The sequence below is a fragment of the Lepisma saccharinum genome, chromosome 27 (genome assembly GCF_977018435.1).
Source record: "Lepisma saccharinum chromosome 27, izLepSacc3.1, whole genome shotgun sequence".
In the NCBI taxonomy this organism is placed as follows: domain Eukaryota; kingdom Metazoa; phylum Arthropoda; class Insecta; order Zygentoma; family Lepismatidae; genus Lepisma; species Lepisma saccharinum.
The window spans coordinates 4,302,976-4,411,088 of NC_139255.1; the positions used below are offsets into that span (position 1 = coordinate 4,302,976).

The window sequence follows — 108,113 nt, forward strand, 5'->3', positions numbered from 1 at the left end:
AGCTTGTTTCACCACTGACGGGAAATTTTATTTTTGTTGTTCAATGTCGCTTTTCTCCACTTTTGGCTAATAGCAACAATGAGAATGAGTGATGATGAATTTAATGAAGATTACACTCACAAAGAACAGCCATGCCAAGGTCGGGTTTCGAACCCGAGATCCCAGGCATGAGTGGCGCGTTTAGGGGGTCTAGGGGCCAGTTGCTCCCACTTTTTGCCACTTTTGCTCCCCGCACTATGGCCTCTTAACGCTAAAGCAAACTGTCCTCCCCCCTCAAAATTTTCTCACCAAACGCTGCTACTGGCATCGTAGGAGTGCTATACTAACCGCTCCGCCACGGAGATTGGCCTCACTTACAGAACAGTAATTTTCCGTGGCACACAGTGGTTCGGATTCCACTTTAAACTGTAGGTCCAGTCCCGATTACCCTTTCTGTTTATAAAGTGGACTTACAGTAATTTCTGGCTTCCCTGAAAATATTTTTCTCTCTCGCGCGCAGGCCCCTGTATTGTTAAATATTGCCCGATTTTTTATATTTTTTACATTGATTGTTTTGACGCGTTACTTACGCTGTAATTTTGTAATTGTTATTTTACACATACTCGGTCGATTAGATGACCCAATTTTCTATGTTCACTGATAGAAGTGCAAAATTTATGATACACACTAGGGCAATATTTATGGAATAATTTTAAGTTCCTTTAATAATTATATGTGTAATTTTTAGGATTTGACCCAGTTGAAATGTACTTTTTTATTTTCTGTTCTGTGTATTTACTCGCGGCCAGCATTTGCTATTTTACACTGCGAGGTATGAATCTTTGGTCACCCTGTGTGTGGTCTGTGTGTGTTATTATTCTTTACAAGTTTACGTCTTCTTTCACTTCGGTTTTGTAGTAACACATCCTAGTGTTACTTCGGCAGTTATTAACTGCAGTGATTTTTAAACCGAAGGTGTGTTTGAAAAGCGATTACAGTGCTATCTCTAGGGATTCTTGTGCACGTAGTGCCGTAGAAGCGGCAGCGTTTCCTGCATAATGTGATGCAGAGGATTTTCCGTTATTTTGTGGTTAAGAAGTACTCCGATCGACGTTGTTGCAACTTTAATAGGCTCAGGGAGCCGTAGTTGGGCGTTTGAGGGAAAATTGTCTAGTTCTCGTTGCCTAGAGATGGCAATAGTGTTAGTTCATGTACCGTGTGCATGTTGTGCTCAATCGGGAGCAATTTCTGTGTGTGCCGCCTGGACGGCCACGTTTAATCGTCACTACTTTAGTTGAGTAGAGTACCGCTGATAAGCAGAGTATTTAAGGCATTCACAGAGGAATGCGTAATTATTTTCCTTTCCAGGTACCTCAGTTAGCCTGTTGTGCACATTTGGGTAAATTATGTGGTTTTGATGTGTGAGTAGACACATCTGTTTTATGTACAAGACAGTACTTTTTTTTAGGTCGCTATTATGAGAGCGGCAGTTCGAATCCCGTGCCATTCTTTTATTGCCATTTTTTCGCTCAGTTGGATAAATCAGAGTTTCTTTTCTTGGTTCAGATGATCGTGCATGATTTGCTATTGTTGCATTGTACTTTGGTTCCTGTATTCAGTTTTGGTACAGTGTAGTATCTTGGGTTGTTATATTCACCCACGTGTGTTTTTAGGCTTCCTTAGCGGAATTTTGGCCTATAGAGCCGGTTTGTGCCTGTTGATTCATGATGTGTTATTCCGCAACTCATTTTGTGTTTACGATATTTGATCTGATTTCGTTGGTTATTCTTCGAACACTTTTCAATTACGTGTTGACCATTTTCCTCTCTTTTGGGCAAGTATATTATATTATGTAATTCTTGTACACTATTTTTAACACTAGTTTATTACGGCCGACACATTTACTCATATGGTTTTTATGGTTTTTCAACCCTTTTTATGACTGGTATCCCATACTAGAGTACTTGCTGCCCAAAGCTGACGGTGTCGTTTCCGTCTATCTTAGGTAAAAGGGATTTTTCTATATTTCTCTATCGTCCGACGTCCTCGATTGTCTCATTCAGTTACCTTTCAGGTTAGTACTTCGTGCTTGCGACGTCGTATTTTTGCATTGGTTATTTTGTTCTATGTGTGTTATCCAACTTATATTTCTAAGTCTTGCACGTCACTGAAGCTCGAATGAGGAAGTTTTGATTCCGAGCTTTTTATCAGTTAAATGGCATAACTGGATTAAATAGGTAATTCGATGTGTCAATACGCATCGTTTCTTTCAGCCTACGTAGTAGATGTCCTCCTTTTCGAATTTCAAGAATCTATCTTGAAATCCATAAGTGTTTAAACTTATTCATTTTTGTCTGAATGGCCCTGTATATAAGTCAGGAGGAGCGCGAAGTTAGCTGATTTTCCGACCCGGATCCGTCCGTTCCTCGACTCGCAGCAGCGGCCGAGCTAATCTTATCTGCTTCCGGCAAGAACCGTGAAGACTTTCCAGATTCAGCGTTCTAATACGCGACACGAAAATACCTACATTATGTCTCCTTTTTACACCTTATATTTCTTACCTACACTACACATATGATATTTCCATACTTGGGTTCCATTTACTATATACACAATTGTACGTATGTACTACTCCTTTTAGGTCCATAGTCACCTTCCATATATCTGTACAGAATTGACCTCTTATAACTTCCACTCCCTTGAGAGATATGTACACCCTCGGGAATTAATGTGTAGTTTTCATGTTCCTTTTTGTACACGAGCCCCTTTTCTTTTTTTCCTTACACTGTTTTTATCGAGTTATATGCTACTAGAGATATTTTCAATTGTTTATGAGAATTAAAAAATATTCATTTCACCCATACATAAACAATATGAGCGATCGTTCCCCACGCACTGTATTGACCCTTTTCGGTTAATTTACGAGACACTGTTTACTGTTTTATTTTCCTTTTATTTATTCCTTCTCTTGATTAAACTTACTGTGCAGTGTGGAAGTATCCATTTTAACTTTCAACAAGAACCTCCTTTTGGAACGCTGATCAATTAGGATTTTAGTGCCACCCTTGTACTTTCCTTCTGCGTGTACACTTTATGTACTTCCTTGTTTCATTTGCGTGCGAGCCGCACTGCAATACGGCACAGGTATAGCAGCGGGAATGGACACAAATCATTGACCGGTCAACAGAAGCGTGCGGTAAGGAAAGGCGGGGCAAGCGCCGCTTGCGTTGTTTTTTAAAACACTTTTGATATCTTAAGTTCGTGTTTTTCAATGCCTTTATACACATTAGAATGTAATTTATTTACTATAAGATATTTACATTGCAGAATTTTCATTTCCACTATTTTCTGTTCTTTTGGCTTGAAACATAAACCGGCTACACTCTTGACGACGCTGGGCGATGCGGCACGACTGACCGCGTTAGAAGAAGAGGACTGCTCGCCTTTCTCCCCGCTTTTCGAGTGACTTATGCAGTTCTTGCATGGACACTTTCCATCTCCGTTTACGAAGAAAAAAGGCCGAGGGCAAGCAACACCAAGACCGCATCTGTCTTTGGCAAGGGTGTTGGAAAGAATTAGTCCACACTGGCCACAATTGTTGCTAACTTCCGGAATTTTCTGTGCGTCCGTAGCACCACCTCACGCGGTACAATTTTCATGTTTGAAACTCTATAGTAATCAACAAATTACATTAAAGTAGCCAGTGATCACCAGTCGTATGCTATTTATAAGAAATGAAATCACAGCCGGTACTTGAACATATTCGTCATGTGGTCAGTTACTCGGAAATATAGAGGGTATGTAACACTGCAGGTAGGGTGAAAAGAAAGGTTATTTTAGAAGCGTGGGTGCTGCGGATGCGTGTTGTTTTTTACTGTGATATTGTGCTTTTTTTCTGTTCTTTGTGTCGTGTTCTTGTACCTGGTGTAAAAATATGATTCTACATTGAAAATTTCCGCCATGGTTGACATACCAGAAAAGCCATCGATTTGCAGTGCTGCAGGTAAGGCCTTGATTAGGGACCTTTTTTCAAAACCATTCAGTTCGCGAACGTATGGTGTAAAGTTGGAGCTTGTGTTGTGAATCATGAGCGACCGTGTCCTGAACTGTGCATATCCAAACCAACTAAGAAAGATGGAAAAGTTTCCATTAGGCAGTTTAAAACATCTCAGTACAACAATATTATGTGTGGTTATGTGGCAGCAATGATCTTAATAAATTATTTTGTTGGCCATGTGTTTTGTTAAATACAAATTTAGGAACATGGAACTATACAAGCTACAGTGACTTGAGCAATTTTTATAATGCAGTGCAAATACATGAACGTTTTCAGAATCACATCTGTGCTTGCATCCAACTGAAGACAAGTCATGATTCATAATTCTAGCCAAGTAAGAAACCGAAACCCTTCAGTTTATTTAAGATCGAAACGTTATGCTAATAGGATGTTTATTATTTTCAGGGTTGAAAAAGAACGTAATTTATTTTACAGTCGCCTCGTATACGAAACACCTGTCGTGTCAGCCGAGGATCTCGTTGCACGCATTAATGTTGCCGCAGCGACGATAGCAGACACCGCGGGGTTGTTTGCTCGCACTAAACAATCGTTGATTCGGCGTTGTCATCTCTGTGTGGAAGTTAATGGCAGACAGTTTGAACATCGTCTGTGATGTGGTTCCCTCGGTACCTCCACTCTGCACACAGTCTACATGTCGACACATATGCAACCTAGCGCAGCACCACCACCATCTTTGTTTCTCTACGTAATGGTGATGTCCACTACGGATATTGGCTTTCTGCTTGGTTGTCAGTCTCCACATATCACTTTCCGTGGATAACGCATCTCGATAAACCCTTCCCTACCCCCATGACTTCAACATACCCATTCGCTTCCTTTAGGGATTCCTTTGGGCATCAACTTCACACATCTGCCATGTGCTTTTTGTACTAGAGCATGCCGCATTTCTTTATGGAACACCCTTTGCCGCGGTCATATGGTTGACTGTTGTGCCACTATTTCCTTGTAAACATAATTTCCGCACATTTTCCCACTTCAGTAACTCCGAAAGGGTGCCGTTTTCGGCATCTCGTCACATGAACTGTTGTGTTTATTATCGCTTGTAGGATCACCTCCTAAGCGTTGGAAACGAACTTTAGTAACACCCTGTATATATATTTAGACATATTATTTAAATAAATTACATAATCAATTCATCCGCACTGAGTGGCTGTGCTTTGGGCTCCGACTGCGGGACGGCATGGGTTCAGTCTCTGGGTTCTCGGCTTGTGTATAGGGCCGGTGGAAACCCACCATCATGAGGAAATTGGGGAGCTAGGATATCTCCTATAAAGGCTGGGGGTTCGACGTACTGACCATACGAAGATCTCCATACCTCTAGGTAGGATTGTGGGAAGGAGACTGACAGTCGGGAGATAGGACAAGGCCCTTACGGGCTGTAGAGACAAGGGTTGTTATTATTATTATAACAGACCAACAGCAAAAATTATATAAATTGTATCTGAAATGTGAGCGCTCCTTTTCCTATTCCTCTCCATGGGTGCATTACAGATAACAATGAAATTGCGAGCGAAGGGAGCAAGAAAATTTCTAGATCCAAATTTTTGCAAACTGAAATCAATATTGATTTTTATTTCAATTTTTCCTTTATTAAAGGGCGAGGTTCAGCCTGTGGCTGTTCTACCACCTAACTCCATAATAGGGCGCAAAAAGAAATAATGGGGTGTCATTCTCTTTTACATTTTTTTTTTTCATTTAGATCGTTCAGCGCCGAGGGCCAACTCCCGATAAAATTTGAAATCGAGGAGGCGATTGCCCCTCTGTGCCACCTGCAGGTGCTCTTGACCATCAGGAAGAAATAATGCAAGAAAGACGTGAAAACTAATACCATTTCGAGTACTCTTTTGTCCAGCTAGTCTTGCTTTCTTTTACTTCAATGTTTGCCCCAATGCTCCCCCTAGAATTGATTTCCGGCCAAGGTTTGGGGGGCAATGTACCCCTCCCCCTTAGTTGCTTTGAACTTTCATCGGTTTGAAAATACTTCATTTTAAGAGTATAATATTGTTTATTAACGTAACGGTGATAAGACACTAAATTTCTAAGTGAAAGTATAATAATATAGGAGCATGGACGTCTGGAAGGGGGGGGGTGGGAAGGTTGGCGAAACCTCCCCCTTAGAAAACGAATGTCAGTCATAGTAATTTACATTAATTATTGTAATGGGGATGCAGGAATGCGATAATTTCAAATTCAAGTAGTGTTGCTTGAGGGGGCATTACTTTCTTCGAGGTAATATGCCCCATGAAAAAAATATCTTGCTTGTCCCTCCGTGGAGAAAAATTTGCGGACGTCCATGATTAGGGGAGGGCAATTGCACCCCCTTGCCCCCCCCCCCCCGTGAATACAATCAGTGCCGAATTTAGAAGCCGCAAAACCCCGCAGTGTAGGGAGGGCACAATTAAGCTTTCAGGGAGCCCTCAGCCATTGACATAGCAGAGGGTTCGTATATGCGTATGTAAAAAATAAACTTGGTTACTCAAGGGTAGAGAAACAAATACAATATATACAGGTAAAGGTAAAGTTCCCTGTGCATATAGCACCGTACCATGAAGGCACATTTAATGTATGTCGGCTCCACATATTTTCGATGTCGCCCATATTGGAGGTTATGTGATCAGCACCACGCTGCGGCCATGTTTACCCCTCTCTCGGGTACCATTTCATTTGAGGCTGGGTGGGCTCTAGAGCCGCTTTATGCGGGGACAAAGCGGGAAAAATTCCAACCTTAGATCTCCCATCCCGGGTTTCCCGACTAGAATCAAATGAGGCTAGAATTTCACGAGAAATGAAGTGGTGAAGGTTTCTCCAACCTATCTTTATTCAGGAAAACGTTAAGACTACATGATTGTAACAAATGTATCATTTTCCAGGTGTGAGAAAACAGTGTCATATATGCAATGCCGGATCTACAACCCCCAAAACCCGCAGTGCTGGGGGGGGGGGCGGAGACAAGTAACCTTTAAGGAGGCCCTCAGCCATTGTCATAGTAGAGGGTTCTTATATGCGCATATAAAAAATAAACATAGTTACTCAGAGGAACAGAAACGAATACAATATCACAGGTAAAGTTAAAGTTCCCTGTTCATGTAGCACCGTGCCATGAAGGCACATTTAGGATATGTGGGGGCAGGACCCCACATATTTTCGATGCCGGACATCTTGGAGGTGATGTGATTAGCACCACGCTCCAACCGCATTTACAACCCTCCCCCTTCCAACGGGTACCATTTGATTTGATGCTGGATGGACCCTGGATCAGCTTTTTGCGGGGCCAAAGCCGGAAAAATTCCGACCTTAGATCAAATCAGGCTACAGTTTCATGAGAAAATAGTGTCATATATGTATCACATCACTAGCGGTGTCGAAACCGGGAGAGAGGGGCAGAGGGGCCAGGGCCCATTCAGTTTGTGGGTTATTCTTGTGCGTGTGCGTGTGCGTTTACTATTTCAGTATTTCCTTTTCAAACTGACAATGAATTAAGGAAAACGCATGGCATATTATGAATGAATATGTGCGAGAATAGAGGAAGAAGCATGGGAATACTGCAGTCTTCATGTTCTTGAATGAGCCAGTCCATTGCAAAATAGGCTCCTTTGTTTCTCTTCGGAAATGTCAAAAATCGCTCGCCCAGATGAAAATTTTATCTAGGGACTTCCTTCTTTATGTAAATATGTGTGAAGATATTAAACTTCTATAAAGGATTGTAAGAATAAGTATTATAAACAGAATATGATAGAAAAAACTCTCAGTCAAAAGTTACATGTAAAGTATTATGTTGTATAATTACATAATCACAGTAGTGCAGTGAATTTTTTGTCCAGCTAAAAAAGTTCGATGTACCCTGATATATATGTTTTCTTGTCAAATACAGTTATTGCAATTACTATTTTTCAAAGGTTAATTCAAGTGTATTAGGTTCCACCTTAAGGAAAAAAATTGCCCCTCTTCCCGCAAACAGAAAGAAATCAGTATTTATGCTTTACTTAGCTTTACAGCCCCCTAATCTCTTAACAAATCGGCGCCTATGCACATCACCCCTTCCCAGTTTGAAAAAAAATGAGTTGAATTCAATATGGCGGCCACGAATATGGTGGACATCCGCTTCGAACACACCAACCGTCACTCTTGCACTTTAAACTGCACAATTTCAGACAACGTATGAGCAATAAAACAGACATATAAATAACAATCAACATTTCTTCGTGTTAAATAAAGTACGTAATATAATAATTACAAAGTCGGCATTCATGTAATTAATTTTACCATTCAGCTATGTTCACAAATTCCTAAATGTCGTACACATCGCACTGATTGAACACAGACTTTTTTTTACTAACATCTAATTAAATGTTGTACTGCATACAAACGCATAAATTTACTTCTAACTGATCAGGAGACAGCTATGTTTAGTTTGCGATAACAATTATTGTTCTTACTCTGAAATGAATAGATTTACAGGAACTCCTTATCGTACAAATCGGTCATTCAAATACCTGCATTTCGCCAAAACACGCGACTAATCTTTTGACGTCATCATATACGGAGTACACACAAAGTATAAGCATCTCGGAGGCCCCGGGCATACCCAGTATTGCCTGCCTGCTTGCTTGGCCTTCCCTATCCAATAAGCGGAATTGCAGGAAGCTTTCAGCTTTCCCACTTTGTTTTGGAATTTTTGTGTTGTGTTTGGTAGATATTAGGATAGATACAGAGGCCCAAGTTCCTTTTGTTTTATTGCGATTTCATCATGCTACGAATGCAATTTTTACATGGTTCGATTTCGATTTAAGTCTGTTAAACACAGTGGCGGCTCGTGAATCAATACTTAGTGGTTCTGCACAAGAAAAACAACTTTAAGTACGAATTTTGGTTGTAAAGTATATGCACATCAGAAGTACGTGATCATGCAGTCAGAGAAAGAAAGAAGCCATTTTGATTAAGAGAAAGTATTTTTTTTTTAAAAAAAAAGTGTCGTACAAACATACCTTATCTTTTGTAAATGAACTCCATTTATAAAATATTATTGAAATATTCGCACAGAAAATACACGAAATTCATAAACACGATTCACTACCCTCGGCTTTGGACTCGAATACTGTGATAAACGAAGGGATAGTTTCAACTTTTCACAATGACCTTCCAGTCAGCAGGAGGGAAGAGGCTCGGGCAGAGGGTTGTCATGGTTTTCGAATCAGCAGTGCCAACCCTAGAACGATATCGTTCTTTCTGGAATTAGTATTGCGTCGCCTGAACAACGACCGAATAAAATAAACAAATCGGCGTACGTCTAGTTTCTAGTTTCGTACTTTTACATCGCTTTTCTACCTATTGAGTTTATCACGACATTGAATGTGGATAGTAAAAGTAAGTGGTAGAAATTATTTTATTTCGCACCAAAAATAGAAATTTTCCTTTCCCAGTGGTTGGCTACCCTTCTTCGTTCTGCAAGCCATACAGCTCAACGCCACTCTATGCAAAGCAATGGGGACCGGCTAAAGCGCGGGAAAACCTCATATTCACGGAGAGTATAGCGACAGCCCCGGCCCTAGGAATTTTGCCGCCCCGTGTAATTTTACTTCTTGCCGCCCCCACTCCAAAATACGTACAAGTAAAACGTAATGTATGAACAACTAAGCTTGTCATCCGTGGCAATTCCACATGGTATAACCAATTTTTAACATAATAAAATGAAATAATACATAATGTGAGAAGATAAGTTATTCATAAATAAAAAAATATATATTCACTATATATATTTTACTATTTCTTCAGGACTATTTATATTGTACATAATTATGTACATTTTCCAGAACGTTGTACATGAAGTAACATATCTTCACTTCATCACTATTTACAATTAACTATGTATGTACAATTATGTATGTCTCGTAAACCACGATTTCTTCATGATTACACTATTTACTTTGTACCTTTCCCCCCTTAAGTTAGAAAGCTTACAAATGAACTTTTCTAGCTTTTCTATTTGCAAAGTCGCGAATAACGGAACCATATTCTAACTTTTGTCCAATTTCATGTTCAATTGAGTTCACGGCAAGTTCTTCTAACCGCGATTCGCCCATTGTGGAACGTAAAGAAGTTTTAATAAGTTTCAGTTTCGAAAAACTACGTTCACCACTTGCAACTGTTACCTGCAGAGTAAGCAGTATTCTCAAAGCTACGGCTACATTTGGAGCGAAACAATTGTCCACTTCAAGTGGAGGCGAATCATCTTCTATTAAGTGGGAAAGTACCTTCAGTTCATCGCATAACTCAGTGGCATCAATGTCTCGGTGTTCCTCTTGTGTTAAAATTTCCTCCAAATTTTCACATTTTCTTAAAATCGTACTTGTGTCCATAGTTTTTATAAAAAAATAGAAATGTGAACTGTAAGCTTTCAGGTATTCAAATCTTTCTTGAATAGAATTCACTGTCCCATCAATAATGAAAAAGAAAAAATCCACTTTAAACTTTGTCTCTGGATCCAAAATGGGTTCATCCCTTGCCTCATATTCATGCTGTGTTTGTTTCCGACCTATTCTTGAACTTACAAATGAAACTTTCAACTCAGCACCAGCTTCAACTACCTCACCTAATATTCTAGCATTACCGTCAAGATCGTAAATGAGGTGCAACCAGCAACGACAAAAAAAGCGAATATTCGTACATACTATTGCATCTTGCGCTATTCGGCAATACCTATCATCACCATCTTTCGCGATCAACACGTCAAAGAACAATGCAGCTCTATTTCCGACTACCGAATGCGACACGTCAGTTTAACTCAAACCTCGATAACATGGGGCGGGGGCGGAGGGCTGGCGGACTGTCGCACGATCAAACAATTGATAGTATTGTAACTTGGCACCGCATACGCACAGTAGACGTTGCTTACCATTTTCACAGACAAGACAATAGTAGCTGCTTTTGTAAGAGGACAACTATACCCTGTCCCAGCTAACTGTAGAGCAGGGCCGCGCATATCGGCAGAGGGGGAGGAGGAAAATCGAGTGTTGAAAGCGCAGTGTTGCCAACCGTACGGTCCAGACCTTGGTCCGTACGCTAAATGCACGGCTTGTCAAAATTTTCTCTTGCAGTTTTATCCCTAATATTTCCCTAAGAAACTCTTAAACCAATCGTACGGACCTGGAGACAACAATACGGTCCGTTTGCCATGTGCGTTCGGTATTATCCTTTTCAAAAGTTTGCAACGCTGCATAGCGAAGGAGGAAATCGGGAAAACTCCTGTCGCCCATTACACAATCCCGTTTCTCTCACTGTTCATTGGTGGAGCCGTCTCGCGTCACTACTTGCGCAGAGACTTGATCTCGTTCGCCGGGTACGGAGTTGTTTTTTTTTTAATATAAACTTTCCGCACCGCTTTCTTTCGCAGTTACTCTTTGCTTTTCTTATCCGTTTCTGCTTTATACTGCATATGCAAATGGATTTAATTTGAATTTTCTCCGCCCCAAGAAGACCAAACTGCCTCAAATAATGCAGCTTCCATTTTTTGTACATTTTGCCGCCCCCTTGAGCTTGCCGCCCCGTGCAAATGCACGTGTTGCACGTACGGTAGAGCCGGCCCTGGATAGCGACCTGGCGGTTCCAGCACTCAAAGACGAAAACAAAGAAAGGGAGGCAGCCTGGTAGCCTCATGCGTATAAGAAATGATCGACTATCTAAAGAGCAAAATCTCTTGCTTCGTAAAATACAAAATAACTAATTTCCTAAGTAAATTATTTTGATAAAAAAATATGGTGGTTCTGCAGCTCTGCAGTTCTATTTGCAGAGCCGCCCCTGGCTAAACACATACTGCGGAGACTGCGGAGTTTTAGCGATTAATTAAGATTTTGTTCAATATATGCTTTCGTGGTTAGGTTAGGCAAAAATAAATTCCCTAAATGCATTCAACTAAGGTTCCGATTTACTTCTCCATTCATCCCACTAGTCTACGATACTTACTGTGGCTTGTCTACTGAAAATATATTGTCCATGGGAAGCGTACATGCTTGCGTAAGGTAATTTTTAAGTTGTTGTTTTTTTTCAACATAAATAACTTTTTTTTCGAAATCCAAACAGTGCTCATTAGTCATTACTTTAAGAAAGGTTTAAATTTCGTGTGGCAATGATTTCCAAAATTCTACGATAATTAGTCTTTCTGCTATTAGAATTTGAAAACAATCACTAAATTTTGCTGTGAAGTATTTATGCTATTATAATTATGAATTTTTAGCGTCTTCGCCTTGTAATCACGGGGTACCGGGTTCGATACCCAGTGGAGGCACATAGTGGTTCGGACCCCACTTTAAACTGTAGGTACAGTCCAGATTAGCCTTAGTGTTATAAAGTTAACTTAAAGCACCAACTCAATCATGATTATTTATTTTTAAAAAAAATTGTTTACTATAGGTCAATACGTAAAAGCTCACCTCCCCCCTTTCCAACAGTCAATGTCCCTTCATGTTGTTACTTTTATGTGTGAAGTGTATATCCTATAAAAAACTTGGTTCAGTGGGAATAAATATGCCGACATTTTTATACCCATATTTAAATACTTGAAAAGCCCTAATGGCCTTGGGCTGGAAAAGTCAGGGAATTTTGTTTTTATGAAATTGTAGACACCCCGAATGTGAATTTAAATATATGAAATATATCAACTGTGTGTTAGTGTAAGTGGTTTTTATATACTCGTTTAGTGTGTCCTGTGTTGGCAAAAAATAGAAATTTCTTTATTTGTCTCTATTCCGTAGACCCCTGTTGAAGGGGCATGGAGAGCGTCAATTACAGAGATTTTACATTCTTTTAGTAAAATGTTACCTTAACCATTACACATATACATATTCACAAACAGCTAGGAACATTTTTAGGACTACAGATTTATAGCGTTACAATATTTTGTGAATCCTCAAATACTTAATGAAATAGGCAAGCAAATAATGAAAAAATATAATGATATGACAAAAATATAACTAATAATATGTATAGAAGAAGCCATAACTGGATGCATTTTGACGACAGGTTTACAGTTGAATTTTGTGAAATATTTACATACATAATGAACATATATATTGGTTAATAGTTTAATATACTCAGAAGGATTACCAACATATTTCTTAATCTCTATCATTCAATTTTTATTACATATTGGATTCCGCATATTCATATATTTCTTGAGTATTAAAATGAACAAAAAATTAGCTATTTACAATCTTATTTGCACAGTTTCACCTATTACTTGTGCATCTAAACTTCATGAGGGGTGTTCCATGTATTACACTCTACAGGGTTCGTATATTTTGGGGAGTAATAGATTTTATGGCATTTGGCAGGTTATTGTAAAAAAATATTCCAGCATTTATGGGGATAAATTTGACATCTTAAGTCTACTATGTTCCTGGAAGTAATTTTGATTTCGTCTTTTGTTGTAGTCATGCATTTGATTGTTTTTTCGTACATTTTTTGCATTTGCAACATATGAAATTGCTTTATATATATAAATGGAGTATATAGTCATAATTTGATTTTCCTGTGTCTTGCAACCCTACCATGCAGTGCCGGACTGGGACTGTCAAGAGGGCAGTGGCACTTTTTGCGCCCCAAGAAATCGTTGATTGTAATGGCCTATCATTACAGTAAAAGCTGAAAAAAAATAGTCATATTAAAATCAGTAGCGCAACGACAGGGAGGCAGAGGGTCATCCCCCCCCCCCCAACCTTCGACAGTAGTCAATTCTAGGGGGACAAGGGGGCAAACATTGACTGCCAAGGGTACCTGCAAGGGGGTCACAGATGAGAATTGCCCCCTTCGATTTTAAACTTTATGCAAATAAAAGTACATTTCGTAAAATATTCTTGCTCGCTTCGCTCACAATACTTCCTTTTCTCAAACCGTAGCTAGGTGGCGTCGCGAGTCGACCATGGGTGCCAAATAATCTAAATGAGAAATAAATCGTGAAAGTGAGAGTTCCTTGGCACCCCGTGATATTATTTGCGCCATATTAGGGGCAAATGGCGGGAGCAAGGGGGCAAACATTGAAGTCAAGGGCATCTGCAGGGGAGCACAAAAGAGCAATTGCCCTCTTCGATTTCAAATTTGATTCAAGTAAAAGTCAAGGTTTGCTTTTCTCGGTTTCGTGAAGTTCGGATCTCGAGCTGGAGCTAGAGAGCGGCCGGAGTCGGTCATGGATGCTGAGCGATCTAAATGAATAAAGTTGTAAAAGAGAGAATGCCCTGGCGTCCAGTAAAATTAATTTTGTCTTATTGAAACAATATTGTTTTCAATTGCAAAAATTGGATCTAAAAATTTTCTTCCTCGCTTCGTTCGCAATTTCATTATTTTCTGTAATGTAATGTATTTAAATAATGTGTGTTGTATATATGTATTGAATAAACTTTGAAGACGTTCATTTTCTGCCATTCAAAAATACAGTTTGTGTGTTTGTTTTTTCCAAACAAATGCTGTAGTTCCGATTTCTACTCTCTCTTTGCGTAATTTAGGAGGGTAATAACGTTTTTGATACTACTACTACTAGTAATAATAATAATAATAATAATAATAATAATGCCATTATTGTTATTATTATTGTTGTTGTTTTTGTTGCTGGTACGTTTATCCGGTGGTGTGCAAGTTGCCACGGTGCTATTATCGTTCATTTTGCCACGGTCTTGTTATCGGATTAATCTCTCTGCAGGTGCGGAGCAAGTTGCCACGGTAGAGTGAGTGACGTCACCTATCAGACTGAGGGCCGTGCCCTGAGCGGGGAGACCTGAGATCTCCGCCATTTTCTAGCTTTTCAAGGATACAATACAACCGTTCGTCAAGATGGATGTAGGTTGATTTTCTACGCTTCTGCGGAATACAATCCAGGTCCTGTCACCAAAAAGCGTGAAAACTAGATGAGGCATCTGCTTTTAGGACACTTACAAGCTGCAAGATGTGTGGTGTACTCCTGGATATGATGGGGTTCAACTTGTTATGCCAACTCTCCACTGGGTTGCTTGTTCGGTGCCTTTGGCCATTGCAATTACAAATTTCCGTTGGAATGCTTGGATTATTCAGTCATTGTTCTATGAAGTAATCGTTGAACTCTCAGATTTTCTGCCCAGATGTTCAGTCCTCCATGACGAGGAGCCAACCTTCATCAATACGGCTTGTGGGTACTACTAATGCTAATACACTACACATCCTAACATGACGGCGTACATCTTCATTGTGAAGGTGTTCTTCGGCGAGGCCTATACGCCGATTCCGCCAGATGCTCTGGTTGAAATGGTAATTACAGCCAGAAACCTGGGAATCGGGGAACGTTGCACGTAATGCATTGATTGCTGAAAGTTCAGAATCCACTTTCGGCACATTAGGTTTGTTCTGCCTAGACCACATGCTTGCATGTTCGCTCTGTTTTATCTGGTAGCAATGAGTACAAGACTGGTATAACGAGCGTTTTGTCATGTGAGCTTCCTATATCTGCATGTATGCTGTACAATTGGGAAAAGTGTTTGCAGCAACTCCTAAACGTTCCGTCAAGAAACCATTGCTCGCTGTCCCTCAGTACTGGTTTCAAACCTTCCTCCTATCCAAAACAAAGAATTCGTCTGTCTCCTTCCCCCACCCCCCCCTGCCTAGTACGTCACTCACTCGACCGTCGCAACTTGCTCAGCACCTGCAGAGAGATTTACCCGATAAAAACACCATGCCAAAGTGATCAATAATAAGCACCGTGGCAAGATGCACCCTGGCAACTCGCACGCAATCGTTTATCCTGGTACTTGCCTCCCCCTTCCTGGTTGCGCCTCTGATTACAATAGAGAACAGAGGCGCAACAGCGACTTTATTGCCTTGGGGTGGGGCAAGAATCAGGATAAACGTACCAATAATAATAATAGTGTTATTATTATTATTATTATTAGTAGTAATAACATCAAAGACGTTATTATCCTCGTGATTCACGCAAAAAAGGGGATAGAAGTCGGTGCTAAAGCAATAGTGTAGGAGCAAACGATTTGAAATATCTTTTCAACACGTTCAATTTCACATTAGCTAATAATGGAAAACAAGCACACAAACTGTATTTTCGAAAGACAGAAAATGCATGACAAATATATGAATATACTTGTCTATAAGACAAGTAAACGGTGCTAGCGAAACGAGCAAGAACACTTTTAGATCCATTTTTTCGCAAACTGAAAACAATATTAATTTAAAAGGGGCAAATAATTTCACGGGGGTGCCATGACATTCTCTTTTACATTTTGTTTTTCATTTAGATCGTTCGGCTCCCAGGTCCGACTCCCGCCGCACGCTAGCTACGGCTCTGAAGTTAAGACTGTAAGGAAAGCAGACATTGCAAGCAAAGCGAGCAAGACAATTTTACGAAACGTTTTTTTATTTGTATGAAATTTGCAATCACGGGGTGGGAGGCAAATGCATCTCTCTGCCCCTTCCCCTGTAGGTGCCCTTGGCCGTCTGGAACAAAAGTGCAAGAAATAGGGGAAAACTAATTCCACCTTGAGTATCCTCTTGACTCCCTGCCCCCCTGTGGTTGCGATACTGATAGAGAAGTCATTTTTAAATAAGAAATATGAAACACGTATTTTAATGATAACATTTAAATGAAGGCCACGATATAAATGTATATACTGTAGTAGAGAATGTTATTGTACTTTATTTACATGTTGGATTTATTTTTGTGAATTGTCAGTTTATATGATGTTAATATACTGTGTTATGCAGTAGACCAGTAGTAACTTCAATTAATCTAGCTCTTTAGCAACGCACCAGGTGAAGACACATAGTGGTCCAGATTCCACTTTAAACTATAGACCCAGTTCCGATTAGCTTTTCTGTGCATAAAGTGGACTTAAAAAATAAACTTAAACTAGCAAACAAATAGCCAAGGTAATGTAATCAGAAATAAGTTTTTGGTGCTATCATCAAAGGAGAACTTCCCGGTTTGGCGCCCTCTTCCCGAGAACGGTCATTTGCCCTGGTCGCTCGGCCCTTAATCCGCCCCTGTGGAAGTCCAAGAGGGCACAGGAAAGAAAATGTCTATTCACCACTGCTATACCTGTGAGCAATTGTAAGCAGTAGAAAAAAAGGCACCGAATGTGTGTTTTCGGAAGGGCGCCAAGGCGGGAGGGTGTACCGTGATTTTGCCCAGTGGGCCAGTCTGGCCCTGCCCATGGGGTACGTAAAAGTATTTTTTTTTCATCTAGAATGTTTCTCGTGCGGGAGAGAAAATCTGATATTGTGCATTATGAACACAATTTTTCGGAGTAATGTATCTATTTGTTTTTCTTTAAAATGTATTTTAGGAACTCATTGAACACAAAAGATTATTCTCATTGCTATTAACGAAATTGTAAGTAGTTATTAAAACGAAAACATATTTTTGTGCAAGATTAAATATTGGCGTATTTGTTCGAACGAAAAAGGCCTTCTTTGCGAAAAGGGAAAGTCAAAGCAGACGAACGGTGGTTTCCAGCACACTGTGCGTTACCATGGTAACGGTATGACGAGAACATGTGACGTCACGCTTCCGGCGATACTAGCTCTGCAGCGACAGGAGGAGCAAGCACGCTAGCAGACGAGGAACGATTTACCAGGGACACATATGTATACCTATTTCTAATCTGTGGCTTTCAGCATAGATAAAACAGAAACGATACCTGACAGGAGAGTGAGGCGCAATGGTGAGGCGACACGTGTTCATTTGTCCAGGGCAGTCGGCAGTCTTCTTTCACCCAGGAACTGTGCAAAGCATTCATCGCATCTGGTATTCCACTGTGGAAGTTGGAAGAACCAACACTTTGTAAGTTTCTTCAGAAGTACTGCGACAGGGAAATTCCTCACGAATCCACGCTAAGGAAGGCCTACGTGGAAAATATATACAGTGACACTATACATGTCATCCGGGACAAAGTGAAAAACAAAAACTTGTGGTGGGTGTTTTAGAAACGGAACAGGCAGGAGAAATATTCCTTGTGTATGTTGATCAGCTGGAAAAGGTAAACCATTCAACAATCTCTAGTTTAATTGAAAACTCAATGCATATACTATTTCCTGAAGGTATTCCGCGAGATAGGATTCTGTTACTTGTAACCGATGCAGCTAGGTATATGTTGAAGGCAGGAAAAGCCTTACGGGTTCTATATCCGAAAATGGTCCACATAACCTGCCTGGCACAAGGACTTCATAGACTATGCGAAGAAATTCGATCAAGGTATCCCAACGTAGATTGCGTTTTTTTCACGGTAGAGAACCTGAAGAGAATTTTCGTTTCTCACTGCAATGCTTGAGATTAGTAAAATTAAAAATTTGTGAACTTTCTTCGTTTATATGTCTATGTATGATAATTTTTTAAAATATTTCCTCTGTGTGTGAGGAATGTTTTAACAAAGATTTTGTATGCAGATTGAATACAGTAATTTTTTCTGAAAACTCTGCCTTTTCTTATATATAAATTCAAAAATTACACTTCCAACAAATACGTAAAATGTGGCAGAATAGTAAATGCAACTGAGGATAATAAGCACCACGATTATTCCAATGTTTCCCCACGCATTCTACATGAAAGAGATTCTAATTTCATTTAATACATCATCCGAACTTTGTTGATATTGCGTGGAAAACCCAGAATTGAATTGTAAATGAAAAAAGGAAGTTCTGCTATGCATATATTTGGGGTTCACTGTTTTTTTGTTTTTTTTTTCATTTTTCTGACATATTTTTCAATTTTTAAGACATATTTTTAATTTTTTCTGACATATTTACATACATATTTTACACTTTTATAGGACATAAAGTTCCGGGCCCTGGTGATTATACTATGTTATATACATTCTGTCTTATGTAAGAGTCGCTTCCATGGATTCAGCTATAGAATAAAAAAAACATGCTTCAGAAGCACGGATGTTATCTTGTGCTTGAATAGGATCAGTTTTGGTTCTTTCCTCACATGTTGTGGTATTTTGCTATAGAGATCTATGGAAAATTTTAAGGGACCTATCTTACATAAGTTAAGGCGGCAGTGTTCTATGTGAAGTTTTTCTTTATTTCTTGTGTCTAGGCTGACACGCACCTTCTGCCTTTAGGGCTTTATGTTAGTCTGTTACAACCCTTTTATCGGACTTCTCAAGGGCTTCTAAGGGTTAGTAGGACCAAGCCCTTGCGAGGTCTGTGGTGTAGGATTTATTTTTAATTATCACCTATGTAGGTTTGAAATGAAAGATCATTAAGATCTTTTACTCGAAGATTTATTTAAACTTCTGATGTTATACAAACACTTTTTCACACAGACAATTCACCCGATACAACTTGTAGGCCTAAACCTATTAGTTGTACCGAAGTTTATAACCCTGGTCTTTTTGATGATGCAGGAGAACGCCTTATTCAGAGTTGGGTTTGTGGAATATCTGCCAAATGGAGTACAAGTACACCAGCCAATCCGAAGATTGAAGCAAGATATTACCCAACGTCCCCTGAACCATCAGCCTTTCGGCAACCAGGAGAATGTCCCGTAGGCTTACAAAAGTCTAGCTCGTTTATATCATCATTTTGTTTACAATTTACCATGGTTACTACATAGTTGTTTAATATTTCCATAGTTTCATCATTTTTCCTGATTTAAGTTAAACAATTCATTACCTGTTGTAACATTAACAATAACACATTTTTAAAGAAAAGATTCCAACATAGATTAATATAATACAGATTGAATAGTTTTTTGCTTGAAAAAGCATGTGTTGACAGGGGCGACACAAGGCACGGCCAGCTTTATTAAGACCGGAGTCCTGAAATGTGCCAACGCTGTTTCGCCGGCCTAAACATCAAGCTACATAACATGGGCTCGAATAGCAAAATATGACTCTTAAAAGAAACAAGGGAATCTGTGTAAATAACTAGAAATAAGCATAAAATACAAGGCCAACTTTGCATTTCATACGCAGTATGGAACTTTTCAATATTGTGTAGTTTGCCATACTATTTCCTCTTCATGTGACTGTTTTTGCACTTCCGGAATAAACACTGTTAATTAAAAAAAAGGCAGATACTTATAGACTAGTGCAGAAAATATTTAAAAAATCACCTAGTATAAATAAGATCCTTTGGAATTTCTCGGCTCTTCGGGATTACAAAAAGTAGGGATATTACTTTTATATTTCACACCCCGTCACTTTGAATTATTCATTTTATTAGAGTACACTTCGGTATGTAAAAACATTGATCAGAGATACCATGAAGGACGTAGATTAAGTGTTATCTGTTTGATACCTGTATATTGTGAAGTACAAGAAGACAAAGAACTGTTCATCAACAAAGTGATATATGTTTATGGGAAGGAAACAAGGCGAAACAAGTTTTGGTATAAATTGTAGATTCGAGTCTGAACTTGTATACAAAGTGAAAGTATTCTCAATCCAATTTGAATTTTATGATTTTTAAATAATAATAACAATAGTAATAATAATAACAATAAAAGGCAACAATATTATTGTACGTAATAGCAATAATAGTAATACTAACAACAACAACAACAACAATACAAGTTTTGATGACTGAAGGACAAAATATAAAATCTCACTGTGACCCCCGAGAAAAAATCCTGCAGGCGGCCTTGGAGTGGGCATCCCCCACAAAGCAAAAAGTTTCATTCGCACAGTGGGACTGCTGCATACATTCAGAATAGAAAATCCTGTTTTTTCTATGGTTTGTAGAATAGAAACGAATACTGAACTTGCAAAACCATTAAATCCAAATTCTTCGGATTAAACAATGTCATCCATTTTCATAAAACCGCCCGTGGTTTTAGAAGTAGTAATGTGTAAATAATGTGCACAAAAACAATTAAAATCCCTGTAAGCATATTCGTTTGCACATTAAATATTTGCATCCTTAATTGGTTTAATTAATATACTTTAGAATAAAAGTGTAATGGCTTCACTTTAAGAAGACTGTCTATCTCTCACCGAATATATATTTTATAAAAAAAATGGTTTTATCTATTAAAGAGAGATGCAGAGCCGAAACTGTAAAAGTTATACTTTTCCATCTCTCCACTTCTAACCAATGATCCGACCACACAAGGACAATATCGCATTCCACAGAGAATAGCTTCATTGTTTCAAGCTCCATACCGCTGCGTATGCAATTCAGCCTAGTTTCCTGTGGGGGATTTTCCGCTCGGGATAGAGGCTTTTGTCCTGTCATCGACAAGTAAGACAAAGGTTATTCAAAGAAGTATAAAACATCCTGCATCGTAAAACTCACTCTCAGCTGGTATTAAGAAAAGGTGGAGTACAGTGAGCGGGGGATAGTGTCAGTTCGAGGCGCGGATAACTTAAGGTGCGAGACACCTCAGTAGGTTGCATCTCGAACCAAGGACATTTCATGGATTAACATCTCGGTCCGATCTAGGTAAGTGTGGAGAGAAAATTAGCTCTGTCATTCCACTTCTTTCTTCTCCTTGACAAATAAGTCAAATTGACATTGTAAAATGAAACCTCTCGTATTGCAAAATTAGTTACATCCCTTGTGACTCTAAGATTCCCTAGCTCACACGTCACTATATGAAAGCTATCTTCTAAAATGCCATGTCATCTCAATGAGGAAATTATATCATAATTTCTTCTGAAGCAAGGAAGGTTGATCATTGAGTAGGAGGAAAAAGGTAGAAATGAAATTTATCCTTCACGTACCAGTATACAGTTTTCATTTACAAAAAATCAAATTTCATGAAACAATGTACTTTATTGTGTAACTTATGACTCTATGTTTCATATTCCTTAAATTCCAATTGGTACTTTATAATTCCACTTATCTCTTGTATTGCCCTTTCTGCCTTTCTAATTTGATCTTATCTCAGCCAATCGCATCACGGTATATGAAACCTGATATACATGTATGTCTATCGAGATATACCTTGCAAGGGTCAAAACAAGATGCGTTAGGACTAGAGGAATGGCTATTTGCAATGTAGTCACACTGTAAATACTGCCCTCTAATAGTAACAATGTAATCTGTATTCCCAGAAAGGGAAACTGGTTTTGGAAGTAAAATCTTTCTTATTGGTTCAGGTTTTACAATGATGTTGCTATCCTGCCTGACATATTGACGTGACCTTAAAAACTGCAAGGACAACGTAGTTTCACATTCTTTCACCTGTTTCCAGTTTTCCATAGATATCATAACTTCAAGAAACACTAAGCATTTTCTGTGGCACGAATCTGGCTAGAAGAGTAAAACCGGGAGAAATGACCCGCTGGGTTAGATGCCCCAGTGCAGTACTGAGAGCATCTGACGCGAAATGCTCATTGAGGGGCCCCACGCTAATTGTAGAGTTGGCCGTGTGTAAGAGAGAAGGGTGGTTTGGAAATCGCGTGGCTACGTGTCGACATTGCAGCATTGGAAGGCAAAGCAGGTATGCTTTGACACTCTCATGTTATACGTATAAGGTACCATGAAACATGTTGGTGTGGCATTGTATTAAAAGTTTCTGAAGGAAAACCGTTACCACAAGATATCGGGAAGCAGTGGCCGCGTGGTGGAAGGAAAGTGGGCCATTTTGATATGTTCCGTCATGAGCACGTGCAAAAGGAAAGTCACCCCGGGGCGTCTCACCCCTACTGCCGGGACAGTCGACCCAGCCGTTTAATTCAAACCACGATAACGCGTCACACATAGTAGGTTATCTACGTAGATTATATTGCACGGTATCTATTAAAGTATTGTTACACACTTTCATTTGCTTCCAGGTGACAACGTGCCAAAAAGGTACAATAGGAAAAGTGGAGTGAGACCACGAACACAGTGGACAGGGCTAAGCTTAAACAAAATTAATTCCGGGGACATCGGTGTGAATGAAGCATGGCGCCAATACAGCATTCCGTCCAGGATGGTAACACTGTGAAGGGACCGCTGGAACGCAACGGGTGTTTGGCAAGGAAAATGAGAAGCGTCTAGTCGCGCACATCAAGTGTCTTGAAGCTGGTTTTCCTCCAAACAGACAGACCATAAGAACGCTGGCATATCAATTTGCAGAAGAGTTACAGCTGAAACACAGGTTTAACCAGCAAGACGGCATGGCAGGCGACGACTGGTTCAACCTTTTCCTAAACAGAAACCCTGAATTAACCATACGCAAGCCTCAAGGTTTGTCATTAGCCCAATGCGAAGGAATGAACAGGGAGGATGTAGCGAAATTCTTCTCGCTGTTAAAGATCACTTTTGACGAGTTTCATCTGCACACTCGGCCTGGAAACGTCTTCAACATGGATGAAAGTGGCTGCGAGGTCAACAACGGATCCGAAAAGGTGGTCGCTTCGAAGGGAACAAGAAACATTCACAATATGACAAGCTGTGAACGGGGAGAAAATATAACGGTAATTGCCTGCTGCAACGCTGAGGGTGTTTTGATACCACCAGTTGTCATCTTCAAGGGTGTGAAGGAGAAGAGCGAGCTGGCTGAAGGACTTCCTTCCTGAATCCCAAGTTTTTTTTCATAAATGCCGAACTATTTCAGAAGTGGCTTGTTGAACAGTTCATTCCTCGGAAACCAGAGGGGAAGCCCGTGCTGATAATGAATGACCACTCTGTACACATGAATAATTTCAACATGCTTGCGACAGCCAGGAGGCATGACGTACTCCTTCTCTGCCTTCCAAGTCATACCAACCATGCCCTCCAACCTTTGGACAAATCTTTTTTAAAGCCGTTCAAGCACTATTTCAAACAAGAATGTAGGAAGTGGTAGTGCAATACCCAGGCTAGAAGATTGCACGCCTATAAGTGAGACAACTGATAGGAACAGCATGGGGAAAGGCAGCGACAGTGACCACTGCAGTCAATGGTTTTCGAGCGACAGGAGTGTTTCCATGCAATCCTGATGTCATTCCTGATCACTTCTACCGAACTTCAGACGCGTCACAGTCATCTGTGTCTCACAATCAAGAGGATAATGTTCCACAACTTTCTACTCCTATGCCTACAACCAGTTGGGCAGACACTTGTGTATGTACAGTCGTGCTCCTCAGCAGGCGAAAAGGCAAACACTCCACAAGAATCGCCATCAAAAACACTGTGTAGGAAAACCCTGTGCCAAAAATTCCGAAACGTGCAGCCAACGGCTGAAAGCAGCAAGCCAAAATCGTTACTTCATATGACCATAAGGAAACGCTGCGGGGAAAAAGGCAAGGAGTTGCTGGGACCAAGAGTGGAATAAGGCCCAGAAAACGAAAGAGCTCAGCTGCAGATGGGGACGCGGAACACTGTTTTTAATGTCTTGAGAATTATTGAGACCAAAGAAACAGTAGACTGGCTGCAGTGTGTTACGTGTCAGCAATGGCTACATGAAACGTGCACTCTATATGCAAACAGGTGCAACGAATGTGGCAGGGAGGAAAAAAGAACCGAAATTGTACGGAAGAAACGTCAAAGTATAAAGTAACATGGTGCAATACGATCTCGATGATCCTTGATTTATTTGCTTTATTGTCTCGTGGATCTACTTTTCTGCAAACTTTAGATAGACTACTTTATGCTAATAATAATAATGACAGGGAGACAAATTTATGGTAAATAAAAACTGAGGAGAGCGGTAAATAAAATGTTAGATCAGCGGTATATACCAGCGGTGAAAAAAAATGGCACACACTATAAATTGATAAACTACTTCATTTTTATATACTGTACATATACACAAGTACTTAGCTGTCCAACCAAAAAGAAAACATCAACACAAAATCACTTCATTTCTAGATTGCATATTTCAAGTGATTTATTCATTGTATGTATTTAAAGGATATCCTTGCTGTCCAACAAATAAAATATCACTACTGCACATACACAAACACATGTTGAAAATCACATGATGATAAACAAAATTCATTCATGACTGAACACAAATGACACCATTGTTTCCCTTGATGTGCTGAAACAGACTAATCTTATCGCTTCTACAGCTAGCAAGTTCAGTGAAACTGGAAGTTGAGTAGACATTGGGAGGAAGAAAGGAATGCAGCTTGACAGGGAGCGAAGTTTTCGAACTAAGATTATGTGCATGGGAAATCCCAATTTGCAGCGTCTTCCTGCTGTGATCGAAGATAAAACGTTCTTCAGCTGCAAGTGGTAGGAACCTTTAAGCAAACTTTTCGTTACAAATCGACAGTTTGCGGGCACAACCTCGATTGACGGTTTTTGCGTGTTTTCTACTTAATTTGATGATATTTCACTGTTATTTCGCGGGCCTCCCCGATGGCGCAGTGGTAGCGTCGTCGCCTTGTAATCAAGGGGTCCCGGGTTCGATACCCGGTGGAGGCACAAGTGGTTCGGATCCCACTTTAAACTGTAGGTCCAGTCCCAATTAGCCTTACTGTGCATAAAGTGGACTTAAAACAACAAATCAACCAACTGTTATTTCGCGAAAAAGCGTTCATTTCGTAGAAAAGCACACATTTCGCATTACTTCGCGAATTAAACTCATGCATATTTCATCATTGGGTGTGTAGTTACGTGCAGAATTTTCAAAATTGCATCTTTTTTTTTTTCACATTTCGCGATTTCGCGCATCGCGAAAATTCAATGTCCCTACCTATTAGACATTAGTCTAAGTGCCTTGTATGTATGTTGCATGTGTTGATGACACATGAGTATTTGTAGTATATACCTGTATGGTGACGATAGTTATGTCTGGCGTGTTATCGTGTAGGTCTGCTAGGTTTAATTCTAATTAGTGCAGGTTTATCTGTTTCTCTTGCATGTTAAGGATGGGGCATCTCTCCCGAGTGTGTGGAGAATTTCACCCAAGGTGCTGGGACAGATGGGCAACACTATTGCCTTTACAGTATTGACAAAAAATGTGTCAAATAATCATCTGGTGAGGTGTTTTACTATTACGTAATAAACGTTATTCATTGCCCTATTCAATAACTGCTTCACTGTTTTCTTTCATGTATTCCTAAGTGTATTGTCTAAGTCTGTCCTTAAGTGGGGCATCTCTCCCGGTTTTACTCTACCATACTTGGAGAAATTCAGGGAGAATAATACTCGTAATCATCCTCACTCTCATCCTCACAATCATCCTCATAATCGTCTAAACATGGGGACCAATCTACTATCTTCTGCGGGCACTTTCTTGGATTTGTGATATTACTAAATGTTTTATTCACACTGTACTTTCGAGGACATAACAGATTATTGTACAGCATTAACCTTTCTTTGGTTGTCAGAAAATCTGACCCTCCAACAATGCTTGCGAAATCTTCAGGCGTGAATGCAAGAAACCTGATTTTGCCTACGATGGCATCGCCTACAACTTGTCTTTGATTGAGACCATTAGAATCTAATTGCCTTCTAATGCATTCCTGTTCGGCCCAGCTTACAACAGCTGTGTATATCTTAGCTTCATTCTCCACATTCAAAGGTTCCAAATCAAGAAGTACAGATAATGTTTCTCTCTGTATAGAGCCAAAATTGGAGTCTGCAAGAACATCTTGAGTGTCCGATTTAAAAACCTGCAAAATATTAAAAGCAATGTATATTTTCTTCAAAAAGTATTTCTTAACTTATCAGGCCATATATTGGAAATTTATTTTCATGTACCCCTTGCTGAAATGATGAACTGAATTATCAATTATAACAAGTTTTAAAATATTGTATTAGGCGCATCCAGAAAGTAAATTTCCCTGGGGTCCTGCACAAAAAGGGAACATTATTTCATTCAATGTTTATTGCCACAGATACAGCACTAGTCCAGTTACTTGTCAACATAATTCCCACCGGAATTCAGGCACTTGTCATACTGTGGAACCAACTTCTGTATACCTGAGTCGTAGAAGTCCGCCGCCTGGGCACCGAACCACTGTGTGACAGCCATCTGAACCTCTTCCTCGCTGTGAAAATGTTGACCGGACAGGAATTTTTCAGGTGTAAGAACAGGTGGTAATCGCTGGGAGCGAGATCCGGGCTGTACGATGGATGATAGAACACCTCACAACCGAACCTGTCCAGAAGGGCTGCAGTGCGCCTAGCCATACGCGGCTTCGCATTGTCGTGCAGCAAGATCACCCAAGCACTGAGCTTACCGCGTTGCTTATTCTGAATGGCTCGTCGCAATGTCCACAGTGTTTCACAATAACGGTTAGCGTTCACAGTCTCACCTCTGGGCAGAAACTCGATGAGCAGAATGCCTTGTCTGTCCCAGAACACCGTGCACATCACTGCGCTCGTCGTCATGTACATTTTGCCGGCCTTCAGTAAATGTCGTGCACCAACGACGCACCATATGTTTTCTCATGACGTCTGGCACCATACACCTGGCACAGCTGTCGATGAATTTCGATCTGCTGTATGTTTTGTGCGTTCAAGAACTTGATCACCGAACGAACCTCGCACGCGGCGGGAGATGGAATAAGAGCCGCCATGTTTCATCGCTGCCGCGACGCTACTGAGGACTTTCGGGAGGCGTCTTCTAGGACATTCACTAGCCAGGGCATGTGCCTCTTACGCGTGCGCAAAACTGGTTTCAATACGCATGGCCTGCCACCTGTGGGTGAGTGGGAAACTTACTTTCTGGATGCGCCTAATATATCCATATTGCAGCACACATCATATGTGCAAGAAAAAATTACAAAGAAAATTTACTGTTCCCTAAATATTGTGATTTACTCACATAAATTAATAAGTCTGATCGCACTAGATCGGATGTACGTACGTTCCTGACATCTGGCTATATTAATCAATCAGATGAAATAAGAGATTTGAAATTTATCGTAGATAAACCAAACCTACCTAACCTCCCTCTTCTTCTACGATAAATTCCAAATATTTTATTTCAGCTGATTGATAGAATAACATAGCCAAATAGATGTACACTTGGTACTGCCCTCTGACACGACCGATGTTGCCAGTACACTTCTCAATTTCGAAAGAACATACTTTTTTATGAATATTACCCTACAAAATCATCCATAATGTATAAAATGCGTAAAAAAATCGTTCTTTTATCAGTTCGATAAATAACCACACAGACCATGGAAACGCATTGAAAATTTTCGCAAGCGACTACACATCTGCATTTTATCCAGATTTGTTTATACTTTACACAAAAACTTTTTCTACACCTTACTAACTTTTTCCCAGTACTGAACGTTCATGTAGAGTATCATTTTCTTGTTTAATGTTTCAGACATTTCCACATAGACAAAGTTAATACCCATGTCTTTATCGTTATTTGTACAAAAGTTACCTACGTTCGAAATCTCGGCTGCGTTACTTTTCGGACACCCTGTATAAAAGAGCATGACCTTAAGTGTACGATGAATAAAGAGTGGATGGAAGAAAGTAGTATATTTGGTGGTAGGGAGAGGACAAGAAAGGAAGAGCTCTCCTCCAGCAGAATTGTCTACACTTAAAACTAGCTCAACATGCCCATATGAGCTTCTTGCTCTAGTGTGGAACCCTCTCTAATTCAAGAATTTTGTAAAAAAGCCCTCATGGATTCCATGAGAAAGGAAGAGCCCCTCGGATTGATGTGCCTATACTTACAAAAGGTACTTTTGTGAGATTGTTGTCCATAAACTTGTCAAAAATATGCCCTTCTTGATTTTTTTTTCGGCCACACTTAAAACTAGGCCACGACACACCCACACACACCCACCCACACCCACCCACACACACCCACACCCACCCACACACACACACATACACACACACACACACACATATTGACCTTGACCTTGACCTTGACCTTGACCTTGACCTTGACCTTGACCCCGACCTTGACCTTGACCTTGACCTTGACCTTGACCCCGACCTTGACCTTGACCTTGACCTTGACTACACCCACCCACATACACACCCACACCCACCCACATACACACCCACACCCACCCTCATATACACCCACACCCACCTACATACACACCCACACCCACCCACACATATTTACTTCCGGTCTACTTGTGGCCTATTTCTGTATTGCATCATGCTGTGCAACATCCAATAAATTATTAGATACGTGTTGTTTTCTGATTGGTTGCTTATGACGTAATGTGATTATGTGTTATATTCTGATTGGCTTATTGTTTCAGATGTGTCGTTTTCTGATTGGTTGCTTATGACGTAATTTGATGATGTGTTATATTCTGATTGGCTTATTGTTTCAATGCGGTCCGTGCTTAGGGTATATAAAGAGATTTTGCATTGCATATCAGCCAGTATTGTAAGAGGTGTTGAAGAGTAAGGTTGTGTTGTTGCAGTGCTGAACCCAACTGATATTTTTATCCAGCATAAAGATTTGATTTAAAAACCCAGGAAATTTTATATAAATACCAAAGCCAAAAATATTAACACACATACACACATACACACACATATACACATACAAATCACACTGCTGAACCCAACTGATATTTTTATCCAGCATAGAGTTTTGAATTGAAGCCCAGGAAATATATATAACCAGAAACAGGCTCTCCACAAATTATGTGAACATCATGGAGCACACAATACATTTTACAATCTCAATTTAAATTCAGGAACAAGAGATTTGGATTTGATGTATCTGGAAATATTTTTGCATCTTGAATCAACCTGCAAACAACATTACATGTTAGGCTGGGCTATTTCAACAGCAGTAAATATTTACCAAACGTTTCAACGTTAAAAAAACAATCAGAATAATATCTTCCAGGACCTGAACATGCAAACATATTTTGAAAGAAGAAACATTGCAAGATATATAAAATCAGACCACCTGTTGGATTGTTTTAGGGAAAAATTTGAAAATCTATCAGAGTATGATTTTTTTAAAGTGCAAAATGAAACAGAGGCAAGATGGGTACTTGACAGTGATGTTGGGTTTGGGTATGTGAGCATAGAATTGGGTTCTGAATATGATGATTTTGAATCCAATACATACTGGCATAGAATTGATGCATACCTGTTGCATTGTTATTGGGGAAAATATGTTGCTTTTTTTACAAAAAGTACTTCAAGTTTAGAAAAATTTAGGTTTTACAAATTTTTCCATGATCATAGAATTTATACAAACAGCAGGTGGCCTGTTGATGACATATCATGGGACACAACAATTTCCATACTTGATGAGGCAGGAAAATTGGATGTAAATTCTGGTTTATATTTTAATGAGTTGATTATGTACCTGCTTAAAAACAATATCAATTCTGGCTCATTCAATACAAGATGGACTTAAATAATTCGAGTTTTTACACAAAATACAAAGCTCTGTTTCAATACAAATATTATATCTCACATTACCTTGCTCTGCTTCTGATTTTGGGTGAGTATTTTAATTTGCTCATCACATTTGACAGAAAGGATAGGAAAATTGCACAGAGACGTGCTAACAATATTTTTTTGCTAACAATTTCAAGTTCCTTGAGTGGGAATATGTTGTTTCTAAGATCAGCATTGATTCTGTAGTACAGCATTGCTGTGGAACATGTTAAGTTCTTGGATTCTGTCACACCTATTCTAATACAATTAATATCACAAGGCACGCACCGCATAAAATCATAATTCCAAGCGATGGCATGGAGTAATTATTTTTCCACGATTCCATATCAGACATACTGCAATTGGAGCTTCAACAATTCGGGACTGTGCAATATATTGTCTATAAATGTAGGAAAAATAATATTGTACGGGTTGCAAACAAAACTCCCAAAGCTTATGTATTTCAGGTTTCTTAAATTTGAAACAGAATCCAAACTGTCTGGAAGTTCATAAAAATGAAGCTATTCTACAAGCGGGTCTATCTCAGCTTCTGCATGATATATTTGAGCAAGAGGTGATGTGTTTATAATATTTGTTGGTATAGAGGTTTGTTCTGAGTCTTATCAATTATGAACAGCTCTGCTGCATGTTGTGATGATGAATATCTAGTCCCTAAACCTAACAGAGCTGTGCAGTGATGTTGTTATTGGGAACAGGATTCAAATCCTACACAGAGTTATGGATAGGAGTGATTGCCATGAAATTATATCTAGATCCCTGTGCAATAATGCTGTTATTGGGAACAGGATTCAAATCCTACACAGATACAGATTCTTGCTGAGCTTAATAGGTGATTGTCATGGAAGATTTATGCTGTCATTAGGTACAAAATTTAATTACACAGACACAGATATAATATCTAGATGCATACGGAACTGTGGTTTCTATAAATCTATATTCAATATTCCTATACCTGACAGATGTGCGGTGATGCTGTTATTGGGAACAAGATTCAAATCCCACACAGAAACAGATTTTTGCTGGGCTTAGAACTATTATGGATAGGTGATTGCCATGAAATAATACCTGACAGAGCTGTGCAGTGATGCTGTTATTGGGAACAATTGTAACAGAGCTGTGGTTTCCATACTCAATATCCCTATACCTGACAGAGCTGTGCAGTGATGCTGTTATTGGAACAGGATTCAAATATACAGATTCTTGCTAAACTTAGAACTATGCCATGAACAAGGTGATATAATTATTGGGAACAAGCTTCAAATCCTCGCACAAATACAGATTATTGCTGAGCTTAGAGTGAAGATACCAGTGATATAATTATTGGGAACAGGATTCAAATTATGGATAGGTGATTACCATGAAGATACTCAATATTTTTGTTATTAGGTACAATACAGATACAAAAATATTCATTAACAGAGCTGTGCGGTGATGTTGTTATTGGGAACAGGATTCAAATCCTACACAGATACAGAGCCTTGGAATTATTATGGATAGGTGATTGCCATGAAGATAGATACTCAATATCCCTTTACATGACAGAGCTGTGCAATTATTGGGAATTGGAACTTAGGTACAAGATTCAATTACACAGATACAGACACGGAAATAATATCTAGTTAACAGAGCTGTAGTTTCTATAAATTTATACTTAATATCCTATACCGTGCAGTGATGCTGTTATTGGGAACAAGCTTCAAATCTCACACAGATATAGAGCTTTGGAATTATTATAGATAAGTGATTGCCATGAAGATAGATATTAGACACTAACACAGTATCAATAAATTTATAATTTAATAGAGCTGTGCGGTGATGTTGTTATTGGGAACAGGATTCAAATCATGGATAGGTGATTGTCATGAAGATAGATATTAGATACAGATACAGAAATAATATTTTCCATAAATCTATACTTAATATCCCTATACCTGACAGAGCTGTGCGGTGATGTTGTTATTGGGAACAGGATTCAAATCATGGATAGGTGATTGTCATGAGGATAGATATTAGATACAGATACAGAAATAATATTTTCTATCAATCTATACTAATATCCTTATACCTGACAGAACTGTGTGGTTAATATTATTAGGAACAAGGTTTAAATCTTACACAGATATAGAGCGGAATTATTATGGATAGGTGATTGCCATGAGGATAGATACTCAATATCTCTGCTGTTATTGGACACAAATACAGAGAATGAAATCATAAATCTATACTCAATATCCCTACACCTAACAGAGCTGTGTAGTGACGCTGTTATTGGGAACAGGATTCAAATCATGGATAGGTGATTGCCATGAGGATAGATATTAGATATAGATATAAAAATAATATTTATCCATAAATCTATACTCGATTTAATAGAGCTGTGTAGTGATGCTGTTATTGGGAACAGGATTCAAATCATGGATAGGTGATTGCCCTATACCTAACAAAGCTGTGCGGTGATATAATTATTGGGAACAGGATTCAAATCTTACACAAATACAGAGCGGAATTATTATGGATAGGTGATTGTCATGAATATAGATATTAGACACAAACACAAACAGATACAGAGCCTTGCTTGAAACTGCTGCTGAAATAACATCTAGATGCTTCGTCCCTGACAGAGCTGTGCTGTTATTGGGAAGAAGTTTTGGAATCTAGATATTTTAATATATAAAAGATACATACTTAAATCTATACTCAATATTCCTATCCCTAACAATTACAAATCACACAGACACAGAGCCTTGCTCGGAACTGTTGCTGAAATAACATCTAGATGTTTCATCCCTGACAGAGCTGTGCTGTTATTGGGAACAAGCTTCAAACTTGGAATCTAGATATTTTAATAGATAGAAGATATATTCTTAATTAAATCTATACTCAATATCTCTATACCTAACAATTACAAATCACACAGATACAGAGCCTTGCTCGGAACTGTTGCTGAAATAACATCTAGATGTTTCATCCCTGACAGAGCTGTCGTGTTATTGGGAACAAGCTTCAAACTTGGAATCTAGATATTTTAATACATAGAAGATATATACCTACTTAATTAAATCTATACTCAATATCCTATCCCTATCCCCAACAATTACAAATCATACAGACACAGAGCCTTGCTGATATTTCTACAAGCACGAAATTGTTGCTGTAACATCTAGATGTTTCATCCCTAACAGAGCTGTGCTGTTATTGGGACTAAGCATCAAATCCCACACAGATACAGAGTCTTGGAATCTAGAGATTTTAATAGATAGAAGATACATACTTAATTAAATCTATACTTAATATTCCTATCCCTAACAATTACAAATATTTCTACAACATTTACATGTTTCCTATACATAACAGAGCTGTGCTGTTATTGGGACTAAGCCTCAAATCCTACACAGATACAGAGCCTTGGAATCTAGAGATTTTAATAGATCGAAGATATATAATTAATTAATTTTATACTCAATATTTCTATCCTAACAATTACAATCATGGAACTGTTTGAACTAAATCTAGATGTTTCATCCCTGACAGAGCTGTGCTGCTTCAAATTCCACACAGACACAGAGGCTTGGATTCTAGATATTTTAATATTCCTATCTTGAACAATTACAAATATTTATACAAGCATGGAACTGTTGCTGGAATAACATCTAGATGTTTCACCCCTGACAGAGCTGTGCGGTGAGGAACAATCTTCAAATTCCACACAGATACAGAGGCTTGGAATCTAGATATTTTAATAGATAGAAGATACATACTTAATTAAATCTATATTCAATATCCCTATCCCTAACAATTATAAATATTGATACAGGCATGGAACTATTGCTGAAATATTTTATCCCTGACAGAGCTGTGTGGTGATGCTCAAATCCCACACAGATACAGAGCCTTGTAATTTTTAATAGATAGAAGATACATACTTAATTCAATATTCCTATTCTTAACAATTACAAGTATGGAACTGTTGATAACATCTAGACGTTTCATCCCTGACAGAGCTGTGTAGTGATGCTCAAATCCCACACACAGAGCCTTGGAATCTTTAATAGATAGAAGATACAAACTATATTCAATATTCATATCCCTAACAATTACAAGTAGGGAACTGTTGATAGCATCTAGATGTTTCTTCCCTGACAGAGCTGTGCGGTGATGCTGTTATGAGGAACAAGCTTGGAATTGTTATGGATAGGTGAAGTGAAAAATTGAATCAATATTTAGAATGGAGCCTTGCTGATATTTTTACAAGCATAGAATTGTTCTATGTTGTGTATAGTGTCTTGTTTTGTTGATATTGTTATTGAAATAATAGTAACAGAGCTGTGTTGTGTTTAAGATAAGAATACATACCTGGATCTGTATACATATTTAATAATATCCCTATCCCTGACAAAGCTGTGCTGTGATGCTGTTATTAGGTACAGGCTTCAGGAAATTATACCCAAGCAAATATCAAAAATGTATGTACTATTGCAAGTGTCATGCCTGTTCCTTTATAAACGTTTCAACATACGTTCCAGCTGTGCACAGCTGGAACGTATGTTGAAACGTTTATAAAGGAACAGGCATGACACTTGCAATAGTACATACATTTTTGATATTTGCTTGGGTATAATTTCCTGAAGCCTGTACCTAATAACAGCATCACAGCACAGCTTTGTCAGGGATAGGGATATTATTAAATATGTATACAGATCCAGGTATGTATTCTTATCTTAAACACAACACAGCTCTGTTACTATTATTTCAATAACAATATCAACAAAACAAGACACTATACACAACATAGAACAATTCTATGCTTGTAAAAATATCAGCAAGGCTCCATTCTAAATATTGATTCAATTTTTCACTTCACCTATCCATAACAATTCCAAGCTTGTTCCTCATAACAGCATCACCGCACAGCTCTGTCAGGGAAGAAACATCTAGATGCTATCAACAGTTCCCTACTTGTAATTGTTAGGGATATGAATATTGAATATAGTTTGTATCTTCTATCTATTAAAGATTCCAAGGCTCTGTGTGTGGGATTTGAGCATCACTACACAGCTCTGTCAGGGATGAAACGTCTAGATGTTATCAACAGTTCCATACTTGTAATTGTTAAGAATAGGAATATTGAATTAAGTATGTATCTTCTATCTATTAAAAATTACAAGGCTCTGTATCTGTGTGGGATTTGAGCATCACCACACAGCTCTGTCAGGGATAAAATATTTCAGCAATAGTTCCATGCCTGTATCAATATTTATAATTGTTAGGGATAGGGATATTGAATATAGATTTAATTAAGTATGTATCTTCTATCTATTAAAATATCTAGATTCCAAGCCTCTGTATCTGTGTGGAATTTGAAGATTGTTCCTCACCGCACAGCTCTGTCAGGGGTGAAACATCTAGATGTTATTCCAGCAACAGTTCCATGCTTGTATAAATATTTGTAATTGTTCAAGATAGGAATATTAAAATATCTAGAATCCAAGCCTCTGTGTCTGTGTGGAATTTGAAGCAGCACAGCTCTGTCAGGGATGAAACATCTAGATTTAGTTCAAACAGTTCCATGATTGTAATTGTTAGGATAGAAATATTGAGTATAAAATTAATTAATTATATATCTTCGATCTATTAAAATCTCTAGATTCCAAGGCTCTGTATCTGTGTAGGATTTGAGGCTTAGTCCCAATAACAGCACAGCTCTGTTATGTATAGGAAACATGTAAATGTTGTAGAAATATTTGTAATTGTTAGGGATAGGAATATTAAGTATAGATTTAATTAAGTATGTATCTTCTATCTATTAAAATCTCTAGATTCCAAGACTCTGTATCTGTGTGGGATTTGATGCTTAGTCCCAATAACAGCACAGCTCTGTTAGGGATGAAACATCTAGATGTTACAGCAACAATTTCGTGCTTGTAGAAATATCAGCAAGGCTCTGTGTCTGTATGATTTGTAATTGTTGGGGATAGGGATAGGATATTGAGTATAGATTTAATTAAGTAGGTATATATCTTCTATGTATTAAAATATCTAGATTCCAAGTTTGAAGCTTGTTCCCAATAACACGACAGCTCTGTCAGGGATGAAACATCTAGATGTTATTTCAGCAACAGTTCCGAGCAAGGCTCTGTATCTGTGTGATTTGTAATTGTTAGGTATAGAGATATTGAGTATAGATTTAATTAAGAATATATCTTCTATCTATTAAAATATCTAGATTCCAAGTTTGAAGCTTGTTCCCAATAACAGCACAGCTCTGTCAGGGATGAAACATCTAGATGTTATTTCAGCAACAGTTCCGAGCAAGGCTCTGTGTCTGTGTGATTTGTAATTGTTAGGGATAGGAATATTGAGTATAGATTTAAGTATGTATCTTTTATATATTAAAATATCTAGATTCCAAAACTTCTTCCCAATAACAGCACAGCTCTGTCAGGGACGAAGCATCTAGATGTTATTTCAGCAGCAGTTTCAAGCAAGGCTCTGTATCTGTTTGTGTTTGTGTCTAATATCTATATTCATGACAATCACCTATCCATAATAATTCCGCTCTGTATTTGTGTAAGATTTGAATCCTGTTCCCAATAATTATATCACCGCACAGCTTTGTTAGGTATAGGGCAATCACCTATCCATGATTTGAATCCTGTTCCCAATAACAGCATCACTACACAGCTCTATTAAATCGAGTATAGATTTATGGATAAATATTATTTTTATATCTATATCTAATATCTATCCTCATGGCAATCACCTATCCATGATTTGAATCCTGTTCCCAATAACAGCGTCACTACACAGCTCTGTTAGGTGTAGGGATATTGAGTATAGATTTATGATTTCATTCTCTGTATTTGTGTCCAATAACAGCAGAGATATTGAGTATCTATCCTCATGGCAATCACCTATCCATAATAATTCCGCTCTATATCTGTGTAAGATTTAAACCTTGTTCCTAATAATATTAACCACACAGTTCTGTCAGGTATAAGGATATTAGTATAGATTGATAGAAAATATTATTTCTGTATCTGTATCTAATATCTATCCTCATGACAATCACCTATCCATGATTTGAATCCTGTTCCCAATAACAACATCACCGCACAGCTCTGTCAGGTATAGGGATATTAAGTATAGATTTATGGAAAATATTATTTCTGTATCTGTATCTAATATCTATCTTCATGACAATCACCTATCCATGATTTGAATCCTGTTCCCAATAACAACATCACCGCACAGCTCTATTAAATTATAAATTTATTGATACTGTGTTAGTGTCTAATATCTATCTTCATGGCAATCACTTATCTATAATAATTCCAAAGCTCTATATCTGTGTGAGATTTGAAGCTTGTTCCCAATAACAGCATCACTGCACGGTATAGGATATTAAGTATAAATTTATAGAAACTACAGCTCTGTTAACTAGATATTATTTCCGTGTCTGTATCTGTGTAATTGAATCTTGTACCTAAGTTCCAATTCCCAATAATTGCACAGCTCTGTCATGTAAAGGGATATTGAGTATCTATCTTCATGGCAATCACCTATCCATAATAATTCCAAGGCTCTGTATCTGTGTAGGATTTGAATCCTGTTCCCAATAACAACATCACCGCACAGCTCTGTTAATGAATATTTTTGTATCTGTATTGTACCTAATAACAAAAATATTGAGTATCTTCATGGTAATCACCTATCCATAATTTGAATCCTGTTCCCAATAATTATATCACTGGTATCTTCACTCTAAGCTCAGCAATAATCTGTATTTGTGCGAGGATTTGAAGCTTGTTCCCAATAATTATATCACCTTGTTCATGGCATAGTTCTAAGTTTAGCAAGAATCTGTATATTTGAATCCTGTTCCAATAACAGCATCACTGCACAGCTCTGTCAGGTATAGGGATATTGAGTATGGAAACCACAGCTCTGTTACAATTGTTCCCAATAACAGCATCACTGCACAGCTCTGTCAGGTATTATTTCATGGCAATCACCTATCCATAATAGTTCTAAGCCCAGCAAAAATCTGTTTCTGTGTGGGATTTGAATCTTGTTCCCAATAACAGCATCACCGCACATCTGTCAGGTATAGGAATATTGAATATAGATTTATAGAAACCACAGTTCCGTATGCATCTAGATATTATATCTGTGTCTGTGTAATTAAATTTTGTACCTAATGACAGCATAAATCTTCCATGACAATCACCTATTAAGCTCAGCAAGAATCTGTATCTGTGTAGGATTTGAATCCTGTTCCCAATAACAGCATTATTGCACAGGGATCTAGATATAATTTCATGGCAATCACTCCTATCCATAACTCTGTGTAGGATTTGAATCCTGTTCCCAATAACAACATCACTGCACAGCTCTGTTAGGTTTAGGGACTAGATATTCATCATCACAACATGCAGCAGAGCTGTTCATAATTGATAAGACTCAGAACAAACCTCTATACCAACAAATATTATAAACACATCACCTCTTGCTCAAATATATCATGCAGAAGCTGAGATAGACCCGCTTGTAGAATAGCTTCATTTTTATGAACTTCCAGACAGTTTGGATTCTGTTTCAAATTTAAGAAACCTGAAATACATAAGCTTTGGGAGTTTTGTTTGCAACCCGTACAATATTATTTTTCCTACATTTATAGACAATATATTGCACAGTCCCGAATTGTTGAAGCTCCAATTGCAGTATGTCTGATATGGAATCGTGGAAAAATAATTACTCCATGCCATCGCTTGGAATTATGATTTTATGCGGTGCGTGCCTTGTGATATTAATTGTATTAGAATAGGTGTGACAGAATCCAAGAACTTAACATGTTCCACAGCAATGCTGTACTACAGAATCAATGCTGATCTTAGAAACAACATATTCCCACTCAAGGAACTTGAAATTGTTAGCAAAAAAATATTGTTAGCACGTCTCTGTGCAATTTTCCTATCCTTTCTGTCAAATGTGATGAGCAAATTAAAATACTCACCCAAAATCAGAAGCAGAGCAAGGTAATGTGAGATATAATATTTGTATTGAAACAGAGCTTTGTATTTTGTGTAAAAACTCGAATTATTTAAGTCCATCTTGTATTGAATGAGCCAGAATTGATATTGTTTTTAAGCAGGTACATAATCAACTCATTAAAATATAAACCAGAATTTACATCCAATTTTCCTGCCTCATCAAGTATGGAAATTGTTGTGTCCCATGATATGTCATCAACAGGCCACCTGCTGTTTGTATAAATTCTATGATCATGGAAAAATTTGTAAAACCTAAATTTTTCTAAACTTGAAGTACTTTTTGTAAAAAAAGCAACATATTTTCCCCAATAACAATGCAACAGGTATGCATCAATTCTATGCCAGTATGTATTGGATTCAAAATCATCATATTCAGAACCCAATTCTATGCTCACATACCCAAACCCAACATCACTGTCAAGTACCCATCTTGCCTCTGTTTCATTTTGCACTTTAAAAAAATCATACTCTGATAGATTTTCAAATTTTTCCCTAAAACAATCCAACAGGTGGTCTGATTTTATATATCTTGCAATGTTTCTTCTTTCAAAATATGTTTGCATGTTCAGGTCCTGGAAGATATTATTCTGATTGTTTTTTTAACGTTGAAACGTTTGGTAAATATTTACTGCTGTTGAAATAGCCCAGCCTAACATGTAATGTTGTTTGCAGGTTGATTCAAGATGCAAAAATATTTCCAGATACATCAAATCCAAATCTCTTGTTCCTGAATTTAAATTGAGATTGTAAAATGTATTGTGTGCTCCATGATGTTCACATAATTTGTGGAGAGCCTGTTTCTGGTTATATATATTTCCTGGGCTTCAATTCAAAACTCTATGCTGGATAAAAATATCAGTTGGGTTCAGCAGTGTGATTTGTATGTGTATATGTGTGTGTATGTGTGTATGTGTGTTAATATTTTTGGCTTTGGTATTTATATAAAATTTCCTGGGTTTTTAAATCAAATCTTTATGCTGGATAAAAATATCAGTTGGGTTCAGCACTGCAACAACACAACCTTACTCTTCAACACCTCTTACAATACTGGCTGATATGCAATGCAAAATCTCTTTATATACCCTAAGCACGGACCGCATTGAAACAATAAGCCAATCAGAATATAACACATCATCAAATTACGTCATAAGCAACCAATCAGAAAACGACACATCTGAAACAATAAGCCAATCAGAATATAACACATAATCACATTACGTCATAAGCAACCAATCAGAAAACAACACGTATCTAATAATTTATTGGATGTTGCACAGCATGATGCAATACAGAAATAGGCCACAAGTAGACCGGAAGTAAATATGTGTGGGTGGGTGTGGGTGTGTATGTAGGTGGGTGTGGGTGTATATGAGGGTGGGTGTGGGTGTGTATGTGGGTGGGTGTGGGTGTGTATGTGGGTGGGTGTAGTCAAGGTCAAGGTCAAGGTCAAGGTCAAGGTCGGGGTCAAGGTCAAGGTCAAGGTCAAGGTCAAGGTCAAGGTCAAGGTCGGGGTCAAGGTCAAGGTCAAGGTCAAGGTCAAGGTCAATATGTGTGTGTGTGTGTGTATGTGTGTGTGTGTGGGTGGGTGTGGGTGTGTGTGGGTGGGTGTGGGTGGGTGTGTGTGGGTGTGTCGTGGCCTAGTTTTAAGTGTGGCCGAAAAAAAAATCAAGAAGGGCATATTTTTGACAAGTTTATGGACAACAATCTCACAAAAGTACCTTTTGTAAGTATAGGCACATCAATCCGAGGGGCTCTTCCTTTCTCATGGAATCCATGAGGGCTTTTTTACAAAATTCTTGAATTAGAGAGGGTTCCACACTAGAGCAAGAAGCTCATATGGGCATGTTGAGCTAGTTTTAAGTGTAGACAATTCTGCTGGAGGAGAGCTCTTCCTTTCTTGTCCTCTCCCTACCACCAAATATACTACTTAGCTACCTAGCTTTTGGTAATCAAGAAACCGTACTTCAAATATACAGGGTGTTTCGAAAAGAATCATCCGATTTCCAAAGGCTATATATTTGTTATTTATCGAACCAGGAGCTTGTAATTGCTTTTAAAATACACAGCAATATATACATTTTTACATAAAATATGTTCGTAAGTGCTGAATTTGATCCCCTTTGGACGCTCGGCATATGTCCACACGGTAGGAGAATTCGTCCCATACAGATGCGAGCATGTCTGGAGTCACTGCTGCAAACACATGCTGTTCAACACCATGCTGTCGCCGAAATGCATGATGCTGCACTGTTGTAACCGATTCACACACTTCAAAGTGAAGTACACAGAAAGCTTTCTGTTGCGACGTCGCCAACTTCCTTGAATCTGATGCGAGCGCGGGGGGGTGGGGGGGGACGCGCTACTACTACCTGCCGGCAATCATGTGAAATTCATGATTCATGAATATCCTCTTCCTAACAGTACGTTGTTCGATGTTTTGATTGATCGATTTGGTGGGTTTTTTAAGTCCACTATATACACAGTAAGGTTAATCGGGACTGGACCTACATTTTAAAGTGGGATCCGAACCACTATGTGCCTTCACCGGCATGCGAACTTCTCTCCCTAGACGTCACTTTGATCTCGATGTGTTACCGATGCGCTAAACCAATTTTAAGTCATTTTTCTAACACCTCGAAAAGAAGCAAATTGATACAAGAATTCAGTCATAACTTTTTACTGGTTTAAGATACATCAAAAAAACCTTCACTATTGCATTTCTCGGGAAATTCTAGCCTGATTTGATATGTCATATCACCCCCTTCCCATTTAAAATTCTGAAGTTGAATTCAAGATGGCTGACACAAATGAAAGATCATGAGTTTAGATTAAACCATTGTAAATATAGAAAAATAAATATAAAATAATAGAGGAATTATAATGATTAATAAAATATTCATGAAAATAGACATATAGGACAGTAAAGAAGTCAAGATGTCGATTCGAATCCGTGTCTTTTTCTCTCTGGCGAGGAGGAACGCCTCGTTAGTTTTTTGGTTATTTCCCCTTGGTGGCGCTATATTGATATTTGTCGCCCCAAAGCAGTACGGTTGAGCTAACTGACTTTAGTCGTACTGGGCCATAGCTAGCGCTCTTACATTAGCGATCCTGGTTGTCCCTTTGGTCGTTAGTTAGGTGGCGCTATATCTAGATTTGTCGCCCCAAAATACGTCTGAGTTTTGTTAGCCGAATTCAAGCTTCATGCCAAAGAAAAAGGGAAGAAAAGGTTAATCTTTTCCTAATAGAAGAAGTAGTTGATCCTTCTATAGGAGAATAGAAGAAATAGATGATCCCTTCTAAAAAATAGAAGAAATAGATGACCTTTCTATACAAGAAAAATTTAGTAGAGCTACAGATGAATAGAAGAAATATTTAATCGATAGAAGAAATAGATGATTCCTTCTATAGAAAAAAAGAAGTAGTTAATCCTTCTACAGAAGAATAGAAGCAGTAGTTAATCCTTCTACAGACGAATAGAAGAAGTAGATGACCTTCCACAGAACAATAGAAGAAATAGATGACCTTCTACAGAAGAATAGAAGAAATAAATGACCTTCTAGAGAAGAATAGAAGACATTTAATCTATAGAAGAATTAGATGATCCCTTCTACAGAAAAATAGAAGAAATAGATGATCTCTTCTATAGAAGAATAGAAGAAATAGATGAACCTTTTGTAGAATAGAGGAAATAGATGATTCCTTCTACAGAAGAATAGAAGAAATAGATAACCTTCTCCAGAAGAATAGAAGAAGCTAACCTTCCCCAAAGAAGAAGAAGTTGACCACTCCATAGAAGAAAGAAGAAGAAGCCAATCTCTTTCGTAGAAGAAGAATATAATTTTGTATTGAGAATTTAAGCATAATATTTGTAAACTGTGAAGGTTTCAGAATATATATTCTCATTCTTATATCCATTGGCATATATATCTGCTTTCTGATTTACATTCCAAAAAATAACCCATAACCCTCGAGATTAGCTGTGGTATACAGTGTGCACCCAGAAAGGAGGTGGCATAAAGTGGCGTCCAACGTGGGGCATAGAGAATTGCGAATCAGATAGCAAAGAGTAAGAAAGCTAAAAATGAAGAAAGAAAATAAAGTTGTAGGATGAGAACAGAGAAGCTACAATGAAGGAACTAGAAGAAATAAAGGAAATATTTATCTGCTGTGGAGAAGAAGGAAGTAAGAAGGAAATTATCCTATGTAGCTTGTGCAAGGAGATGAAACATTGGATGTGTGAAGGGATAAGAAATGAGAAATACCTAGGGTTAAGTGAAAGAGAAGAAGGTTACACATGTAAGACTTGTAAGAATGAAAGACTAAAGGCAAAGGAACAGAAAATGAAGAAAAGACAAAAGAAGACAGAAAAGATGAACTTGATGGAAATATTCCAGAAATTATCAATGCAGATAAATGAAAGTAATTGAAAGGTAGAAGAGACGCTGGATAAGAATAATAGAAAGGTAGAGGAAAAGTTAGAAGAAAATAACAGAGAATTAAAGCAGAAGTTTGAAGAAAGTAATACAGAAGTAAGAGAAAAGCTTGAAGAAAATAATAGGAAGTTCGATTAAAACAATACGAGATAAGAAGAAAAATTTGATAGAAGGTTCAAAGAACGTAAAAAACTGATGGATATGATAGAAGAGGGAAGAAGCGAATAGCTAACGCGTGCGAAGAAAACAGGACGTTGGTGGAGAAGATAGATGAGGCGAAGTTGATGATAGATGATAGAAGTTTGGAGATGAATAGAAGAATGGAAGACGAAGTATCGAAATTGAGAGAAGAAAAGGCACGAGATTTTCAAGAATTTCAGGAGAGAACTTTATTCGTGGAAAGGGAAATTATAGAAAATAGAAACAAGTTAAAGGCAGCAACGAAAAAACCGACAAGAAGGAAAAGGAAACAGATAAAATATTAAATGAAGCAGTTTGCAGAATAGATAAGACAGAGAAGAAAGTGGAAAAAGTAGAAAGAAAGTTAGGGAAGCTATTTGTTAAAGAAGGAAAAATCAAACCAAGTCTTCCAGAAAGTGAGGAAGAAGAAACTTATGTCAAAAGAGAAAAATAAAAGAAGAACGTTCCAGTGATGAGTCCACAACGGAGTAAGAAAACAAAGATAATCATATAGGGGATCACATCAAAGGAGAAAGAGAAAGTGGAAGAGCAGTGAAGAAGGAAGTAACAATGAAAAGTTCTTGCTTACCCTAGAAATGAATACAGAGGGAGCGAAAGATACAAGTCCAGGATACGTAGGCCTCAAGAGCTGGAGAATATGCCAAAATGTAACGGAAATATATCCGAGAAATGACCAGGAAAGGTTTCGAAAGAACTCTCAACAAATGTACGATTAATGAGCATTCCAGATCACATGATCCTAAGTCTATTCGATACATGTTCTGAACAATTAGCGGCAGGTTCGTACCAGTTGAACGAACATAAGCAAGAACTTTAGAGAATTTAGCAGAAAGTTCTTAGATTAGGCCTATTATTGCAGCGAAGATATCAAGGAAAGACAGTTGGAAGCTTTGAAACGAAGATACGTCGACTGGTCGAAAATTGAGAGTTTGGAAGAACATACATGGGAAACGTTAAGGAGCTTTAAGAATTTAAAAAAAGGGGTCCAGCGAAGAGGAGCTGGTTAAGCAAGTCATACAAGCGCTACCTCTGAGAATACAAAGAGCTATAGCAGCTGCAATGATAAAAAGAGTAGATGACCTTATAGAATATCTAAGGACGGAAGACATGCTAAAGAAAACCCAAAGTTCGTTGGATAAAGAGAGGAATGATAGAGAAGGTAGGCGTTATGGAATCCTACCCTTCTGTGTAAGTCTTATGTGTGACCCATACTGCAGCAACTTGTTGATATTGCAAATGACAGAGGTTAATGGACAGCAGGGCATAAACAGGCCTGGCCGTGTGTGTATTATTATATATCTGTATTTGTATACCGCGTGAGGCACCTAAAAGTACCACTTGAAATAGCGAAGAAACCAGAAACAGTAGCGATGTGAGGTTTGCGGGAAACAATAATATCAAATGGGGCTCGTAAATCGATGGTATGGGGTGGGTCGAAAAATATCGACAAATGGGGCATCTGGAGCAAAGTCATATTTTTTTAAATGGAACGATATACAATAACATGCATAATATAAAAGAGCACACGCAGAGAAACACAACGCCGTTGGTCTCAAGCATCTACTGCACATAGGAACGAAGATATGGCCTTGTGAAAATATGTAAACAAACTAACAAGTGGCCCACTTGACCATCAGTACCACGGCATGTAAGACTTCTCAGGTGCCTGACAGAACTGCCTTTACGCAGAGCAAGTTTTATATCAGGTCCACGAGATCGTGTTAGTTCATAGCAAGCAGTCGTAGTGGTAAGAGCGAAGATTAAGGTGTTCACAAACATAAAAAAAGCGGACATGATCCTGATTTATGGGAAATGCCGAAAGAATGTCTCAGAAGCCTACCGTGTGTACGCAGAGAGATATCCGGACAGACGACAGCCATCTCGACGTCTGTTTGGTAAGTTATTTATTAAATTAAGAGACACCGGAAGTGTAACACCACGAGCACGTGTGCGGAACAAGCCAACTACAGGTGAGGCAGGTGCAACAAATGTTCTCGCCGCTGTTGCTGTGAATCCGCACGTTAGCTCCCCTGAAATTGCCAGGGATGATGGGATGAGTCAGCGAAGTGTATTGCGCATTCTGCACACACACAAGTTTCACCCATATCATATCTCCCTCCATCAGGAACTTCACGGGAATGATTTTCTGGACCGTGTTCGGTTTTGCACATGGTTGTTACGACACGACACACCCGATTTGTCACGTATCCTCTTCACTGACGAGGCAACTTTTACCAATCATAGAAATGTCAACCTAAGGAACATGCACTATTGGTCGGTGACAAATCCACATTGGCTTCGCCAAGTTGAACGCCAGCGCCCATGGAGTGTGAACGTGTGGTGTGGTATAGTGGGTGAACATCTCATTGGCCCTTTTTTTATACAAGGGACACTGAATGCTGACCGATACATACAGTTTTTACAACATGAACTGCCTGTACTATTGGAGGACATACCACTTCAGACAAGGAGGGACATGTGGTACCAACATGACGGGTGCCCAGCTCAAAGTGCAAGACGCGCTACAGCATGTGTGGAAAATACATTTCCAAATCGTTGGATTGGACGTGGAGGGCCTGTCAAATGGCCGGCTCGTTCCCCAGATTTGACACCGTTACACTTTTTCCTGTGGGGAAAGCTGAAGGACATTGTCTACCGGGATGTGCCAACAACTCCAGAGGATATGCAACACCGCATTACTGCGGCCTGTAGGGACATTCCCTACGAGATGCTACATTCTGTGCAACGATCTTTGCGTGGGCGCCTCGTTGCCTGTATCGCAGCTGACTGCCACCACTTTGAACACACACTTTGACAGGCTTTCGCTTCTTACGCAGTGGTTCTTCGACATACTGTCATGGTCATTTTCATTATTCTGTAACACTGTCAAATACTTGGTGCTGACGATGTCTACTGTATTTTTTCTTCCTTTAACACGTTCTGTCTTCATCTTGTCCAATGGCTTCCGACATCTCATACTTGTACATGCAGTGGTACTGACGGTCAAGTGGGCCACTTGTTAGTTGGTTTGCATATTTTCACATGGCCATATCTTCGTCCCTATGTGCAGTAGATGCATGAGACCAACGGAGTTGTGTTTTCTCTGCGTGTGCTCTTTTATATTATGCATGTTATTGTATATCGTTCCATTTAAAAAATATGACTTTGCTCCAGATGCCCCATTTGTCGATATTTTTCGACCCACCCCATACCTCCGATTTACGAGCCCCATTTGATATTTTTGTTTCCCGCAAACCTCACATCGCTACTGTTTCTGGTTTCTTCGCTATTTCAGGTGGTACTTTTAGGTGCCTCACGCGGTACTATATTTTACGTCGTTTTCCTCTCTTCTCCAAGTTAACCTAGACGACAAGAATGTTATTTACATGAAATCGGAATAGCGATACTTGTAATAATCCACCGATTTTTTAGTGTTATTGCAACACTTTAAAAAGTCTTGCCTAACATTTCAAAAACTTGTTCTTCTTCTTCTTCTTCTTCTTTTTGCATCGTCTGGGTCTAGAAAGAAGTGCAGGTGTTATAATGCTGCATGAAAATAATTTCGGAGTTATTTAATGTCATTAATAGCATGTGATATGCAGTTGTTCAACCACAAAGGGGGGGGGGGGTATTGCCCTCCACAACCTTGGACGGAAATCTATTCTAGGGGGTAAGGAGGGGTAAATATTGATTCCTAAGGGCACCTGCAGGGGGCACAGAGAGGCAATTGCCCTCTCCCAATTTCAAATTTTATGCAAATTGGAAAGCATTTTGTAAAATTTTCTTCCTCCCTTCCTCGCAGTCCCTCCTTTTCTCTTTGTTATCAAGTTCCGAGTCGTAGCTAGGGGATGGAGGGGGTCGGACCTGGGCGCTAAACGATCAATTTAGATCATTCGGCGCCTAAGCCCAACAATAGGTTTTTAAGACACAGTAAATAAATTTTCGAGCCCAAGTTCGCGACCCACCACACGCCCCCTCAGGACCCACGCCCCATAGGTTGAGAAACGATGATCTAAATTAGAACAATTCTGCCCCATGGGGCCACGTAAAATTATTTGCACCCTACTAAATCAATATTGTTTCCAGTTTTTAAAAAATGGGATCTAGAAATTTCCTTGCTCGCTTCGCTCGAAATCTATAATTGTATTTTGTAATGCATTGGGAATTTCCAGAGAGAGAAGAACGACATCTCATCATTGATTTTGTCTTAAATGCTTGAACAATTGTTTGGAGGAGAAGGGGAGTGCACATTTGAGAGACAATTAATATAAATCTTGCTTTTTTTTTAATATTAACACGTACATAATTTAGTGTAGTAAAGTTGCATATGTATTTTCTGATTTTACGTCGCTCCATGTTGCATATGAGGAAAACATATGCTCTACATTAAAGATACATATGTTACATGTAACAAGGAATTAGCCTAATATCGGAATGCATTTATCATGCATATACTGTCTTTCAAAAATACAGTTTTGTGTGCTTGTTTTCCATTATTAATGTGTAATTTAACATTTTGAAAAGAGAAAAAAATGAAATCGTTTGGTCCAACACAAATGCTTCAGCACCAACCTCTACCACTTTTTTGCGCAATTTAGGATAATAACGTATTTGATAATACTACTACTGCTACTACTACTACTGATAATAACTACTATTGTTACTACTAATAATAATATTATTATTACTATTGTTATTGTTTGAATTTGAATTAAAATTTTGGGTGCGTCAGCACTTAGGCTATTCTACACCCGTCACATTATACGGGGTCCAGTCCCTTACCATAACTAAAATACCATAATTGCAGTGTCGTGTTACTAAAACATTAAAATATTCTGACTTTCGTTAAAAGCTCAGGTTGTGATGCGTCACTCAGCACACACATGGACAAAAAACAGGACAACACACAAAAATTATACTGGCCATAGTGATAGTCGCCAGAGCCTCGTTCGTCTGCAAAATGCCGTGCAGGGTGTACTACGTGGAAGGTCACACCTTACACCCCTATTGTTATTGTTGTTCTTATTCTTATTATTATTGCCATTATTATTGTTGTTGTTGTTATTCTTATTATTATTATTATTGGTACGTTTATGCTGATACTTGCCCCCCTCCCCGACAAAAATTCGTGGTTGCGCCTCTGGTGATATGATTAAGTTGTTATGACTCAGTAACTAGTATTTTGTATATTAAACTGGAATTATACAAGTATCGGTATTTGCATCGGTATGGGTGGGTATCGGTTAAGGTATTGGCAAATGGTTGTGTCGACTCAGCCCTAGCTAAAACTGAAAAAAAATACAAAAAAATTGCTATGTCTTATTTCAAAATGTGTAGGAACACCACACACTCTTACCTTTAAAGCTATTGTCTTCAAGGAAGAATCTCCCATACGATCTCCAAATTCAAACACTCCAAGGGCTGTACTGGCGCTAATAGAGTTCTTTAGGCATTCAGTTAAAGGATCCAGGCTATACTTTTTGGCAGCGTAGAAAAGATGACATGTATCGTCAACAGTCCTTACATTTATTTTAGAAGTGTATATCCAGCTTTGAGTAAAACACAAAAAGATTAGAACATTAGTATTCTCACAAACTAACAATAAGGAAGCATCAGATGCTACATTTTCAAATGGATAGTTTTTTAGGAATGATGATATTAATGAAACTTTTGATACGGTCAAGGTATTAAGCGTATGGCTACAAGGCTTGGTTTTCACGGCCAGAAGAAGATAAATCATAAGCAGATGTATTCTGTGTGTATTCTTGCTGTATCAAGGTTCAATGTATTTGAATGTTTCGGACATAACGTCCAGTTTCTATTAAATAGGTTAATTGTTCACCGTCTGGTTTTTATCTTGTGCAACGTATATTAATCCACATTACCACGTCCTTCACTCCGAACCTATCACCTTAGATTTATTTTAGAAGTGTATATCCAGCTTTGAGTAAAGCACAAAAAGATTAGAACATTAGTATTCTCACAAACTAACAATAAGGAAGAATCAGATGCTACATTTTCAAATGGATAGTTTTTTAGGAATGATGATATTAATGAAACTTTTATGTTGTGCTATGGACTAGGAATTAATTTGGATTCAACAGATCTATTAGGTTCAAGTGCCGTAATTAGGGCGCTGCAAGACATCACGCACAATAGTGAATATAAAGTGTTAAAAAGTGACGTTATCCCTCCACTTAGCAAGTAGAACCCTAACACCCCTAAATTTCTATCGGCACTACTCTTACATTTTTTCACAAAGGGGCAATTGATGACATTTTTGGTGCTAAATTCACCCTTGCACCTAATTCCTGAAAGCAAACTCGTATCCTTTATATTTGTCCATGATTGGAGTGCAAATTGGTAGAAAATGCCTCTCTTGAGCATTGTCAGGAAGCCCCAGTGGTCAGGTCGGTTAGCTGGACTGTCACACGGAGGACGGGAGCTCGAATTCCAAGATGGGAGATTTCAAGTAGGAATGTCCCGTCTTAAAGCATATCTGGGGCTTGCTAAGCCTCTAGGAAATATGTACCTTGGGGCAGCATGGTGCTGATCACATCATCTACAGTAAGCGCAAGGTCGAAAATATGGGCCATGCTTTCACATTCCCTGTGTGCCTACTGTAGATGGCTAGTAATGCGGGTGCGGAACATTTGCTTCCTGGTGTACTTCACATCCGGTTTCCATCGTCTCCTGAAATGTTTCGACTTGTTCCAAATGTACAAGGAAAATGTAATTTAGGTTTTACGGTTTAATATCTTTTAATATATATTAAGCTAACGTGTTCTCCTTGAATTAATACAGATTTTTCAGTCTGGAGTTATGTTGTTGACCGTTTGGCATGGTTCAATGGTAAGGTAAAGGTTAAAGTTTCCCGTGCATACAGCACCATGTCATGAAAGCACATTTAGGGGATGTGGGGATGGGGGCCCTCACATTCTCGATATCGGTCATTTTGGAGGTGATGTGATCAGCACCATGCTCCGGCCGCGTTTACTCCCAAGGGTTGCCCCCAGGTACCCATTTATTTGAGCCTCGGTGACGCTTTTGAAGGAACAAGGCCTAGGTCACCCACCCCGGAAATCGAACACGGATCTCCCGCGTGGCAATCAGACACCGTACCCACTACACCGCGGTACAGAAGGTATTGTATCAGTAGTACCTTTTCATCATGTTGCTGTAGTACTTACTTGAGCATCATTTCAAAAGCAGCTGGACTGATGTCAGTGACTGTTATTTCCTTTTCTTCAGGCAAAGATCCGAAGAACATGACTTCAAAAACAGGGCTTGACATTGCGAGAATCACTTTGTGAGCCTCAAAAATCTGTGAAAAACATAGAAGTCTGGATCATTTACACGAGTAAATATTTGTTTACAATTAAAAACATGAAGAGTAAATCAGAACATATTCTGTGTGTTGCATGATATTATATTATAGGTCCTTTCTACTCTTACGGCAACCGGTCCTAGTTCTGGTAAGGGTAGTGGGGAGCGGGGATTACGCAGCAGACCAACCAGACAATTGCGGTGGCACCGAGAGTTACGACACGGCAGGAAGAAGTACTACGTGAACCTTGTTCTACTGGCTGCTGCGTTTCTTATCGTGCTGGATTGGTCGCTTCCCCGCTCCCAACTTCCCTTGCCAGCATTAGGATCAGCTTCCGTATCAGTGTAAAATACGTTTAGTAAGAATTAGGGGCGGACAGAGGACTGAGTTCCGGCGGGGAGCGATTTGTTTGGATTGAGGTCGGATATATATAGTTTTAACTAATTTGACAACCACATTTGAGGATTAAAAGTGGTAAACGTTGTAAGTGCCAAAAGCGAAAGCGTTGGGAAATCGCATCGTTCCGCACATCAGCCCGTAAGAACGTTCACACGAGTGACCTCTTTCCACGCCCTTTGAACTACTTAGAGGGCTACCAGCCACTTTTCACGTTTACCACATTATAAAGCATGGCACTTTTCACAGTTTAACGTGGAAAACGGTGTTTGAATTATTGTGGCACTTACATCGTTAACCATTTTAGTCCTCAGTTAATAAAGTTCGTCATATTTTTAATTTATGTAAAGCAAGAATTGGCCAATTACATACCTAGGTATAATGAACACACAACCACAGAAAACATGCTACAACATGGACTTTCGCTGAGAGTGAAAGGACGCAGATTAGATTAAATTAGAACACGTAAGGGAAACTTTCTACCAACAATATCGCGTCTCTCACTTTCCCGCAACCAATGTTCTTCACTTGACAACCAAAGCAGTTTACTAAGATTTCAAACCGAATAGACATTTTCAACTCTTGCTCTAGTTCTGTGTCGAGGTTGTAGAGAACTGTTAACAATTATGAATTTACAATTTGGAGTTTGAGTTTGTGTTTTAAGTCCACTTTATGCACAGAAAGGCTAATCGGGACTGGACAGGGCCTTTACAATTTGCGGAGTAGTGGTTTTTGGTACTGTGTTGTTTTTTCTTAACTAGAACAAACTGTTGCATTATTATTTAGTTTTGTTGTTGTTTAAAATGACTCCTGCAGTACTGTATGAATTATAAATAACTAAATAAATAGTACCAACTTACTTTAGTTTGATCATCCATTGGTACTCTAAATTTGCAATCTGTAAATAATTGTTTGTTATGTATGTGTGGTATACGTTCATCCCAACATGTTTTCTGTAATTGCCAATCCATCGACTTGGAATTCGCCATGTCTGAAAGAAAACGAGAGGCAATACACTTAATGTATGATTGAAAAAACACTACATAGTTCATCAACATCATCCCTGACTATATGAAGATTTGGAACAATCATGATACACACTGTGTAGAATTTTCAACAAAAAATGCAGGCTCAACCATTATTCAAACTCGGGTCTCTGGCATACCGTGCCATTGTTCTACCAAATGTTTATGTTAAGAAAGAAGACCCTAAGCGGCAGCCTTCCCCACACATCAAACTCATATCAATCAATCGCAATTCTATTTCTCATTCAGTACAGACTAACACCAACATTAATATTTGTACTGGGATTCGAACTCGGCCCCGTGACGTCGTAGCTTTCACATCTCTGCCACGGAGGTCGACAGTCCAACTGAGCTACCGACCTGTGTGGCTTTTCCCCTGATTTTTGTCTGTGGTACTACCACAACGGGAACTGTTGCCTTTGAAGTATTGTAGACGTCGACGTTGCCTCGATCCTCCCAGCGCAGAGATGTAAATTAACACATCTCAACGTGTTCTTGCTACTTTATGAGGTGTTTTTCGTCCCTTTCTTCCACCGATGTGTCGTGTTTTTTGTCCACTTATACAACCAGGCCGTACTTTCGTCACTATCTTCTTCTGCATTCAGGTCACTCTCAAATTCACAGTCCCTCGTTCGACGGTCCATTGTTCTCCTTGTGTGTTGAGTTGTCCGTTTCCTTGGGGCGGAAGTGTGTTCATTTGAGTTCAATGTGCCCTTCCGCTGGTCGCTATGCATTTATTCTCCTCTACTGTACTCTTCTCCTTCTAGGTGTGAATTTCCTCGTTGGTATATTTGTCTGTCTTTCCGTTGGTATACATGTCTGTTTTTCCGTTGGTATACATGTCTGTTTTCCGTTGGTATACATGTCTGTCTTTTCGTTGGTATACATGTCTGTTTTTCCCGTTGGAATACATGTATGTCTTTTCTGTTGGTATACATGTCTGTTTTTCCTTTGGTATACATGTCTGTTTTTTATCTTTTCAATACTGATCTCTGGAGTTGCAGCGGGAATATTTGGCTAAGTAGGCGATCCTCAGCACAGTTTTTTCGCCTTATCTTGCTTTTATTTGTTTGTCGTCTTTTGAACTCGTTTAGTCTTCTTGTCGTGGTAATTTTTTTGTTTGGACCCGATTTTCCATGGTCGAGGCACCCTCTTTTATTAAGTCTCTATAATTCCTGTTCACATAGAACGTTGTTATGTCGAATATCATATTGTTTAGTAAAATTGCCTTCCTTACCACACGCTCGACATGATCACTGCTTTTTTTCCAAAGATAGCAACATTCGTGAGATTTTATTGCAATGAAAGAGAGAGTCGTTTGCATTAGTTAGATGTTAACTATCCTCATTCCGTTCGTTGAAGACTCGATATCTGAAATTTTCTGTCCACATTCTTTGTCTACACTTTCCACTGACCAAAATTAATTCATTGTTTTCATAAGGGAGTTTGCAAATTTGTTTGAAGTGTAAATGTGTTCAGTGTAGTCCTAACACTATGTTCCTCCACCACCCTTTGATTTCTAGTTTGTTTTACCAAAAGAGAAGAATTCTGATTTTAATAGCCAGCGCTTTATTTTACCGTTTTGGTGCTTGCTATGTTGCTTTTCAATTTTAGCCAATTTGAGGTATTAAGTGATTATAACCTTAATAAACCCTTTGTTAAGTATCTCGTGTGTGTGTGTATTGTCTATACCAGAATCGAGCTCTGTAGTCTCTCATAATAGCATGTAGTACTTTATAAAATGATAAATGGTTTACTAGGTAATAGTAATTGGAGCTATGTATGCTCTGTTAGGGACAAATAAATAAATAAATAAATAATTGGCGATTGTGTTAGTCATTATTCCATCGGGAAATCTCCTGTCTATTTTTGTCTAATTGTGCACTTGAAGAATGATTACATTGGATAACAAATTTCATAAGTATTTATATAAAATGTTTTGCAAATAATCTTATGTGTGTGTACAAAACGGAATATTTAATGGCACTGCATATAAGAGAGTTCTCACCCTTCGTGCGAGCGGTGCCGGATTCCATCGCCGGTGGGAATTACAAAATGTCGTTGCTGACCCAGCACCACGGGGATAATTCCTCAGCTGCTTAAAAGCAAGGACCCCGGTCACCTAATGAAAAGTCGCTTGACCCTCAAAAGTCCGTTGTGCCACGTAATTTAATTTTAATTTTACAAGATATGACATCATATTAAGGTACTAACTCTGCTTCTAAAGCCCATACAGCAGACTGAATTCAACACAAGGTATTGATGTATTCATTTCATTTACCCACTATGTATTTTTTAGAAAGTTTTCTCATCGTACTTAAAATTCAATTTGTTTAATGTTTTGCTTCGGAAATTACGGAAAAGAGAAGCCTCACGCAATGTGCACATCGTAACGTACCCAGGGTTTTATGGGTAAGAAGTATAAAGTCTTAGCATAGCAGGAAGCAGAGAAAGGAATGCGGAATAAGCAATTAGGCAAACTTTAGGTTATTGACTTGGGAGACGAGGAGGCTTAGAGTGTTGGAATTGACAGGGAGTGAGATCAGTTGAAGAGAATACGAGACAGAGAAAGGACTGCAGATTGTGAGAGAGAAGCGAAGTGGAGAACGATAAGGACAATGGTGTGTGATGACATTGATGTCTGACAGGGAGGTCAGACAAGTGATATTTGAGAGGACAAGTGTGGGAATAATCTTTATCTACAGGAATCTAACTTAAGTTGATTTGGGTTTTGTACACTCCATGACTGATCCGATATGAATTGGTATAGAAAAGGATATTACTTGCCTTACAATTAGATAAAGATTATTATTATTATCCAAAACTTTTTCGTTTCACCGCGCCCTTAGTGTTTCAAGATATTTCCTCGGCGCCCAAGTCAGAATGTAGGCCTATCTAACACTTGCAACGCTCTGTTAGTGTGGTTAGGTTGTTTTCCTTAAGTTAAAAAATGGACACATATTTCAAATTCAGAAACCCTCTACACATAAAAAGTACTAAATAAGCACATACTTTGGAATAAGTGTCATTTCAGTGAAAATATTAGAACATATCGCGGCGCATACTTTGGGAACCACTGCTTTACACCAATGTTTTTTTTCCTGACTCACGCTTTATTCTGTTCTGCCGCTCCTATTTGGAGTACAAACATCTGAAATAACGAACTGAAAGCAGAAAGTTTCGTCATCTGTACCACCGAAATGGCCGAGATCCCGAATCGGAACCGGTTACTTTTGAGGCACCCTGCAACAGAAACGAGAACCCGCGACGTAAAATGGGAGCAAATATGGTTTATCTGATTTTAAAAATCCAGAACATATCGCATAACAGGCGAATTTCTCTCACAAAGAATAAATTGGCTACACTAACTGTCAAATAACAATTGACGGTCTTGCTTAGAGCATTCAAACAAATAAAATAATTGAAATCCGTTGAGAAATAGGAGAAATAAACTACTTGAAAACTAGAATTCCGCCATTTTGAATTCAATATGGCGGATAAGCGATCAAAGAAACGAGTCATGCGACCCTTTTCTTCCTGCCCACTACGACCTCCCTATTAAAAGTATGTCAAGTCACACTGAGGGTACATTTCATTGCACAGCTTCTGCTGTTTGCAAGGTATCTGTAGTTGGCAGAGACATTATCAGCACAAGAGCATAGAACATGCACTGCCGTACGCAGAGGGGGGAGCTATTGAGCTGCAGCCCCTCCAGAAATTTTGAGAAAATCAAAAATTTTAAATGAAAGAAGTAAATCACTCTGGAAAAACCAAAGTGATGAATCCAAACTTCCTTAAAAAGACCGAATTACCATTCTTGTCTTTGAATAGCTTCTAAAACTAAAAATAGTAATTACTTTATTGTGTATCCCTCACCTAGAGCACAGCTATGTAATGCCCATCTTTAGATTCCTGTCCCTACGAAAAGAAATCCTGCGTACGCCAGTGGACCATAGATAGTACCACAAATTGATTTTCGTAAATATCAATGTAAGTACTTAAAAGTTAAAAAGGAAAATCTGAAGTTAAGGGGATGAATCAGTGAAATGTCTTTCCTTGCATCGGCGTAGAGAGACATGGGCTTATTGGGCACGGGCCCCTTAGAAATTCTGCAAAAAACGCAGCTCTACAATGTAATTTTTAAAGAAATGAAAGTAGCCATTTAAAAAATTAATTTTGGAACATGCAATTCGAAAGTAAGATAACTGTTGTTAATTGGTTCTTGCTTGTTTATGCTACCGATTAAATAAAACTAGAATGACCACAATATGCCTTACACATGGGTACTTATTATTTTAAAGTCGCATTAACGTTAAGTCATTGCAAGTCGCGAAATAATGCACATTTGGCATTTTTAGCCCTTCTCACGAATTTTATCGAACTTTGCAAATATTCGCCGAAGATGGCCGGTAAAATCGTGAATTTTCTGTTATGTAAGTTTCATGTGTTCGTTACCATTGTGGAATAGCCGTATTCTACGAGTAAAATAGTAACAAGTAATATACAAACTGACAGTTATATTAAGCGTTGCTAGGCCTCCACGATGGCGCAGTGGTAGCGTCGTCGCCTTGTAATCAAGGGTTCGATACCCGGTGGAGGCCCATAGTGGTTCGGATCCCACTTTAAACTGTAGGTCCAGTCACGATTAACCTTACTGTGCATAAAGTGGACTTAAAACACCAATTCAATTAAGCGTTGTTATTTGGGTCCTGTCATCTTAAAATTTTCCGCAAGGTACTTTGCATAAGCCAAAGTTGGGACAGCAAGAAAAAATTCTGGCTACGCCTCTGTTTCCGTGAGAGGACAAAGTAAATATCTTGAGGAAACCAACCTCAAGGTCGAATTTGATTACACTTTCTGCTAACAAACTTATAGAAAGTTGTCTTCCTAATATTGGTTAGGTCTCTATATGCTTTCTAGGGCCTCCCGATGTCGCAGTGGTAGCGTCGTCGCCTTGTAATCAAGGGGTCCCGGGTTCGATACCCGGTGGAAGCACATAATGGTTCGGATTCCACTTTAAACTGTAGGTCCAGTCCCGATTAGCCTTAATGTGCATAAAGTGGACTTAAAACACCAACTCTATATGCTTTCTGGAAAATAAATGCGGAGAAAATATTAGACCTACCTGTATTGTCGCAATGCGGCGTTGGTTTGATAGTGCGTGTGCTGCGTCATAGTGTCACGTAAGCAAAAATCAATGCATTACAAGGTTAGAAGCAATCGATAGTACAACGTGATGTGTCACAAATAGTTTTCTGGATAATCAAAGCATAAAATAATTTTCTCGTGCGACCTGAAAATAGTTAAATGTGCGATGCAGTTACGTATCAAACCTGCGACCTTCACAGTTCCAGACTATTATTTTGTATGCGTGTAGCTGGAGGTGATGCTAAGATGGTTGTAATTAGTATTCACATCAACTTCGTCTCCAGTCAGCCATTGTTTAAGAATTTGGAAAAACAATATTATTTCATGTATTTCGACTGAAGCTTACAATAACTGCTGACATGATTAAAGGAAGAAAATTATTACTGGAATATTCCTTGCAGTGGCCTTGAAACCAAAGGCGTTGTGTTCGATACGGTGGAAGCACATTGCTCGGATTGCACTCCCAACTGGAGGCTCAATCCCGAATCATTTGAGTGATTTTTTTCTACTTCGCTTTTCTGCTACTTTTGGCTTATCGCAAAGATGAGGGTGAATGGTGATAAGCTGAAAATGATCAAGGGATAATCATACACACACATGGACAGAACACAACAAAAATCCCACCGAGGATCATAGGGCTGTAAGTCCACATGAAATATGGAAAATTATTTGGTATTTGGGTACCTTCCAAAAAGGACACCCCAGATCCAGTTACGAATAGCCTTTTCAGCATTAAGTGGACTTGATTCAGATTTTGACTAAATATAGCAGTAATTCCCAACCGGGATCTTATGGTACCGTGAGATCGGCCTAGGGATGCCGTGAGATATTCTAGGGATAAACGAAAATGAATATTATTAGGAAGTGGGCAAAATAAATATATAATATATATGTACTTTCCACCAAGAATCTCGACTGGATCGTGTCGCCTTTTGATTTCGCAGACAGTGCGGAGGAAATAAGATTTCACAGCTTGCGAAGGAGATGAATTCCACAGTGAAGGTTCAACAAGAGTGAGACATCGGTGGCTATATTTTGGCTTGGACTGGCAGACCAGTCGTCCGTGTGCCAAATAGCAAAGCTTGATTTGAGGTATGATTAAAATGTTTTGTCTGTTTTTGATAGCTTATGTTATGTACATTTCAGATCCGATTGGTGTCACTCTGTCAACCTTGAGCAATTTGAGAAATTCAAGATGGCGTCCAAAATGGCGTCTTTCCAGTTAATGGTCTATATCTCAGTAACCAATGGTCGTAAACAATTATTTTTTTGTCTTGATCCTCATTAGATGGACTACGAAAAATATTATGTTAAATTTTTCCTATTGTATCAGTGGTTTTACCATAATTTAAAATGTATGTAATTTTTCTAGCACTTTTAGAAGTTTTTGCCTTGTAACTTTCGAATAGATTAAAAGATAGGAAATTGTTTTGAATAAAAGTTGTAGCGCAATTCATAAGCTTTAAAACAATATAAGTTTAAATGTGTCGCAAATTGGAGGATAGTACCAAAAAAATTCGTCTTTATTACAGGCCGGCGGCTAAGCCTCGAATCATCGAGTTTTTTTTATAAAGGCAAGAAACTTCGTAGGATTAATTGTTATATAATTAAAGATATTTTCCATCGGGTAGCCAACTGATATCTGTGGTCTCACGGCCGCCATATGGGATATTTCTTATTTGATACATCTTGGAAAAGGTGTCCCCTATTAACGTCCGGTTTTCTCAGTAATGTTTCATATAGTGTAATATTCCATAACAAATTAGTAAATCTATTTTTGAGAAATAAGAAATAGAAGATTTACTGAAAACTACAAAACATTTTAAGAGAATAGCTACGAGTTGAAAGTCTTAATAATTCTCGAACCAAACAATGGTATTTCATATTTTGTAAGATTACGAATTGTTTGTTAGAAGTCTTTATATCAACTGAATCCCTTTTTTCTTTAGATTTATAAATTTACCTTAAATAACATTTTAAGATAAATACAATTACAAACAAGAACAATTTTTTCCATTGTTCGTGAAAGGCATGATTAAAATTTGGATCTAAGAGAATTAAGGTATTGAGTTACCAGTATCCATAGCCTTTCGAAACCTGAGGAATATCCGAATTTATCCCTATGATAACAGCTAATTGGTCAGAAAAACACTTAGGTATTGATGTCACATTTTGACTTTATTGGGAGTGACGCATAATCGATCTAAACGTGATGCACAGTTGTCTCAGAAATATGTATATCCTATTTTTCGATTATGCTTAGTGATCCAAACATCGACAAAATTAAAGCCGTTAACTAATTTTTGTAAAGTATTACACGTGGAGAAGCCAGGTCGTTGATCTTGTGGATATAAAACACAGCTAACACCTCCACATATAACATGCTCTTTACCCCTTTCTAATTCGGATGCTACCAAAAAACTCATTTCGCAATTGACGTTGTGTATTTTCAGAAGGAGCACATATGTTGAATAATCAAACATTTGATAATTTTGCACCTATAACACGGTTAGATGGATCCTGAGTTACTTGCGAAATCGGCAGTCCTTCTTTCACAATCAAGGCCGTTTCTTTTAATTGACATGTATGGTTTATATATGACTCATATTGGGCTGGTAATTCTGAGTCACACCAATTTCCTGCAGAAGTTGGATTGCACTAGAAAATCCCCTAAAGCCCGTTGTTTCGTCATGGAACTAAACTTATGTATGTTTACGGTCACTACTCCCCGATGGCGGAGTGGTAGCGTCGTCGCCTTGTAATCAAGGGGTCCCGTGTTCGATTTCCAGTGGAGGGACATAGTGGTTCGGATCCCACTTTAAACTGTAGGTCCAGTAGCAATTAGCCTTAATGTGCATAAAGTGGACTTAAAACACCAAACCAATACATCAACTACTTGAAGAGTTGTGTTCATTGCGATATTTAGAACAAGGGGGAAACAGAAGGTTTGGTTTGAGTTGGTGTTTTAAGTCCACTTTATGCACAGTAAGGCTAATCGTGACTGGACCTACAGTTTAAAGTGGGATCCGAACCACTTGTGCCTCCACCGGGTATCGAACCCGGGACCCCTTGATTACAAGGCAAAGGGAAACAGAAGGATTACCCCCGTTAACATGTTGTATGTTCACTTTGAAAATCGCTGTATTAGGTATGGAATTCGATAACGTGGTATGCGTTTGCCGAAAAGAATACAATAACGTCACTCAAATACAACCATGTATCACTTACCTCATAAGTACATTCTTGACACACTTTTGCCACTAAGGTTATAACTAATAGCAGTGATCTGTTGAAGGTCATATTGTAACTCTCGGTCAACAGAAGTCACACACTGAGGATGAGTGATCCTAACTGGTGAGGGGAAGGCACATCTTTGGTCTCCAGGTTCTTTGCCGGTTGAGAGCATTCTTGGTTTCCTCTAATGTTGTTCTTTCTCTTATGTTTCCAAGCGTCTGCTGGTTCATTCCTGTTATTGGAATTCCTTTTGAGGTTAACAAGGGTTTGGAAGTTGCATCCAGAGCTGGAAACCCCCCTGAGATGTTCCTTTTTTGCCTTCTGCATTTTCCTCCTTTTCGCCTTGTTTATTCTCCATATTATTTCGTGGTTCTGACATGGTGTTGTTGCTCATCATTTCATGAGTTCATATTAACTGAATCAGGTTATGTTGGTGGGGCGGAGGGGTAACAAATGGAGGCTGGGGATCACTACTGGGACAACTATTTTGCTTGTGGGGGCAACATCAACGTCGTGAGATTGAACGGCAAAGTTGGATCATCGACAGGGAGCTGTTGGACGACGTCGGTCACACTGATTAGCAAAGTGAGAAGGAGTCACACAGAAAACAAGTTTTCTCCTTTCCAGCATTGGTTACCACATAAAGTTTTCCATCTATAGTTACGTAGGACGTAATTGGTTTATTCTGAGACAATTTCACTAATTTCCCACCAATTCTGACTTTGTAGACGTGCTCATCCGAATACACTTCGTCAACGAAGTTTACAATGTTTCCATATTGCACTAACACCTGCCGTATGAGGTTATTATTCAGTTCTGCGGGAACGACATGCAGTTCCGCTAACACACAATCAGTATCGGCCCACGTCACTTCAACAATGTGCTCACAGTCTTCATTGCGAAATTTATACACACCACTTGATTTCAGTAGTAGATGTTCACATAATACTCATGAGACTAACTTCAAGTACACAACACACATTTTTTTAACTGATCGATCTCCATAATTATCACTTGGTCAGTCGTTAATTTCAAAGTGTCGCGTATCCGGTAATGTAATTTTATTGTACAGGGTGGCTCAAAAAGTCACTTAACACCCTCGGTACACGGCCACTGCAGCGTGCAACATGGAAATGGTGATGACCAATCGTTGCCAGGCCAAGGGGGAACCACACTGACGCCACCCGCACGGTCGTCGGCCATCTTGATGTCCGGTATCTTGAATTCAACTTTAGAATTTTAAATGGGAAGGGGGTGATATAATATATCAAATCAGGCTAGAATTTTACGGGAAATGCAGTGGTGAAGGTTTTTTTGATGTATCTTTAAAACCAGTAAAAAGTTATGACTGAATTCTTGTACCAATTTGCTCCTTTTCGAGGTGTTACAAAAATGACTTAAAATTTGTTTAGCGCATCGGTAATGCATCAAGATCAAAGTGACGTCTAGGGAGAGAAGTTCGCATGCCATTGCACAAGATTTTAATAGGATACATCCATGAAGAGCTGTGCATTATGAATGGTTGTCGCGAACAATTACAGTGTGATGCTTCTATTAAATGAAAAGTCCTTCACAGTGACAAGGCTAATGTTTATGTTCATAAGGAAGTTCATAAACAGAATATTCGATGCTTTTTATCTGATAACCCATTTTCGACAGATCAAAGCTGAATGGTTAGTGCTAGTAAGTTAATGGTGTGGCGTTCTGTGTAGAACACGATTGCTTAGTCAATTTTCCATCAACGGAACCTTAAATGCTTAGGGCTACTTGGATTTGTTCAATAAACAGGTTTTTTCATCCTAGCTTATGGAAGAAGGTACTTTTTACAGAGTTTTTTTTTCAATAGGGAGGAACACCAGAACACTATGTAAACGTTGTGAAGCAGTTTCTGTCCAAAGTTAGTTATCAGATGACAAGGGTCGCATATTCTGTTTATGAACTTCCTTATGAACATAAACATTAGCCTTGTCACTGTGACGGACTTTTAATTCAATGGAAGCGACACACTGTAAATTGTTCGCGACAAACATTCATAATGCGCAGCTCCTTGTGGATGTATCCAATTAAAATCGTGTGCAATGGCATGCGAACTTCTCTCTCTAGACGTCACTTTGATCTCGATGCGTTACCGATGCGCTAAACAAATTTTAAGTCATTTTTCTAACACCTCGAAAAGGAGCAAATTGGTACAAGAATTCAGTCATAACGTTTTACTGGTTAAAGATACGTCGAAACAATCTTCACCATTGCATTTCTCGTGAAATTCTAGCCTGATTTGATATATCATATCAGCCCCTTCCCATTTAAAATTCTGCAGTTGAATTCAAAGTGGCGGACATCAAGATGGCCGCCGACTGTGCGGGTGGCGTCAATGTGGTCCCCCCTTGGCCTGATAACGATTGATCATCTCCATTTCCATGTTGCACGCTGCAGTGGCCTTGTACCGAGGGTGTTAAGTGACTTTTTGAGCCACCATGCAGAAGGTTTGCGTACTACCGTATGAAAAAACTTAACTGCATTACTGCAAGTATTTGTTCTTCGTGGAACCATTTTACTCACTTATCGGAATCCAATGCAGCAAGACCAAATGTAACGCCTCGCACGGGAAGGCTGAATCACGCTTCGCTTGAAGAAGGTAAACAGGAACGATCACAACCGTGTCTCGCTCTGACTAATACCGACTATGCGGCGGTCCTGCTAAGTAAGCAATTAGTAGTAATAATAGAAATAGCAACACTATACAACAAATACAAGATAGCACTATTCCGCAACAGCGAAGGAAGCACTTTCGTAATCGATGCAAGAGGCTCTGGGAGATGGATATCTCCTCGTGTCCTTCACGATGTGAGACCGAAACTGTTATATGCTCGTTGCGGGTCCGGGGCTCTCTTCTTGCACAAAATTTCCCCGTCTCCATTTTCTTATCGGGGCACAATAAACCACCATACACCATCGACTTCTCGTCGGTAGTTAGAAATTCTGAATCTCCGACAGTGTATGCAAAATATTGAGGAGTGAGTGAGAGAAATCTAATTTTGTATACGATGTCGTCACCAACGACCTGTCTTTGGTTTCTGTCGTTAGGCTTAAGTCTTCGTCTCTTGCATTCGTGTTTGGCCCAGTTGATAACAGCCTTGTATATCTCAGCTTCGCTTGACACATTCAAGAACTCAAGATCAAGAATTTTGGACAAGGTTTGCGGTTTGATGCAGACAAAACTACAATCATCAAGAACCTCTTCAGTTTTGGACATCACAATCTGAAAAAAAAATAATAAGTTGTAGGTAAGAATACCATGAAGTCTTTCTCTGATTTCATACATTTTTACACACAAAGTATGCTACATACAGATGTATTTTTTTTAAATTGTCACCAAAACTCAAAATGTTTTGCTATGTTAGGCACAAACATTTTGTGTTTCCTAAATGTCATAAAAAATCACAACTTTGTTGTTTTAATCATGTGCACCATTTGTTTCACGGAGAAAGTCTGAACGATATTTAACTTCTTTCCATGTGTCAGACAACAGGTATTCGTGAGTACTTGAATAACGTTTCCAAGTGGCTGGATTGGGAGGAATGGTCCGCCATTATGGCCTCCTTGTTCTCCCGATATAAGCCTTTAGACTTTTTTTTTTACTGTGGAGATACAATAAGATAAGAAGAAAGTGTACAGTTCACCCGTTTCAGATGTTGAAACGTTGAAAAAGAAGAAGTGACGGGACGTTGTCTAACATATGGAGAGATATTGAGTATCGTTTAGACATTCTCTGTGCAAAAAATGAGGCACCTGTTGAAATTTATGAACAAAACAACAAACTTGCAATTCGGGGGGTGGGTATGGCATGTCTCCACCTAGCATACACATATTTTGTAATAAATGTTTGAAATCAGGGAAAGAATATATGCTGTATTTCACTCTTAGGGTAAAGTCTCATAAATTGTATCACTTTCAGAATTTTTCAGATTTTCATGGAGACTGGAACAGCTTAACAAAATGCAATGATACCATACAGTAGCCCGGTCATGTAGGCATGTATTGCCACGTCCCGGAGAGGGTAGCACCAGTCCGGCTTAGGCCAGGGTAAAACATAAAATACTCAGTGCAACTAAAACTGAATGATAACAAGTAACTAAAGGAAAAAAACTCGTTTAACCCACTACAGAAGGTATGAACTGACATATATTCTGAAAACGTTGACATAATACATTTCAGACATTTGATTAAATTTCTTTATACAATTTCAGATTGAGAATGTTTGAATTTTTATTCTTCAACTTTCTTCTTCTATGAAAATTCTTCTGTAGGTCACCGTCTTTTATGTATATTAATATGCCTATGTTTCCACGGGCTTCTTCTTCTTTGGAATGGACTGATGGGCTTCTTCTTCTATGTAAAATTCCACATGCTTCTACTTCCATGGATTAATCAGCTTCTTCTTCTTCTATACTGAATTCTACAGGATTCTACTTCTATGGGTTAATCTTCTTCTTCTATGCGAAATTCCACAGGTTTCTACTTCTATGGATTAATCAGCTTCTTCTTCTATGCAAAATTCCACAGGCTTCTTCTTCTATTGATTAATCTTCTTCTTCTATGCAAAATTCCACAGGTTTATTCTTCCATTGATTAATCTTCTTCTTCTATGCGAAAATCCACATGCTTCTACTTCTATGGATTAATCAGCTTATTCTTCTATACAACTTCTTCTATGAAATGGACTGATGGTCTTCTTCTTCTAAGTAATAATACGTTTCATTTTCTTATATGAAATTCCTCAGGCTACTTCTTCTATGGACTTCTCGGCTTCTTCTTCTATACGGAATTCTACTTCTATGAACTACTCTGCTTCTTCTGCTAGTCTTCTTCTTCTATGGACTACTCGGCTTCTTGTTCTAGAGGCTTCTTCTTCTGAAGATTTTCTGCTTACATCTGAATGCGTGTATTCTTCTCAGATTACAACCCATTATCTCCATACATTTATTCTTCTGGGATTACAACATTCTATCTGCATACATTTATTCTTCTTGGGTTACAACATTTTATCTGCATACATTTATTCTTCTTGGGTTACAACCATTTTACATACATGAGTTACTACCTCAAATAGCTGTATGTCTTCCACAGGGTCGATACCTAGCTTGCAGCGCCACCTCCTAATACGAGCAGAGAACTGGGGTAATCAAGGGGCGCCGCCTGTCCCTCGCTCACCTTGATCTGGGTCTGCAATATACAGGTAATGGACAAAATAATATGAACACCTTGGTTTGCAAAGGCCTATCTACGCCGTCGTGGAAAAGGAACAACACTCAGCAGAGATTTCAACCATCTAGTGGCGATGAAAGCAAATTTATCAGTCTATCAGAAGCTGGTGTGAGAGTTGCATGCGAGCAGTCAGCTATCCGTCAAATGCAGGTATGTCCGACCTTTCAGACTTCAAAAGACGCATGATCATAGGAGCATCTGTTGTGTAGCACGGAGCACGGAGCACAGTGTCAACTGTTCTGACAGCCTACAGACAACATGGAAAGACAACGTCTGCAAAGGAGAATAGTGGGCGAAAAACAAAGTTATCCAACAGGGATCGACGTGTGTTGAAGCGAATAATGACTCGAAAGCGCAAGACAACACTGTCCCAGATAACCGCAGAGATGAACAATCACCTCCAGGACCCTGTATCAACGAAAACCATTCAAAGGGAGCTGCATTCTGTGAACATTCATGGCAGAGTTGCCATCCCCAAACCGTTGGTGACTCCACGTAATGCAGTGACACGAAGAAGGTGGTGCCAAGAGCACAAGAATTGGACACAGCAGCAATGGGAACATGTGATATGGTCAGACGAATCGTCTTTCACATTATTTCAGACCACAGGACGTGTTTATGTGTGGAGAACTCCTGCTGAAGCATTTGATATTGACTGCTTAGTGCCTACCGTGAAACATGGTGGGGGGTCTGTGATGGTTTGGGGGGCTATATCTTGGAATGGTGTTGGCCCACTTGTCGACCTGCGTGGGAGAATCAACGCAGAGAAGTACTGCACCATCCTGGGTGACCACCTCCATCCCATGGTTCAGACTTTGTTTCCCGATGCATGCCCCATCTTCCAAGATGATAACGCCCCTATTCACACTGCTAGGTGAGTTGATGCATGGTTTCATGAGCACAGTGATAAGGTAGAACATCTCACCTGGTGTCCACAGTCCCCCGATCTTAACATCATTGAGCCTTTGTGGGGTATTTTGGAGGCCAAAGTGCGTAATCGGTTTCCACCTCCAATGACACTTTCGGAACTTGAGACTGTTTTGTGCGAGGAGTGGCTACGTATTCCAGTTCACACTGTACAGGACCTTTATTTGTCTATCCCACGTAGGATACAAGCTGTCATTTAGGCAAGGGGGGGCCCAACCCCCTACTAATACAAGTTTTCTGCAATTGCATTGGTGTCCATATTATTTTGTCCATTACCTGTATGTGCCTACACAGAAGTGCTTGGGGGCGGCCTATGACTTGGCGCCACACCGGGGAAACAACCAAAAGGTCCTGCACAAAATCGTAATCACTTTCTGACTTCTTTAAATTCTACATATTATCATATAGGCTATACATGGCAATCATTTGTTTTTCTAGCATCAACCCTATTTCTTTATTATTCTCAGTTCATAAATTAAGATAAGCATAATCGAAACCAATATTCACAAACACTTTCATTCGATCTCCATACTCATTGTTTCTATAATCAACGTTCCTAATAGATTCGTCGTGTGCTGCCATCTATCGGCAAACATCTGCTGACTATTCTCACCATGCTGGCACGTGACATAATATCCCCTCCATTGGGTGAAAATTTTCTCATTGCAGAAGAATTTCGTAGATGGAGGAAAATTTTTCTCAACTACATATTTAACCTCGCTGCAGGTTCAACGTTTCTTAACTCTTCGTTCTTCCACTGCCTATGCTGCATTCCTTCTTTCATTCTGCATTTGGTTTCTCACTAATTACACTGCTTCTCTTCGCTCTTCATTCATTTCTACATTTCCTCTTTCATCAACCTCGTTATAACTATTTCCTCTATATTTATGATTACATCTACAAGATCCTACGTTTCTTCTACCCTAATTACTATTGTCTTCTTGCCCATAATTTCTTCTTCTTCCTTCTTTTATGGTACGACATCATCCACTTCTTTCGTCTTACTTCCTTTTTCCATTTCCACTTAACATATTTTCTCACAGGTTCATACAGTTCATCTATTTTCTTCTTCTTCCTTCTTCTATGGCACGACATCATCCACTTTTTCCTTCTTAGTTTCTCTTAACGTATTCTTACGGGCGTATGTGCGGAACGATGCGATTTCCCAACACTTTCGCTTTTGGCACTTACAACGTTTATCACTTTTAGTCCTCATTTCATCCCTACAATCTGGCTCCAAGTGAGAAGCTGTGGGCACAAAGTCCGAATCCTGGAAAACATTAGGATCCAAAGGCCAAATTCCGGTATGTGAAAAACCACTTCTGGCATTCTTCACAGTTGCATCTCTACCATATGCTTCTCCCAGGAGCGTTGCAACTCGTGCCGGAGTAATGTTACGATCTCTGTTTGTGCGAAGCCATTTGTCAGCTTCTTGGTTATAATATGTGTCCAGTGGTTTGCAGAATGACACATCTAACGGCTGGAGCTTGCGAGTGGTATGTGGTGGACGACAGATCATTATCACACCATTATCCCTAACTAGATTTATGGCTTGGAGACTTTGCTGTGTGTGGCATGTCCATCTAGAATCAACAGCACTTTCCTATCGACAGAGGGCCTTACTGTCTCGATGAAGTGCTGCACCCACTCGACAAACAGCTCACTTGTGATCCACCCACTATCAGAAATAGCAAATGTTATTCCAGGTGGAGCACAAAGCTTAAAATCATCAAAGAACCTCTTCCTCTTAAAAATAAGCATTCGGGGCAGATACAGCACTGAAACAGCAAACGCTGGTTACTGCGCCCACTTGGTGCTTCACTTTCCGAGCAAGGAGTTTTTGCTGTTTTTGAACAGTTGAGATACTAGTCTCATCCACATTGAATATCTGATTAGCCTCAAAACGATTATCATCAATGATCTTTGTCAGAATATTATAAAACTTCATTACATCATCTTTATTAAACCCAAAAGCCCTTGCTGCTGAAGTAGCCTCTGGTTGACGGAGGGACAGACTCAAGTGGCGAGACATGAAACTGTAGTACCACTGTTTTCCAGCTTTCCCGTTATGGAACCTATGTTTGACACTATTGGCTTCAGCTAATTTCTGAAGATCTTGTCGAGAGCATCCAAACATATGCGATTCCATCTGAAGAACGTAACTTACCAGCTCATTCTCCAGTTCACTAGAAAGGTCGGTGCCACGTCCAAAATTCTATATCTTCGTAGACTTTCTAGTTTTTGTTCTCCAACCTCCTCTTCAATGTGGGCTTCGCAACGCCGAAAGTTCTGCATATTTCATGAAATATCAGCATCACCATTTCGGAAGGCAGCTAGTGCTCTCATCATATTTTCTTGCGACCACATATTTCTTCGGTTTCGCAATCTACAACAGTAAATAATAATAATATTAATCATACTAATAATAAGAAGAAGAATACGAATAATAATAATAAAAAGAAGAATACGCATAATAATAATAATAATAATACGAAGAAGAATACTAATAATCAGTACTATTATTATGAAAAATAATTATTCTTCTTAATAACTAGAATTTCGGTATTCCTTCTTTACTATTCCGCTGATTAAACTTGTATATATGTCCCTCTCTAATTACTTTTTGAAAAGTTCCTTTAAAATGTACCGGTACAAATTAGAAGAAAGCTAGTGGTACAATTTAAACGACACGGCCATTTTCTTTCCAGCACAGGCCCATTTTACAGCGGAGTAAAGCCATTTCAAATAACCCTGCCCTTAAATATTAATACGTTAGGTTATTTATATTTGACATGAGACTGGATTCAGACTTACCTGTGCGTGTGTAGAGGCTTAGAAGTTCGAGGAATTTTTTACTTCGTGGACCACAAAAATGAACAAGCTGCTGCTTCCAAGGCAATACTGCTTCTAACTGACCCGTCTTCACAAGAGCTTCTCAACTTCTTCTAATACACAATTCTTCCAATGGGCAGCGCCACTGCTTGGATAGGTCGCCAGATATGCGAGCGGTACAATTTACATGCCGGTACAATTTATGAGACCTTCCCCTACTAATTGCTAACATAGTAAAAGCTAGGGGAATCAGTGCACAATTAAAGAAAACTCTTCTGTTCATCAGCCTTGCAAAGTGTATATCACAGGTAAATTTAAAGTCCATCATATTTTTAAAAATCTTAAATAATTTCGAAACCAGTATTCTTTCTCTCCGAGGTATCAGGCTGCCATGACAATTTTAATTCTAACTAACTAACTCTAACTCTCTAGCCTTCTTAAACCCGAAGGTTCATGGCTGCAGCAACACAGGCCTTCCATCTGTCCCTATCTTGAGCAAGATCTATATACTCTTTTCCATCCCTACCGATTTCCTTTAGGTCCATCTCAACGTTGTCCCTCCATCTTCGTCTTGGCCTTCCTACAGGTCTCTTACCATCTGGTTTCCCAACAAGAATCCTGTAAACTCCTCTTTCCTCTCCCATTCGTGCCACATGGCCTGCCCACCTAAGTCTTCTTGATTTAATTATTCTAATAACATCTGGACATGAGTACAAATTATGTAGTTCTAAATTATGTAACCTTCTCCACTCACCTGTCTCCTCATCCCTTTTAGGTCCAAAGATTTTCCTAAGGATCTTATTTTCAAATACTCTCAATTTATGTTCCTCTTTCAATGTAAGGGACCAAGTTTCGCACCCATATAATACTACAGGCAAAATTACTGTTTTGTATAATTTAACTTTTAGTTTCTTAGATATTAAACGAGAAGACAAAAGTTTATGAAGAGAGAAGTAACATGCATTTCCTGAATTAAGCCTACTTTTTATTTCCTCTTTATTATAATTTTCATTTGTTAATATTACTCCTAAGTATTTGAATTTGGAAACTGGTTCAAACGAGTTGTTATCAATAATTAGATTTTGATTATTACCTAACACTTGATTTCGGCCTGTAAGCATATATTTAGTTTTCTCTTTGTTAACTTCCAAACCTATCTCTTTAGCAGTTTTGAAAAATATTTTAGCATTATTCTTAATTGTATTCACATCATCCCCTAGTAAGTCTACATCATCTGCATATGCTAACAACTGAGTCACACCATTTAATTTTAGTCCTTCTTTAGTTTCTTTTACCTTCCTTACAGCATATTCTAAGGCAAAATTAAATAGCAATGGAGATAATGCATCTCCTTGTTTTAACCCATCATGAATTGTAAATTTGTCAGACATATTAATACCCAGACGAATTTTACTTTCTGTTTCACTGGTGCATATTTTTATCATGCTAACAAGCTTCTTAGGTATTCCAAAGTCTACTAATATATTATATAATTTATCTCTTTTGACAGAATCATATGCTTTTTTGAAATCAATAAATAGCTGATGGACATTTTGATGATATTCCCACTTTTTTTCAAGTGTCTGTCTGATGTGAAAAATTTGATCTGTAGTTGATCGGTTACGTTTAAATCCACATTGATAATCACCTATAATTTCATTAGCATATGGGGTTAGTCTTGTTAAAAGAATGTTAGACAGTATTTTGTATGTTGTTGAGAGTAGAGAAATTCCACGGTAATTACTGCAGTTCATTTTATCACCTTTTTTAAACACAGGAACAATTATGGATTCTTTCCACTGTTGAGGGATTTCTTCTTTATTCCATATTAAACAATTAATTTATGAATTTGACATATTAATGAATTTCCACCATACTTAATTAACTCAGCTGGTATTAAATCAATGCCAGGTGCTTTGTTATTCTTTAGCCTTTTAATAGCATCTTTAACTTCAGTCAAGTTAGGTTCTGGAACTAAAGGTTCTGCTGTGTGGACTTCATTTACTTCTGATTTATCTCCTACGTAGACATTTAAAAGGTCATTAAAGTAGTTCTTCCATCTATTTAGAATATCGCTTGGGTCAGCTAGAAAATCTCCGTCTTTATCTTTTATCAAGTTTACTTTAGGTTGCCACCCCTTTCTAAATTCATTTATACCTTTATATAAATCTCTGATATTCTTATTTTTGCTGTTTGTTTCAATTTCGTTAATTTTGCTTTTCAAGTAATCTCTTTTTTTACTTCTAAACGTGCGGTTAACTTCTCGCTTTATTCTATTATAATTGCTTAGATTTGTATCATCCGAGTTATTTAACCACCTAAGTCTAGCCTGATTTCTTATTTCTATTAGATTATGACATTCATTATCAAACCATGGTTTACTTTTTCTTGGTTTATGGTATCCTATCCTTTCTTTAGCTGCTGATTCTATTGCATTACGTATGTGCTCCCAATTCTTATTTACGTCTGTTTCATTTATATTTTCATCATCATTTAAATCCTGCAAAACATCAAATCTATTTGACAGTTTAATTTGGTAATCTTTTTTAATTCTTTCATCAGCAAACTTTCCTGTATCAAATTTTATAACTTTTAGATTTTGTTGCTTATGATTTATCACTGAGAGTCTTTCTCTTAATTTAGCAATTACTAAATAATGGTCACTGGCACAGTCAGCACCTCTATGTGTACGAACGTCAATTATACTAGTATGCCTTCTCTTATCAATGAGAATATGATCTATCTGATTATGAGTTTTACCATCTGGAGAACACCAGGTATATTTATGGATATCTTTATGTTTAAAAGTGGTACTTTTCACAATTAAATTCTTTGAGGTTGCAAAAGTAATCAATCTTATACCATTATCATTACTTAATTCATGAAGACTTTCTTTACCAATCGTGGGTTTAAATGTCTCTTCTTTGCCAATCTGTGCATTACAGTCACCTAACACAATTTTCATATCATACTGAGAAAATTTATCAAAGACCTGTTCTAACTCTGCATAAAAATCATCTTTAGTATTATCATCTTTATCTTCCGTTGGTGCATGTATGTTTATTAAAATAATTTTACACCACCTACCCTGTAAAACTGCATATGATATCCTATCATTAATAAATTCTACTGTTTTAAGAGCCGAGATAATTCTATTATTTATGAAAAAGCCGGTTCCAAAATTATGATTTTCAGTACCACCATAGAAAAAAGTATAATTTTTAGTTTTACAATTCCCTTCTCCTGGCCACCTAACTTCCTGGACAGCTACTACATCTAATTTATACTTCACTATCTCATTAACTGTACACTGAAATGCCCCAGGCCGGTAAAGGCTCAGAACATTCCAGGTGGCTAATTTAATATCCTTATTCCTAACGTAGATCTTATCCTTAGTCCAGGGACCTCCCAAAGTAGTCCCCACCCAGAGATCCGAACGGGGGACTATTTTACCTCCGGAATATTTTACCTTGGGAACATCCATGGCCTTATATTTCTGTTTCTTGACATGTCTTTTTACAGTGCAGAGTTGTCAGCTCTACGCCTAACCCCCAATATGAATGGAGGAACTACTACACAAGACACACACAAACACATCACAACTATAACACAATATAAACCCAAACACACCACAACTACTACACAATATAAACACCACACACACACACATACACACACACACACACACACACACACACACACACACACACACACACACACACACAAATCATTATTAGCACATAACATAATTAAAATAGGCTATACATTTACATTTACCCCTTTTAGGCACAAATATTTTCTAAGGATCTATTTTGTTTGTTTCTTTAACAACATTCTTTTTAAATGAAAACTGCACATAAATTAAGTCAGCCAAGTATTTTTAAGACTGCAAATATCAGGTTTGGCTTAAATTCTGATACCGAATGTGCAATGTAGGTGGAACAAATTTAATTCATTATGCAGAAAGCCTTCCAGAATCATTAGGAATACAGATTACGTAAGTACCAATGTGAAAAAAAAGAAAATAAAGGAATTTCAGACTTTTGGCGGACATTGAAATTTTAATAAACATTTGGTAAAACTGTCAAAGCTGGTAATCGGCTGTAATTCGTTTATTCTGTAATTGTTGACATTCGTACTTACTTATTCTGCATTGCAAAAGATTGTTTAACAAGGGATTTCGCTTTTTTTAACGAAATTAGTAAATATTGTCAACATATAGAGTAATTATTGTTCGTTCTTTTCTCGCTTCCTGAACACGCAAAATGGCGCGCAATCTTGACTAGCGTTGGGTTGCAAATGTCTTAAATTTGTGGCAGTCAAAAGTTTTTATTTCCAAATTTCCGAGTTTCTTTTTCTAATCTTTGATTATCTAGTCTGGACATTTTAAAAAATATATCAGCATAAGTTGAGAGGCCATTACACAACAAAAAACACTTTTTATCCGCAATTTTGAAACTGGAAACGATTTCGCACAAATTCAACTTAAGAACAAACAGCAAATTACCTCCAAGGCGATTGTTTCTACACGAGGCTCTCCTAAGAAATCTCCATATTCATAAATTCGTAGAGCTGTACTGGGAGTTGCATTTTTCTCGATGTATTCTATGCATTTGTGTATCACCGCCAAGTTATACTTTTTGGCAGCATACATCACGTCGAAAGCTTCCTCGATGCTTGCTAGCTCCACTTTGGACATGTATATCCACCTAAAAGTAAAGTAACACTTGATAAAAGAAATAAAGGAAGAAAAATTGAGCTACGGTATATGTAGACAATATTAAATGTATTGGAAAAATATAATTATACGCTTAACTTGTATAATTTGCTTTGTAGAGTTGTATACTACGAATGACACCAAGTCTATGAAAAATTGATTGATTGATTGATTTGGTGTTTTAAGTCCACTTTATGCACTGTAGACTAATCGGTACGGGGCCTACAGTTTAAAGTGGGATCCGTACCACTATGTGCCTCCACCGGGTATCGAACCCGGGACCCCTTGATTACAAGGCGACGACGATATATGAAAAATGTAGAATTGAAATATGAGCATGTTGTTTGATTTGGATAATAAAAAGAGAAAGGTAATCCGTTTTCATCTTGTGAAAAGGCCCCACTCAGAAGATATGAAAACAAATCGTTAAAGATATTAATATTTACAACAAAAATAAATTTTGAATACACAAAGAAAAATAAGTCTATTCTAAAAAGTAAGCCAGAATTTCTTTTGAAAAAAGCCGGCCAATTTTATTTATTATGACATACATATTGAATCATCAATGTTTATAATCTTTACACAAACTTACGTGCCTCTCTCAGAACACCATATATTGATCAACATACATATAGTGAAAATACTGTACAATGTGAGGAGATACTACTAGTATTGCATTTCCGAAGATGCTAACTTGGTAACTAGACTTCTCATCTATTGCTTTTATTATATTCGTTTTAATATATTCGTATAGATATTTCCAACTATATCACATAACTCTATATATTTATAAACAAAATGTACAAGCTTTCAGAACCTGATGAAGAAGATGCAAGTAGGAAATCGATATATTTTCTTCTTTTGTCATACCACTTATACAGTCTTAATTGTATAATTTTGCAACATATATGCAGTGGTATACAATTATTATAAGAAAGCATTAATCGACAGGAAAATGTAAATTATTATTTAAGAGAATTTATTAATATGTATACTTAAAAAGAATTACACCCACAATGCAATTTCACATATCGTTAACTTTCTGTGTATAATTCTATGCGTTGGAAATATGTGCTTAAGATTATATGTGCCTTATGTTCCGTAATTTAAACGTATAAAGAACACCTCTTTCAACTATCACAGAATGAGAGAGAGAGAGAAAGAGAGAGAATATAACTTTTATTTTTTTTATTTTGGTGATTTAGCGTCGCATTTCTGTCCCTTTTGGCTGATCGCGACGATGAGGATGAGTGATGAAATTGATGAAGAAACACCAATGCCAAGGTCGGGATTCGAACTAGAGACCATTAGCGTCGTAGCGCACTGTACTAACCACTCCGCCAGAGAGATCGGTACGTGTGATTGTGAATCACATGCTTGTACGCAAACGAGAAGACACATATCTCAGCCTCGTATTGAAATTCAACACCAGACAGAGACCACATTTTAAAAATCAAAACGAGACAGATTAACTGACCGAGAGTGCCGGCTTGAGGATTGTAATACATTATAAATGTGATTTATATGAAAATTATGAATAAATCAGAATTGCTTTCTTGTAAATTCCAAGAAAGGTTGGTTCTCTGATGCTTAAGTATTTCGAGGTCGAGAACGAAAGGGCATTCTTACTCTAGTACCGTCTCGGTACAATCCTCAATGCATACGAATAAAATATTTTCAAATTGTACTTACTCCAGCATTTTTTGAAAAGTTGCAGGATTAATGTCGCTCACAACTACCACTTTATTTTCGGGCAGAGATCCGAAGAACATTACCTCAAACACAGGACTCGCCATCGCAAGAACGAGTTTGTGAGCCTGGAATTTCTGGAAGAAATATAATTTACATAGGTAGTATTTTTCCAAAGCTTGTTTCCTAGGAGTCACTACATAAAAGCTTATATTAATTTCAAAATTGAAATATTTGAGACATTCTGAAGAAAATTAGGACATAAAATGTTATAATGAAATGATAAAATGGAAAATAAAACAAAGAGAAAAGGTGGAATGAAAGAATGAGAGAAAAAGCAAGAAAAATACACTTATATTATTCTGACTATCAGACACACAGGTTTTAGCAAACAGGCAATGAAGCGCATAATAATTGCATCAACAAAAAACAAGACCTACGGAATGAAAATAAACAAAAACTCCAGATAAACCAAATACTAACAAAGGTTTTGGACATGTTTCAAAGAGTGTGATATTTATAATTGTAATGTAAAGATAGTTACCGTAACAAAAAATTAATCTAAAGATACTAGTAGGTATCACCTTTAGTTTTCACCACTCATTTATTTAACTAAAAAAGAACGGGATGATACATATATATTACATGCAAGAAAATAAAAGTTAAAGGTACAAGGAGGTACAAGGAATGTGATAGTATTGCTAAATCGTATTAGGTCAGGACACGCAACTACTAAAAGTCATTTACAAAAGTTTCGGATTGTTCAAAACCCAAACTTTACATGTGGCAATAAGGAAGGTATACACCATATTATATTTGAGTATAATAGATATGCACAAGAAAGAGCTACATTTTACAAAACACTTATAAACTGTGCAATTTCTCTTCCACAGTGTTTGAAATCTTTGATTTGTGAACCTAACCTTACAGTTGTTTTCATTTTTTAGAAAATGTGGCATAACGTAGAAAAAATTTCTATCAATAGCCTTTTTGAATAATAATGTACTCAAAGTAAAAAAAAGAAATATGTAAGTTTATGTAATGGAAAAATTGCTAAAAGCGGAAATCCCAAATAAAAGTAAATAAATAAAAATGCAAGAAAATGTAGTGTGGAAAGTGAACTTCAATAGTTCCATGCAGCGTGCGGAACGGATTACTAGCATTATTTGTAATTACTAAAGCATATAAACTATTCAAATACATGTTCTCACGGGCCCTAGCAAGCTAAGCAAGTGCCACACACGTAATAAGATTAATAGTTTACGAGCAAATTACATAAATACGTTAAATAATTATGTAAGAATATATATATATATATATATATATATATATATATATATATATATATATATTACTTCACACAATCATTATATAGCTTATTTCTAATTAAACATTATTTTTAAAAACAGCTGCTACACCGAGGAAATTAAAACTCAGTGTGGAATATTTAAAGAATAACAATTATGTTGTTAGTTTCAGCTCATGGAAAGTGAAGCCTCTGATTATTATTTTAAAGTTTATTGTTCATTTCTATTACTATTACGCAGGCACTCAGTAGAAAAGTGATTAATCCTAATAGAATCCTTACCATCATGTTAATTTGAAGTAAAGAATTAAAGTTCATATTCTACAACAAATCGTTAACAACTATTATTTTCTTTTCTTTTTCTTGAATTTTTTTAAAAAAATGTAACACGTATCTTTTACGGTGGGTCCTCTAAATACATTCTTGATTAATTAGAAGTCAAGGGCTTCTTTTCTCTCGCGATTCTCATATGAAGTCTCTCTCACCTTACTCCTCTTACGATGACCAACTTGAAACTCACAGTCATAGAAACTGGATGTTTTCAGAATGTGTTCCATTCTATCTTTCCAACTACTCTTCTCCAGCTGCCAGTCTGTTTCGTTATTTCTCGCCATACCTGAAAAAATGAAAATATTTATAAACACCGTATAAAGTGTTAAACCTACTTCATTAATTTAGTAAATATTTTCAAGATGATTGTTCAAAACGCACAACACTCGCGAAAATCGTCCCATCGTTTCTGACCCATCTACACCAGAGTCACTTATTTTTCTCCACGATGTGGGGTGAATATTCAATTCAATTCAATTCAAATTATCTTTATTGAAGGGCGAGGTTCAGCCTGTGGCTATTCTCCCACCTAACCCAATTTATACATTTATCTGGTGTACATAAATTAGATAATAAAAAAAGAGAAGAAAGAAAAAAAGAAAAAATGGTTACAAAGAAAAAACAAAGACAATATTTTGAAAATCAAGAAGAGACATAAAAAAGAAACAAAACAACACATTCACGCACACACACACACACACACACACCCCCACACACACACACACATACATACTAAACATTTCTGAGCTGGAGATTCACGCAAGGATGTTGAGTGAGTGAGTGAGTGATTTGATTTATTTAACTTCGCTTTTTGTGCCACGTTTGGCTAATTTGCGAAGATGGGGATGAGTGATGATATGATTAAATTGATGAAAAAACACTCACAAACATCCATGCCCATGACAAGATTCGAACCCGGGACCCCTAGCAAGGATGTTGAGATTATGCTAGTTTTATGAATTACAATAGAACAATGCATACGTAAATAATAGACTACAATATAGTGTAACGGGCAAAATTCTTTATTGTATTGGCAATAGTAACACCGTCTCAAACATTTAGTTGCATTAAGTAAAATCCTTATTGTGCAGGCTTTCTGCCAAACAAGCCACAGAAATAGCGAGTCCGATACTTTCTCTAGAAAGAAAAGATACCATCTTTCCCTTGTTCTGGTAAACAACACAGTTGAATAACAGGATATGGCCTAGCAAATGCAAGAGTGATATAATCTGTCATTATAGGAGACGAGGTCAGATAGCAATCGCTAGTGTCCTCACCCAAGGTCTCCACATGCACATGTGGTTCACCCAACCTCTTCACGTGCATGAGATAGTGATCGCCCTGATAGCTTGTCCTCTGAAGGGTAAGACAGTAGGAAATGAACTGATGCGAAAATGGTCACTGAAATAGAGAAGGTTACTTGAACGTTAGGGCAAGTATCGGGACAGGCTGACTGAAATGGTATAAAAACCCTCTCTTTTAGGAAACAGCATCCTGTGCTAGGGGAATTGCTGCCTGACGCTGATGGTGTTGCTTCTGCCAACATTAGGTAAAAAGGAATTTACTATATTATTCTATAGTATGGCGCCTTAGATTATCTCCATTCAGTTACTCGTAGACTTAGAACTTAGAACTTAGCTCTTAGGACTTAGTATCTTAGAGGTTGGACATTATCTTACATGTGCATTACTGGACTTATATGTACGAACTTACGGAACCTTGTGTGAATATTAGAGATAATAAAAATTACAAATCTATTATTGAGTATCCATGAACCACCCTGAGCTATAACCCCAAGTGACGTCAAAGCCCCTTTGGCGTTGCAATAGTAGTTGAAGATTTGTCAAGGATTGGCGAGGCTCGTAAGCAGTTTAAGCTATATTGTGTAGTGTTACTTGAGGGAGCTTGAAATTTTCGAACTTTCCAGGGACAGGAAAATCTAATATGGAAACTTTCAGTCAGGTAAATGTTTTGGTATCAATTAACCTTTCAGTGAAGTAAAGTAATGTCTCCTGATTCTCACTGTGTGGTATGCAAGTATTTTCTTCTTCTTCTTCTTCTTAAAGCTCCTCTCCTTTCGTACAACTACTACGATATTCAAAAATTAGAAAAAATACATCGTGGCTAGATACTGCGAAAGCAAAGCCACGCGGAGGTTTCTGTGAATGCTGTAGAAGGAAGTCTAACCTGACGCAATTTTTCAGATTTTATAACATCATATAGTTGTTTTTTTTTTCAAAACAGCTTCGCATTGTAACGTCGTGGCGTTGTAATCGCGGGGTCCCGGGTTCGATAGAGGTGGAGGCACAAGTGGTTCGGATCCAACTTTAAACTGTAGGTCCAGTTCCGATTAGCCTTCCTGTGCATAAAGTGGACTTAAAAACAAAACTCAAAAAGGTTTCGTCGACGTTGACCAAATGTTCAGTCGCGCCTCATGAAAACTTTATGAAGGTCGGAAGCAGTTATGCATTGTTTAGTTTTGCAATTATGAATATTTTATTCTGTGAATCAAGTGCTGTATAATACAAAAGCCTAAGAATAAGTATAGATGTTTTTGTTTTACATTTTAATATTAAGTACAGATTATTTTTTGAAATGGTTAATTTTGAGGAAAATATCACCGGAAGTGATAAAAGTAACTGGTTTGGAAATTGGAATGCAAACCTCTCGAATATCGTTACTTACCTCATCCAGTATAAAGGAACCAATCTGGACAGCGGGATCTGATTTGACAGGTACTGGATTTGTGTATCTAAGCAGCCGAACCGATCTGAGAAGATTGGAATTAATACTGGAGAGTCTTGTGTGGATTTGGAAGTGACGCACATCTAGTCTACAAACATGGAAGCAAGTACGTGACTAAATGACGGAAGTCTCTCTCTGCGGTTGACTTAATGTCTCCCGACATTAAGTCCTCGTTAGGGTGAGTTGTTAAAGAGAGAAGAAAAACAGGGAAAGGAATTTCCTCATCTGCAGCAATGCTTGTTTGGAAGGAGAAAGAGGAGTGGCATCCCGCATCCTCTTCATTCGCATCCGATTCAAGGCCTTTTATTTCAGTTCTGACGCGAACTATAAGCACATAAGATTAGCATGGGGGACGGGAGGGGGGTTAAACGGGTCAGTGGACACCCCCTGGAAATTGACATCGTTCATTTAAAGATACAAGAAAATCTAAAATTTGTTATTCTCATTGTAAAGAACAGAAATAAAGTTCATTTAGTTAGTATTTCAAAAGAATAATCAAAGTAAAAATGCATTGGAATACAGAAACAAGATTATATTCTATCATTTTTCCAAAGAAAAAAATTTTGCACAGTTCTCAAAAGTCTATAATTGCAGTTGTAGGTGAGAGGTCACACAACAAACTTTATGAAAAACAATTCCCCCTAACATTTAAACTCTTTTCTTGAACGAGACGCAAAAGTTAATATCAAAATGCACTTAGACACTAACTGCATAAAATGCAAAAGAAATAATAGAAAATAGTTGTGCTGGTATTCACTCGTTTGGTGGATTGTTATTATTATTATTTCGAATAAAATTTATTTGTTAGTTTATAATATTTGTATAGTAATATGTATAACCGTGTTAATAATGCTTATTATTTTTCTATACTATTCAACTTTTATCATTTGCCCGACCCCCCCCCCCCCCCGCAAAACTTTCTGGTGACGCCCATGAAGATTAGGCACGAGCGGTGATGAATTTATCAGGTGGTCCGGGGGGAAGAATAGACCCCCCAAAAAAAAATTCAAGAGCTTGGTGGAGAATTCAGACACTAGTTAAAAAATTTGGCAATGTTCACTTTGGGTTCCTTTAATATAACGTAAAATGTACTCCTTACGGATTTTTCGTAATAATAAGCACTGATTCAGTCCTCTTGATTATTAAAAGTAGAAATTAATGAACGAATTAAAATTATCGTTTGTCATTGAAACTCAAAAATGGACACAGAGTGGCTGGGCTGGTGTAATGTAAGCTTCTATTGTTGCAACGAAATTCAACTTCTTGCAAATATTTTGATAGTCAGTCAACAGTTTGCTGTGGAATGATGGTGACGTGCTTGTGCAACCTTATCGAAATGTACACTTATGTTAATAATTAAATATAGTGGCGGCGATTGGGTTCCAAAACTGTGGAGGCAAGATGCCAAAAATGGGTGGAGGGGCAATGACAGTTTACTTTCCCTTTATACTTACACAGGGTGTCCATAAAGTCTCACCCCACCCTGGGTGTTGTGAGGAAGGCTGTAAATAAGAAGAAATGGCGAAACACGTATTCCATGATTTTCAGGGGGAAACGTTTTGAGGCCAAACATTCCCTACTCGAGCCCCCACAAGGGGGTAGGCTGGGGTCGACTCATTTTTTTCAAATAGCAAGGGAGTCGAAGAATATGTCGTTTGAAAGGTCTTATCATAACAACAATGATACAGCAAATGCGGGGTCTCTACGTAGCTTCAATTGACAATGGCGTGAAATCAAATGTGGAACATGACCAGCATTGGACAGGACTCCAACTCCTACAGTAGTAATCCCAGACAACAGTGGGAGCTGGAAAAATGTTTCTACACTGTAGCATGATTCGGAGATATCCAAGCAGTGTCTACAAATACGTACACCCCCCCAACCCCCAAGGGATGGCAAGCGTCCGTACACAAAACCGCACCAGGACACGGACCGACATGCACAATGTCAACTGAAGGCAAATGGGGGGGGGGGTTACAAGATGTTACAACACGTACACCACTAAAAGTCAAATTGAACTTACCTACTATTTACAGAAGATGTTCAAAATGAGCCCCATTCACTTGTTTGAAGGACAATGTAGATGGAGTATCGAACCAGACCAAGTAGTCAGTGTTACTACCGCAATGAAGATTCAACAGGACCATTCTGCTTGTGTCCTCGTGAGCAAACAGACCGGACCGCAAAAGTTCGAAGTGACTTTGAAATACTGCACGTAGAAGAGTTGTAGTGTCGTACACTCTGTGTTCTACTAACGTGTTTCTTGTATCTTCCGTTACCGTGGTTTGTTTGTATGTATTGGTTGTTAAAGTGTTTGCAACGACGAGAAAAATTAATGGTGCCGGAAGGGCGCGTTCTGGCGCAGACAAAGTGGAAATTATATTTCTTCTCGGTGAATGTGGCAGAAACTACCGTGCCACTGCTAGACGATTTAACGAATTGTATCCCCAACGCCATAGTATTGACCATAAGTATGTTTCAGACCTGGTGAAAAAATTCCGTGAAACGCAAAGCGTCAATGACAGACGTCCAGGACGACCTCACATCGATGAGACAACAGTGTTGGAAGTTATATGACGCGTCACTGTAATCCCTGAAGCGTCTCTCAGACAAATAGAAGAAGCAAGTAACATTCCACGGAGTTCTATCAGTAAGGTGTTAAAATTACACAAATTTCATAAACACAGATAAAGCAAGAACTAGGAGATGATGATTTCGATAGACGAATTGAGTTTTGCGAAATTATGTGCGACAGGATTGCTAACAACGAGAACTTCTTACATAACATCTGTTTCAGGACGAAAGTTCTTTTTTCCTAAATGGCTTTGTTAATAAACACAATGTTAGAGTATGGGCAGATGTTAATCCCCATGTTGTGAGGGAAGACCATACGCAACGACCTGAAAAGGTTAATGTGTGGGCAGGTATTTTAGGAAACCACATAATTGGACCCCTATTTCTTAATGGCAATTTAAACGGTAATCTGCACCTGCAAATTCTACGTGACACAGTGGATCCCGTGGTAACGGACCTTGTAGAAAACTCTGTCGATGTCAACGGTGTGCCTGAATTTGATGCGGACAATATCGTTTTTCAGCAAGATGGATGTCCTGCACACTACAGCCGGGACGTACGTGAGTACTTGAACGAACATTATACCAATAATGGATAGGCCGTCGTGGTAGCATCGAATGGCCTGCGAGATCGTCTGATTTGTCTCCGAACGATTTTTTCCTTTGGGGGACACCTTAAATCTGTTGTGTACAAAACAGAACCTAGTAGTCTTGCTGATCTGCAACAAAGAATAATAGCAGCCTGTAGAGACATTTCAGAAGACATGTTCAGCAAAGTGCGCCGTGCATTTCATACTCGTCTGTTCTACTGCCAAGAAGTGAATGGGGCTCATTTCGAACATCCCCCCCATTTACCTTCAGTTGACATTGTACATGTAACTACGTGCCTCCTTCACCATTTGACTTGAGTTGCGATTGTGCATGTCGGTCGTGTCCTCCTGGTAGCAATCTCAGAGGTCACGATGATATGCGGTATTGTGTACGGACGCTTGCTATCTCTTGGGGGGGGGGGGTACGTATTTGTAGACACTGCTAGGATATCTCCGAATCATGCTACAGTGTAGGAACATTTTTCCAGCTCCCACTGTTTTCTAGGATTGCTACTGTAGGAGTTGGAGTCCTGTCCAATGCTGGTCATGTTCCACATTTGATTTCACGCCATTGTCAATTGAAGCTACGTAGAGACCCCGGATTTGCTGTATTATTGTTGTTACGATAAGACCTTTCAAACGACATATTCTTCGACTCCGTTGCTATTTAAAAAAATTGAGTCCACCCCAGCCTGCCTCCTTGTGTGGGGGCCAGGGTATGGAATGGTTGGCCCCAAAACGTTTCCCCCTGAACATCTTGGAATACGTGTTTCGCCATTTCTTCCTATTTACAGCCGTTCTCACAACATCCAGGGTGGAGGGAGACTTTATGGACACCCTGTATAAGGTTTAGCATAGTGTGGAGGCAAAAGTAGCAAAAAGTGTGGGGCAACTGTCCTCCACACCCCTCCTAATCGCCGCCACTGATTACATACAAGAGTTAAGGGATAATTTAATGATATTAGTTTTTATTTTATTAGTATTATAATTTAGTGCCTATGGAACCCCCTTTTGCCTCCCTCCCTGGAAAGCGCCGACGGCTCCAGGAGGGTACGATGGTACGGCCGTACCGCCTTTTGTTTCACGGACGCTGGTGAGACATGAAGGCAGAACATAGCCGGATTTTATTTACTGAATGCATCCTTTGGGGTAAACTTGTTCTTGCTCTTGCGCATATTTGTTGCTATGCAACCTCCACGTTGCAAAGTTCCGACTGAAACACTTTAGAGATATGTAAGAGGAAAAAATGCCAAAACATCGTTACTTTTGTTTGCTGCTTCAATCATCTGTCAACAATCGCGCGGAACCTGTCCTCTAAAGTCAACAATGCCTGATAAGATCCATTCTACGAATTAAATTGTCGGTATTTCTCTTTCCGTTCGCTGCTTCAGAACGCGGCAGGCGGCTGTTTGGAAGAACTACTGGACGTTTTTGAATATTTTAATAATCCGCAACAATAAGCGGCACGATAAACATTTTTTTTAAAAAAAAAATGTTCGTAGTATTGCTTACCTTCGGATACTCAGTTGTGGTCTGGTAGTGAGTGAATCGAATGCATTAGAAGAGTACGGTCTTAACAGGTTTTCCGTTTTCGCATCCAATGAAAATGAGTACAGCAAAGAAAAAACTGTCGGGCAGAAAATAGGAAAAGGCAGAGAGAACGGGAAAAGGTTACCTTGCGTCAGTCTACTTTCATGAATAATTTTCTGAAACGTTCTAAATCAGATAAGTTATTGGAATCATTGAAAAACGGCCTACTTCTACCGAATCATTTTTGTATACTTTTCCCGAACAGTATCATAGTGAAAAAAAAAATTGCGATTCTAGTTTCGAAACTAGAGATATTGACACTTGAATTTTGGATAACATTAGTTATGTCAGGTTTAGTGTTGTTTTTTGTCTTTGTTTCTCTCCTGGCTCTTTCTTTTGAAATCACAATAGAATATTGTTGCAAGAATTGGACATTTCTTGGTAAAACTACGTATAATATTAGATACGGCTAACAACAACAAAACGAAACGTGAGTTATTTAACCAACCTTTCGTCCATGAAGTTAAGTTATTGAGAGACAATGAGAACACGTAACATTTCGCCCCTGAGGAAAAAAGTTAACCAAATCATACGTTTTGGGCGAGTATTTGAGTGAAGTAGTCTTATCTAATTCTATAGTTTCACCCATTTTTCATACTTCCGGTCGTCTTAATGATTCTAAAAGCAAGAGACAAATTCTCTTTTATCGTCCCCCAAAGAAAATCAAATATTAGGATTAGACATGTAATTATGCTGTTCGGAACTCTGAAATTCTAGATTTCTTCTTTGTAGCTTCTAGTTTTTTTTTTATGTTGGTATGTATACTGAGGACCAAAAATCTTAATTTTCAGGGTTAACACGGTAGCTAATGGGGAAGATGTTTGCAAAAATTATTATGCATTTCTTTAACTTTTCTTCTCAGGGGCAACAGGTTATGTGTTTTGCTTGTCTCTCAATAACTTAAAGTTTAATAAATGATATTGTGTGTGCATTTTGTATTTTGTTTAACCAGACACAGATGATCTGTGATAATTTGTGTTATGTGACAAATATCCAGACGCGAGACCTTGACTTGGAATTTAGCATTTAAATGTCTAATTTCTGCGCAGTTTTCTGAAGCTAGGACCATTCCCTTATTGGTGGAGTGTTTCAGATCTGCAGCGACAGCTTTTCTTTACCCAAAAGTAAAGTCCATTAGATCATTTTTGTGCATACAAATTTCGACAGCCAGCGTAGAGAGAAGTTTCTCGAAGTTGACTGGTGAAATCAAAACTAAGAACCACCATGACACAAGATCGACTCGAGGAATTATTGATGATGTTTGTTGAACAAAACTTGTGCAGAAATGTTAATATTTCGAATTGCATTGATAGATTCAGATCGTACGGCCCTCGAAGGCTTCTTTTGTGAACTCAACTGTTAACCTTGGTATTTTTAACATGCGTCAAACATTTCAGTACAAATAGAGGCAAATTAAATAAACCTTTCGTCTGCTTAGAGTGTAAGGTGGATTGTAATATTTTGGAAAGGAGGACAGAAATCAATGACCGATCATAAGTTAACTTTCTTCTTTCGGAACACATATTGAAAAAATATTGTACGTAATACCTCGTATCATGTACTAGGTTTTATTATAACAAATACAAAATACATTAACAATATAGAGGCATTAATTATATTATTTAATTATTAAATATTAATAACTAAATGTGAATAGTTTCGTTAGAAGCATATAGAAATACGCCTGTATAATATGGGATTAATTATATAGTATTATTAAACTTATAAAAAAATCGTCATACAGATACTACATTTAAAATTGCTAGAAAAAATAGTATAGGGGGGCGTTGTTTTCGTACCCCTTGTTCACGAATCCTGAAACCGCCAGTGCTGGGAGGTTTCATATCCCCCGGAGGAAAGTGGCTGGATTCAGCACCGAGTAAGACAATAAGTACTGAAATTATGCACTAAAAAAATAGTAATATTTTTTAATAGCAAAGTCTATTTGACGGTAAAAGCAGAGGGAATGTTATTGGTAAAACGAATTGAAACTATCAATCACCTCCAATCTACTGTATTTCGCATATAAAAATCAATGGTTTCTATGGACACAAACAGTCAATAAACCGACAAACAGGAGCTTGTCGGGTAGTTTGAGAAAGTAATGAATATTCACCGATCGAATTGAAAGCAAAAGCAGAACACGGAACAAGATGAGTTCCTTTGTTTTGTGAAAGGAATTCTAATAAAAATATTTAAAAATCAAAGAATATAATATTTATTTTTTTATTTAATATTTGAGTTACTGCTTTAATTATTTTAGTTTCTCGAGGATGACAACCACGAGGCTTGCATTTTAACATTTAAGATTTCAAAACTTTATTTTACTTTTCAAAGTTTTACCGAATTTAGTGAAGGATTGGTTTGGTTTACTTTACTTCGCTTTTCTGCCACTTTCGGCTAATCACGAAGATGAAATTGATGAAGGAACACTTATAATACCCAGGCCGGGATTCGAACTCGCGACATCTGGCTCCTTGGCGCCACGGAATCTAAAGTGCGGCGATGGGACTCGATTTACCGATCACATGTCACTCAATGAAAAGCCTCGAAAAAGTTGTTGCCACACGAACACGGCATGTTCTTTAATGTTAATGAACCTCGATATTAGTAATCGTAATTTATACGATGCCATTTCTTTCCGACATTCCACTGAATATAGATTTCTTTCACTTTTTCACGAAACAAAAAATATATCATAATCAGAACACTCATGAGAGAGTGGAAAAGAAAAAAGTGATTCCACAGAAATGTACACAGAACTTCAAAACGGAAGTTCACAAAATTCCTCAAATAATGGTGACGCAGAATACACCATTATTTTGAGTTTTTGGACCCCTTTGAAGTGTTAGAACTTTACTCGCAAAGATGTCTCGCTGCAGATCAATATCAAGTACGTAGCAGGGATAGAAATTTGCGATAAATTATCATCAGACCCAAATTTTCAGTATTCTTGTATTAAACGTCCTTTAAATGACATCATAAGTAATAAAACCCGTAATAGACACTTATTAGGCCACAAATGAGTAACTGAAGGGTGTTCCGTATAGAACGCCGAATTTGAATAGAGTGCTATTGTTTTGTTTCGAGGTTGGTAGACCTGTTCTTACCAATGTTGTTATCTGTTGTCATGCCGATTAATGTAGTCTCAATTGATTTGACTCGTTTGTTGTGATTACGATATGGAACAGTTTACGATTGAGCAACGTGTTCTTATTATGAAGACATTTTACCAAAGTGGTGACCAGGAATGGCCGGCAAGGTCATGTGATCTTTCACCCTGTGATTTCTTCTTATGGGGTTTGTGAAATCACAGGTGTACGCCAACAAACCACAAACCCTTTTGGAACTGCAGGTGGAAATAATACGGGTGATTGGAGGCATCGGGACAGACATCTGCGAGAGGGTTATCAATAATTTTATGGAGCGTATAAATGCATGCAGACTCAGTAGGGGTGGATATATGCCTGACATTGTCTTTCATACGTAAATGGGAGATGTTGCTGCTTACTTTTTTCATGACATTTTCCCTATTTTTATTTAATCTTATAATTCGGCGTCCTATACGGAACACACTATAGTAATGAAAGAGATCACAAGCAGGACACCACAGACAAAGAAGAGCTTTTACCAGAAGAAACAATTATTAACATGAAGCCTCCCCGATGGCATAGTGGTAACATCGTCGCCTTGTAATGAAGAGATCCCGCGTTCGAGGCAAAAGTGGTTCGGATCCCTTTTTAAACTGTATGTCCAGTCCCGATTGGCCTTCTTGTACATAAAGTGGACTTAAAATCATGGGCGCCAGCAGGGGCGAAATTCTAGATATTTTATAACAAAAAGGATTGTTTTCTGTGACGAACCCGCCATAGGTTACAACAACTGTTGCTGTTATTATTATTATAATTTTAAGTAGGGTTACACTTAAGCTTACAGTCTATTTTACACTGATTATAATTATAAAAAACAACTTTTTGTTCTACATGAATTAATGTTAAGAATACAGTTATCCAAATTGTGTGTATACAGGGTGTTTCTAAAGGTCGTTTACAACGCTTGGGAGGTGATTCCTCACACGAAAACAAGCAAAAAGTGTGAGTTCCATTTTTACGACTGAGGCTTCGTTTCCGAGATAGGAGCCTCGCAAAAGGTGACAAAGTGAACTTCACACCTAACTGGGACGAATACTATCACAGATAGAGAGGCGGTTCCAAGGGAATCATCAAGGAATCGTATGTGCTCAGTCTGGAAGTCACTATGAAAAGTTCACTGCACGCATGCGCAATGGAGTCCTCAAAGGAATTGGGGATTTCCAGCAAGAACAATGCATGGAAAGGGTATGTAACGCAGCAAGAAGGACCGTGACAAAGAGAAATGCGTTAAAGACAACACATCCCGACCTCAAACATCAAAACATGAGCACGGAACACAAAATCCGAAAAGTTGAGCACGGTTGCATACCCCAGTTACACGCGAGGAATGAACGAATCATGTCATGTGGCATACGAGAGACACATTACTTCACCAGGAGGGAAAGAAAAACACAATATCAGATGATTGCGACAACGTGTATTTTTACACGCGACAACTACGTATTATCCCCCCCAACACACAACAAACAACAAATGCTACAATGTCTTATGCACAGACAGTACGTGTCACTGTACACCAACAGAAGATGTCACTTTCACCACACAAAGGGGGTGGGGAGCAATACCATAGTGACTTCCGGACTGAGCACATACGATTCCTTGATGATTCCCTTGGAACCGCCTCTCTATCTGTGATAGTATTCGTCCCAGTTAGGTGTGAAGTTCACTTTGTCACCTTTTGCGAGGCTCTTATCTCGGAAACGAAGCCTCAGTCGTAAAAATGGATCTCACACTTTTTGCTTGTTTTCGTGTGAGGAATCGTCTCCCAAGCGTTGTAAACGACCTTTAGAAACACCCTGTATATACACAGTGTGGTATTTAAGAAATTTCCAGTGGGGGAAATTCTACTGACTGTCTAGGGACAGCATGAGATAATGACTTTATACCATTTAACATTTCCCCCCCCATTAACAAAATTTATCAAGCAGAGGGGAACACAAGTACCCAGAGGGGCGAAATCCCCCATCCCCCCTACAAATACCACACTGTATATACAGAATATGGATATTACAAATATATGTAATTTTTTAAAAATAACTTAAGAAGAAGTAATAGTATAATAATAATAATAAAAATAAAAGTTTAAAAGTTTATATGACTGGCCCCCTGAGAAAAAATGCTGCGGGCACACTTGCTTAAGCCTCGGCTGGATGTTTCTCTCAACAGCTGAAAACTGCTTCTTATTCTATTGAACAAAACTCCCAACATATGCTTCCAATTTCGGTGATACTCTGCAAGGCTTTTCTAGAAGGATACATGAAGGGATGTACTGAATAAATAATCAATTTGGGATTCTAGTTTGGCGTACAAAAAATTGGAAATGCAGCATTAATTGGATGTGAAAGCAGCTTTAAATGGGGCGTTTGAAGAATTTTAAACCATCTTACCATTTAGGTTCAATATTGTGCATCTTAGTGTCGTGAATTTACATAGATAATTCCAAGCGTTTACCCAATATTTTCAACAGAAATTACATAATTTTATAACAATAAATACAAGGATTTGGCTTCCTCGCCTTCTGAAAGTTCTAGGATTTCCCGACTGTAGCGCTGGTGTCGTTTTTCAACACACAACCCTCCTCGCGCGGTTCTAGCATCTGAGATGCCCCTCTCAGCGCAGCGGGGGGGGGGGAGAGGTTTCAACCGCCAGTCTGTAAGCTTATCTTTTCTTGCCATCTGGGTTTGTGTTGTTCAGACAGAGACCTTTATGAAATCAGGGAACTGCATTACTTCAGTGGCTCCTTTCAAAAAACAAGACAGACATTTTTGAAAGTCGAAGCTTGAAGCAGTAAATCGTCAAGATTATTACAGTCACACAAATTACGCCAGTTTATGAGTCTGATCCGAAGGATGAAGGAAAGTTAACGTCGTTCAATTATTCTGTGATTAAAACTCTTCGCTTTTGTTTCTATATATCTACTTTAAGCACTATAATGGGAATAAATATACGCAGTAATCGAATTGAATAAAATCTAGAAAAGAAGGGACTGAGATTCCTATTTTGACATTTTATTCTTTTTACTTCATATAGTTAATAAATACTTCGAAAGTTCAGAGCTCACAGAATCTTTTCAGGCGGAAATCTTCTAACAATCGTACCGATTTATATTAATTTATTGAAACTCAAATTAAATAATAAAATATTATTTTCGTTGTATAAAACATTCCTATTTTTAGTTCGAAGACAATCAACGCGTGTGTACACACACACACACACCCGCACGCACGCCGTGAATTCAAAACAACATTTAGTATAAAAATCAGCAATTTAAACTGACATATTAACGTGACGTGTAACGTGCAACCAGGCCCGTAGCCAGGCAGGGGCCAGGGGAGGCTCAGCCCCCCCCCTGGAACTGGCGTCAGCCCCCTCTGGCACTGCCATCAGCCCCCCCTTTATATTAGGTAAACTACTTTGCATCATTTGTTTGCAGTGTAGAGTGAAAATGTAGACAACTCACAATTTTAAGGATAAATCCACAGAATATGAACAGTATCTATTACATTCGCTCATTTTGTTTATGAGCAGAAGTAGCTGCAAGTATTTAGAATATTCTCTAGACTTCAGAAAGTTCTTTCATAGGGGAACATATTTATCTGTACCTTCACCGTTTAGACAGAAATGTGTGACTTTGATGTCATCATGCAAGTTCCCTCCGCATCTGCGTCAAAGGTCAACAACAGCTCCCAAGTTTTGGGAAGGAAGGGAAGTGTAATTGCTTCGGCCAGGGGTGGAATATACTGTAAGCACTGTGATTAAATATTGTGCGTTTATTGTGTGTGATATACATATCTGTTTCATCTAAAATAGTATGGGGTGTGTAAGGGATAATTTCAGTATCAGTCAATTAACACTTCAAGATATGTTTTAAAAGATGTAGAAAAATGTAATATTTGTGTAGTATATGATATTTATAAATGAATGAGCGCCCCCCCCCCCCCACACATAATTTACCTTCATTAAATATTTTCTTTTTAAAAATGGAGTTGGTTTACAAAGTCCCCCTGATAACCCGTGAGCCCCCCCTGGAGATCAATTCTAGCTACGGGCCTGCGTGCAACTGGCCCCTTAGTGAATCTGTGGCGTCGGGTGATTGTTTCACATTTTCAGTGGCTCTCGCTTGCCAATAATAAGCGAGGGTCGAGCACAGTACTGTCACATATAAAATAAAATCCGCTTTGTATGGGCAATTGTTCTCGTAAATTATTTTTTAGATTAAAATAGAAGATTTCACTCCTTGTTTGAATGTCAACAACTGCACAAGCACTTCCGATAAGCAAAAGCGACGCAGGAACATTTTTCTTGGGGGGCACAAGATTAACAATGTGGGGGCATGGAAAATTCCATTTTAGAACAGCACACATGAATTTCCTGTTTCTTACTGGAATATTTATGATTATTATTTCTTAATTTTTGAGGATTTTTGATAAATTTAAAAACGGATAATTCCGAAATATATATGAAGATCTTGGGCCTCGTTCTGCACTTATTAGGGATTTAATGGAAATTGTGAACAAATATAGGTCTACATGTATCCATTTTAATTCCTGGTGGAATTTGAAAGGGAGATCAGATGAGGATGATTCCACCCCTGTTTTAAACCATCCCAACCTCTGGTTGTGAATGATACATCCCAACAAGGGATAGACTAATTATTTCCCACCCAGTGGATATGTAAATTACATTATTAAATATGTCATTCTTATAGAGTTCCAGTTCAGAATAAATTTTAGAGGTTTTGTTGTACGTACACAACAATAGGGTATTAAGGGAGAGCAAAAAATTATACCAGAAAATATTTTTTTATGTAATTATGCACGTTGCGAATTTGTACAGTACAATGCCTGTTTACCTGTTTACATATCTATTAACTGTTCAATTGTTACAAATCTGTAGAGCGCATGTAAAAAGAAGAAGCATGAGTTACTTGGAAAAGGACTGCGCAATTGATAAAGCGTATGTTTACTGGAAAGTTGTAAATAATTACTGTATATAATGAAATTGTTTAGTATTTAAAACATTTGTACTTACTCGTAGTGTGCAGGATTCTACAATATTCGATTGTTGAAACTGGTATGTGAAAACTAAATCGAAAATTGAAATCTATGCAATGAAAATATTTTGTGGGAGAAAGTTTTGTACATAATGTGTGTGTGTGTGTGTTTCTGTATATAGATCTTTCTAAGATGCGAAAGAGAGAGTGGGATGCGGAAAGTAAAGGGAAACTACCGCATCTATTTTTCCCTAGAAAACTTGCATCTGAACATCGAACAGCATGGAGGTTGCAAGGAAAGACCTGCCCAAGGGCAGAAAAAAATTGAATGAATGAATGAATGAATATATATATGTGTGTAAATATATATCAGTAATGATATCAGGAATTTGTTTCTTTTTAAATATATATTTTTGAGTTTTTTTTCGGATCTTGTACGAGAGAGTTTTATTTAGCTGTTCACAGATCCATTAATTACAAACTTTGTATGTGTTTATAAAAATGAGAAGAAAGCTAAGATGTATTAGCTTCTTTGCCTAGATGCATATGTTTCCTCCCCTTGTCCGGCGCGTCTACCAGGTGGTGGATATAGGGAATCTCTAATGTGTTCATTTGGAACTATTTGGTGATAAGGGGAGTCAATGCTGGCGGCCACCCTTCTCTAAAAGAGACAGAAATATCGGAGAGAACTTTTGTGCCGTGGTAATATTTTTGAGTTTTTGTCTACGTTCTGCACTATGCACGGATAGATCAGTCGGGGATGGACCTACAATTTCAAATCGGATTCAAACTACTGTGTGCCTCTACTATGTATCGAACACATGATCCCTTGATTACAAGGCGTTACCACTATTTCATCTGGAAGTCCCTCCTCCATTGTTATCGTTATCCAAACTAGTTCAAAGGAAGCACATGAAACCTTCGTTTTCCAGCAATTTTCCGTTTCACGTGAAAGAAGCGCGCTGAACTTTATCTTTTTGTTGACTTGACTCCCCTTGCAATAGGGGAAAGTTGCTTACTCACCATCGCACAAGCTTCTTTCACTCAAACTGTTCCGATCCCCAGTTCTTTCAGTTGAGCGGCAATAGTGGCCGCCTTACTTATATTATTATTGCAATTTTCATTTAGCTAAAATGTCCAGTGATACTGGTAGTGAAGACTGGCTTGTCATTAGTTTCGAATATTTGTGTAATTTCGTGTGAATACACTTTAAAGAAAACATTAAAATATACAGAAAGAAAGTATTGGGGCCCTCTTCCTCCTTCTCTGTATTTGCATAAATTCAACACTGTTCCTCAAGATGTGTTCTAAAAGTAAATTATCAATTAGCATAAGAGTTAATGTGATCGCCCGACTCTCCCCTCCAATATTTGTTTATATTAGGCCTACTTCGCTTTTCTGCCACCTTCGGCTAATCGCAAAGATAAGGACGGTTGATGATACGACACTCACAAGGAACATCCATGCTCTTGCCGGCATTCGAACCAGGGATCTCTGGCGTAGTGGTGCGCTGCGCTAACCACTCCGTCACGGAGGTTCAAACAACACATACAAATCTAACGAATAAAATAATTATTGGATGGAATTAACAATGATTCTACAAATACATATAGTGTTCTTAAACGAGTAGCATTGGAAGTATATTTATTAATAATATTTTTACTCTTAATTTAAATATTTAATTTCGTTTTGATTGATTTGATTGATTGATTTGGTGTTTTAAGCCCACTTTATGCACAGTAAAGCTGATCGGGTCTGGACCTACAGTTTATAGTAGAATCCCAACCATTATGTGCCTCCACCGGAAATCGGACCCAAGACCCCTTGATTACAAAGCGACGACGCAACCTCTGCGCCATCGGGGAGGTCACATATTTCATTTGGCGTAAGGCTTGTTGTGTAAATAAATAAAACTAGTATGCAATCTGAGAATACTACAAATTGATTTAAAGGCATTAGTTGCACATTCTTCCGTGGCACATATTATGGGTCTTGTACTAATGGTGCCATTACAGTGGTGATTACGAGAGTAAAGTAGACTTCCGTGGCAGAGTGTTTAGCATGTGCTACGATGTCAGGGGTCTCGAGTTCGAATCCCGGCCTGGGCATGAGTACTCTTTGTGATTGTCCCTTCATCAATTGCATCTAATCATCGCTCAACCTCTTCGTCGCAATTAGCCAAAGTGGTAGAAAAAGAGACGTCGAATATAGAAAAACAGTTAAAATGATTAATTAGGAATATTGTTGGGATTTCTTCATACTCGTAAAAAAAAGGGCAGTTAAACATTTTCTTTGCCGATTTATGGAGATACGTGCTTCAATTTTCTTTGCCAAGATTATAATTAATTTAATGTAATTTATTACATTTATCTCTATTTACCGTGACCAATTGAGCTTTCATTTCATTCATATTCAAACTTTTTCAGTCCTTACTTCTTATGTCACAGTAGCAAGGAAAGAGAGTTGCTTCCGGGAGAGGAAAGGAGGGACGCCTGGGTAATTACGGGAAACTTGTCCCCTTGAGTTTGTGGCGATCTGGGATGTGCTTGGTTCAGCTGAAAGAAAACATTTTCAGGCACATCTGCCAATCCCCCCTCCCCTTCCTTCCCTTCCCAGATCGTAAAAGCCGAGGTACAAGGCGCTGTAGCCGCGGGGCCAACCTGCCGTAAGGGTATGGTTAATCGCACCAAATTGGTCACGCACTGTATTTCATCTTCTCACGTAAGCGCGGAATGCTTTCTTAGTTAGTTTAAATCTCTCAGCATAAGAAAGCACTAACAACGAAAACATTTAACCTGGCCTGGCCTCAGAACACGAAATACGGTGCTAGATCAAGAAGGGGTTTGGATTTGGTGCGATAAGTGAGACCATTTGAGAAAGTCGGCAGCGAAGATGGGATTAGTCGGATAGGGACAAATGGAAATTCGTAGACAGCGATGCCAACGCCTCCCTGGCACTTCTTCGTACTATTGTTAGGAAAGGAACTAAAGACACGCTCGAAATCGCGATTCCTTCAAACATCCAGCCGAGGCTTAAAACCGAAATTCATAGAATTATTAGCCTCCAAAAGCAGAGATTTGGCTATAAGGAAGAAGTTCCTAAGGGTGTTTGTCTGGAGCACAGCACTATATGGACTCCAAACATTGACAGTGGCTAATGCTGAGAGGAAAAATGTTGAAAAGCGAAGGGACAGACAGGGTGATAAAATATGTTTTGAGATGTGCATATAGCAAGAAAAGTCTGTTGAAATAGATGTTCCAAAGAAGGTGCAGTATGGTTGCCCATTCACTGAAATGGGAAGGAATAAAGAAAACAGTAATTGAAGGAAGAATAGAAGTTGAATAATAAAACATTGGCAGCCCAGGACGGAGTACATTAGCCAAATCCCTTAAGATATGAATTTTGAATCGAGCCCTTTTGAATCATTTTTCAGCAAAAATCTCTGAGCATTTCTGCAAAGTTTTTCTTTCATTTTGATCACATAAAGCTACTAAGAAACGACACATTAGCTGAAGAAAGGAACAAATGAAGAAATTCAACAAAATAAAAAGAATATAGCTAATATATTTAAGTTCTACAGCTTCTTTCTGTAAATACGAAAGCACGGAAAACTAAGAAGAAGAGATAAATAAAATATGAAGTGAACAGAGAAGTAATTGGGGAGGAGGAGTACATTTTTCGAACAAAAAGAGAGATTGAGCAAACCAACTTCGGGGTTAAACATTTAAGAAGAAATTTTCCATGATTATTTTGAAGTGCGGCGATGTCCAAGGCACACTTTTTTCATTGCAGTGTACCCAGACAAGAAATTATTGTACAGCACAAATGACCGCTCTGAGGAATCTACCTTTAAGCTTGACACACTGAGACACCGAAAACGCAGCATCAGAACCCGCTTCCGGCGTTTCAGTGGGCGACAACCCTTAAGATAACTTGCAAACTTCTGACACAGAAATTCCGGCTTCCGTTCCGCGCTTTTCCCTGTAGTGGGTGGGCGTTGCACCATTTGATTTCAATAGAAGCAGACAACAGAAGTTTCGTTGCCGGTTATTCCCGTGTTTCGCAGCGTCTCATTGGGCGTCAAGCTTTAAGCATTCACTCGAAACAGATAACAATCTTAACTCTATATCTACCGTATTTGAAGCTCTATTGATATATTCAACAAATTTGCACATTCAGAATAACAAAGGAATTATTACGAAATTCAACCTATTTCAATTTCTGTCAAAAATATCTTTCTGTATTTGTGTCGTAATGACATCGAAAGCTTGCTAAATTTTTCATAAGCAACAGCAACAGCGGCAGGATTCACCATACAGGTATATTTAGTAACATACATTATATATATATATATATATATATATATATATATATATATATATATATATATATATATATATATACATATATACGCCTGTCGCCTGATAATGTTCGCATGCGTACATATTAAATGGACACACACATACTTATATTTATTCGAAAAAATACCATGTTTGATGTACGAATAAACACACAATTTACTTCAGACATAACTTCTTTCACGTCTGATAACTTTTTAGATAGTTGATAACACTGACTCCCACGGTGTTCCACGGAGGACGTTGAACACAATTGCTGTGCGTGTTGCATAGAGCTGACAGCTAAGGGGCTGTTGACCACTGACCACTATACCCCGAAAATGTTCACTACGCTGTGCGAACACTATTGCATGCGGTAATACTTCTTACATTCGGCACCAGAGCGCAGCATATACAATTAATGTCTAGGGGACTCGAAAAGGTCTGTGCTAAATAGTTGCAAACTTTAGCGAGAATTTGCTAAACCTGGTGGATTTTAAGGGGCAGAGGAACAATTTTTCCTAGGTCCTTCTTGTATTACTTCAAATATAGTGTGATTTGGGGGGAAAATTGTTGAAAATAAATTGAACTGTTATTCTCACTTTTTCAATTGAAGATGAAGTTACAAGGGAGAGGAGTAAATATGCATTCAGTACAAAACATTATTGGGAACACTCGTACGCGAACCGCACGCGACGCCACTGCATATATATATATATATATACATATATATATATATATATATATATATATATATATATATATATATATATATATATGTATATATATGTATATGCTGAATTTAATTCGATAAGTGATTTTTCAAAAATCTAGAAACGAGAAGAAAATAGCGCCGATTACATTAAATAGTGCAATTTTTCCGCCCCCAGACTCAGGCCCGGGCCTAGGCTTAAATCCTGGTCTGACTATAAGCTATACATTCTCCAAATGAAAGAAAATACCAAAAAATATGCCTTGCCTGATACATTTAGTTGGAAAACAGCACGAACATCAAGAGCTTCAGTTGTTCAACTCTCATGAATAGAAAAAAGAAAACACGTGCATTAGTACATGCATGGTAACAATCAACAATCGATTATGCGCATGTACAAGGAAAAGGACTAGATTGGCTAATTGCAATGACGTCAGCTCATAGCTATCGACCTGGATAGGCTTTGAGAAACATATCGTTGAAGGCATAGGCGTGCGCAGACCCTCCTATTGGGGGGGGGGGGCAAAAGCTTTTTGAAAGTTCAGTCAGGAAAAAAATGTCATTTTATCTCACTCTTTTAGTTTCACTGCATTGGTGGGTATACAGCGTGTAACAAAAGTCCGGGAACACTTTAAAAAATATATTGTAGCCAAACGAGTAGCATTACAAAGCGACAAAAGTAATCATTTCAAAGAGTAAAGTTGTAAGTTTTTTTCTCATTGCAGGTGTTACGTGTAGTTCCATATATCATCACTAGGTGGTGTCATAATCAAGATGGCGTTTCCTGGAGCTGAGAAGGCTTTCTGCGTGCTATAATTTGACAAAAAAAAAGAGTGCAACGGATGTCCAACGAAAATTTAGGATGAAGTACGGGAAAGCAGCACCAACCAGGAAGGCAATGTACAATTTTGCCTGTTCGAAAGAATTATCAAATTCACAAAAGCATCATCTTTGACCTCCAATGCACAGCAAAACTGGAATCGCTGGTCTTTGTCTTTAGGATATAACTTTTGCACTAACTGTAGTCCGTACGGTTTCATGTTTATTTTTTACTCAAAACCCGCCACACAGTCATTGTTGACATTTCCAACTCGCGTGACGGTCTGCGTATAGATTTTCTCGGACTCCTTGTGAAGCTTCTCAATGTCATTTTCACTCACACCTGGCCGAGCACCTCTCTTGTTGACACACAAACACCAGTGGCGGTCCCTCCATGGAACAGAGGGAACAGGCTGTTCCCTCCTACTTATCGCCCATTGAAGCTATTTTCATTATCTATATTAACATAATAAGAATACTTCTTTCTCCCGAAATCAACACGCCGAAGAAAACTTTCACCAGGACTGGATATTTGTTTACTTCACCTACCCTCGTCGTTTCACCCTCTAGTGCCTGACGCCGAGTATTTCCGACCACGCGCGAAGGTTAACGATCCTGATGGTCCCACTTCCCACCAGGGAAGCTGAACTCTCTAGCTGTTCCCTACGAGAGACAGCGAATTCGTTTTCCTTCGAGTTTTTGCTATGTGCTAAAGTTTAATTGCGTCGTAGTGATAGTTTTGAGTGTAGTAAGTCTATAGTTTCCTAATCTCATTGCAAAATTGCGTCTGACATTCATAACGAACTGGAAAAATCTTCTAGAGTTAATCTTCTGCTAAATGCCTTGGCTAAATGCGGCTAAATAGTTTCCGAGGGAACAGCTCGCATCCACCTGTTCCAACAGCCCCAAGACCAGGCGCACGCAGAGGCAGGACAAGAAAGCGAATGTTGTATGATCGACAGGCTGAAGACGAAAGTTTTTAGTTCATTGAACTTTACAGAAAAGACAGCAAACCAAGACCTACTCTAACCGAATTAAAAACAAAAACGAAATCGTACACAAGGCATTTTATAAAAAGTTACTACAACTCTGTAAAATGATTAACTGGATACTCTTCCAGCGGCAAATTATTGTTTTTCTCGTTTGTTCCTAAGAAGGGAGTTTGGAACAGTTGGGGTTTTGTCACAATTTCTACAAATCTAGCGGACGTCATGAAAAAGCTCGGCCATCTGAATTTAATTATTTCATTGAAGACGTTTGAATTACAAGAATGCTCAACTCTACAAAAAAGTCAACTTAATCTACAAGTAGAGAGATGAAGCAGGTTTCGACAAAACATTTTTTTCTCTCTGATCACTCATAAATTGCTTTTATTATTATTTTCTTTGTTGCGCATCAACAATTTTGTTATTAATGTTATTTTTACATTATAGTATCATATTTGCTTTAACATTGTTATTGTCCAAATTTTAACGTGCTTCATGTATGTTACTTCTGACAATTTGTAACATATGTATCGTATGTTTATTTGGTCAGGAGGGGTGCCAACAAGGGGGATTATGGTGCAGGTTGTGCTATCGAGATTTTTTGGGGGGTTCCCTTCAAATAATATAAAGTTCAACATTTAGGCTATATCTTTTTCCAAAATATATATAAATATTTTACACCTTAAATGCACCATATTTAATCCATTAGATGAAGAAAAGAAAGTGTTTAAGGGTATTATCGAAGGCGGGGGGAAGAAATATCCAACTCTAGGTCTTAGATTATTGGGGGTATTTTAGTTAGAGGGGGATTGAGCCTTAAATTGAGGGCAATTATACAATTATTGTGTATTACTATTGTCTTAGACAGACTATTGCGGAAATTCTGGTGTGGAGACTGAGAATTAAGAGGTATAATCCACTCTTCAATATCAACAGTAAGTCTAAAATTGGCATGGAAACTTTGGTGAAATCTAACATTGTCAAGAGATTTCTGTAGTGGAGAGAGAGTTCGAAAATTAAATTTTGGAGACTGCATTTAGCGATATGTTATCCACACGTTTTCGACCCCGAACGTGCCAAAGGGGAAACTGGAAAAGACTAAATATCTCTGGATCTTAAGAAAGTATTGACATCCCATTAAATTAATATTCTTGAAAGCCTGCAAAGGAATGGATTTAAAGATTTTCTTGCTCGCTTCGATCGCAATGATATGTTACTAGGATGCGTGTTTGGCGCTTGAATGAGCTAAATGTGAAGTTTATATACTATATACGCATTACAAGACAATATATATTCTCGATTATGATGAACGATTTTAGGGGTGGTCTTGTGTGATGGGCACCCCTGTTTAGGAAGGAGGGGCAGATCAAGTATAGCGTTCAGTAAATCTAAGAAAGAAGTTACTTTCAGTAGACACGCTGTCGTAATTAAATACGTTGTGGGGATTACGATATGGTTTAAGGGCACAAATTATATGATTTGGAGGGGGTGCGCCATTGGCCTGGGGGGGGGCACCCCTGTATTTAGTTCATTTCAATAAGGGTTGAATTTTACTTGGTCTACTGTATTATATTACGACGGGTATGGGAGGGGAGGGGGCAAGTGGAAGTCACCTGTTCCCCTGTCTGATTTAGCACCGCACGCCACTGACAAACACCCAGTTTCAACAAACTTTACATTCCAATTGTAGATTGCCTTCCTAGTTGGTGCTGCTTTCCCATACTTCATCCTAAATTTTCGTTGGACATCCGTTGCACTCTTTGTTTTGTCGCAGAAAGCCTTCTCAGCTCCAGAAAGCGCCATCTTGATTATGACACCACCTATCGACGATATATGGAACTACACGTAACACCTGCAATGAGAAAAAACTTACAACTTTACTCTTTGAAATGATGTACTTTGTCACTTTGTAATGCTATCCGTTTGGCTACAATAATTTTTTTAGTGTTCCGGGACTTTTGTTACACGCTGTATATGTGTGTGCGTGCGCGCGTATGTGTTTTATATATATATTGTAACGACCCTGCGTGGTCACCACATTTAACGACCCTGCGTGGTCGCCATATTATATTTTGTTAAGAAGAATGAATGCTATATGTCCCTCCGAGGCGTACGCTTTTAGTTTAAATGTGTTAACGGATCCACCTCTACGTATTATTAGACCCTGCGTGGTCGCTGTTCTGTAAACGCTAACGGATCCACCTCTACGTTTATTAGCTTCGCTTATTATTAGACCCTGCGTGGTTGCTGTATTCAGAAAATGTTATCAATTATTGTCATATACACTGTTCAACTCGTTGTTTAGAATTACAGAGTCCTGCGAGGCTCATTATTAATTGTATTGTCTGAATGCGCACAGTTTTAGTTTATATTAACACGTGCATCTAGTGATTTTCCCATTAGTGTTTTCTTAATGTCACTTCTCGGATGTTTCTCAGTACGAAGGTTGCAATATGTAAAAAAATGAGTTAGCAACGCGTACTTGTAGTTAAAATTTTCACCACCCATGCGCCACCGCGACTATAAAACCCAGCGCAGCGAGACCGGAGCTCAGTTGGCTCCCTGATGTCAACAGGCAAACATCCAGGGTTAACTGGCCTCCCAGCCTGAGAACTAGAAGCCATCCCAGAAGGAAGGACGAAGAAAGAAGAAGAAGAGCCTAGCAGCAACCTACCTACCTGGTCCGCTCGCTTAGGCTGATAGGTGCCCAGGTTCTACCTGCCCGGCTTGTCTGGGAGCACCCGGACCTTCCTTTTCTAACCTGCCGTCCCTTCATAGGAGACACCGGTTGGCTTGCCAACTCCCAGCTAACGCCGGGGTGTCGCGGCATCCTTTAATCCTTTTACCCTGCGCCCGTTATTCGGGAGTACCGATTGGTTTCGGCCAATTCCCGGCTGTGGTTGGGGTACTACGCACAACCTACTCTCTTTTACAGGGGAACCCGTGACGTCAGCGGCGACCAAGGCCCTAAATAAAATTAGGTCCCCATACTCCCCCTGGCGCCTCACAGCGAGGAATAAATTGGATGTTCCCTGCCCCCCCTTATCTCTTCGAGACCAAAGGTGGAACAGGTAAAAGCACGTGTGTGGTACAAGTAAATGCACGAGCGTGGTAAAGGTTTCAGGTAAAGACACGTGTGTAAGTGTGCAAACGGACACCCTTGTGTTGAGACTATAATAAACATATATAAATATATATATATATATATACTAAGCTGGTATAGTCATTCCTTACACCCAGCAAGCCCTAAGATATTTCTGAGTCCATGTTCTGCGGCTGACAAAAAGTTAGCGCATATGGGTAGACTTTTGCCGTCCTACTAATTAAAGTGTTTAGAGTGTGGTAATTGTGTGTAAGTGTGTGACGGACGTTGCAATATATATATATATATATCCTATATACACATGAATTCATCCGCCCCATAACAAACCAAATGCAAAAATGATATAAATTGTCTTTGAAATGTGCGCGCGCCTTTTCCAAACCAAACTGTTATAGCAGCAACTGTCTGAAGTACTTAGTTGTTCTTACTCGTCCTTCTGGTAATTCACAATGCTTTACACAAAAGAAAGAAATTGCGAGCAAGAATTTTTTTGGATCCAAATTTATATAAATTGAAAACAGTATTGATTTAATAACGCGCAATAAATTTCATGAGACGCCATGGCATTCTCCTTTACAATTTTTCTCATTCAGATCGATCGGCGTAGAGGGACAACTCTCGCAGCCCCCTAGCTACTACTGCTCTGAACTTGACAAGACTAAGAAAACCAGATATCTTACGAAATGTATTTTTATTTGTATAAAATTTGAAGTCGAGGGGGCAATTGCCCCTCTGTGCCCCCCTGCAGGTGCTCCTGGCCGTCTGGAAGAAATAATGCAAGAAAGACGTGAAAACTAATTCTATTTTCAGTACCCTCTTGTCCTGCTGCTCTTAGATTCTGCTAGTCTTCCATTCTTTACTTCAATGTTTGTCCCCCTAGAATTGATTTCCGTCCAAGGTTGGGATAAGGAAATGCCCCCCTGCCCCCTTATGGTTGCGGCACTGAACCCCCTTCTTCCGTAGTTGCTTCGAACTTTCATCGGCTTGAAAATACTTCACTTTCTTTAAGAGTATAATATCGTTTAATAACAGCAATAAAATTCCTCTACACTAAATTTCTAAGTGAAAGTAAATAATATAGGGGTATGGAACGTCTGGAAGGGGGGCAATGATGGCCAACGTTCAGTTAGTGTGGTTAGGTTGAGTGCCTTAAGTTAAAAAATGAACACATATTTCTAAATCAGAAACATTTTGTATGTAATAAGTACTAAATAAGAACATATTTGGAATAAGTGTCATTTCAGTGAATATATTGGAACATTTCATGGCGACCCTGTAAGCCAGCCACTGCACCCAAGAGCGGCAGCGCACACTTCGGGAACCACTGAACTATGGTATAATTTTACCAATGATATATTTCACAGTCAGACTAAAGCCCCTATCACACTGAACTGGATTTCTAGTTGGAATGCCCTAGTTGGCGATGAACTGACTTTCTAGGTAGAAATCATGGCCGCCTGGCTGACTGCTTGACTGGTTTTGAGGAATAGGACATGTTCTAATTGCTACTAACTTCTTCGACTAGATTCTGTGGAACAGCCAATCAGAGCAAAGTTAGGCCATGTGAAGATAATCTGTGAGTTTGCAAAGGAACGTTTTTTGTCTGTGGTTTCCGAGTGCATACAGCACGAAAGGCATGTCGAGTTATGCCGTTTATGGTGAGTGTACGGTGTTTACAATTGAAAAAGTTAAACTATTATTCCATACGTGTTTAGTAAACGTTGTAAAGTATGTATTTTATCAGCGCCATTCTTCTCTACCTAAAACCATTTAATACGAAGCGATATTCCTCTCCGTTGAATAGTTATCGTATTTTAAAAGTGTGAAGTGATACGTTGTTTACATCTCGCGCGGCAGCCATTATGAGAACGAAAGACTATCGACAAGTACGGTGTAACAAGTACCGTGTGAGGCGAAAACTAGCAAATGGGTAGCCAGTCCAGCGTCAACTAGAGCGTTCCTACTAGAAATCCAGTTCCGTGTGATAGGGGCTTAACTATGTGAGATGCATTCTGTTTCATCATACACAAAGTAACTTTTACGCACGAATTCTTTATGCCAAATAAAATGCCATAATTATATTGTTTTCCTTTCCTAAGCCATTATTTAGTGGAATAATATCACAGACTTATCATTCATTCACCATAAGGACTACTACTCTCACTCTCAACCCTCTGTATATACTATATGTAACGAACAGTATTTCTATGTAAAGAGTGTGACTAATTTTTTGCTGAAATGAAAAAATGGACCACAGTAAGAAACTAAAATAATATAAGTATTTTCTTAGGGGTGGGGGGTGGGGGCAACCACAAAATTACCTACAAAGATTTTGAAAACTTTTCCTCAGTGCAGATAATAGTGCACTCAACCTCTAGTTACCAATCCGATTATGAAGGTAACACTTGATTTGCCGCAAACTGGCAAATGTTATTACTAGATGCATGCAAATTTCGTTTTTGACGAAAAAACGAAATATGAAATAACATGCTGTAATGTTCATTTTTCATGTTTCTGAAGGGTGTGAGGATCATTTTTCTACCCTGCTTTGTCACGAAATAACGCGAAATTAACTGCAAAATGCGAAATACACTCTGAAACGCGAGTTGGTTTGAGTTGGTATTTTAAGTCCACTTTATGCACAGTAAGGCTAATCAGGACTGGACCTACAGTTTAAAGTGGGATCCGAACCACTTGAGCCTCCACCGGGTATCAAACCCGGGACCCCTTGATTACAAGGCAATGACGCTACCACTGCGCCATGGGGGAGGCCCTAACTCTGAAACGCGAAATTTGCCGTTTATATACCGACGTGACACTTTCTGAAGTCTGAAATATCCTGCGAGTTATGCAATGCACGGAAAATTGATTAACTCTGCTGTAAATGTTTGAGAAGCAAAAATGGACCCCTTTACACAGGAATAAACTTAATACTCTGGTAACTATATAAATGTGCTATTAGAAGGGATAAGTTTATTTTGTGTAATAATGGCAGTTTTTAAATCAAATTTAGGATTATATTCACATCTTTAAAACCAAAATGTAATTTCATATAGCACTTTTGATGTGATTATTCACCGCTATAACACCGAAATTTAATTTTATTTACCGCTTTTGAACCCGAAATCCACTCTGTTTTTGTACCGAAATTTTGCTTTTTCATTTACCAAAAATATGTGCCTCTAGTTATTACACATCCAGCGTGAAAGGCAATTTTTGAATGTTTCAACCATTACAAGCGGCTGCTGAAGGGCCCTTATTTTGAGTTTTCTTTCTTTAATTTATTTATTAGGTGATCAAGAACTGGGAAATAGATCCTAACTGTAATATATCCTCTTTGCTTTCACATGCTGGAATCGAAATGGGCTACTATGGTGGTACTGTAGAAATAATTTTCTAACCTAAAAAAATTATAATTAAGGTAAACCGGGGTATTAAGGACCGTGTGCTAGAATTTCGTAAAAAGCGCAAATTAATGTGAAGTGGCAGGCACACCAGCCGTCACGGCCTGTGATCCTCTTTTGTTTGTGTAAAGAGTACTTTGCACACAACTGGTGTATAAGCCAGCAACTCCTGAATACCAATACATATAGAGATGGCACGCACAAGTCGGCAATAAACGTCCTTGGTTTCAACACATTAACCTACCCCGTGCAGTTTTAGTGTTTACCATGCGAATGCGTACAGGTCACGTTGTTATACATCCCAGTTCATATACCGTGCCTGCAACTTCCTGTCAGTGTGGAGAACCTATACAATCTACCACACATTTGTTTTTACAATGCCCAATTCGACAACAACATCGCAATACTCTATACAACCAGTTACAACGTGTGGGTATTCCATTTCCGATGTCCCTTTCGACTCTACTCTACGAACCACGGTCTGATGTCATGTGGATACTGTACAGCTTTGCACGCAAATACAACATTGTAACATAAACAAACAGATACTTGGAATGTAAACAAACTTTCTCATAACAAACCAAATAGGACCCCTGGCAAGAAATCGCTCATAGGCGGTGTGTGCCAATCAAAGAAGAAGGAAGGAAGGAAGGCTGCGTAGTTAGAACGGGAAACGGAACCAGCCAAAAGGCAGACACGCGAAAACGCCATAAAGAACTGCTGAGCAGCTGTATGAAGTTAAAAGCGTATCCTGGAACGTCTATTCTGTTCATTCTATTTCCTCAGTGGGGTTTTGGAATGAACAAACAAGACTTGTGTGACGTAGTTCAAGATTATTGTGTTTCGAAAAAGAAGGACGTACTATTCAAAAGCGGACCAGTCCTTGATACCCCATTGGCTGTTCCTTATTACCCAGCAAAGG

At 38.5% G+C, this 108,113-nt stretch overlaps 3 protein-coding genes across 3 annotated transcripts; 1 reads left to right on the forward strand and 2 right to left on the reverse strand.

Annotated features, from left to right (window-relative positions):
* Window positions 1-19,348: 19,348 nt before the first annotated feature.
* Window positions 19,349-57,877, reverse strand: LOC145980113 (BTB/POZ domain-containing protein 6-like). Its single transcript, XM_083113116.1, has 5 exons — window positions 57,865-57,877; window positions 52,575-52,705; window positions 51,182-51,315; window positions 49,348-49,540; window positions 19,349-26,562 (listed from the first exon to the last, which is right to left on the reverse strand). Exons 2-5 carry the CDS (start codon window positions 52,701-52,703, stop codon window positions 26,080-26,082), a joined length of 939 nt encoding a protein of 312 aa, XP_082969242.1. The 5' UTR covers window positions 52,704-52,705; window positions 57,865-57,877; the 3' UTR covers window positions 19,349-26,079.
* Window positions 23,134-23,535, forward strand: LOC145980465 (uncharacterized). The gene has a single exon (XM_083113556.1). It carries the CDS (start codon window positions 23,134-23,136, stop codon window positions 23,533-23,535), a length of 402 nt encoding a protein of 133 aa, XP_082969682.1.
* Window positions 57,878-63,594: 5,717 nt separating the features above from the next.
* Window positions 63,595-78,458, reverse strand: LOC145980276 (BTB/POZ domain-containing protein 6-B-like). Its single transcript, XM_083113287.1, has 4 exons — window positions 78,343-78,458; window positions 76,555-76,688; window positions 74,653-74,854; window positions 63,595-64,380 (listed from the first exon to the last, which is right to left on the reverse strand). Exons 1-4 carry the CDS (start codon window positions 78,412-78,414, stop codon window positions 63,793-63,795), a joined length of 996 nt encoding a protein of 331 aa, XP_082969413.1. The 5' UTR covers window positions 78,415-78,458; the 3' UTR covers window positions 63,595-63,792.
* Window positions 78,459-108,113: the final 29,655 nt, after the last annotated feature.

Bases quoted from the DNA above. Each gene is read 5' to 3' on its own strand.
- LOC145980276 (XM_083113287.1), bottom strand. From the start codon at position 78,414: ATGGAACACATTCTGAAAACATCCAGTTTCTATGACTGTGAGTTTCAA. The intron at 74,855-76,554 runs GTAAGTACAATT...CTTTACTTTTAG, and splicing joins ACTTTTCAAAAAATGCTGGA to GTGGATATACATGTCCAAAG. The intron at 64,381-74,652 runs GTAATTTGCTGT...TTTTTTTTTCAG, and splicing joins TAGAAACAATCGCCTTGGAG to ATTGTGATGTCCAAAACTGA.
- LOC145980113 (XM_083113116.1), bottom strand. From the start codon at position 52,703: ATGGCGAATTCCAAGTCGATGGATTGGCAATTACAGAAAACATGTTGG. The intron at 51,316-52,574 runs GTAAGTTGGTAC...TGTTTTTCACAG, and splicing joins CAATGGATGATCAAACTAAA to ATTTTTGAGGCTCACAAAGT. The intron at 49,541-51,181 runs GTAAGTACTACA...TTTTACTCAAAG, and splicing joins GCTTTTGAAATGATGCTCAA to CTGGATATACACTTCTAAAA.
- LOC145980465 (XM_083113556.1), top strand. From the start codon at position 23,134: ATGGCAGGCGACGACTGGTTCAACCTTTTCCTAAACAGAAACCCTGAA.